The sequence below is a fragment of the Lepidochelys olivacea genome (genome assembly GCF_965140295.1).
Source record: "Lepidochelys olivacea isolate rLepOli2 genome assembly, chromosome: 7".
NCBI classification, from domain to species: Eukaryota; Metazoa; Chordata; order Testudines; family Cheloniidae; genus Lepidochelys; species Lepidochelys olivacea.
The window spans coordinates 23109623-23234589 of NC_140417.1; the positions used below are offsets into that span (position 1 = coordinate 23109623).

Here is a 124967-nt window from a genome sequence, read left to right on the forward strand (position 1 = left end):
AATACATATGCACCAGCAGCAGACACAATTTTTTACACTCTGGGGAGGGCGCCTAGTGGCGGCCTCCCCCACCACAGTCTGGCACCTGAGGCGGCCGCCTCAGTTCGCCTCATGATAAGGCCGGCCCTGAGGTCTCCTAAGTACTAGGCTAATGCTTTAATCAATGGATCATCCTTCCTCTTGTCCGTTACTTTGTGAAAGTAGAATGAATTATATTGAAATTATAATTCATTAAAGAAATGCATCTGGTGGGTTTGTTGAAATATAGTTGTCAGGAAGAGAAACATTAAGGAGTATAAGACAATGGGTCCTCCAACTAATTAACTTAGAGCTCCTACTGAGCTAGGAGATTGGTAAATGTTAGTATGCAAATAAGATATGTATGTATATTTGTCAGTTTCTGCTTCCTTTTGTCTCTTACATTAAATTGGCTTTGGCTTATCTTATAAATAAGTTAGCTTGAGCTTTTGCAGGGGGCTCACATATCTGGGCGCATTAGCAAAGCGCTTTGCTAATAAACAGAGTGATCTGACAAATTCTGTGAGCCTGAAACTGACTTTGACAACTTCATAAGTCTCTTGCCACCCCTCTCCCCATGTTGCATGCTTGACAACCTGTCAAGCAAACTCTCGCTTATGGACCAAAGATGCCATTTGCTCTCATTTTACGTGTGGTTAGTAATGAAACTGGATGATAGAATTTACAAAGAGGATCTTCAAAGAGCAACTGAGCTAAGCACTGAGTCCCCACAGCAGCGTGGTGGTCCTAGCTAACATTTCCCCTGTGCTTTTCAGCATCAAAGAGATTTGCTTGCTTCGTTATTACAGCACCACAGTTGTACGTGGTGCTTTATGACAGGAGAGACCAGGCCCTGCCCTAAGAGGCTTACGTTGTAAATAAATGGGGGAAGGGGTGCAACCCTATCAAAGCTATCTCTTTTTTCTCTCTCTCTCTCTTTTTTTTTTTTTTAACCTTTCCTTCCTATTTTCCTTTCCTATGTGAGGATAAATAACAAAGAAACACCCTTGGAATTCCAGGTAAATTTTAAAAATGCCAGTACCCTTTGGGTGCTTAGAATGGAAAAACATAAGCAAAAGAAACACAGTAATATTTAGGGCTGTTGATTAATCACAGTTAACTCATGTGATTAACTCAAAAAAAGTTATTGCGATTAAAATAATTAATCTCGATTAATCACACTGTTAAACAATAGAATATCAACTGAAATTTATTAAATATTTTAGATGTTTTTCTACATTTTCAAATGTATTGATTTCTATTACAACAGAATACAAAGTATACAGTGCTCACTTTATATTTTTATTACAAATATTTGCACTGCAAAAATGATAAACAAAAGAAATAGTATTTTTCAATTCACATCATACAGATACTGTAGTGCAATCTCTTTATTGTGAAAGTGAAACTTACAAATGTAGATTCTTTTTATTACATAACTGCACTCAAAAACAAAACAATGTAAAACTTTAGCGCCTACAAGTCCACTCAGTCCTACTTCTTGTTCAGCCAATCACTAACACAACAAATTTGTTTACATTTACAGGAGATACTGCTGCTTGCTTCTTATTTACAACGTCACCAGAAAGTGAGAACAGGCGTTTGCATTGCACTTTTGTAGCCGGCGTTGCAAGGTTTTTATGTACCAGATATGCTAAACATATGTATGCCCCTTCATGCTTCAGCCACCATTCCAGAGGACATGCTTCCATGCTGATGATACTCATTTAAAAAAACAAACCGCATTAATTAAATTTGTGACTGAACTTCTTGGGGGAGAATTCTGTTTTATCCATATTCTGCCATATATTTCATGTTATAGCAGTTTCAGATAGTGACCCAGCACATGTTTGTTTTAAGAACACTTTCACAGCAGATTTGACAAAACGTAAAGGAAGTACCAATGTGAGATTTCTAAAAATAGCTACAGCACTCGACGCAAGGTTTAAGAATCTGAAGTGCCGTCCAAAATCTGAGAGGGATGAGGTGTGGAGCATGCTTTCAGAAGTCTTAAAAGAGCAACACTCAGATGCGGAAACTACAGAACCTGAACATCAACAAAGAAAATCAACCTTCTGCTGGTGGCATCTGACTCAGATGATGAAAATGGACATGCGTCGGTCCTCTCTGCTTTCGATCGTTATCGAGCAGAACCCATCATCAGCATGGACGCCTGTCCTCTGGAATGGCGGTTGAAGAATGAAAGGACATATGAATCTTTAGCGCATCTGGCACATAAATATCTTGTGACACCGGTTACAACAGTGCCATGCGAATGCCTGTTCTCACTTTCAGGTGACATTGTAAACAAGAAGTGGGCAGCATTATCTCCTGAAAATAGTAACCAAACTTGTTTGAGCAATTGGCTGAACAAGAAGTAGGACTGAGTGGACTTGTAGGCTCTAAAGTTTTACATTGTTTTGTTTTTGAGTGCAATTATGTAATAAAAAAATCTACATTTATAAGTTTCACTTTCATGATAAAGAGATTGCACTACAGTCCTTGTATGACGTGAATTGAAAAATACTATTTCTTTTGTTTATCATTTTTACAGTGCAAATATTTGTAATAAAAATAATATAAAGTGAGCACTGTACACTTTGTATTCTGTGTTGTAACTGAAATCAATATATTTGAAAATATAGAAAACATCCAAAAATATTTAAATAAATGGTATTCTATTATTAATTGCAAATACTTTTTTTTAATCGCTTGACAGCCCTAATTTTCATCGGGGTATGCTGTGTTCTCTGGGCTCCAAAGTGAACAGCCTGTGAGATCTGCAGATGCTGTCACCACCCCTAGAGCTGTGGGGTGTGGCTTTCAGAAACCCTCAGCTGTTATAGGAAGCCTTGACTGACTTCCTAGGCTACCTTAGTTTTCTAATAAAGTGCCTATTAGGGCAAGGTGAACAAAGTTTAGACCTCTTCTATCCCAGGACTCTTCTTGGGAGCTGTGGGCAGAGTTTAGACTTTAATTAATGGGGGGATGGGAGGGGGGGATAGAACACCATGAAAACTAAAATGCTTTTTAGTGACGGGTTAGAAGCTGGTGGGACTTAAAAAAAGGCAATAAGGTACATGTGATACCGTTTATAGCTGGACATTGCAGGAGAAATGGAATAGAACTGGACTTTCTGTAGAGGAGTTTCCCTCCCTCCTCTAATGACACACTTGTAATGCTCCTCCAAAGTGCCAGTCTCTTTGACTGGGACTGGTCAGTGGAGCCCACCAAAGCAATGACATTCCCCTTGGCTGAGTGAGGGGCCACAGAACCCAGATATCAACAGATCATGGCAGACAAAAAAAAAAAAAGTATGAACAATGAGGGAGTGCAAGTCTCGGGGTCAAAATGAGGGAACCAGGAGGGATCATGGAGCAGAAAACCTCAGACAATGCCCACTGCTGCAAGGTGTCGAAGGAGTCGGTAGATGCCATCCAGTGGAACTCTGCACAGGTGTGTGAATGGACAAGGACCCAGAAAAAAGACCCCCCAGTTGCAGAAACCTCATTTCCTCTGTGCAGGGTCCTCCTGGAGCATGCCAGCTGTCTATTATCCACAGATAAGTACAGAGTTGCACAGATGGTATGAGTACAAGCCCTCACAGCAGATACACGCTCATCACTGGTAGGCACCAGATAGCTGTTTACGCTGTCTGGCCCATTCATTCATTTGCCCAGCTGCTTTGGCTGCCAATAAAGGTATCGCTTGTGGGGGAAACTTTCTGTGATATGGACAGATATCCCACAAAGAACTGCACTGAGAACACTTCATGTAGGCCCCCTGACAGCTGTACCTAGACTATGAGTCTGTCACTGCTACCCTGGGAAAATTTGGCAAGCTCTGTTCAATTGCCAGTCTCCTGCTCCTCCTACCTGTGGAAGTAGAGAGCCGGGCCCTGTGTGCAGCAGCGCCCGGTATCTGGGTGATGAAAGTGGAACAGCAGAGCCAGGCATACCAGTGACACTGGTGCGTTGCCTTTTTTCTGCTTTGGGGGCTCCTGTGGGCAGCCTTGAGCTGCGTCAGTGAACGTGCATGCAGAACTCGCCTGCCACTGTGTATTTAAAAACCCCATTTGGGAAGTGGGAGCCAGTAAGCCTGGAGAACCTGCTAATTTGTTTACCATCATAGAATTGTGCCTGTAATTGGAATCTGAAGCTAATTTCAAAATAATTAGGCAGCTGCTTGTGTATTTTGCATTTCCTCTGACAAAAGAACCCTACTCCAGAATGCAATGGAAGGGTTAATAGGAGTCTCTGAGCTCTCTTCTCTTCCACCTGTGCCCAGGAGCAGTGCCTTGCCCCCCACAACACTTGAGACAATCCTTCTTTTCAAAGCAATCTTAAATGTGGTAGATGGTCAAATGCTCTGCATCCATTTGGAAATGGGTAACCTAAAGCTTCCATTAGCCATAGGCTGGAGAGCTTACTGTGCTTCAGAAGGGTGTGGTAAACAAAGAAGCCACCTGTGACAGGAAAAAAGTGTTTGTCTAGTGATCAGAGCAGTGCTCTGGCAGAGCCTGTGGGTTCTACATGGTGTGTGACTTTGGGCAAGATGCTTATGACCTGATCTTGTGCGGATCATTCCACCTTCAAGACACAGACTAGGAGTCTGATTCAATTGTCCTATAGGTAAGATGGGGAAAAGCCTATTCCCCACCGCATAGAAAGGTTTAATGTATATGTATAAGGCAGCTCAAGGATTGGTGCTACAGTAGTGCAAAGCAGTAGTTCTCAAACTTTTGTACTGGGGACCCTTTCACATAGCAAGCCTCTGAGTGCGACCCCCCTTATAAATTAAAAGCACTTTTTAAATATATTGAATACCATTATAAATCCTGGATGCAAAGCGGGGTTTGGGGTGGAGGCTGACAGCTTGCGACTCGCCATGTAATAACCTCACGACCCCCTGAGGGGTCCCAACCCCCAGTTTGAGAACCCCTGGTGCAAAGGTTTATAGTCTAATATCAAGTAGCACAACACTTAACTCCTCCGTATCGCCTCTGCTGTTTTAACTGTAGGAACCTAAAGAGAAAATATGAATCAAAATAACAAGAGAAAACAGATTTTTTTTTTAAAGCATAAAGGCTCAGTGATTAGATTAGAAAGGCTGGGGAAAAAAACTCAAGGTTAATTAGGTGACAGATTGCACAGCGGCAGGTGGTGATGGTGTCATGCCTGCCTGCTGGAAAAACCGCAAAGCACAAAAGGCTTTTGCATGTGCATGCTGCTCCTGTCCTTTCTAATTCTTGGACAATTATCAGGAACTTATTTTTCCTCTCTGAGAGTGCGGCTTCTACATATGCCTACTTGTGGGGGGCAAGTGTGCAAGCTCATGTGTTTATAGAGAAGGCTATCGGCTGAGAGCCACTTGTTTCTTGTGCAGATTTCTAAGATTACAGAAGAGGGAGCAGCCCCTCCGGTTCTGTTTGGTTGCAGTGAGCTCAGAGCTCACGCAGTGTCCTCCCACTGCCCTTGATTTCTCTCTCTCCCCCCGCCCCTGTAATGCTTATTGAACCAAGTGACACCCTACTCCAGCAAAAAGAAAAGGAGGACTTGTGGCACCTGAGAGACTAACAAATTTATTTGAGCATAAGCTTTCGTGAGCTACAGCTCACTTCATCGGATGCATTCAGTGGAAAATACAGTGGGGAGATTTATATACATAGAGAACATGAAACAATGGGTATTACCATACACACTGTAACAAGAGTGATCACTTAAGGTGAGCTATTACCAGCAGGAGAGCGGGGGGAAATGATGCTCACACTGGCTGCTGAAGGAGTTCATTGCAGGGCAGTTCTGTGGTAGAACTGGATGCTGAGAAAATAGCACACAACTGAGCTCAATAGCATGTGCAGCATAGAGTGGAGAAAGCAGACCAGACCAGTACCTAAGTGGAGCCCGCTGTGCAGTGGGACAGAAGGGATGTTTCTGCCACTGCCTATTACATGAACGCTCCCTGCCCACACTGACACTGCACCAGTAGAGATTATTATAGCAGAGGACCAAACTGCAGTTGACCTTACTCAGAGAGCATCTACTTCAAATGGTAGTGTGGATTCTGCCACGGTCTGATCTGTATCCTGCCTTGATTCCAGTTTCCACAGGTTTACATGAGCGTAATAAATTGGAACCTCAGGGATTCTCTCCTGGTCTCAGGCCTTGGGGACTTTCTGTGGCTTTTTTTAGACAGGCTGATGATAGAGGGGGTTGGATTTACCAGATTTCAGTATCTGTCCACTTGCTTCTCATGGAGAGCAAGCCTCTTACTTGGACTAGACACGTGTGTAGCAGAGTCAGAACTGCCCCCATGCACATTATACCCCTGCATGGGCTGCAAGGACCTTGGGTCTGGGTGCAGAAGTAAGAGGTGCTTTACAACCTGCCTGCTTGCTCCCTTGTCATAAATATAAAGGGAAGGGTAAACACCTTTAAAATCCCTCCTGGCCAAAGGAAAAAACCCTTTCACCTGTAAAGGGTTAAGAAGCTAAGATAACCTCGCTGGCACCTGACCAAAATGACCAATGAGGAGACAAGATACTTTCAAAGCTGGAGAGGGGGAAGAAACAAAGGGTCTCTGTCTGTGTGATGCCTTTTGTGGGGACAGAACAGGAATGGAGTCTTAAAACTTAGTAAGTAATCTAGCTAGGTATGCGTTAGATTCTGTTTGTTTAAATGGCTGAGAAAATAAGCTGTGCTGAATGGAATTGATATTCCTGTCTTTGTGTCTTTTTGTAACTTAAGGTTTTGTCTAGAGGGATTCTCTATGTTTTGAATCTAATTACCCTGTAAGGTATTTACCATCCTGATTTTACAGAGGTGATTCTTTTTACTTCTATTAAAATTCTTCTTTTAAGAAACTGAAAGCTTTTTCACTGTTCTTAAGATCCAAGGGTTTGGGTCTGTGGTCACCTATGCAAATTGGTGAGGATTTTTATCAAGCCTTCCCCAGGAAGGGGGGTGTAAGGTTTTGGTGAGGATTTTGGGGGGAAAGATGTTTCCAAACAAACTCTTTCCAAATAATAAATACGGGTTAGATGTTTGGTGGTGGCAGCAAAAGTCCAAGGGCAAAAGGTAAAATAGTTTGTACCTTGGAGAAGTTTTAACCTGAGCTGGTAAAAGTAAGCTTAAGAGGTTTTCATGCAGGTCCCCACATCTGTACCCTAGACTTCAGAGTGGGGAAGGAAACTTGTCATCCCTAAAATGTGCTCAGGGAATGGAGAAGCTATGACCTGACCCTTGCTACTTCTGGCTAGCATAACTGAGTCAGCATGGGTGGGTCGGGTTGTAATGTGATATAAACCAGCTGCAAATAGTTCCCCCTTAGAATAAGGAGGAAGTGAGAGAGGAGTGAGTCAGACTCACAATACCCTGAGGTGTGATGCAGCTCACGTGTTCCCCTTTTAAGTAGGGAGTATACAGAAACCATGGAAATCACCCACTCTACTTAATCTCAGTTTTGATCTCTTCATCTCTCACTGAGGTGTCTGGCTCGGGTTGATTGACCTTCTAGCACTACATGGTTCCAATGGAACCTGTCAGGATTCTTCTGGCTTTGCCTCAGTGGGGATCACACAACAGCTATCCCACCATGTTCACCATTTGCCTTGAGACACAACATGTTTCCTTTGAAGCAGTGTTCCCCCCACAATGTGGGCTAGCTCCCTCCCAGCCCCTCTTCTCTTTGAACCTGGCAAGTTCAATGAAACTCAGTATCATGACTTTCAGTTGGGTCTGAAAGGGCTTTTACTGGAATGCAGGGGGCTGCCTGACTAGCAAAGGCGAGATAGAAAATGTCTCGGAATGCCTTGCAGATCCCAGACATTTTACTGGGTTGACCCTTCCTCCCCCCGAAACTCTCTTCCCATCTGACAGTCTCTTTCCAGCCTTCACCTACACAAGAGACCACACCAGGTTCCTGACAGCATTTTACAGCTAGATATTTTTTTTTTTTCTAGCCAAGCAAAGGGTTTTGCTGGACATAATCCAAAACCAAAAGGACCTCAGCACACCTTTGTGATGTGTGTTCTTAGCCCAGCTTCGATGCCTGGACACTGTTGTCCCACGTGAGGCCCTGAACTTGGTTTCATTTTCAAGGTGTTTCCCCAGCCTCTCACCTTCAATGAATGAGACGCTTCCTCTTTATGTTGGTCAATGCGTTTAGCACACATGGGTTACTGAGTGGGGTGATACTCTGGTGGTGCCAGCTGTCTTGGATTTTAATGTCTGTCTTTGCTGCCCTACTCTAGCATGCAAAGCTGTAACCCCCTGCCGCTGAGATCACTACAACCAGTGCCTTCCTTGTCACTGCAGTTGAAAGCAGCTTTTCCCCATTCCCACTGCACTGTGCACATTTGTCAGCTAATTACTTTTGCGTTTAGGCCCAAGCTGTGACAAATACCAAGACTGACCACAGGACTGGGGAAAGGGAAGAGGAGTATTCTGATTTAACAGATTGGGGACTGAGGCCCAGAACTATTCAATTACTTGTTTCTGGTCACAAATCAGGTTTGAAATATTTTGACTGCTCAAACCAGAGCATTGAATTCTTAGGAATGCTGAGTCAGCACTTCCCCTTCTACAGTAGCAGCTATAATAACTAGGGTTTCCAACTTCGTAATATTTAAGAACCAGACACTCCAGCAGGAGTGCCAGAACCTCCCCTCCCCTGCCCTGCCCTTTCCCGTGGAGGACCCACCCCCCCATCCACTCTTTCCCCCTCCCTCCGTCGCTCACTGCTTTTCCCCTCTCCACCCGCTCCCTATGTGGGGCGGGAGGGACTTGCCTGCAGAGCCAGGGCTGGGAGCTGCAGCCACCCAATGCAGGTAGGAGATGATCCTGGCTGAGTAGGGTATGGCATGGGTGATGACTCTGGGCCTCCCCGTCTCCTCTGCCTGCAGCAACTGGATTTTGAGTGTCCAGTCAGTAGATCTGACTGGACACCATCAGATCCCCTTTTCAACAAGACTTTCTGGTTGAAAACAGGACACCTGGCCACTCTAGTAATAACGTGTAGCAAGCATGTATGTAAAGTGAGTCCCATGTAGGGGTGTGTGTGTGTGGGTGTGTGTGTGGCCGGTCTAGCATGGAATCCTCTTCAAACTGGGCGATTCCCTGTTCTCCTTGGACAAAGATCCTCTAGTGCTGTTTGTAAACGGGGCTGGAGCATGAGAGGAAAATATTTCTTGTGTTCTTGGCCATAACCCACCTCTCTGCCCAGTGTTGTGCAGCTATGTATGTAGGCCCTGATCCTACAGCTCTCCATGTGGCTGGATCTCTTGGCCTTTATAGAGCCCCAGTGACTTCAGCAGGCTCTGCCTAGCATAGCAGGTTTGTATGTGCAGAGCCAGTTCCAGGATTGGGGCCCTAGTTTATAAAGGGTTTTGTTATCAAAAGGAGGTGCTCAAGTAAATGGGTAGGGCCTTTGGGGAAGGGCTTGCGTCTTCATGTGTGAGAGCAGCCCCTAATGCTCTGTGGGTGCCCCTGGAATGTAAACAAATACAAGGGGCCAAGTGAACCTCAACTTGGGAACTACCAGCTCCCTAAACTTTGTTTCAAAGGAGAATCCCCCGGTCCCCAAAGCCTGGTTCTGAGTTGCAGCTGTGGCCAAAGGTTGTGTTTTAAAATATTTCCACGACTGTAATATTACAAACTCTTCTGGGTTGCTTTCAGCATTTGTAGAATAACCGCTATCGTGGGGTTAAAAACTAGTTTGGTAAATTTCAGCCCAAGTCATATTTTCAAAGCTTTTTATAAACCCTTGAAAACTGGCCTGTAGGGAAAGGTGAGCAGTCCCTTCCAGTGTGGGTTACAGTACACTCCCCCCCCCCCCCCGCTGTGTAGCGAAGGCACCAGGGCAGTTTATTGGATTACGGTAATGGTAGGGTCACCAATCAGAATCCAGTCCCCATGCTGCTAGGGGTTGTGCAAACATGTAACAAAAGGACAGGCCCTGCCTCGGCATGCTCAGGGCTTGTTTACACTTGGATTCCTTGCATCAGTGAAGCTTCTCTGATGCAAATGTGAGGGTATGTTCATGTAGTGTAGACACAATAGGAAATCTGCCCTCTTGAGAGGCAATCACAAGGTTGATGGTCAGCCTAGTGGTGTCTATACTGGGGTTTAGGTTGACGTAACTACTTCTCTCGAGGGTGTGAATTTTTCATACCCCTGAGTGATGTTGCCAGGTCAGTCTAAGTTTTCGGTATAGACCGGGTTTAGATACACTGTGGTATAGCTACACTGGTGCAGACCTTCCCACCCCAACTAGCCTTTACATTGCAGGTTTAGGACAAGGTGACACGTGGTAAGGTTGCATCTGCTACATTGCTACACTGGAGATTGCAGTTCAGCAATATCTGTGGCTCAGCTGTTCCCTGCCCCCCACAAAAAACCTGAAGTGTTTTCATAACCCCCCTTTTTTCTACTGTTCTTTCGCTATAATCTGATGACAGCAGCAAATAATGCTCCCAAAGACACCACATTCAGAAAACATAACTTTATTATTAGTTGCAATATACATTGTATTCCTTTAAAGAATCCTAAACTTGTACACACTTTTCCCACTGAAAATACAGGTATACACATGTGTATATATTATATTCAACTGGAGCACAATGGAATGACGGGCTCAGAAATTACTTGGAAAAATAAGTGATCTCTACAGGTTTATGCTGACAGTGTGCTAGGGTGACCCATATAAAAAGAGCAGGCTAAATAGAAAACTGTGTGGATTACACATTATGAGGATGGTCTTTTGATGCTATGCTTGGTACTTGTAGTGATACTGCATATACAGTAGTTACAGACTACTATTGCTCTGTCATAAATGCGTTCTATACTCAGAGGGAAACTATCCCCATTTGTCTCAGCAGAGCAATCTGGAAGTTCATAAGGCCAGCAGTGCTCCCCACAAAGTGTCCATGATATTTGAAAATAAAGGTTTTAATTACGTTTCTGCTGGTGGCAGATCTTCCTGCTGCTAATGAAATTGCTCAAGAAGGGATTTCCACTAGGACATGGTGGAGACTAAATGTGCCAGTTTAAGCCAGTTTGGACCTGTGGCAATGGATCAACTATAGCAGTAAGAGTTTAAATGTGAGGTGGATCCCCAACTGCTGTCAATCAGTATAGCACAAGTGACCTCACTAGAGCTATGTTAATTTACACCTGTATCTTGAAGTCTATACTGAAAAAACACTGATTTACACTACCTGAGGGTCTGGCTCTGTTTCTATGTTAAACAGTGAGATTTGAGCTCTATTCAAGTCTGTTAGAAACTGGCCCTCAATTTCTTAGCTAGGTCTTCTTGAGGCCCAGTTTCCCAAAAGACAGTGCTTCAGAAAATTGTCTGAGAGCAGCAGCAAATGTCAGCTTTGCCAAATGTCATCTGAACACTTTATTTTCAAACACAGCTTCCCCTGCCTGTGTGACCTTGCTGAGCTTAGCTGGACAGAAGGACAGGTTTTCTTTTTATCATCCTCATTTTCTTCTTACATATTGCTTCCAAGCTCAGGAAGAAAGCAGCTCTCTCTCAGGCTAAAGAACAGAACTGATCAAAGGCACTGACCCCAGGACTTCCTATGGCCACATACAGGTTCTAGGGAGCAGCAGGGCTGCGACCATAACACTGTAGGGTTAGTTCTTTCTTTCAAGTGCTTGTTCATTTAGGATTCTCCCCTCCCTCCCCCCAAAAGAGCTCAGTACTCAACTAATTCTGCTCCAATTTAAGTCAATGGGAGCAGACTCAGAACAACATTAGGTGCTTTTCAAAATCATATCTTCTAATCACCTCTTTTTATTTATAAAATATTTCTAGTACTCCCTATGTCACCCTAGCACATATCACTGTATGATTACACCTACCCTAATGCATGCTCAAGGCATAAGAGTTAGGCAGGGTCTCCCACCACTGTAATGTCTCCATGCTTACCATCTCTTCCCAGCTCACGGTTAGTGTGTGTGTGGGGGCGAACGACCGACCTGTAGGAGAAAAATGTTGCCACAAGCCAGCTCACTGGACACTCTTGAGCATGCGATGCCTGAGCTTCACCTTGTGTTGATACCCAAAAGCCATTGTAGGGGGTTTCCAGGTGTTGGTGGTAGCAGTTGATTGGTTGGAACAGGGTTTTAAATTCAAGTTGAGCTGAACTGCTGAGATCTATAATGATTTCTCAGATTGCAGCCAGGAAGCTAGAGCTGTACAAATGCCAGAGCCAATCTGTAAAGAACAGCATTTCTGATTAGATGCACTACACAGTTGCAAGCACAAGGATGACTTCTATTAACTTCTCAAACCCTTATTAGAGAACAGGTCTGAGCTCGTAAAAGTCAGTCTCTGATGCTTGTTGTTATTGCACAAGGTTACCTTTCCTGTGTCCTGCCAGAATGGGCTTCAAGGGGAAGTGAAATATTGGTGTAAGAGTGGTACATTGCCGTACAAGCCACTGAAACAGCACCAAACTGTCATGATGGGAATACTGCCCTACTCTCCTCCAGGGCAGAGTTGGAAAGGGAGCAGTAAGGACCTGCAATAGCTCCAGCTGCTGTACAATGCCTGTATAAGACACATGCCCCCTCTACAATGGAAACCATGGAGGATACTTGCTTTTCCCTGTGATGAAATGCTTCCCGCACCCTCTGCAGAACTTGGATGGACTTATTGTTGGAACGCCTAAGAGAGTGGGAGGAAAAAGCTAAACTCTCTCTTGCATGTGGGCAGAGGCCTATTACTAAGGGCATGTCTGCATGGGACATTGCCTGGCAAAACTATCCTGGTATAATTATACCAGTATAACTGATCTAAGAGTGTCCACTGCTATAACTGTGTGGATACTTGTATGTCCACACAGGGAATTTATACCGGCATAACCACAGTGGTATAACAGTACAGTTCTGGCAGTTGATTTCCCTGTAACACAACTACCAGAGGAAAGGCAAACAGGTTGATGCAAGCTCACTTGCCATGTGAGTGAGTTTTCACGTTGAAAGTTCTCCTAGAAGTCTTCCTCTAGCCTTGCTGGTATGAAAGACCAGTGAGCTCTGGCATTTGGATCTGTAGCTTCCCACCAGTATCGGAATCTGCTGGATTTACGAACTTTCTGGTGGCAGCTGTCTTTGTGGTAATTCATCAGTATCCTTCTGTACAGCTTGTTCTATGTAGCCCCAATATTCAGATACAGATGTTTGGCTACCTAGTCTGCTCTATGATATGCTTTTAACTGCCCACCTAACTCTCAGGAGCAAGTGTGACCCTTCATTGCCACCCAGCTAAGACACAGCTGCTAAGTCTAGGAGAATCCACCCAAGAAATGGCCATTTCACAGAATCGGAAGAGCTTGTAGGGAAACCTAATAACATTATGAGGCTCTTAGTAAATAAGTGGACTGTGAGGGTACATGTCAGCCATCTCAATGCCCTTCCCTTCACTAGATGTTCTGAGCTTGACTAGCATTTCTGGCCATCTCCAGCTGATGAGGGGAAAAGGCCAAATGATTGCTGTAGAGTAGTTATGAGAGGATTGGACCATGGTGGGACAATCTTGCCATGGCTACGACAGTGCAGGGGGTGAGGACAGTTAGCTCCTTCTTCAGACTCTGCTCCCTTCCTCAGTGACAGCTCTCTGAGCCGCCAAGATACACACCATATAGTATATTAATATTTCCTCTTAAATAAAATTTTGACTTTACATCTTAAGTATCAGTAGCACAGAGTAGCTCATCTTGCAGAGGGGAGAGGGTTTGGTATCTGGAAGTCACACAGTTTGTGTGTGCTTAGTAGGTTTTAAGTATCTTATTCTACATTAGTCCTTCTCCTCTGTGAACTCTGCTCTGGCGCTGGAAATTAAACAGCGGTTAAACAACATGTCTTTCTAGAGTGCAATCTGGTAGGGTAGGTCCCCACCCTTCAGGCCTCTTGCTAAAAGAGGTTGCTTCAGATTGGTTTGACCTAGAAAATTAGCTTTTCACCTTCAAGTATGGAATTATTCCTCTCTCCCCATCCCCAAGCTCTCTTTGCTAACTCTCTCTAGTGTTCCCTTCTCAAGGGTAAAGACTTCTAATACAGTATGTTCTGCAACTGTGGGAGCAGGGAAGGGGACCGTACTCCGCAGGAGTAGAAACGGAAAGAAATGAAAGATGCAGAACTATTGAACATTCCAAAGATTATTGCAGAATAAAAACAGCCTTGGCACATCAGGAATTCCAGAGAAAACAAAGAACATGGGGTGGGGGGGCTTTTGCAAACAGGAGCCTTGTAGTACAATAACCAATCTGGAAAGTTTTTTCAGTGACTTCTTCCACTGCCATAACCCCCTTTCCTGCTTTAGGGCAATGGCCTCTTTAAATGACTGAGCGGAGTCTCCCTCCTATGTAATAGGAATGGCTATTCATAGCAAAGTATCCTAGGAGTCCCTCTAAGTTAAATCTTTTCCAGAGAGACTTTTTTTAAAAAAACCCAAACAAACAAAAACTTCCATCCCCAGAAGACCATTGGGAAGGTAACAAGGTGGCTTAAGTGTGGCTGGGTCCTCCGGCTGCTGAGACCTTCTGACCAATCCATGTTAGTATTTCCTTAAACACAGCAGTGCTGACCTCAGGCAGCTCTTTATGGAGAGCATGATAGGCCTCGTCATACACCTGCAATCAGAGAAAGAACACAGGTTCAGACAAAACCCCAAAGAACAAAGCAGCCCTTAAGTCCCATTCGCCAGTGCCCACAGTCCTGACATGCCCTGCACACGTCTCGTCGGTCTTCCTGTATTTCTTAGATATGGTGAATTATGAATATTAAGGGATGCCACCAACTTGAGGTCTAGTCAGTTTCAGCAAGGGAGTTAACAGGAGTTCTCAGGTTTCACACCTGTCGTCTCCGCACAGGTTTGTGGTGTTGCAATCTCAATTCCTTCTCCTGCAGTTCTTTCCATTCCCCTCCCCATGTGGGGGAGACTCACCAACAGGAGAATGTGCCACATGATCGCATGTTCAAAAATGGCCTCTGATTTTGGGTTCCTGATTTAAGACACCTTTCTACAGCAATGCTGAGCACGTGAAGCACTGACTGACTTCAGCTGGAGTTGGGAGAGCTCATCACCTTTGAAAAACCAGGCTCCAGAGCCACTAAAGTATTTAGAGACCTAAACTCGTTTGGTGCTTAAGTTTCTAGGTACAAGTTCCCTTTGTACTTCGGTTTTGGCCTCTGGGCATTTGCACTGCTGTCTCACTCTCATCCGGACACCTAGTTCCTGCCTGAGCCCCGGAGCAATTCATGAATTGTGGGGAAGGCAGATGTTTGGCCGTCTGAGTTGCATGCAGGACCTGACCCCGTAGGCGGCCTCTGAGCACTGGATCCTGAGTCTCCCACCTCCTAGGAGGCGACCTAACCACTGGACCTCAGTCATTTCCCTCACTTCCCTCTCTCTCTGACCCAATGATTGTTCCATTGTGGATAAATACTTAAACAGTCATTGGGCCAGAGAGAGACCGTTAGAATAACTCTATTGTCCAGTGTTAGGGCACCCATCTGAGAGAGGGGAGAGCCAGGCTCCTGTCCCCCTGCTCCAGTCACTCTCTTTGAGTGCCCCCTGCTGCTCCATACCCTCTGCTGCAAGTGGAGTTTAATAGTGCAGACTCTGGAGATGGTATTGATGTTATCAGACTTAGACCCGCCGTATCCAGGCAGAACATTCCTTTGCCTACTGCCCTCTAGTAAGGGAATCAAAGCCATGCAGACCCATTGTCACTCTTCTATTTTAATCCCTATACAGTGTGTATGCTGAGAAGCACAAGTCTCTTGCGAGGGCTGCTTTCATGCACTTAAGCAGTGGATACAACCGTTCCCTCAGGGTCTCACACCCGCCTTCCCAGTCCATGTATCCAGTGAGCCAACTGCAGCATATCAAGCTTTCAACTCAATGAGAGGCAGGAAATATTAATCACACCCTTGGCATGTAAACGCAATGGGAGGCGTTCCCACAACCCTGGGTGTAATTTCACTCTTTTGATGCCTGAGATAGATAGTTATTTTTCTGACAACAAAAGCTTTTGCTTGGTCTCCCCGTCTCCCTTTCAAGTTCATTCATGTGCTAACAATTGGTTAATCAGCTGTGTGCTCTCTCCAAATGAGCAGATGTGGAATGGCTTTTGTTCAGCTGCTTTTGGAACTTTCTCGCTATACCTTTATGCAGTGAGGTGGGCTTGGCGTGAAAGCAGCCTGACCGGTCGCAGAGTTTGGGGGCACTGGGTTACCTGGTCGGGGGCCCAATCCTGGAATGTGCCAAGTTCTTTCAACTCCTTTGGGTGTTCAGCACCTCCCAGAATCGGACACTTTCCCATGCTCTGCACTCTTGTCAACAGCACCTGACACCTGCTCTGACAGTGACTCAGTCAAATCCTTAAGCCTACACTGAGCAAAGCAGAGGTTGATATGCACAACATTACACCCTTCAAATACAAGAAGCAAGGTGACCTTAAGTGTTTTGTCCTGACTCTGCACGGTGTCCATCAGTAAGTAGGAACCTTTGATGTCGCAGAGCTTGTCGGGCAAACCATGTAGCACCAAGATTGGTAGAGTCAATTTAGGCAGGGATCGCTCTATTTTGGCAACGGCATTCATCAGCTGGATGACAAAGGAGATCTTCATGCCCCCATGGTAGACCAGGGGGTCTGAGGTGTAAGATTCAACCTATTGGAGGGGGGGGAAATCATTGTCAGCAACAGTCTGTTCCGAAAATACAAGGCAGAGCCCTTCATGTATGATGAGTCTGTTTCCGTCTATTGTTTAGGCTAACCATTTCCCACCCTCAGTGGGCTCCTGTGCCACTTCACCCTAGATCGGGGCAGTCAATTTATTTTTTGTCAAGGTCCAAATTTCTTGGTCAAGGTCCAGACTCCAGAGAAAATAATAAAAAATAATAATATAATAATAAATAAATAGATTTTGAGGTCCATTCAAAAGTGCCTGGTGGTCCAGATTTGGCCCGCAGTCTGCCTATTGACTACCCCTGCCCTAGAATGATAACCCCAGTTAGCAGCCAGGGGCCATCACCTCTTGTGCAACTGGAAACTGGGCTACTCCAAACTCCTCTCTTACACCACTGAAAAATGTTCATGAGCCAAAAACACTGGGGGCAGGCAAACAAGCAGCATCAGTCAATGGACTTTGCCCAGGGGAGCTCCTTTCTGCGGTTACTCATGCTCTGCCCTGGTCTCCTACCACTCAAAGGTGGCAGCCTTTTTCCCCCATAGGCAGTTTTTCATTCTGCTTTATTACAAAGCTGATATTGATATAAGCAATTCCTGAGTACCAGTAATATCTCTGGTGCTGAGTGGCCCTGCCATGAGTCACTTTACCTCTCTTTCCCTCAGTTTCCCCATCTGCAAAATGGGGATAAAGATGTTTATCTGTCTTGCAGGAGGGTTGAAGGTACTGATTAGCTCCTGCTTGTAAAGCACTACTAAGATGAGGAGCTCTGTGTTGGTGTTAAGTGTGTATGCGGAGATGGTGCTTGCAAAGATGATGGGTCTCGACAAGGCGTGCTGTCTTGAGCCCAATGAAGGCTGCTCTGCTCAAGCTGGAGCATTGCCTGTTGGGGCCTGTAGTATCCATGGGCCACCCCTCTGTATTAAAGACGAAGGTAACTTCAATCTGCACACTATGTGCTCACTATGTATGGGCCTTGAGCTCCTGATTGGGCAAAGTTTTTCTTAGTTTAAACTATGAGATAAAGTGCCAGTAGGCCAAAAAACCAACAAAAAAACCCCCAAACCCAAAAAAACCACATACCCCAGCATTTCACTTGCAAATTTTTATCCTTCTCTTGCAGGCTGGCTAAGAGCAGAGAGTCAGCATGAAAAATCTGGAGTGAGGAGAGTGCTGAAAACGAGGCACTGGATTAATCAGCACAGGGTCTGGTAGCTAGGAATAGGTAGTTACTGCATCAGGCATATCTACAGTAAATATTTGTATGCTGTATACAGAGAAACGAGCTTTGGCAGCCTACGCAGGCTTTACCAGCGAATTTTGATTATAGGTGGATCCCTGGCACAGCCGCTGATTCCTCTAAAGTCTGATGTGGTTTTAAAAAAAAAATCATCATTTTTTATCATAAAAAAAAATCATCATATTTGTAGGTTGGCTGAAGGAAGCCTAATTTTTCTTCTCTACGGCAGCGTTTCTCATGGTGGGTCCTGACCCCCCAGTGGGTCGCAGGAAGGTTCTAGATGGGTTGCCACATCTAGGGCTGGATTAACCAATCACCGGGCCCTGGCCCAAAGCAAACATACACTTCTCCTAGCTCGGTGCGGAGGGGAGACCCCAATGGGGGGCGATGGTGTTCAAAGGCAAGCCTGCCCTGCTCTCACCCCACACCGATAGCTCCTGCCCTGCGGGGCTGGGCATGGCTCCCCACTCTGGTCATTGACACCTAGTAAATGAGGTTGCTGCGCCACTCAGGTTTCACACGGCTGCCCCTCCATGCCGAAAGGGAAGCCAGGCCAAACTGGATGACACTGCAATTGTGTGTGCCAGGTTGCCACGCTCTCAGCAGGGAGCTGCACCCAGCCCTGTGGGGCAGGAACCGTCGCTGTGGGCTCTGTGTAGGGGCAGGCTTGCTTTTTTACACCCTTGGCCGCCTCTCCTTTCTGCACCAGGCCATGATTAGGGGGGTAATGCCAGGGTGAAAGTTGCCTATGTGTAATGATGGGTCCTACAAAAAGCACTTGGTGGATTGCCTTAGTACGAGACCATTCAAAAATAACCCCCCCCTCTTAACCCCGCACAGCAGCCTCCTATGGTAACAGTTCATTGGACACCAAAGCACAATTAAATCTTTGGCAGCTGACGCGCCCCTCGTAAAGTCAGTAAATTACAAAGATAGTTATTCTAACCGATGAAGTGTTTTAAAATGTGCCCATTGCACCCTGTACTAATTCCAACAAGCACACAGGTTAGTCTAAACTCTCTCCTTATTGTGCTTACACAGACACCACATCTGAGCATTAGAAGGCTCAGAGATCGATTCTCTGCCCCAATCTGGTCTTTGTGACAGGCTCAGGTGGCACAAAGGGACTGGAAACCATCACCCCTGTTCTGGATACCGTCCATGTGGGGGACGGAGGGGGCGGGGCCCAGTGGATGTAGAGCCAGCCTCCCTCCCCACCACCTTTAGCACAAGAGATGCATTGGGACAGGGATGGAATGGCTAGGATACACACTACAGCAATCCCTAGTTGGTGGGTGATCCTTAAAGGAGCATAGCCAGCAGGCACAAGTTAGAGTGGCCTCTAGGCTGCTCTATTTTTTGCCAGGGCTGGGCCAGAGAATCAGGGAGCTGTAATTTAGCTATCTGATGCCCCCTGCTTAGCTGGCCCAAGTGCAGGAGAGAATCTGCCATCAGTATCCAACTCAGGAGCATCTCCTCTACTCATTCGCTGACTGAGCCTAATTCCATAGATTATTTTAGCAGGGTGATTGCTTTTCCTTTCCTTCCCCTAGCTGAGATCTCACAAAATGAACAGTCTAAGGCTATGTCTACACCCAACTTTTGTCAGTAAAACTTTTGTCAAGTAGGGGTGTGAAAAAATACCTCCCAAGTTTTACTGATGAAAAGCACTGGAATGGACAGTGCTTTGTTGGTGGGAGACCCTCTCCTGCTTACAAAGCTACTGCCACTCATTGGAGGGTGGTTTTATTTTGCTGGCAGGAGAGCGGCTACACGGGAGACCTTACAGCGGTACAGCTGTAACAGCACAGTAAGGTACACGGTGCAGACCTAGCCTAAGAAGAACCCTCATCCTCTGCTGTGCTGATGGTCTGGAGAGTGATTACAGATTTGCCCAGAGAGAGAAGTCTTACCCGGAGCCCTGAAGCTCACCAAACTTGGGCTCTGGTTGACCATTGCAAGGAGCAGGCTTCACAGGAATGGTCCTGCCACTGAGACATCCATGCTGCAGGGCTTGGAGAGCTCAGCCCCAGGAACTGACAAGAGTGACCCACATTACAACTGTCCTGATGGATTATAGGAAACGAGAGCAAATCTGTCGGACTGCTGGGTCCCTGCCCATTTACTTGGGAATGTTGTCCCTGGTTGGCGCAGAGGTGAGCCTCTGATTGGACTAATTAACAGCGCCAGCGTCCATGTGACTTCACTGGTAGTATGGGATCCTCTCCCTGATAGTGCTGGTGCAGTTTGGCTTCTCCTCTGGAATCACTTAAACTTCTTTCAAACAGCATACTCTGCTGGAGACAGCAAAGGGTCTCTTTTAAAGCCCCCCACAGGACTAACCTTTTAATTCGGCTCCTGCTATTATGGCCATGGATCCTGCAAGACCCATAGGATTCTAGTCCTGCTGCAGGGCTCTACACTTGTCCTGCGCAGGTCCATAATCCCCATGACTGGAAACTCAAGTTATGAATGTGTTGGAGTGGACCCCAAAGTGAGGGGCAGTTACTAGGGGAGAGACAAATGCAGTATAGCTCCCCTCATCCTGATGACACACCCACCCTGAGGGTCTGAGACCTAGCCCCTGGGAAATGCTTGGAAGAGCCCACTGTGGAGGTGAAATGCTGGCTGAGACTGAGCTGTCAAGGCCTGATCTGAGGAGGCGGTAAGCATCCTTGACTCCCAGAGAAGTCAATAGGAGCTGAGCATGCTGAGCACCTCCCAACATCTGGCCCTCAGTCAGTATCCACATAGACTCTTCAGTGCCTGGAAGTCTTCTCAGAACAGCTCTGAGGTTGCACCGTGGCTGCTGTAGGTACCTCCAACCTCCTCTGCATTCCCTACAGGCAGGCAGCCTTTTTCAGTGGGATACAACCCTGCTCGTTTTAAATATCTGTCCTGTTCCGTAAACTGTCTCAATCCCAAGAGGCTGCCTTTCATGAGAATGAACCGCCCTTCCTGTGAACCGGCTCATGGAAAAAGTTACACTTTGGCTTCTGGAACACCCAGTTCATCTAATTTTGTCAACTCTCACTTTAGCAGCTGGTAACCTGACATTTTCACCCAAACCCATTAACTTTTCCTCTGCAATTTAAACAAAAACACAGGGTTCCTCTGGCTACTTAGCAACTGGCTTCAGCCTGATCTGGGAGTTATTTGCTGGGAGTTGTGTCACAGCACTGCACTAAGGCAACACAGCTTTGAGGGGTTTTTGTTTTTTTACTGAAAGCAACAGATGAAGGATTCCAGGAAAAAAATCAAGAGGGGTGGGTGGCTGGATTGACAGACGTTGCCTTCCCGTGGAGTAAAATAATGTAGATTAATTCATATGAGCTGCCCCCTTCCCCGCCCCCGTGTAGTGCCATAAATGCCAAGAGATGGCCTAATGGGTGGGTTTCTTTCTTCTTTTTCTCCCCCCCCCCAAAAAAAAAAACCAACAAAGAATTTTTAGCTACTGAACAGCCGACAAATCTTTTGTGTAGATGGCGGGTGGGGGGGTCTTTGAGAATGATCGACATTGTGAGAAGGATAAAAACAGCTGATGGAACAACTGTCCTTCTCGGAAAGTTAATGATCTGTGCATGGGCAAACACATGGCACAGGGCATGCCTTGGTGAAAGGAGGAGGAAAAAGGGAGAAGGCTTTCTCTTGAGCCTTCAAGAGAAGGTAGGGAAAAGAGGAAACCCTTCCACTGTGCAGCAGGGCAGCTCGTAATGGGGCAGGAGATGAGGATTAAAGAAATGTTCTCTAGAACGCTGGGGATGCTGAAGATTAGTTGTAGGGAGGGATAAGAGAAACTGGGGTCACCTTCCAGGCTCTGCATCACTCTGTCCACCTCAATCTCTGCTCTTGTTTCTTAACACTTCCCGTCTCATCTCATGTCTGCGCTCTCTGTCTGTTTTGGAAACCCTGGGTCACCTCTGCTTCCTTCCTCTGTTTCCTGTTCTTCCTTCATTCTTAGTTACAGCTAGCGGGGCCCCACTTTCCAGGATCGATACCTTGGACAGTGTCTGCATGGTGGGTCTGGTCTAAATACTTGGATCCGGTTCAGTCCATTACTCCTTTCCAGCCCTGGCTTGGGCTGGGGTCTGTGGGATCCATCACAGCTGCCAACTATTTTTTTTTAAGAGTCTCTTTAAGACAGAACCATCCACCAGGTCTCCTGGCGCATTTGGTGTCGCCCACCTGTTTAGACTGTCAGCTCTGCTTCTGGGCAGGGGCTGCATCTTTCCGTTCCCTCTTGCACAGCACTAAGCATGCTGCCAGGCAGTTATGGCCTGTTCCAACAAGCACTGAAGTGGGGATCTTTCCACTGATTTCAATGGGAGCTCAATCAGGCCTTTAACAAATACTGATGAGGGTGTTAGATTCTGGGTTACCTCTCACTCCACTTGTTTCCTTGTACTTGATAAGGAACTAGATCTACCAAATGTCTCCACTCCACCATGTACATTTCAATCCCTACATCAGAAGGCCAAGCCTCCTGTGAAGACGAACAAGTGAGGGAATTCTTGGAGGACTGCCCAAAGATATTTATAGAAAACAGAAAGTTGGTCTGACGGATGATTAAATTCAACATGTAATTAATGGATGTTTCCAGCACAGTGTGTGCTCAGAAGCTGCAAGGCTTGAGTCTAGGGCTTCATCTACACTGCCCTGCAGTTTGGACTTCAGGAATGTCCATAGTAGTGCCCACTAATGTGCTGGGAAATAGGGTGTTCGCCTTGTTGTGAAAGCAACGGTTTTGTAGACAAGTCCTAATCAGGCGGACTGATGATCTGATCCAGTGCTGCAGAGGCAGGATATTGGACAAAATGGGCCAATGATCTAATCCAGTAATTAGATGGACCAATCTCATATGATAGCTCTTACCTCCCAATGATGGACACAGCACAGAACAGGAAGTGGCAACAGGAGAAGCTAAAACTAAGAGGACGAGCATGAAGCTAGAGATGCCTTTGCCAACCCCAGCAGTGAGCCTCACAGTGAAGGCCAGCATGAGTAAGTAGCAGGAAGAAAGAAAACACAATTATTCTTATGGTGGACTGTACCCTCAGGGTTACCATGGACACTTCTGAATGTCACCCTTGCAGCCGCCACTGAAATACCTAGGTAAAAGTGTGGGAGACCGTAAATAAATTTCTGAAGCTGGTCTGTCCTTAGAGTTCACACCCTGTAACAATATTTAGCATGTTCTTAGCACCTTCCATCTGAGGACATACCCCTTCAAGGTAGGTATTTTTACAACCCTTTAACAGATGGATAAACTTTGGCACAGTGAGTTTAAGTGGTCACATAACAAGTCAGTGGCAGAACCAGGCAGGGAAACCCAGGAGGCCCTGCTGTAACAGCTATGGCACGGTCTCCTAATATATAGGCTGTGGCTTTGATAGACCTTTTACTTTATAAACCTGGTATCACTTATCCTTTAGAACCCAGGAATATAATTCTTCCTTCATACGATTTTATTGTACCTTTTCTCAATTCTTTGTGTAAGCAACAACAGAGTAATTGGTAACACCTTCCGTATGATGGAACACAAGCGAGTAGGATGGTGTTCCTATAACAATGGAAACTGACCGTATTTATTTATCTGTGTATGTTTTGTACATCTTTTGTTATGATAAGGCTTACCAAAATATCTGAGGACATATACATTACAAAGTGGATGTATACGAATGCTTTCTATGTTGGTTTTTACACTGAGTCCAGTATCATGGAATCGCAGTATCTGCCCTGTCTAATTCTCTCTTCTCTAGCTGAAAAATCTCAAAGGGCTTTTCAATTTTGATGTTTTTAACCCAGTGAAGTATAAGCCCCTTTTACAGACAAGGAAACTTAGGCACAGAAAGAAGAAGTCACTTGCCCAGAAAATCTGTGTCAGAGCCAGGTACAGAACCTACGCATCCATGTGGTTTATCCACAAGACCAGTCTTCCTTCCAATTTACCTACAGGGCAATTTGGCAAGTTGAATGTGCAAACAAAAGTTAAGTGTATTGTACTTCTCTGTGTATCAACAGCCTGCTTGCTCCTTATCTAGTCAGCCTGCATTCTGATGTCAGCATGGACTGGGACCCGCCTAACCATCCACAGCTGGGGAATTCATTAGCATCTATTTAAAATAAGAATCCAGCTTATCTAGCCAGTCAGAGACACTGAAAAATTACAGCACATCTTGGGGGCGTGTGGGCTGCCACAGAAGTAAGCATTCACTACACTTACAAAGCGCCCCTGCTTTTTAGAGACCCTTGGGTGCTATTTTCTGTCATTCCAGTTGATCTTAGAAATGAACTAAAATCCTGATTTGTGATCCCTTCCCAGACACAGCTGTTTCATTCAATTTTTTTTTTCCTCCCCAGCACTGTAAATACAAACCTAAGCCTATGTGGCTGGTTTCTACTGAAAGGAGTGGGAGCCTTTTTAGTGGTGCTGCTGCAGCAGCAGCTGACAAGACAGCTGGTTTTACCAGTACTGCCGAACTAGGCTGTCTGTAAGCAGGAGGAGGGGTGTTGCTTTTCCACACAGCAGCCTTGTCCCACAAGCCTTGTCTAGACTGGCAAAAATGGGGGCCTACAATTCACAATGGTAGAAGCTCTAATTAGTTGCATCGGCTGCATCTAATGTATCCGAGGAAGTGAGCTGTAGCTCATGAAAGCTTATGCTCAAATAAATTGGTTAGTCTCTAAGGTGCCACAAATCCTCCTTTTCTTTTTGCGAATACAGACTAACACGGCTGCTAGTCTGAAACCTGTAGTTAGTTACAGTGGTTAAATGATGGGGCAGGGACCATCTTTGTACAGCACCTAGCACCATGGGGTCCTGCTCTATGACAGGAGTTCCTAGCCCCTATCTCAGTACAATACATATAATAGTAAGCGTAGATGAGACTCAATCGTCTTTGCTACTGTATTTATGTGAAAAGCAGATTAAGAGAAACGTGGTCCTCAAAGTATCTGAGCCCTGTCTAAACTACAGCTTCTATCACTGCTGCCCCAGTGGAGCTGCACTTGGTGGTGAATTATGGGTCCCATTTTTTTGTTGTTGTTGTTGCCAGTGTGACCATCACACAGCCCAGATCTTGGATCGCCTGCCCATAACTGGACATGGATGCAGAGTGCACTGAACTAGTGACTGAATGGTTCCAGACTGGACTAGTCAGCTTATGAGCCAAATTTTCTGTAGATGTAAATGGGCACAGATATTGGCTGTAAAGGCATTTCACCCCTTTCCACTAGCAGAGAATTTGGCTCAAGATGTTCAGCTCCATTACAGAGGGCCAGCAGTGGGGCTATGTACCACTGTTCCAATGACTTAAAAAATGATATTAACATCCTCACCTCCTTTTTGTTCCGGGAAACCACATTTGGGTCTATAGCTCCCAGCGTCAGGTTTGGTAGAACAAAGTTGAGCACTTTAGCTGCAAAAACCTGTGGGATATGAATGAAATAAATTAACTGGGCAGCAAGGAGAAGAAATACGTAAGCCAAAGCCTCTGCTGGCATAAATTGGCATAGCACCACTGAAGTCGAGTGTCCCGATTTGACACCAGCTAGGGATCTGGCCCTATATTACCAAACTGTCACGAAACCAAAGAATTTGGATATCCACTGGCATCAATTACAAGAATGGGCACAATACTATGAAATATTCACAACCGCCCTGACATTACACTCTGCATTTCTTCCCCTTGCAGATGAGAGTTCAAGTCAATGTGGGAAAGGCCTGGCTTAAGCAGCCTGCTAAGGGTCATTGTTTTATGGAGCTGGCAGCATCGCTGTTGCTGCTGCCCCTTCCTACCATCACTCAGTTCTGATCTCAGGCTGCAGCACTTAAGTGATATTTTGTGCAATTTACAGTACTTGCTGAGGCTGGACTCTCTTTGCTAAGGACATTCTCCAGGGAGTCTGCAAATAAACAACAGTAAAATGTGTCTGCATTGACTAAGGAAATCTATTGCTCGCTTGTCTCCTGGGAATCAAACACAAAAGCATTCAGCAGCCTGAGCGTGAAAGCACTAGCATGAGAAAGAACATTCTTTATTTCAGTAACATTCCCAATCCTTCCAATGCAAGATTCTTCTCTGATAACTGTCTTCTAATTCAGTGGTCACCGCTTAGAAAAGATGACAATGTGTAATTGGCCTTTGTACTGTCCTACTGCATCCACAGATACTACCTGCAAGATTAATTTGTAATCTGCATACTCCGCTTGTGTTTGAAAGCACAGACTGTAAACCATTACATAGGATTATCTGATGCTCTTGTATCAAAGATACTATCCAAAGGAAAATTACCAGGATGAAATTAGAGTTCTCTGAGAGTAGCAAGGAGTGAAGGCTCATAGTAAATGTCAAGGAAACCCCATTCCTAGGGGGATATGTAAAATCATGTAACTTTCACCTTGTACACTGATACCCCATTGGTACTCCAACCCCATGAGCCAAATTCATTTCCACTGAGGTCAATGAAGTTGCACCAGGAATGAATTTGTCACCATGGGTATAAATACAAGCTTATAACTTCAGGTAAGATTCCTATCTAGGGATGGAGCAAATTTTCTCTGGCCTTCTTTAATTTAAGACACACTGTTGTTATCTGCGCTCTCTCTCTCTCTCTCCGTGTGTGTGTGTCCTTATTTATACCCTCATGATGGGAGTCTTGCAAAGAGAGAGTAAATCTGAATTTTCCCACATGCGAGCACATACTACTCTAATGAGGCTCACTTTTTGTTGTCGTGGCTCCACACACCTGTGGTTACCTAACCTTTAGAACATAAGAACGGCCACACTGGCTCAGACCAAAGGTCCATCTAGCTCAGTATCCTGTCTTCCAACAGTGGCCAATGCCAGGTGCCCCAGAGGGAATGAACAGAACCGGTAATCACTAAGTGATCCATCCCCTGTCGCCCATTCCCAGCTTCTGGCAAACAGAGGCTAGGGACATCATACTTGTCCATCCTGGCTAATAGCCATTGATGGACCTATCCTCCATGAATGTATCTAGTTCTTCTTTGAACCCTGTTATAGTCTTGGTCTTCACAACATCCTCTGGCAAGGAGTTCCACAGGTTGACTGTGCGTTTTGTGTGAAAAAATACTTCCTTTTGTTTGTTTTAAACCTGCTGCCTATTAATTTCATTTGGTGGCCCCTAGATCTTGTGTTATGAGAAGGAGTAAATAGCACTTCCTTATTTACTTTCTCCACACCAGTCATGATTTTATAGACCTCTGTCATATCCCCTCTTAGTCGTCTCCCTTCCAAGCTGAAAAGTCCCAGTCTTCTTAATCTCTCCTCATATGGCAGCCGTTCCATACCCCTAATCATTTTTGTTGCCCTTTTCTGAACTTTTTCCAATTCCAATATATCTTTTTTGAGACAGGGCAACCACATCTGCACGTAGTATTCAAGATGTGGGCATACCATGGATTTATATAGAAGCAATGTGATATTTTCTGTCTTATTATCTATCCCTTTCTTAATGATTCCCAACATTCTGTTTGCTTTTTTGACTGCTGCTGCACATTGAGTGGATGTTTTCAGAGAACTATCCACAATGACTCCAAGATCTCTTTCTTGAGTGGTAACAGCTAATTTAGACCCCATCATTTTATATGTATAGTTGGGATTATGTTTTCCAATGTGCATTACTTTGCATTTATCAACATTGAATTTCATCTGCCATTTTGTTGCCCAGTCACCCAGTTTTGAGATCCTTTGTAGCTCTCTGCAGTCTGCCTGGGACTTCACTATCTTGAGTAGTTTTGTATCATCTGCAAATCCCCTTTTTCCAGATCATTTATGAATATGTTAAATAGGACTGGGCCCAGTACAGACCCCTGGGGCATACCACCATTTACCTTTCTCCATTCTGAAAACTGACCATTTATTCCTACCCTTTGTTTCCTATCTTTTAACCAGTTACCAATCCATGAGAGAACCTTCCCTCTAGTCCCATGACTGCTTACTTTGCTTTAGAGCCTTTGGTGAGGGACCTTGTCAAAGGATTTCTGAAAATCTAAATACACTATATCCACGGGATCCCCCTTGTGCACATGCTTGTTGACCCACTCAAAGAATTCTAGTAGATTGGTGAGGCATGATTTCCATTTACAAAAACCATGTTCAACCAGTTTGCCTGGTACTGAAGTCAGGCTTACCGGCCTGTAATTGCCGGGGTCACCTCTGGAGCCCTTTTTAAAAATTGGTGTCACATTAGCTATCCTCCAGTCATTTGGTACAGAAGATGATTTACATGATAGGTTACAGACTACAGTTAGTAGTCCTGCAATTTCACATTTGAGTTCCTTCAGAACTCTTGGGTGAATACCATCTGGTTCTGATGACTTATTACTGTGTAGTTTATCAATTTGTTCCAAAACCTCCTCTAATGACACCTCAATCTGGGACAGTTCCTCAGATTTGTCACCTAAGAAGAATGACTTAGGTTTGAGAATCTCCCTCACATCCTCAACCATGAAGACCAATGCAAAGAATTCATTTAGTTTCTCTGCAATGGCCTTATCATCCTTGAGTGCTCCTTTAGCATCTCGATCGTCCGATGGCCCCACTCGTTGTTTAGCAGGCTTCCTGCTTCTGATTTACTTAAAAATGTTTTTGCTATTACTTTTTGAGTCTTTGGTTAGCTGTTCTTCAAATTATTTTTTGGCCTTCCTAATTATATTTTTACACTTCATTTGCCAGAGTTTATGCTCCTTTCTATTTTCCTCACTAGGATTTAATTTCCACGTTTTAAAGAATGCTTTTTTGCCTCTCACTGCTTCTTTTACTTTGTTGTTTAGCCATGGTGGCTCTTTTTTGGTTCTCTTACTATATTTTTTAATTTGAGGTATACATTTAAGTTGAGCCTCTCTTATGATGTCTTTAAAAAGTTTCCATGAAACTTGCAGGGGTTTTACTTCTGGTGCTATGACCTTTTAATTTCTGTTCAACTAACTTCCTCATTTTTTGTAGTTCCCCTTTCTGAAATTAAATGCTATGGTGTTGGGCCGCTGTTGTGTTTTTCCTCACCACAGGGATGTTAAATTTTATTATATTATGGTTACTATTACCAAGCGGTCCAGCTATATTCACCTCTTGGACCTGATCCTGTGCTCCACTTAGGACTAAAACAAGAATCGCCTCTCCTCTTGTGGGTTCCAGGACTAGATGCTCCAAGAGACAGTCATTTAAGGTGTCAAGAAACTTTATCTCTGCATCCCGTCTTGAAGTTGGCACATGCTTTGGACGTGTTCTCAAAGCTTTCACTCATTTCTCACCAAGTTGAGTCAATAGCAACAAACCAGTACCGAAACAGAGGGCCTGGTTCTGATCTCCCATACCTCCCAGTTTTACACAGGTGCAGTTCACTGACTTCAGTGGAGTTACTCCTCATTTATAACTGCATGAGAGAAGAATCAGGCTGTGTGTGTATGTATGTTTGTGCATGCACACACACCCATCCTCTGTGTGTGCATATATACAAATATTACTTATGCACAGATATAACTAATCTTATGGTCAAAATGACTGACTGCCAGTGATAAGGAGGTATTTGGACACCGTACTCATAAGGAATTTCAGAGATATGTGAAAAGCCACATTACCCTTGTAAATTTAGTGTAGGGGACATCAGTCAATACCGCTTATAGCTCAATGATTCTAAGAGCCAAGGTCACTGCCACTGGAAAAATAATCTTTCATGTTATAAACCAGAGCTTCCAGGGTCAAAAGGTTCCAATGTGGCTTCATTGATTTTGTGAGGGCCATGGTGATGGTCTATAACACAATGGGCTTTTAATTAAAAATACTGTGGTGTTAAACACCCTAGCTACATTTGATAGCTGAAGATTTTATCTCCTAACCGGTTTGAAGCAGCAGCTGATGCAATATGGATTATTTAGGGAGTGGTTGGCAGGTCAGACTCAATAAAACGGAGAAGACCGTAATCAGGCAGTTTTGGTCTGAGGCAAAAGAGAAGTGAACAGTACATCCATTCAGGTTTGGCAAACCATTCAATCTTCCCCTTGTCCACCCCAGTCTGTAAGAGAGAAATCCCAGATTGAGATGGAAAAACGTCTGAGGGCTTGCTACACACCAGTCTGTATGGGTTTTTAACTAGAAGTGTGATTTTAAAACTGATTTTGTTAACCTGGTGCAAAAGGCTTTGTGGGAATGCCTAAACCAATATATACTGGTCTTATATTGAGCCATCTTAAATTGATTAGGAACAGGTTTAAGCTAAACTGAAATAAACCACTCTTAAACCAAAATAAGAGTGTCTACACAGGGTTTTACCCCAGTTCAACTAAATCATTTTAAAAACAGATTTAGTTGAAGTTTAGCAAACCAGTGCAATTTTAGTGTGTGAAAATAAGACCTGAGTGATCAGAGAAGTTGTAACAAGAAGTTTATTGGGACCAGCTGACATCCAGCCACAAAGAAAAGTAAATGGACCTGGTCAATAAAGGCCAAGTGGAATGGAGAATGGTAACAAAGGTCAGACAAATTAGAGATTGGAAAAATCTCATTGGGTCCCATCTAATCCTCTCCTGGGAGGCCAGTGCAGGATTGTTTCTTACAGAACATTTTTTAGGGATTTATTCCATCTAGTTGTAAATGTTTCAAGCAGTGCAACCTTTACCAGTTCCCTTCAGACACAAACAGATTCCAGGGCTTACTAGGGACATGCTTTCTATTATTCATCTTATATTTTTCTTTTCCTACTTCTATACGATTCCCCCTGGTTCCATCTCCTCGTGCCACCAGAAATAATCCCTTGCCTTCTTGCTATTTACATCCTGCACATAATTGACAACACAGGGCCAATTTCTGGCTGCTCTTACTTAGGTGAGCAAGAAGGGAGGAAAGTGCATTTGTGCAATGAGTAGCCGGGTGCTTTCATTCTCTGTGGGAGGGAGTCACAGGGCACGGGGAGAACACAGGCTGCATTTTTAAAATGCATGGTGGATGCCACTCCTGCATATGCTCCCCCATGCACCCCTTGAGCTGTTCTGCCTGACTGTCCTCCACAGCCAGAATGCCTCCAGGTGCTACCCCAGGTGCAGTACTGTTCTGTACACCTCTTCTAACATGCCTGTGGCTGGTTAAGCTCTGTTCTATGGCAGCAACGACTGCGGAATCTGGGCCTCTCTTATGTTCCGTCTGATCATCATTTACCCAGGCCACGCCAAACTCTTCTTGCCACAAGAGGATGAGCGTGATGGCCCTTGCTCCATCAGGTTCGGGCATGACAAGTAAAACAACAGCTCAAGGGGGCTATACGCACCACTGTTAAAGCTACTGACTTTCAGCCCTTCCTGAGTGTTTTTCTTTGTTTCCATCTAGAGCATTAGAGCCTTACTGTGCAAGGTGCTGTGTGCCCTATGGGGAGCCCTCCTTTCTCACTGACTTCATTGGGTGCTGAGGGTACACAGTGCCTTGCAGGTTTGGGCCTGCAGTCATTTGCCTCTGCATGCTCTGTTCTCATCACAGACTCTTCTCCCACTCCAGCGCAGGAAGAATTTAATCATCTAGATTTTTTAATCCCTCTTCCCTTTTCTGATTTGACTAATAAAAAAAACAAACTTCCTGAACCAGAGGCCACAGTAAATTCTCCTTTCTGAATAAACAGCATTTGCTTAGAAACAGGGGCTGATGGAGGAAGAAAGTGATGGCCGGATCCCATGTGATGCAGAGAATGGGGATCTAGGTAGGACACCTGCAGTTAGAGACAGGATTTCTTTCATAGTTGCTTCTTTAAAATGATCTGATCACAAGAAGAACAATGTGGTCCCTCTCTTTCCTGTTTGTGTGTGTGTGTGTGTGTGTGTGGGTTTTTTACATCCATTGCTATTACCTTGATAGGCGTCGCTACCTCTGGGCTTGCCACAACTAAAGGAGAAATTAACACCAGGCCTGAAAATTCATGTGGTCTCTCGCAGGCAGTTAAGATGGAGATGGCTCCTCCCTGCAATACAAAAGTGAAAGGCAGCCTGAGCACAAATACAGATGATCATTCTTTACTTTTTGTACAGCATGGTCGTGTGCTGGGCACTTTACTGGCAGGTACAAAACAAAGTTCTCTGCTCCAGGGAGCTGGCTAGATGCTTTGTGCAAGCAAAAGATGGAGTAACTAGAAGCAAAGGGATAGATTTGTTGTGGGGTTTTTTGGGGGTGGGATGGCTGGCTTTTGGAGGGTGGAGTAGGATTTTGTGATCTAGGCTTCAGTACTGCAAACCCTTATGCACGTGCTTAACTATATGCACATGAGCAGTCCCATGAATTTAACTGGATTATTCATGTGCATAAAGTGTTTGCAGGTTCAGGGCTTGAACAAGCCTCTGTTGGGAGGACTAAAAATTAAAGGTCTCTTGGAAGTAATATAAATTTCCCGTGAGACCTGAAGGAGGAGAAGGTGGGGACTTGGTGGAGTGGATCAGAGAGGTGGATGCATGACAGAAAGCGTGGAGATGAGCGGGAATGGGACACAACGGTAGTGGAAAAGCAGGCAGTAGTTTGTACCCAGTATTTCCGAGTTATACTGATATCTATGGGTAATAAAGTATTGTCACCTGGGAATGGAAACCATAAAGGTTTGGATAATTACCATAGGTCCAAAATTATCCTCTGGCAAATGTCTCTTTCTTCATCATCCCCCCCGCCCCCCCCCCCCCCCGAGCAAACAGTTCACAGAACTCTACAATCAGCAACCTACTCATGGGCGGCAAGTTAAACAGAGGCACATTCCCATGTAGTTTCAAGTCAAGTGCTGGCAGAAACTGTGTGAGAATTGTAGGAATTGGGGTGCTTGGCTCGCTTGCTCAGTAAAGATCACAGAGGATTAGTTGTGAAGGAAAATGCTTGGCGAACTTACATGCGGCTGAAGAACCACTGGCTTGTTTAAATGGAGCAGCAGCAAAAAGAATCTCAATGACCTTATTTGGCTTGGTACTTGGAAATTAGCTTCTTGTTACACAGGCTTAGAGTACAGTGAACTCTTAAAAGCATGCCATGCGCTTTAGATCAGAATTCTTGTTTATCGGAACATGGGGTTAAATCCTGAAGTGCTTATTCATATTTTGTACGCAGGGACAATGACCGTGACACCAATAGGAATATTGCCTAACTGAATCCACGGGATTTGGCCTGTGCTGTCAGAATCACACTTAAAATCTGCTCACAAAACCAATCCTCCTTTTAGTTTTTCATCCCTAATCCCTGAAACACTGTCCAGTACAGTTGTGTAATTGAATGAGACTACAGTGTGTCGCCATATTTTATTTCCAATCCACTCACAAGGCCAGAGTGTATAACCTCCTGGTTACCGGTTCAAATACAAGCCTGGTTGTTGGTGAATGAAAGAAGTTACCATCTGCCAGTTGTTCAGTGCCCCAACTCAGTCTGGTTCCTAGTGGGTTGGTAGGGATGCGCATCACTAATTAGCCCATTGTTGCAAATGGCACTAGCATCCTGATCTCAGCAGAAAGGCCAAGGACTGAATGGGTCACAGAGACTGAAGTCCCCGCTAGGGGTGAGGCAGTGGAGGGGAAGCTTTTACAGTAGAACCTCAGTGTTACGAACACCTCGGGAACAGAGGTAGTTCGTAACTCTGAAATATTTGTAATGCTGAACAAAATGTTTGGGTTGTTTTTTCAAAAGTTTACAACTAAACATTGACTTAATACAGCTTTGAAACTTTACTCTGCGGAAGAAAAATGCTGCTTTTAACCCTCTTAATTTAAATGAAACAAGCACAGAAACAAACTTTCCCTTTATTTTTAAAATCATTTACGTTTAACACAGTTGTGTACTTGGCTTTTTTTGTCTCCGCTGCAGCCTGATTGCATATTTCTGGTTCCAAATGAGGTGTGTCGATGACCGGTAATTTCGTAACTCTGGTTTTCGTAACTCTGAGGTTCTACTGTTTGTTACTTTGCATTTCTTATAGTAGGTTGTGTGATTCCCATCCCCCAGAATGGGATCCATAATGCTGTGGCAGATGTAATGATGACTATTAAGGTGTACGGTGTAGCGTGCTTACCATGGAATGCCCCAGAATGAAAACGGGGAGGTCTGGGTGATCCTTCTTCATGAGGTCAATGTGCTGCAAGCTGTCTCTGATGAAAACATGGAAATCTGACACGACCATGCGGTCACCTTCACTCTGCCCATGGCCAACTGTAAGGGGGGAAAGGAAAACATTGCTTCTACATCACACAGAACAATATTAACCTTTTACATGGCACCTAGATAGTCCAGATATGGGTGCATCAGAAATGCAATAGACCAGTAAGTAGGTCAGCAATGTTCTAGTTCCCACATACACTGCTTATTGCATAAATCGGGTCCCACTCAGCTTCCTTCCCCAATACCTCATAATGGATAACTTCAGTGTCCTGTAGAAATACACAGTACAATACACAGGACAGCAAAGCAAGCTTGTGGCTGCCTAGGTCTTGTCTAAGAGGATTGTTAATTTTTCACATACGTATTGGCTCCCCATCATTAGAGACAGGTCTGACTAACAGAGTTCAGAGCTAGTCTCTGACTACTCTCAAGTTCAGGGACTGTTCCGTTCTGGGGGTTTGGATTGGCCTATTATAGAGACAGAAGGCAGATCCCAAGTTCAGAGTTTGATCCTGATCCAAAGTTCCCCAGAATTTGTGGACGCTAAGATGCAGGCACTCAGATGCCATGTTGAGGGGTGCGGTGTATATATACATAGAGAGACAGATAATTTTAGATATTGGATTAGACCAGTGGCTCTCAAACTTCATTGCCCTGCAGCCCACTTCTAACAACAAAAATTACTACATGACCCCAGTACCCTGTGTGACTCTAGATTCTAGAGTCTAGAATCAGGGCTGGCATTAGGGGGTGGTCAGCAGGTCAATTGCCTGGGGCCACATACAGCAAGGGGCCACACAAAGTTGATTGGGCTTCGGCTTCAGCCCCTGGCGGCACGGAGTCTAATGCTGGCCCTGGAGGCCCCATTAAGTCGAACTTGTGACCCACTTTGGGGTCGAGACCCACAGTTTGAGGACTGCTGGATTAGACTATTATAGGCTAGCAGGTCTGCAAAATTCAGACTTGTGTACAAACTTTCCCACATTCTGGGGCTCTTGGGACTCTGGTTTTTGATTTTGCCACGTCTGTTTCAGAAACAGTTTTTATATTTGGAGAGACCTGCCTTGTCCTCTCCTTCTGCTGTTTTGGGGCAATGGGTTAGTGCGCTAGCCTTCACCGATGGAGAGCTGAGTTCAAATGCCAGCTTACTGTAGGGCCACAAGCGTGGGGAGTGTAAATAAGGCTCTCCTCCTAAACAAGTGGTAACGCAAACCCCCAGCCTCCCACCCTGACAGTCTATTTATGCTACACACAGCATTTGTCTTGTTTTTGATCAATTTTTAGTCTCCTCTGCCTTTTTTCCTCTTTGAAGTACACTAGTTACTATGGAAACAATGGTATCTTTAGTAGGGGAGGGATTAGTGACATCCATAAGCACCATACAAAGTCCATTTATTAGCATGCCAAGGTTAGAAATCTGTATCACACATTGTGGAAACAACAGTGTATATATGATGATTATCATAACCACACACATTGTGTGATATATATAATGAATATAATTATTTTTTCCCAAAAAAGAGTCTTGCCATTTCTATTCAATGTAATTTGTCATTTAAGGAGACCTGGGGGAAACAAAAATTACTGGTTCCATGTTACAGGCTGGCCATGTCTGCCTCTGACACCTACCCTCTTTGCAGGTGTTGATCCCGCTGGGAAATGCTAAGTGGGTCCTTCTGACTCAGTGATGCAGGTGTCTCTTACCTCCCCTGGATGTTAGGGAGGTGGAGAGGAGGTTCTCTAGAAAGAGAGGATCTAAGGTGTAGGCTGAGCAAGCCAGAAGGAGGAATCCTGGGAGTAGCCAAGTCTAGGGAAAAGGTGTGAGCAACACTTTATATGATCTTATTAATTTCTGTTTTTGAAATCAAATACCAGGCAAAGGGTGAGTTTGGCTTCCACACAGTGTGTGGACTGTATTTGTACAGCAGGTTGCGAAAGACACTTGCTCACATTCCATATTCTTTCCTAAAAACATTGGTTTAAAATAAATCTCATCACTAACTCTACACATGGCTTCATTTCCATAAAAGATTAAATTCTACGTCTCTTCTGCATTTTAATATTTATTGGTCATGTAAAGCTGTTTTCAGTCCACTGATGTATGGAAGATACTTTGGGAGAAATATGCTAAATGCTTGCTACTGTCTCTACAAATGGTACAGTGATGTACTGTAACATGTCATTTGTAATATACTAGCATGTTGCCAACACGTGGGCTGATCCTGCAAACACACTATTGATTGTAGTGCTTCTTGCCCTGGCCTCAGAGTTAGGAAAGCACTTAAGTGGGTACTTTAGCCCCACTGACTTCATTGGGATTACTAAGAGTAGAAAGCACTGTGCTTGGTGGCTTTTGCAGGCTCAGACCCTCAGAGGGTGCCCTCTTTATTATGTGGAGTTGATTTTTTTTCTCTTATGATAGATCCTGCCATGAATAGAGTACAATCTTTTATTCGGTGTTTGGAAAGTTCCTTGCACATGGTGCATGCTCCCATGCTTAGGCCAGGTGTACACTAGACATTTTTGCCATTATAGTAATGTTGGTTTGGAGTGTGACTTATTTTTTTTAATGAGATTTCTACACTGGCAAAAGTCCTAGTGTAGATGCTGTTATGCCAGCATAAAAGTGCTTTTGTTGATTCTAATAGGACGTACATACCCCAGTGATACAAAAAGAATTCAGTGGAGCCAGAGAGCAGTTAGTGTACTCAGTTACACCTGGAGGATGGGTCAGGCCCAATTAAAGATTAGGCCGAGCTGTGGCAGAGTGGAGGAGCTTGAATTAGTCCTATCTGAGAGGAGCCATGGTCACTAATAAAGGAAGGCCTTCAGGGCAGTAGAAGGGAATCAGGAGGCTGAGGGACAGAGTAGGCCTTGAGATCCTGTCTCAAGAAGGGAGCTTTGGCAAAGGGTTGAGAGAGATACCGGGAAGCCACAGAGGTGAAGTGAGCTCTTGTGGTGAGCCTTGACAAAAGAACAAGACCCCCCCAGAGAAGCAAGACTCCAGAGGTTGAATTTCAGGAGGAAAGAGAGAGGTGTACAGAGGGCCTTGGGAGAAGCAGACAGGAGCCAGTTCTCCAGGGCAAAAGCCCTGGAAGACACTGTTCAGTACAGGAGTTGCAAAGAATTCTGCAGTGCCTGGGGAGGGGTGAAGGTCTGTGAATGAGTGAGCCCAGGTAGGGGCTGGGGAAAAGGACCTAGAGACAGGCTGAGGAAGGCAGCAAGGAATCTGAAGGAGCAGATGTTAGCTGTTTGCTACAGGGTCCTTGGAGAGGAACCCAGAGGATAAGGAGGGCCTGGGTTTCCCTACCAGCTGGGAGGAAGGTGGCATGAAAGCCCTAATATAAGGGGTGTAAGGACCGGCTGGCATAAGATCACTGGACTATTGTTTTATAGGACTCTGTTACCCTGGAAGGGCTGGGACTAAAAGTCAACTGGCTGCTGGGCTGGCTGAGTCACAAGACCAAGCCAGATAGGTTGTCTGCAGGGGGCTCTATAGTAGAAGAGCCTGCAATGCCACGCCCAGCCACAAGGAGTGTGTGCCAGCCAGTGAGTCATTCTTACATTGGTATAGTTTATTTCGCTCAGGGAACTGGTATAAGCTATACTAAGAAAAGCACTATTTTGGTATAAGCTGTGTCTATGCTCAGAGGGTCACCAGTCTAGATACAGTGGTATAGCTATCCTGGCAAACCTTTTCTGGCACAGGCCTGGTCTATACTTAAAAATGAGATGGATCTAGTTATGTTGCTCAGGAGTACGCTGAGTGCAGTCCTTCGGTCGACCTATCCCCTGGTGTAGCTGCAGTTGACAGAAGAATGATTTAATCAACCTAGCTACTGCCTCTCGGAGAGACGGATTAACCACATCAATAGACAAACCCCTTCCACTGATGCAGGAAGCGTCTATGCTGTAGTGTAGACTTGCCCTATGCAAACGGCAGTGAGATGTCTAGGGCTCATTGACTTTCAGAGGAAGTTAGACACCCTGCTGCCATTTGTGCCTCTGAGAATCTTCGCCTCTACAAACGCCTCTAGTGGTGTGCAAGGCATTTTGTTTAATGTTGCATATAAAGTCATAACAACACTTTGCACTGAAATGGTACCTTTCAATCCAAAGAAGTCTCAGCACTTCACAAATGTTAAGGAATGGACTCTCCTAACACCTCTGAGGGGAAGAGCCATGTCAGTATTTCCAGTTTTACAGATAGGGAAAGGCCTGGGGAGATTCAGTGAATTCTGCAAGCTGGCACAGTGATTTAATGGCAGAGTTAAGAATAGAACCCAGGAGTCTTGATTCCCTTCCCCCTGTTTGCACCCATGAGATGAGCATTCCCCTCTCAGATCTCAAAAAACAACAGATTAGGGGGATTTCCCGCTGCAAGTGGCAGGAGTGATGCATGTGAATAAAGGGAGAACAGACTCCTGCACCCCCTCCCCCCGTTAATATATTTTTATTTTTGGCATTGATACTATTATTGTCGATCCAGCAGTGTTAATGAGAGAGTCTGTGTAGATCACACTAAGACATACTTTTTTCCCCTTCATTTTATTTTAACAGAGCAGTCACTGCACTTTTATCTTTTCCTCCCTAAGAAACCAAACCTGCTCTGAACAGTAATGAGTTCATTAAAAGTTAAAATCTCCCAACTGACAACTGCTCAGGGCAGGGAGCTGAGACCTTCTGAGCTAAATGAAAGGAGGTGGCACAACCAAACATCAATACAGTAAAGACTGCTGCTATTTTTCCTTCAAATTTTACGGACTTTGGAAGAGTTTGTGAGAGAGTAAAGGGGCCAAATGCATCCTTAATAAAACCCCAATATCTGCAATGGGGTTACACAAGGGATGAATCTGGCCTAACGGTTCTAAAAAGCCAGTTTCATGAAAGTTGGTGCAGAAAAAAGCTTAGTTTCATCCTCCAGACATTTCACAGATGTAGCAAGTGATGCCTCAAAAGTGAGGAGCACAATAGTGGGTCACAGAAATGCCACAAGCTCTAAAGCCCCGTGATTTGGACAACTTGTCTTTGAGGCGAGAAATCCCAAAATACACGAGCCAGTAAGCCACCTTGCTCAGAACTTTTATCTAACGTACAGAGACAGCCATTTAATGACAAGCCTTTCAAGACGCTCCGCTGACGGGGCTGAAAATGGAAGAGACGTCATCACCACACAAATTCTATAACACAGGCTTGATTTTCCAAATTATGCAATTGTGTGTCTAATTTGCCCACTCAACCACTACTATTGCAAATGCAAATAGCCAGAGAGACGACAATGCAATAGCTGTAACTAAATGCACAAACTCAGTGTACAGCCGCATGCATGTTGTTGTTTTTTAAATAAATCAGGCCACTATTCTTTTTTAAAATTGTTATTCCTAAAATGAGAGGGTCTAATCCTGCCTTCTTTACTCCAGCAAAAGCACCATTGCAAAACGTTGTGTGTTTTGCCTGAGTAAGGACTGAAGGAGGATTGCAAGGATTTTGCCCACTGATATTAGAAAAGGAAAATAAGCATTAGGCCATTTTATCCTTCCCCATGGCCAGAGCAGGACTGTTCCCTAACGTCTGATCAGAATATAATAACTTAGAGTCCAAACCCAGAACAGCAAGAGGAGCGGATGACAAACTCAACCATGTCTGAATGGGGCCTTGGGCACATGAGTTTCAGCTAAGAATCATAGTCATGTAATTTAAGGCCAGAAGGAACCACCAGGTCATCTACTCCGACATCCTGAATATCACAGGCTACCAGCACCCACACACTAAACCCAACAACCGGAGCCATAACTAGGCATTTTAGTGCCTGGGGTGAACAAGCATATTTCCATCCCCTACCATTTTTTCCTGCCCCCTCAGCTTTGCGCCCTGCTCGCCCCATCCTGGTTACAGCCCTGCCAACAACCAAAATTAGACCAAAGTATTACAGCCCTCAGGAGCCTAAACTATTATGTGGAGTCTAGATCTTGTATTGTTACACATCTTTCCAGAAGGGGAACTACTGACTAGCCTTGCTGGAAGGTGGGGGTGGGGGGATGGAAGAGGGAGCATTTGGGGGTATGGAGAGAGAGAGAGAGCTACCACATATAAGCAAGGATTTGCTGAAATATTCATCTTGCCCGCGTTATTCGCGCAGTTCTGCTTGCTCCTACATCCTAGAATTACCTTGCCTGCTTTGACCCCAGCCCCCTGGTGTGATGGAGTCTTGCTCTTGAAAAAAGACTGCAAAGTGAAGTCACCAAGAGCCCTTCACGCTCTTTAGGAGACTTGACACATGAGCAAGTTTGCAGAGGTGCTCAGCAAAAATGCACAGTGCAACTTTACACACTTTAATACAGGGTGAATTGTGCAATGGCATCAATGGCTATTAGTCAAGATGGTCAGGGATGGTGTCCCTAGCCTCTGTTTGCCAGAAGCTGGGAATGAGTGACAGGGGTGGATCACTTGATGATCACCTGTTCTGTTCATTCCCTCTGGGGCACCTGGCATTGGCCACTGTCAGAAGACAGGATACTGGGCTAGATGGACCTTTGATCTGACCCAGTGTGGCTGTTCTTGTGTTCTGACACTTCCTGATGAGTGAGCTCAAGGAACTTGCACAGCCCTGCACTGCCACCATTGAAGGAACTAACCCGTCATCCACATGATAACCATGCTAGGTGCTTAGGGTGACCGGATGTCCCGATTTTATAGGGACAGTCCTGATATTTGGGGCTTTGTCTCATATAGGTGCCAGTTACCCCCCACCCCCGTCACGATTTTTCCCACTTGCTCTCTGGGCACCCTGTATGTGCTTCTCCTGCTGGTGACAGCCTGGGGATGATTAACATATAGCATGATGCCTTCTCCTTGAAGTCAATAGGAGCTGCAGTTCTCAGCATGGCTGAAAAATCAGGCCTTTAAATGCACTAAATTAGATAAGCAAGGCATTAGCCACACTGGATATCATGGTAGCATCTGCTCTTCGCCTCTCCCAGGTCCTAGGGCCTCTGTCACATTATTTCACAGATGTATTAGAGGGTTGGTGAAGACTGTTTAAACCTCATCAAGGTCAATATGTGGAGAGTTTGCTGGAGAGACCAGGTCCTTTTGAAAGGCTTTTTATAAAAGGTGCTAGCAGCTTTCATTTCAAACTTAGAGAGGAGTAAAGAGAACTAGGCAATGTGCTGGTGCTTTTTATAGCCTGGTTTCTTCTCAACATCACACAGTGATCCCTTTTTGGGGGAAGGAAGGCTTCAATCTTCCTGGAATCATGTAAATTATTGATGGAAAAATCCCACTAGGTCTTTCAGATCAGCTCCCTGTCCATGCAGGACAGGGGTGAAAGTAATATTAAATTCTTACCTGGAAGGGGCGGGGCCTCGGACAGAAGGGGCAGGGCTGGGGGTCAGCCTCCCCCAACCAGCCCATCTGCGCTGCCTGGGGCTCCGGCAGTGATTTAAAAGGGCCCAGGGCTCTGGCTTCTGCCGCAGTAGCAGTGGTCAGGAGCCCCAGGCCCTCTTAAATGGCTGGGCCCAGGGCAACTGCCCCTTTTGCCCCCTCTGTCGGTGGCCCGGGGGTGGGCGGGGGGGGGGGGAGGAGGCGCAAAAGGGGCGCTGCCAGCTGGGTACGGGCCGGTAACAGCTTCTTACTGGTATGCTGTACTCGCCAGTACCAGCCCACTTTCACCCCAATGCAGGATTGTTCTTTATCAAACGACTGTTAGTTTTCTCTTCAGTTTTAAATGTTTCACATGATGATGCTTCCACTACTTCCCTTGGGAGATTATTCCACAATCCAAAAGATCCCATGATCATAATTTCATCCTATTCCTCTGTTATCTCCCTTAAATTCCTATGTGGTACCCTCCCTCGTTGGTGCTTAAACCCGTCAAATATTTATGGATTTTCATCATCACTTTACATATTACTTACAAGCCATACATATTTATTTATTTTAATCCTTTCCTGTAAATCAAGCCTTCTAAGACACAGGCAGCAGCCTAACTCTGGTTTTTAGTGAATCGTTTTTCACAGCTTTATCTAGAACATTTCATTGCAGGAGGATTAGGTGGTCAGGGAAAATGCAGCGACAGATACTAATCTCAGTTGTGCTGGGGTAAATCTGTTGACTTAGTGGAGTCACTCCAGATTTGAAATGATGTCAGTGAGATCAGAAGTTCTGGGCATATTCTGCCCTTTATCCCTTCACTCCCAGTTTACCACTGAAAAACCATGAGACTGGGAAGCATGAGGTGAAAGACCTTCAGCCTAGAGAGGAGCTGAGATGCAGTGCTTGAATCTGGATCCAAAGTTCAGTGGAGGTCAGGTCTGGGAGTCTGGGTTACACTCCTTTTTACTTAAGACAAAGGCTGCTTAGTGACCAGGGCGTAGGATATTATCACAGGGCTCCCTGATGGAACTCTGTCCCTAAGGGTATGTCTCTACTGGAGATGGAAGGTGTAATTTCCAGTTTGAGGAGACATACCCATGCTAGCTCTGATTGAGCCAGTCTGCTAGAAATACAAGTGTAGTCATGGCAGTGCAAGTGATGGGATGGGCTAGTCACCCCACTATGTATCTAAGGTCTCACACAGGATCTTACTTGGGGTGGCTGATCATGCTGCTGTCGCTACACTTTGATCCTGCTAGTGCGCTAAAAATAGAGCAAGTGCAGGTACATCTATCTGAGCTGGAAAGTACACTCCCAGTGCCAATGTAGACAACCCCCTGATCCAACAGGTTGTAAAATAAGGGGAAAGAATAAGAAGATACATCTCTCCTTTTACTCATGTTCTAGGTCACAGTTTCCCACTAGGCTTTCTCTAACTTCTAGGCTTCTACAGTTCAAAGGGGAAGCTATTAACCGATGAAGGAAGGAGGGAGGGAGAAGATCACAGTCTACCAGCCCAAGCAGTGCTTTGCCTGTAGCCAGAATTCAGCTCCCACTCTGAGCGTAAATAAATATTAAATCCAAATGGCACTAAGAAAGAAGCTGGGATCCAGAGATTTGTAAACGTAGTTAAAGGTGAAAACTCTGTCATCACCTACATAGTCAAGAGCATCTCCCATAAAGCAGAATCCACACATAAGGGACGCTTATTAATTATGCCACAAGAGACCTTCAGCAAGGCAGAAATTAGATTCAATGCAGCAGTGGTGTGGCTGATTTAATAAGCTGGAGTGCGGCTGAGAAGCTCCTTTTCAATTCCAATAAGCCTTTTGGAGGCTAGAAAGGGTTTTACTGCTTCAGAAGTAGCTGGGCCGTAGCAGCGGGTATATTATGGAGGATCCTGCCATCACTCTAAGCAGTGTAGTGGAAAGGAGGGCGTTTCATTGGAGCTCAAACCAAGTTCCAGCTGTAGGACTCATTAGTTACCCCACTGCCTCTCTGATCAATAAACCCATGCAGGAACCCAAAGAAACAGCAGGGTGACAAGGTGAATATTCAAACCCTATGGGGGTAGGAGGGCATTATCCTTATTAGATTCCCCCCAAACAAAAATCATTAAAACCCAGTTCAAATTGCTGTTGCAGTCATCGGGTGTGCTGCCCCTTTGAGGCTCCCTTGAGCACCGCCATCAGGGGACAGGCCTGGCTTCCTGCACCTCACTCTGGGTGGTACCAGGTGGTCCAACCACTCTTAGACTGGATCTCTGCACAGCAGCCCTGTGTTTACCAACTGCATTTATCTGACAGGCCCAGGCACCCGTAAGCTGTTTCCTCTGGGCACATGCGAGCAGCAGCTGATTAAATTGACTCTAAAAAACAGCCTCTTCAAAACAAAGCATTATTTATTCATCCAAGGTACATAGGTCTAGATGCATGGGTATTACCTACAGTCCTGCACCTAAATCTTGACCTTTCAAGCTTTTGAAAGTTCTCCTCAGCCCAGATACGTCCATCTCTGGGATGAGTGATTTTCAGAGTAGCAGCCGTGTTAGTCTGTATCTGCAAAAAGAACAGGAGTACTTGTGGCACCTTAGAAACTAACAAATTTATTAGAGCATAAGCTTTTGTGAGCTACAGCTCACTTCATCAAGTACTCCTGTTCTTTTTGGGATGAGTGAAACACACTTCCCTTCTGCAGCTTCTGTCTTGTTCTCTCTGCCAGAGGCTCATCTCTAGCCACTCAGTCCCCCTTCCTCCCTAGGTCAGCATCTTTAAGGTTTAGGAGCCCCTTTGATCCTTAAAAAGCAAAGGAGTACTTTCTTTCTGTGGATACAGACTAACACAGCTGCTACTCTGAAACCTTTGATCCTTGGCCTTCAGCCTTGGAAGGAGTAAACTATGCTAGCCTGGTGGGAGCCAGGCAAAGGTGTTCCCCAATTAATAGCTTCCTTCGACCCATTTGTTTCCTTATCTTTGCCATTGTTTCATTTCCTGTTTGCTTCCCCCATAACAGTTCCCTTGAACTTAACTCCAGTCAGACAGGCTAATGCCACACCCAAACTAAATTACTGATAATTATGAAAAAAATACTTCCTCCTTCTCCACAGTTGCTCAAGTGCACATAGCATCAACACAGCCACCAAAACCCCATGAAATCACTGGTAAAGTCCTCACCCATCTCTTGCAACCCACACCCATTATTTTCCTCTTCTCTACCTTACTTTGCCCACACCCACCACCCACAAAACATGGCTTCTCCCTCCACCTCCACACCAAACATGTGACTTTCAACTCCAACCAGGTGGAGTGGTTAGAAATTGAGGTGTCCCGGTTTTTCAGTGTTGAACTGGTTTTGTACTGAAGTTGATGGACAGTGTGTGGATTTTTAGCTGATGGTTATGCTGAAGTGAGTCATGCTGGATAACTGTCAATAGCAGTGGAAATAGTTTGCATAAGAGTTTGTTAGTTTTGGAAGTCATAGGAGTTGAATTACTTAGGTGATGGAATTATGAAGAGTAGGGTATTTTTAGTAGCTGATGTCTGTATTTAGATTATCTGTACTTCGATTTTAAGCTTGTCAGGACATCGGCTGTCTTTTTTGCATGTGCAGCAGCTAGTATGGTGGAGACCTGGACTCTGAGTGGGGCCCTTAGGAGTCACAGCAATACAAATAATAAATAATCACAACATGTGATCAGAGTTAAGGCTGCACGTTTTGTGTGGAGGCACGCAGGCAGTGGATGTGGGTGAGAAAATGCAAAGACAAAATCATAAATGTAGGTTGCAAGGGCTGTGTGAGGACTTGGTGATTTCCTGTTTTTTTTTTGTTAAGTATCCTCGCACCTTCTTGTCAACTGTCTAAATGGGCCATCTTGATTATCACTACGAAAGTTTTTTTTCCTCCTGCTGATAATAGCTCATCTTAATTAATTAGCCTCTTACAGTTGGTATGGCAACTTCCTAGTTCTCTGTATGTGTGTATATATATATATATATATATATATATATATATATATATATATATATATATATATCTTATTATATGTTCCATTCTATGCATCCGATGAAGTGGACTATAGTCCACGAAAGCTTATGCTCTAATAAATTTGTTCGTCTCTAAGGTGCCACAAGTCCTCCTGTTCTTTTTGCGGATACAGACTAACACGTCTGCTACTCTGAAACCTGTTTTTTTTAAGGTTTATGTGGAAAAATACCAAATGTACTAGTAAACATTTGAAATTACATCAGAACAGTTCACTACTGAGCAGAACACGCTATTTAAAAATGAATCAAGTACATACTTTTTATTGAGTGAGCAAAGTTCATTAATTAAACATACAAGATTTCAAAGCTCCCTGATGCTGTTTTCATCATTTGTTTAACAAGTCACATACCTCATCTGCCATTCAGACACAAACAACTAAAGCAGCAGGAACAAACATCAAAGCAGGACAATCAACATCTGGAAAAGTCAAGAGACTGTTCCGTATCCTTCATATCATGCAAAGCAAATGCTACACTCACAGAACAAACACACACAGGAAGCAGCTCAGACTTCACCAGAAAGATGGGGAGCTGCAAAACAAGCTTCCTCACGCTGGGAACCATCTCTTAGCAACAAACATAAAGTGAACTTAAAAAGAAAAGGAGTACTTGTGGCTCATGAAAGCTTAGGCTCAAATAAATTGGTCAGTCTCTAAGGTGCCACAAGTACTCCTTTTTCTTTTTGTGAATACAGACTAACACGGCTGTTACTCTGAAACAAAGTGAACTTGTTCTCCATCCACCTGCCAACAATCAAGGCAGGACTGTTCCCTACAAGATATTCACCAGTGTCTGCCTAGGTAATTAAATGGCCCCCATTACCTTAGTATTTGAGCACCTTACAATCGTCAATGTGTTTATCCTCACAACATGAGGTAGGGCAGTACTATTCTCCCCACTGGACAGGCAGGGGATCCAGGCACAGAGAAACCAAGTGACTCGCTCAAGGTGACACAGGAGGTTGGTGGCAGAGAAGGGAACTGAATGCAGGTCTCCAAAATTCCAGGCTATCACCCTAACCACTGGATCATACTTCCTTCCTTCTAGTTCTGAAATGTCTCTCAAAGCCCATTTTTAGTGAACTGTGTCATCTTTTACCTGCACAGAACACACCAGGTATAGCTTATCACCTGCACACACATAGCTAGTATATACAGTGCTCTCAGATGCTGTGATGATGGGCATGTTAAAAGACCATAGAGGGAGAGATACACGAGGAATATCCCACTCATCCTCTGTACAGTACACACTAAGGATATCCCGCCTGTGACCTGCCTAGAGCATAGGAGATGTGTCCCATCCATCCTCTAATACAGGGGGCTTTTTCCCTACAAGATCAGGATGATCTATTTTCTTTCAGCATTTACAGGATGGGTTTTTTTCCATCTCCTTCCTCACACAAACACTGCAGTACACTGAGAGCCTTCTCCTCCCACATCAGACACACATTTGCAGAGCCAGGATATTTTTAGACAAGCGCATGCACACACATACATTATTATTTGTTGCCTTGGCAAAAAAAGAAAAATTGGAAACGGGCAATTTTCTAGGCTAAACTTATTAGTGTCTTATTGCTTGGGATCTGAGAACTCCTGTGAAGCCACTTATAGTGTTTACTGTGCTCAGATGATAAACAAAATGACCTAGTATATCAGAATAGCTGTTAATTCCAACAGCTAGTCCAGCAAGGTAAAGTGTAGTTCAGAATTTCGGTCAATGTTAAGGATCCAATTCAGGTCTGGTATAAGCAGGCACCCTCTTTTGAGTTCAGTAGAATGGCCCCTCCTTAAAGGAAGGTTGGATTCAGCACTGAGCTTTGCTTTCTTTAAAAGACATTATTGGAAGGTGATATTGATAATCCCACAGCAAAACTTCAAAGTGAGCATGTTGCAAAGTAACAGGTTCTTTGCAGAGTTCACTTGCAAACAGAACTACAACTGAATTGGCAATATTAAAACTAACTCCTGCAATGCACTGTAATATGGGGGATGCAATGGTGATGTGAGAAGCATCGTTTAGCTAGCTAGTCCTTGTACCAGCCCTGCCTTTGAGACATTCACAGCAAAATCTTTACATAGTTTTGAATGGCTTGTGAAGGAGTCATGGCAGATCTTCTGTCTCCTTCCAATACATCTCTCCGCATTCATGGGAGATGCAGTTCTTTATTCAGCTACTTTTGAAATGCAGTTTCTGAGGCCAGCACTGAACCCACTCTCTTCACGCATATTAAGGCAACAGGCTGACAGAAATGGATGCCCTAGTCTATTGATTAACTGTGATCCGTCGTCCTAAACTGTTATATAATGCTGCTGCATGTGGTTAAATAGCCGTTGAGTTCCACCCCAAAAGAAGCTGCATTTCAGTAGGGGATGAAGGGATTGCTATCAAATATTTTCTTCCTCAGGAAGAAAATCTCTATATAAATTTAAGATCTATAATCAGCAATGCAATCCGTAGGCTGTCTCTAAGGAACTGTATATCCAGGCATTAAGTGGTTGTGCTAAAGGCCCTGTAACAATTTTTCACTGTTGCTTCAGCAGCAACTGGACAATGTTTGATTGCCTCCAGGGCAGAAGGGTGACAGTGGCTAATTAGAGTTTGTCTCCAATGACCTATCACCCTGGGAACTTTAAGATGACACAGGGCTGTGATGGTTGGTTGGTACACCCCCTGCAATGGGCAGGCAGGTGTTCAGTATTTACTTTGGGCCCAAGAGGCCACAGCCCCTCGCCCTTGCTGGGCATGGTCCTGGTAGAGGGAGTATATAAAGGGAAGCAGCTCAGCTCAGTCTGGACTGGCTGAGGAGGAGACTAGACCTGCCGCAGGCTCCTGTGGAAGAACCGCCAAGATTGCTGAGGCAGGGGACCCTGACTGCACTGCGGAGAACCAGTTGGCTGTGGGGACTGAAGGGGATGCCAAGCCACTCTCGGCTGAGGAGATGCCTGAGGCATGCCTAAGGGTAGGAAGCAACCCAAGGAACATGTTGGGTGATACAGAGACCTAAGCCCTGCATCAGGGGAACTGGTTTCGCAGAGGCCTGGGTGGGAACCTAGTGGAGTAGGGTGGGCCCGGGTTCCCCTTCCCTCCCTGCACCTGTGCCGAGGCGCTACTGCCAGGGGCTGTCAGTGCTAGGTGCTATTGCTTTGGGCTATTGATACTGCTGCTATATTGCCTGGGGTTGCTGACCGCAGGCACTGCGGCTGGGGACGATCTGTACTAGGTGCTACAGCTGGGGATTATCGGAACTAGGCACTACTGCCTGAGGTTGCTGAGACTAGGCGCTACGGCTGGAAACTATTGCTACTAGGCGCTACAGCTGTGGATTGTTGATGTGAGGTCTTGGACACTTGCCACTAGGCCTTGCTGCCCTGAAGGTAAGGGCGGCTCTGAGAAGCCAGACCATTCGATGTCGTGACTGCAGTAGAGGGGGCAACCTTCACTGGAACTCTGTCGTCCCATGTGGCAAGGACCAATTTCTATTCTGTTACACAGGAAAATTCTATTGAGTTTATTGGAGTTATTCTGGCTTCATACTGGGTACAACAGTTCAGAGTTTGGCCCCCATGCTGATCTTTTATGAACAGTGAGGGGGGCCTATATATTCTGTTTTCCCTGCACATGAGTTAAGATTCCATTAATGGGAGTGAGAGTTTCACACCCACAGGGAGAGAAAATTAATGTCTGTAGCAGCCAACATTTCCTTGCTATTTTTAATCTAGAAAGATTGCCAGAAAAGCACCTGAAAAAAATGCACAAAGGACATGGTTTTTTTGTTGCTTTAGAACTACATGCAGTATAATTGGGTGCATGTCTTTTTTTCTATTTATAAATAAGAAGAAAACAAATCTACCTACATTAATTTGTTGGTCAAGATCCAAACAAAAGTCCTTTTAAAACAGTTGAGGTACTAACTCAAAACACCAGGGTTTCCTCTGGGGGGAAAAATAGAGCTGTAATGGAGCTATGCACTATACTTCATGATCACCATCACCCCTTTATTTCCCAGCCATTGTTGGCATGTGGATCTGCTTTCCCACTCGCACATGCTATTAAGTCCTAAATGACAGCTTGTTTAACCAGAAAATGTTTCCATTTTTCCTCAACAAAAGCCATTCATTTCTCCCTCTTCTGTTTGCTTAAAGACAGTTTCATTCACCCTGCCTGAGAGTTCTGTACAACCTGTTTGATTGTTCCTCGTCTAATAGAGTTGCAAGTTAATGATCCACCTTTTGATCTCTGAGTCGGGAGCCCTGTCCAGTCCATTGCAAGGCTTTCTGCATTCTATTAACTTTGCAGACTGCATACATGGGCCTCATATATTTTTATGACTGAGAAAACATGCAAATCAATTTATCTCAGGAAAGACAGTCCTGATTCTTCTCTACTAACGCTTCAGAACGGGCACCAAGAGGAGAGGAGACAGAAAGCAGGACATGGAGTCACATTTAATAACTTCATCCATGCTGCCTTCTCTGCTTGGAACTCCTTCTCTATGCAAATATCTCAAGGGCCTTCTTTCAAACCCTATTTCTCCTTCCATGAAGACCACCCAACATGAACCCACATCAGTAAAAAAGCTGTCACTCACCCACGCTATTTATTTTTAAAAAATAAACACATGCTCTTAGTGCTCCTAGTACATTCTGTTTTGCCGGTAAGATTCTTGGGGCTGGGAGTGTATATTGTGTGCCTTAAGTACTGTTGGTATTTTAATGACTAGTAAATAAATTTTATGCTTTTTAAAACGAAAAATGCTGCAGGGCATTGCAAAGTATTTTATAAGTTAACCCACCAAAAGTATGTTCGCCGGGCAACATTTTCAAATTCATGAATTTTGGGCCTGAGTCTCTACTACCTGGCACCTTGTGTTGTCAATTACACCTGTGCAAAGTAAGTATGGAATTAGGTATAAGTAAAACACCACTATTCTGAGCTGGTAAGATTTTATATCCACTTTGCACAAGTTCCTTGAGTACACAAGGCGCAAGGCAGTTGGATAAGTTAGACAGTAGTGTTTGGAAATATTCCCGTCTCACCATGTAAATACCTGGGGAACCAGAATGGCAGAAATTAGCTCAATTCATCTTGGCATGTAGCAAAACTGTCTTCCTTTCTTATTGCGGATTGATCTCACTGCTACTATTTCCTCTAGTCCTTAGCATTTGGTTCCCTTTCTCTTCAATCCTCTTCCCTGTGATTCTGAATACTTCATCATATGCTCAGGGAATACAATTACCGGAAGAGTTGGGATCAAATACACACGTTATCAACTCTCCCTGCCCTATAACTCAAATTAAAACCACAGCTGGTTTGCTGTAGACAATGAATAGCACCTGACAAAATTGTGCTACTTTAATGTACCATGAAAACCCACATTTACTGCTTTTGAACCATCAAAGATCAGGGACTTGTATGTTGCTCTTCGGCGTTGCCAGAGCTATGCCACAAGACCTTAAAGCAGCCATAAAAGGGGGTAATCCTTATCTTGCTGCTCTCTCTGCACCAGAGTAGGTTGTATGCTCGGTGTGGGAAAAGGCATGTGAGGGTAGGGGGGAATGGGGTCACAGTGGTCCCAATGGACTGCTTCAGCCAGTGCAATTTAGAACATCCCTCAGGCTGCTCTAAGTTACACCAGAAACTGTTTATGATCCCACATCTGGGGACTGGAAAGGTGGCATGGAGCCACCTTCCCCCTCCCTCCCCATAGCTGTACTGAGCATAAACTTGGCACAGCTGAGGCTCTTGGTCCTCTGTACCTTAGTATTATACAAGATGCCAGGGCTTCCCAAAGCTCTTTGTCTTTTTATTCAGCTCCAGAAAATAAATACAGCTTAAAGAATGCCAGTTTTAAGGGATCTCGGCTGGTAGCATTAGTCTTTGTATCATCTACAATTCAGCAATTTTTTTTTTCCAGGCTGAACAAGAATTTTCAAATTGCAGACTGCTGCCAAACACTGAACAAATCACAGCATTAGAGATGCTGTTGGCATAACAGCTTTTCCCCATGAATTGAATCAGTAGATAGTCTCTTTCGAGAAATTAACCGCATTCATGCCATGGGTTGGCACATCTCTTTGACATCTGTTTGATGCACTGAGAAATCTTGCCCTCTGGCGCCCAATGATTGATATTAGTTATTTTAACCTAGGGGAAAGAAAGCTGAAGATGGGAGCAAGAAAGCCAGGCCCAAAGCACACATTTTAAATAAAATACAGAGTAACTTTAGTGCCTGGCTTGCAACAAATTGGGTATGCAGGTGCAATTATATGCACAAACTGGGTAGGCATGCAGGTAAATAATCAATTCCGCATCTCACCAACCATTTGTACATGAAATTACCTGATGCATTCTTGTAATCTGGATAATTACACATACAGGTTGGGCATGCAGTTGCTTGCATGTCTTCCACCCAGTTGCATGCTTAAATTATTTTAAAATCTTACAGTTTAGATGTTCTGAGATGCACTGTGAGTAATGCTCTTAAACATTTTACTGTAATTTTTGCCTCCTTGAAATATTTGTATTTCATTTATCCTAGGCAATAAACTATTTATTGCACGGACCGTATCTTGTTTTAAGGTTTTTGAAACATCATTCACATCTACAGGCAACATGCTCAGCACTTACTCAGGGCTTTTCATTTATAGATCTCAAAGCTCTTTAAAAAGGTGGGTCAGTATCATTTTCCTCATTTTACAGCTGGGGAAACTTAGACACAGCAAGGTGAATGAAGTAGTTCAATCCTTGAAGGGGCCATTTAGGGATCTGGGGCAAAAATTGGGGATTGGTCCTGCTTTGAGCAGGGGGTTGGACTAGATGACCTCCTGAGGTCCCTTCCAACCCTGATATTCTATGATTCTGTGATTCTAAGTGCTTTTGTCCCAAGTCACAGAGTGAGGCAGGGCTGAGAAGAGAAACCAGGTCTCTGGACTCCGCACTTTGTGCCCTATCTACTGTAATGAATTATAACAACAGTAATTAACCACACACCAATCTGAATCATATATGATATGCTGTAGATCACTGTAGGGAAGTATTCCATGCAACATGCTTCTGTGGCCACTGACACTGCTATTATATCTACATGTAAGAACAGAGTATCATGGGCCTGATCCAAAACCCACTGAAGTCAAAGGGAATCTTTCCATTCACTGCAATAGACTTTGGATAAGGTTCTACTTGTGCAACTGAGAGGACTAGTAATGAGTTATGAAGCTTTTCCACCTCAGAATCATTAGACTGGGGCTGGCCCAGGTTGGGACTGACCAAAAAGTGTTATCATCTGATGGATGGATGAGTGGTGGCCTTTGTGAAATGAGTTGGTGAGTTCTCATTCCAGTACTTCACAAACAGGTTTCCCCGTCACAAAATCCACCACTAGAATAGGCAGCCTCATAGCTGATCTGGTGGGAGATTTCATAATGGGGGCAGCATAAACCTTCAAATGAGATTTAACACATCTGGCCACAGGCTGAGTGAGATCAAATATTTTTCTTTCGCAATCCCACTCTCTTGTTCTATAGAACAGGGAGGTACTATCAGGCTAGAAAGAATGTGGCTGTGAAGCTGGAAACTGGCAGGTGGTTAGAACGTGTGCCAGATGCTAACCAGATGCTCTGTTCAGTGTCACTAATGGGCTCACCAATGAAGATACCCTCACTGTCAAAAGCTTTAAAAGATGAAGATTAGACTTTACAAAAAATTCCAGGAATCTCTCTCCCAAATCATCAAACTGACTTTTAAACTAAACGTAACCTGGTTTCGCAAAGCTGCCTGTGCACCTCCGTCAACTGGAATAAAGGAATTTTTCTGCATTTTAAAAAAAGTGGTACCATATATGTTTGTTTATTTTCTTAAATAACAGAATAGACATTATAACCCCTGGGTGAAATCCTGGTCCTACTGAAGTCAATGGCAAAGCTCCCTTTGACTTCTGTGGGTCAGGATTTCACCTTCTAGGAAAGCAACAATCCTACGTAGGTGAATCAAATACAAACCACCTCAAACCCTACAGTATAAACACTATAACAAATATTTACAAAGGAAATTATCAAATTTAAGCTCAAATATAGATCTCGCTGCTTCTACGATATCTACTCGTGACCTGTGGGGCTTCCTAAAGGGTCATGTGCATCAGTGCCCTTCATCCATTCTGGCCCTGAAAGTACAAAATCTCTGCATGACCCCCAAGTAGGAATCTCGTAACTAAAACCCCACAGAGCCTGATTCAGCCACCCTCACTCACGCACGTTACGCTGCAAGCAGCCCATCTTTCTGTGAGGCTACTTATGGTATAAACCGCTCCTCAGTGGGTTTGATCGTGAGCCTAGCTGCATTCCTGATCTGGGGATTATAGGAGCATAGGGTGGCTTTTTACTCCCCTGTGTGTGCAACAGAGACTGTGTAGTGGGGAGACGGCCATCCCCAGGTTGCTGTCCCCCTCCTATACATGTGAGCAGGCACAGACAAGGAGAGTGCAGAACCCTGACTCCTTCCATCTCCCCTCTGTGCCCAGCTCGTCTGACACAGTGGAGGAAGGAATCTGCATCAATAAAACGGCTGGGGCAGATTCCTTCCTCCTGGAGCAACAGATACAAGCACAGATCAGATCTGCCCTGCTCCTCAGCAGTGCAACTAAAGGCTGCCCCCTACTCAAACTGAATTGTATGGTGACACTCCAACCTGATGTAATTGGGTGGCAGAAATAGGCCCTCTGAAAATGAAGGAGGACAATGTATTCCTTTTAAGAGCATCGGGGAAAATAAATTTTGTTATCCTGGGTTAGGCTATTCGTCCAGTGAGTCCAGTATCCTCCAAACTCAATGATTTGGAGGAAAGCAAAAAACCCTTCTACGGAATGCACCTGCTGACTGTGCAAAGGTGGGCAGAGCAGGAAAAATTCCTTCCTAATCTATCTGGCTATCAGCTTCCATCTTCCCAACATTACTAATGTTCAGAAACAGTCCTCCACAGACTGGAAATTGACTCTCTAACTGCATGCAGCAGTGAGTACCATAAGTTGAACATATGCTGCGTGAGGCTGTATTTCTTTTTATTTCTTCTAAATTTACAAGCCATTAACTTTAACAGGTGATATCCTGTCATCTGGTCTCAGGTTTTGGGACAAGATAAGATGGAGGGATAGGGTAAAAAAGAATTGTCCGTCTCAACTGTAAGTGAAACATTCAAATAGATGGGCCAATCTCTGCTTTTGTTCATAACGTATAAGACCAGGGTAGCTCTACTGACTTCATGCAACATGAACTTTACAGTTTGAGAAAAGAGAGCAGAAATTGCCTCAAGGCACTTGGTTCTAAAAATGTATACAGTGTATGTACATTGTTTACTAGTGAGATCATTCGTATTTGGGCCTGGATTTTTAGAGCTGTGTGTACAAAAATCCACACTCAGAATTGGAGAGTGGCAATTAGGGCCAGAATCATGCTCGGTACTTGGGGATGGGGCAAAGAGCCTTCCTACCACTTCCATGGTCTGCATAAGGGTCAGGGAGATTTGCAGTTCCTGTGATCGGTGCAGTGCAGGGACTGCTTTGTCTCTACTCCCTAGGTGGCATATGGTTCCCCCAGGGGAGAAGAGAGAAGGCAGGGCCATGAACCTGAGTGGCATTCTGGGATTCAGGAGACACAGGTTCAAGTAACAGCTCTGCCACAGATTTCCTGTGTGACCTTGGGTAAATCATGTAGTCTCCCCGTGCCTCAGTTTCCCATCTGTCTCACAGGGTGTTGTGAGGATAAATGCATCAAAGACTGTGAGGTGCTCAGGTACCATGGTCATGGGGGCCATTTTAGCACCTGGGATGGCTGACCCTCACACACTGGCAGGAGGGAGAGATGCAAGTGCACAGGCTGTATGCCATGAACAGGTGTCGTGGCAGGCATGGGGAGCTCAGAGAGGGCATGTTGCTAGCTGGGTTGTGCCTAGAATGCATCCTCTAACCTTTCATAGCTGTGATGACAATCTAAACTAGAAACCCGAGTTCATCCAAGGAACAGTGAATACATTTAATAAAACAAATAAATGGCATTTCTATTTCTTAACATTTAAAAGTAATTGAGTAATGGAAGGGACACTGTAAACCTAAAAATGACCAACCAACAAAATTAATGTCCTCTGTGTTACCAGCAGCACCCAGGATTCTTAAAAAGAGAAGAATTCACTTTTGATTATCAAATGGAAGAATTTCACTTTTGTTTATTGTCAGTCACATTTTGAGGGGTTGGGGGTCAAAGTGCAGTACTTGGCTTGCAGATGCTGTTGGGGAATATTTATTTCTTTTAAAATAACTGTCTCCAGTTTTTTAAAATATGAAAATATTTCTATTGGTTTTAGGGTTTGTAGATGTTTGTTAAAAAAAAACAATTTTGGGGCAAATGTGAAATGATACATGACCCTTCAAAAGCTCTCATGACAATTAACAGACGTTACTATTTATAGAAAATCAGTTCTGCGCTGCTATTTACAGAAGAAACTGACTTATTTGACTCAGGACTGGGAGCCCTATAGCTATGTGTCATATTTTGTGAATGAGCAAGTCAATAAACAATAAAAATAGACCCCAAAGCTGCTGCAGAACAAAGGGTGCTTGGGTTCATTTATTTTGACAATTGCACTTCAGGCCCCAACGCTGCAATTGGATCTATGTGGGAGGACCATTATGTCTGAGAAAAGAACCTGTTTGAAGTCAGCAGAGCTCTGCAGGGGTTTGAAACTCCTTCTGCATGGATCCAAATACAGGCCTGGGGCCTTCGTTTTCATCAGCTGATAACACTCATAAGGCTAATGTACTGTAATGTATTTAACAAAAAACGATGACGTCTTATTACACCACACACCTGTTAAATCCTTGCTATGCTACATTTTTACACAAATTCTAAACCATGGAGCTTAGCAAGGTTAGTGAGGTTCTGACTCCAACTATGGCTGTTGCTTATTTATCCTGTTTTGGATTCTGAGGAGCAGGTAGGTCAGAATTTTTATTTTTAATTAAGAAATCTAAAATATCTTCCATTTTTCTCTTTCACATGTGATTCTGCCCCCGACTCTCCTTCTCTTAGTTTGGGGGTTGTTCAGTTCGGCTGTAGAAAAACCTACAGTTTTACCTGTTGGTTTCCAGCATAGGGTACAATAACCATAAAAATGTAACTGAGATGAAATAGCAAAGCAACCCATAGAATCAACAGGAAAGCATTTCATAGAATCATAGAATATCAGGGTTGGAAGGGACCTCAGGAGGTCATCTAGTCCAACCCCCTGCTCAAAGCAGGACCAATCCCCAACTAAATCATTTAGCTTCGCTTCATAGAGTAGCCCTTCCCTTTCCATTGCTTGTGTCGAATAACAGAGCACACATGGGACCTTCTAATAATTCTACTCCTCAGTTTGCTGATAAGTGGGGGGCTGATCCAAAAAGCGCTCAGATTTCCCCCAACTCCCACTAGCCACCAAGGGATCTGAGAGTCCTCGGTGCCCTGCAAGAGATACTCAGCAACACACAGAGAAGGAACTAGTGCAGCCAGTTTTACCCTGCTTAGATGACAAACTGAAAATCTGTGTAAAGATACATTTACATGGGAGGAGTCATCGGCAATTGCCTCATAAAACACAACCTTTCAAATTAGATGTGGCTGACAAGTAAACAATAGGAAAACCAGTCAGTTGATTGTGTTAATGAAATGCTGTTGCTATGGAAAAAATTGTCCCGGTAAAGGTGAAAACACATACACTTTTCTTTCTGTACCACACTCCAAGAGAATAAGAAATCAAGTTCAAAACAGCTCCTTGAAAATGGATCTGTCATGATCATGGGTACAACCAAGGACTGTTTTTAAGGAGTTCATTTCCTTACACCCCCCCCCAAAGATTCAGATATAATTTGGAAATAAAGTGCCCACTGCCAGCTACTGGAATGATCTGCGAATCTACACAAGGCACATGCCATATTTGCCCTGTGACTTTTTCTTCCCTTTTTAGTCTGAAGCTATAGGTCCTTCTGAATAAACTCTTACAGGCAGCTGCAAATGGGTGTAGTTGCACGGGAGTCAATGCAGGTACACCGATTCACACCAGCCCTTAGACTGATATTCATGGCAAACCTGACATCTGCACAGTCACCTAGGGAAGCAGACATGATTAGTGACGTTAAATCGTCTGCTCCTTCATCTGCAGCTCCAGTAACAGAAACATCTGGCTCTTGTCTTTCCATCTTCTAATGGGAGCATGCGGATGAATTCCTGAAACTAGCAGTGCAGTTTTATTTTGGGGCAGGGCAGGAGCTGTTGAAAATGTAATGACAAGGGGCTGTCAACTGTATTTTGCTAATGGTAAAATATGAAACGGTTACAAATTATGGACCAAAATCTACCCTCTGGGACACTTTGGTGGAGTTATTCTGGATATGCAACAGTGCACATGAAAGCATAATTTGGCATTTGCTATGGGAACTGGTTTACATCTTTACAATCTCCAGAACACAACACTATGGCACTTGCACAGCTCTTTGAGCCACCATGGTTGAGGTTCCCTGAACCAAAAACTTGTAAAATTAAATGGAACTGCTTCTCCTCTCACTTAAATGAGTTTTGTGTGGGTGTATCTGCAATGTCTTCAGTGGTAGGTTAGATTCATAGAATCATAGAGTATCAGGGTTGGAAGGGACCTCAGGAGGTCATCTAGTCCAACCCCCTGCTCAAAGCAGGACCAATCCCCAATTAAATCATCCCAGCCAGGGCTTTGTCAAGCCTGACCTTAAAAACTTCTAAGGAAGGAGATTCTACCACCTCCCTAGGTAACGCATTCCAGTGTTTCACCACCCTCCTAGTGAAAAAGTTTTTCCTAATATCCAACCTAAACCTCCCCCACTGCAACTTGAGACCATTACTGCTTGTCCTGTCCTCTTCTACTACTGAGAATAGTCTAGAACCATCCTCTCTGGAACCACCTCTCAGGTTCACCTAACTCATATAGTTGTACATGAGAGGAGAGTCATAGCCAGGGTACAGTAGAACCTCAGGGTTATGATCACCATAGGCGCCAACTCTGTGGGTGCTCCAGGGCTGGAGCACCCACAGGCAAAAATTAGTGGGTGCTCTGCACACACTGGCAGCCAAGCTCCCCCCTCCCCATGTCATCCCCCCCAACCCCCCGAGCGTGCTGCATCCCTGCTCCTCCGCCTACCTCCCAGTGCTTCCTGCCGCCAAGCGGTGCTTAGGACTTTCCGGGAGGGAGCGGGGAGTAGCTGGGACATGGTGCGCTCAGGGGAGGGGCGGGGACTTGGGGGAAAGGGGTGGAATGGAGATGGGAAGGGGTGGAATGGGGGCGATGGCGGTGCAGGGGCAGGGCCAGGAACGGTGGGGGGTCGAGCACCTACTGGGAACAGTGGAAGTCGGCGCCTATGACGATCACCTCAGGAATGGGGGTTGTTCATAATTCACTCTGAACAAAATGTTATGGGTGTTCTTTCAAAAGTTTACAGCTGAACATTGACTTAATATAGCTTTGAAACTTTACTATGTAGAAGAAAAATGCTGCTTTCCCTTTTTTTTTTTAGTAGTTTATGTTTAACACAGCATGGTACTGTATTTGCTTTTTTATTGATTGGTCTCTGTTACTACCCGATTGTGTACTTCTGGTTCCAAATGTGGTATGTGCTTGACTAATCAGTCCGTGACTCTGATGTTTTGTAACTCTGAGGTTCTCCTATATTTACATACATGGGGTTCCCATATTTGGACTCAGAATCTGATCTCAAGTCTACTGAAGTCAATACAGTTACACTGGTGTAAAGCCTGTGTAAGAGAGGTTGACTCAGACTCAGTGACTTCACTGGAGTTACTCTGGATTTACACCAGAGTAACTGGGATCAGAATCTGGCCTTTGATTTGTATCACTCTCAAGGTAGTATTGCAGGTCAGGGCAGGGGAGAAGGCTGCATTAAATCAACCACTGGAAAAGAAAATCTAGCATCCTTTGCTGCTGTCAAGTGTTCTGTTTTGTAACCTGCAAATCTCCACTTGAGGATTAGGAGCACGATGAGTAGTGTCATGGCAGTTCCTCCTGGCACACTGCTCAATGAACAATTCCTGACTGCACACGTGGTATAACAGTAGGGAATGGAGCTTCTGCCCTTTTTCAGGCTTAGCCCTGTGGCTCTGAGAATCATGACCTGCCTGAGTCTGAGCCTGTGAGAACAATGCTGGGATGTATGTACCCACGCACTGTGTCAGGCAGGGATAGAGTCAACTGCCTCCAAGGGAAGGAAACAGGGAGTTTGCTCCAGCAGGAAAGAGAGGACTCCCATCTGGTTCATCAAAGCAGTTCCGTAAATGAGAAAAAGAAAAGGATTACTTGTGGCACCTTAGAGACTAACCAATTTATTTGAGCATAAGCATGGTGCATCCGATGAAGTGAGCTGTAGCTCACGAAAGCTTATGCTCAAATAAATTGGTTAGTCTCTAAGGTGCCACAAGTACTCCTTTTCTTTTTGCATATACAGATTAACACGGCTGCTACTCTGAAACCCGTAAATGAGAAGGAAGTGTCCTAGGGGAAGGAGGGAGCAGGGCTAGGAGACTCCTAGATGACTTCTTCACCAGAAGGCATGAAGACCACAGAAACATGCCTTTGACTGTACTCCTCACTAGAGGCTTTAAGTTACAACTGTTTATTTCCCTTTTATTTTGCTTACCTCTCACCGGAGCGAGCCTGCCTGGGTCTGACAGTGCTCTCTCACCTTTGGCCAAAGTTGCCTGTGTTCCGTACAAATCTGGTATCCCCTTACTCTTATGATTGATAGTTATTCACCACAGATGAAAAGAGTCATGGGGCTGGGGTTGAAGGGAGTTATTTACACGGAAAGATGGAATCCTTTTGAGTGTCTGGCATGAATAATATTTTGGTGTTCCTCATTCTGGATCTTTGTCATGCAGCGAGCCCCCTACTGGGGCAATGGCAGGTTGAGAAGTATGCTCTGTAAGTTAGCCAGCAGTCATGGGCTCTCTGGTAAAAGGTATGTGCCTTAACGAGACAGTGCTTTGTTTCTCCTGTTTGTTGTTTCCCGTTTTTAAATAGTATCTGGTATTATGGTCTTGGGCCATCCTTGTGTGAGTGCCAACAGCAAGGTGATTATGTCCAGGGAGCAGCCGTTGAGAAACCTTACAGAACAATCCAGTGACACTTCTTCTTCTGTTCATTATTGAGAGTAAATTAACTATGAAAACCGGAGCAGGCCAGCCAGATCTGACAGTATGTCTAAATTTGTTCCTGATTTTTTAAAAAAGAACATGTTAATGTTTAATTGACATGTCTAATGACATGTTCCACTCCCTTGGTTGAATGTGTATTTGTGGCAACTCTACATGCAACCTTGGTGTGCAATTTTCCATCTTTCCTGACTGAAAAACAGTCCCTGGGACTGATTCTCCTCTCATTTACACCTGTGTAATTCTGGAGTAACTACACTGAAGTCCATGGAGTTACCCTAGTTTTACACCAGTGTGAGAGGAGAATCAGACTCCCTGGGTCTAACAGCTGGACAGGAGACTGAAAGTTGAATCCTCACTGCACTTCCTAAAGTAACGAGGGGGAAAACATGCTGAGTAAATCCATGCCTATGCTCCAAATCTGGATGCTTTAAGGTAAGCATTCCACTACAGCTTGTGCCACACTGTCAGCTATATGCTGTCTCATTGTCTGTTTTTAGTTCAGTGTGGTCCAACTGCTTCCTGGTATGACAATGTTGTTGCATCGTACTTTACAAGGGATTGAGCCAAAAATAAAAATTACAGTTGCATTTCTCTGTATTAATATGTGGTCTCTTCCAGCATGAGAAATGCTGTAGGTATTTGCTTTCATGACTCATCAAGTATTTTCCTTCTGTGTTACAGTAACCTTCTTCAAATGGAAGCACCGTAAAATATACTGTGGGGCTCAATCCTATGTAGGCAGGGAATTTGCATTTTATGATCCTGATAGGTCATATTCAGATCTTATACACTGCTCATGCTAAAAGACAGATTCACTATTGAGATGACTGTACTCCAAAAGAAGATGGCTATGCAGGTCTAGAACGTGACCTGCAGATGACCTCCTCTTTAATAAAAGTACAACATGGAGAGGCTACCTCCATGTCCACAAAAGATGGACCCAATGCATGTTGAGACCTGTGGGCTCTATGGGCTGAACCACTGAATTAAAGAGGAGGGTGGCTGCCATATGCTCCACTTCATTCAAATAAAAGGCCTTGAAGTCAATAGGAATGGGGCACTAGGGGTGGCCTTGGACTCCTGATAAATTGCCAGTGTGGCCCTGGTTTGGGCCAAGTGAAACATAATGCTAAAGTCGGAGCTCTCATGGCATCCGAGGGCTGTTTGGGACCATCTCTGCTATTTAAAAATAATTACATATGTACAAAGTTGCTGAATGTAACAGAAAAGCCCATTCTAAATTGTGCTTGGGAGTCATGGGGTCATTTTGCCCCCTAAGCAATAAAAATAATACTCTGCACTTAGAAGAAAGCCTGTGTGTAAGGACGTCAAATTTTATACATATTTAATAACCCCCACAAGCCTTTTACAGACAAATTCATGGAGGCACAGAGATTAAATGCCGTTGCCACGCACTCACGAAGTGGTGTTGGCATTTTAAATATAAAATTAAATTCTGCTCCATTATAAGGGATGTAGAGGGTCCACTTCATCTACCAATGAGGTACAGCCACCTCAGGGGTGAACCATGGTAACTATCAGTGCACAATACCATTCAGCAATTTAAAGGAGGAAGCAAGAAAGAATGCAGTGTCCAATCAAAAGTCTGGACTCAAGAGAAAAGGCTTGTCAGGCTCATGGTAAGTTTGGGTCATCTAGCAGAATAAATCGTATTTTCCATATAACATAAGGGAGCTCTGTTTGAATGTTCTGTACTTTCTTAGCGAGACAAGGTGGGTGAGGTATTATCTTTTATTGGACCAACTTCTGTTGGTGAGAGAGACAAGCCAACACGGCTACAACTAAACTGTTTTTCTTATCAAGTTGCCCCTTCTGTTCAGCTACACAGTACTACAGACCTAGTTCCCCACTTACCAGAGCTGCTGGAGATAGGCATGACAGGTTTCATTCTGACTGGAGCTTATCAGCTGTAAGCAACTGGCTTCCAAAATCATCTGTGGTTAATTTAACTTTTTTTTTTTTCCAATTTTGTCAGCTGCTGCTGCTATGTCCTGAGAAAAGGATGTCCTTATACCTCCGACGTGGTCAATTCTCTACTTTAAAGTTAGACTTTTAAAATTAATATTTAAATACAGTAGAACCTCAGCATTACGAACTCGGGAATATTCGTAGCGCTGAATAAAATGTTTTGGTTCTTTCAAAAGTTTACAGCTGAACACTGACTTAATTCAGCTTTGAAACTTTACTATGCAGAAGAAAAATGCTGCTTTTAACCATCTTAATGTAAACAAAACAAGCACAGAAACAGTTTCCTTACCTTGTCAAATCTTTTTTTTTTAAACTTTCCCTTTATTTTTTTAGTAGTTTACATTTAATATAGTACTGTACTGTATTTGCCTTTTTATTTTTTTTTGGTCTCTGCTGCTGTCTGATTGCATACTTCTGGTTCCAAATGAGGTGGGTGGTAGACTGGTCAGTTTGTAATTCTGGTGTTTGTAACTCTGAGGTTCTACTGGAATCAAAATCAGTTAGAGCCAACTCCTCACCCTCCCACCATCCTCATTCACTTGGCTAGACCCAGAGCTTCCACACAGGCCGGGGATGGAGGAATCCAATAGTCAGCATCAGCAGAGCTGCTCTAGGGGTCCACTTGCTCTTGCAGTTTCAAGAACTGCTTGTTGGGGATTCTACATAGCACTTGAAACCCTATTAGGGTGGGAGGGACCATGGGTGGAGGTGCTGGTTTTGCCACATGCTAGGCAAGATGTGTATCTGAGAGTTTTTCAGCCAAGCTCTAGGGGTATCAGAGCTTTGCTAAAGTTTCCCAGCTTGAGTTCCCATAAGTGAGAGTTGGCAAATGGCAGGGGATTTTGGTCTACGTTATTACCGTGGGGCCCTTTGTCTCTAGCTCTCCAAACCAGAAATGGCATTAGCTGTTGTAATATCTAGTGTAGAGCCATGCGATAATAATGCTTTGCACGTTTACCTTTCGTCCCATGATTTCTAAGTGCTTTACGTATGTTAAATATCACCCACAATCCCCCGCAGTGAGACAGGTCAGTATTGTTCTCTTAATCTTACAGATGGAGAAAGTGAAGCTCAAGGAAGTTACACTTGCACTGTGAATCAGTGGCTGAACTGGAATGAAACCAGGGATGACTACCTATCCTATGCCCCAGCCAGTACACAACATTGCCTCCCTCTCAAGAGTGCAGCAATGTTTCTGGCTGTCTTTCCTTTACTTACAAGGAGGGGCATGGATTAGATGCAGTGGTGAATTCCAGGAATTGCTGCATGGCTCCCATATAATAAATAACATGGCTAGAGATTTAAAATATTATCAAAGAGCTTTTGCAGCTGAGGTAATATTCCGATTACCATTGCTCTGATCAGGGGCTTTCTATGCTATAGTTCGTATAGCTATAAGAACTACAATTTAAATTTATGGCTTCATAAATCCATCCTGCCTTGATCCCGGGGGCTGGACTAATAACCCATTAGCAGCCCCTTTCAACCCAAATGATCCAGTGATCATAAAATATTTAGAGACAGGTCAAGCCTAGGTAATTTGAAGAATAAAGATTATTTCTCCCTGCAGGGACTGTACTGCAAAGTCTAACCTGAAGCTCTGAAGACTTTTCCCTTACTGGACTGTGCAGACAGCAACTCAAAGTAAGAGAGTAAGGAGAAAATGACCCGGCCATAGCCCTGTCTGACAAAGGAGAATGAGTTCTGTGACTCTGGAGAATTGGAGACCTTCCAGAATCAAATCATTAGTAAAGTTATTAAAGGAAAGATACCAGGGTGTGAAATTAACTTCACCCGTATATAGCTAGACTGTTTACAGATGGAATGCATGGAGATAGCAGGGAAATGCAAGCCAAGATCAGGACACAAGGTCTGCAATCCTTTGATGCCACTTGTTCATGGTGTTAAGACCACTTGATTTGCATAATTGGAGACCTTGTCCCCCCTCTCTTGGCCCACCACCAATATTGCCCTCCATGGTGTGCTGTCGAGAATCAAATCACTGGGCACAAGGAATCCTAACAGTTCTGGGCACAAGCTGTCCCCAGCTGGGATCACAAAGGCATTTTCCCCCAAGCAATGTCCAAGTAACATTCTGGAGTTCACACAGCCTCCCATAAAAAAATCTTATAGTAGTTACTGTCAGAGGGAATATGGGACTGTGCCTCATGGCAATTTAAGTTCCTGCTGCAGAGAAGCCAATATTGTTTTTATTCTACCGAGCAGTCTTTGAGTCACAGAAATCAGAGACAGAATATACCATTAGGGCTCACTGAGCTCACCCACAACCATAGCAAGATTGTTCCTTGCAGAACATTACAGAGTGCTTTGTCCAAACCAACTTAAACTCCTGCCAAGGCTTCCACCATCCCCCTGTGGGACTATACTGGAGTCTGATTGACCTTATTATTACGGAATGTTGCTAGCCAGACATTTTCCTTTCCTTTTATTACATGAGCTGATGCTTCTCACATGCAGAACCACCCTAATCCTTGCTCTTATTAATGCTGATACTCAATCATTTACCCCCACCCCCAGCCTGTACATATTTAGTCCTTTTAACCTTTCCTTATAGCTTTCCTTATAGATCAATCCTTCCCAGTGCTATGAAGAAATAGAAGACTTCTGTTCTCACCAACAATGGTCTTTTAACAGTTGCAAGAACAAAATAGCGACCCTGCTGAAAAATCCCAAACATTTGATGCATTTTTAAATCTGTAGCTCCAGCTGGTTTCTTCTTTTTAAAGTAAGGGTTTTATCAAGTATGGAATCTGGTGAGAAAATGAATGGAAAGCATAAGCATTAGTGGATCTCTGTCTGAGGGGACTTCCAACTAACCCCGAAAGCAAACCACATACAAAGGAGCAGCAGGGTACTTCAGTTAGGAACACCTAAATAATCTATATAAGCTGCAAGAGCAACATCTTTCCCCTCATTCTGATCTGACTTTACAGATCCTTTAGAGCATGAAATTCACCTGGTGGCCCTCTAAGTTTCAAAGCCGGGTGAAAGACTGGGAGGTGTCTACACATTCTGTGCCTCAGAAAGGGGAGACTTTATGGGAGCTCTGAACATACCTGCACAGATGAGATGTGCTGAGGGACTGCACACTGGCACTGTGCTTACGCAAACTAAGTGGCTAGGAACCTCCCCGTAGTGGGGATGGGGAAAGGGGTCAGATTATTTCATCCTTCCCCCGCAACGACAGCCACTTATGTTACACTCATAAGGAGCGCTAGCAAGTCCATGTAAAAGGGAAAAAATATTGCAACATGTCCTGCAAAGGGATAAGAGAGAGGTAAATACAAGATTCTGATTTCTATCTACAAAAATCTAAATACCTTAGTAACTGCTATTAGTTGATACCCACCTGTAAAAGTGAAATAGTGGTCCTTTTAGGCTCTGGTCATGTAACGCAATCAAAGTAAATATAAAACTCACCACAACAGACAAAACAGGAGAGGGTCTACAATGGAAAAATTGGAGAGAGTCCAGCGAAGGGCAACAAAAATGATTAGAGGTCTGGAACACATGACTTATGAGGAGAGGCTGAGGGACCTGGGATTGTTTAGTCTACAGAAGAGAAGAATGAGGGGGGATTTGATAGCTGCTTTTAACTACCTGAAAGATGGATCCAAAGAGGATGGATCTAGACTATTCTCAGTGATAGCAGATGACAGGACAAGGAATAATGGTCTCAAGTTGCAGTGGGGGAGATTTAGGTTGGATATTAGGAAAAACTTTTTCACTAGGAGGGTGGTGAAACACTGGAATGCGTTACCTAGGGAGGTGGTGGAATCCCCTTCCTTAGAAGTTTTTAAGGTCAGGCTTGACAAAGCCCTGGCTGGGATGATTTAGTTGGGGATTGGTCCTGCTCTGGGCAAGGGGTTGGACTAGATGACCTCCAGAGGTCCCTTCCAACTCTGATATTCTATGATTCTGATGAGGGTGGATGGAACACTTCAAACTTTAATAAATGAAAGCGCTTTGCATGTGAAAATGAAGCCAGGTTCTCTATCCTTCATTTTCATTTTCTTTGGCTCTTAGCTTCATAGATCCCCATCCTAAGACAGCCTATCTAAAGGATGTGTCCAAAACAGGTAGCAATCTCCCCAATCCACAGAAAACATAACATCACCAGAACTTGGCTGAATCTCCAACATAAATTTGTTGCTGATGAGTGACTCCTCACTGTGTCCCCAATAAATCAAAGACCTTCCAGGGCAACCAATGTAGACATATTCTCTTTTTTTTTACTATCATCAGAGCTTCACAAAAAGATAGGTTTCCTCTTTTTAAATTAAACTGACGGCAACACAGAAAACATTCAGTACTTGGAAAATAACTTCATGAAGTGAGAGGGAAGGTTGAGAGTACAAATCAGTAATGTAAGGGTTAAAAACGTTACAAGAATGTTGAAGTTATTAAAAAACAAAAACAACAACTATAAAAAAAAAACCCCCAAACCCAGCCACTATGAATTCAGAAAATTCAGAATTGAGGTTAAATTTCAAAGAAACCCAAATGTTATGAACATCTAGAAATGCATAGCAAGGTCATCCAAACAACCTTAACACTGCCCCATGTTGCGATGCCCTGAGTGAACCCAGGAACTTTGCCATAACATTTTCCATCCATAACAAATAGGTTTATCACAAAGGACCACAAAAGCCAAACACTGGAGACAATGGAGAAAATCTTTCTATATTACAAAGGAACTCTTCGTTTTTTCCTCTGCCAGATGCTCTCATGGTTTATCATGGGCTTAGCACAAAACAAAGTAATGTTTGACTGACTATTTTGGGAGATGTAATGGAGAATTAAGCATTCTTGTGGCATTAAGTTATCATCAGTTTGGGAAAATTTCCAATAAGGGAAATTTTTTACCATTTAAGGCACTCTGTTACTGTGTTTGGAAACTTCTATTGGACATGTTTCAGAGTAGTAGCCGCGTTAGTCTGTATCCGCAAAAAGAAAAGGAGTACTTGTGGCACCTTAGAGACTAACAAATTTATTAGAGCATAAGCTTTCATGAGCTTATGCTCTAATAAATTTGTTAGTCTCTAAGGTGCCACAAGTACTCCTTTTCTTTCTATTGGAGAGTATGCCCAAATAATATAACCTGATTCAGAACAGTTTCTTGCAGTGTTGTTGTAGCCATATTAAAGAGACAGGGTGGGTGAGGTAATATCTTTTATTGGTGATATTAACTTCTGAGGGTGAAAGAGACAAGCTTTTGAGCTACACAGAGCTCTTCTGAAGGAAAAGGGAAAACGAAGAGTTCCTTTGTAATCATAGAATCATAGAATATCAGGGTTGGAAGGGACCCCAGAAGGTCATCTAGTCCAACCCCCTGCTCAAAGCAGGACCAATTCCCAGTTAAATCATCCCAGCCAGGGCTTTGTCAAGCCTGACCTTAAAAACCTCTAAGGAAGGAGATTCTACCACCTCCCTAGGTAACGCATTCCAGTGTTTCACCACCCTCTTAGTGAAAAAGTTTTTCCTAATATCCAATCTAAACCTCCCCCACTGCAACTTGAGACCATAACTCCTCGTTCTGTCATCTGCTACCATTGAGAACAGTCTAGAGCCATCCTCTTTGGAACCCCCTTTCAGGTAGTTGAAAGCAGCTATCAGATCCCCCCTCATTCTTCTCTTCTGCAGGCTAAACAATCCCAGCTCCCTCAGCCTCTCCTCATAACTCATGTGTTCCAGTCCCCTAATAATTTTTGTTGCCCTTCGCTGGACTCTCTCCAATTTATCCACATCCTTCTTGAAGTGTGGGGCCCAAAACTGGACACAGTACTCCAGATGAGGCCTCACCAATGTCGAATAGAAGGGAACGATCACGTCCCTCGATCTGCTCGCTATGCCCCTACTTATACATCCCAAAATGCCATTGGCCTTCTTGGCAACAAGGGCACACTGCTGACTCATATCCAGCTTCTCGTCCACTGTCACCCCTAGGTCCTTTTCCGCAGAACTGCTGCCTAGCCATTCAGTCCCTAGTCTGTAGCGGTGCATTGGATTCTTCCGTCCTAAGTGCAGGACCCTGCACTGATCCTTATTGAACCTCATCAGATTTCTTTTGGCCCAATCCTCCAATTTGTCTAGGTCTTTCTGTATCCTATCCCTCCCCTCCAGCGTATCTACCACTCCTCCCAGTTTAGTATCATCCGCAAATTTGCTGAGAGTGCAATCCACACCATCCTCCAGATCATTTATGAAGATATTGAACAAAACCGGCCCCAGGACCGACCCTTGGGGTACTCCACTTGATACCGGCTGCCAACTAGATATGGAGCCATTGATCACTACCCGTTGAGCCCGACAATCTAGCCAGCTTTCTACCCACCTTGTAGTGCATTCATCCAGCCCATACTTCCTTAACTTGCTGACAAGAATACTGTGGGAGACCGTGTCAAAAGCTTTGCTAAAGTCAAGAAACAATACATCCACTGCTTTCCCTTCATCCACAGAACCAGTAATCTCATCATAAAAGGCGATTAGATTAGTCAAGCATGACCTTCCCTTGGTGAATCCATGCTGGCTGTTCCTGATCACTTTCCTCTCATGCAAGTGCTTCAGGATTGATTCTTTGAGGACCTGCTCCATGATTTTTCCAGGGACTGAAGTGAGGCTGACTGGCCTGTAGTTCCCAGGATCCTCCTTCTTCCCTTTTTTAAAGATTGGCACTACATTAGCCTTTTTCCAGTCATCCGGGACTTCCCCGGTTCGCCACGAGTTTTCAAAGATAATGGCCAATGGCTCTGCAATCACAGCCGCCAATTCCTTCAGCACTCTCGGATGCAACTCGTCCGGCCCCATGGACTTGTGCACGTCCAGCTTTTCTAAATAGTCCCTAACCACCTCTATCTCCACAGAGGGCTGGCCATCTCTTCCCCATTTTGTGATGCCCAGTGCAGCAGTCTGGGAGCTGACCTTGTTAGTGAAAACAGAGGCAAAAAAAGCATTGAGTACATTAGCTTTTTCCACATCCTCTGTCACTAGGTTGCCTCCCTCATTCAGTAAGGGGCCCACACATTCCTTGGCTTTCTTCTTGTTGCCAACATACCTGAAGAAACCCTTCTTGTTACTCTTGACATCTCTGGCTAGCTGCAGCTCCAGGTGCGATTTGGCCCTCCTGATAACATTCCTACATACCCGAGCAATATTTTTATACTCTTCCCTGGTCATATGTCCAACCTTCCACTTCTTGTAAGCTTCTTTTTTATGTTTAAGATCCGCTAAGATTTCACCATTAAGCCAAGCTGGTCGCCTGCCATATTTACTATTCTTTCGACTCATCGGGATGGTTTGTCCCTGTAACCTCAACAGGGATTCCTTGAAATACAGCCAGCTCTCCTGGACTCCTTTCCCCTTCAAGTTAGTCCCCCAGGGGATCCTGGCCATCCGTTCCCTGAGGGAGTCGAAGTCTGCTTTCCTGAAGTCCAGGGTCCGTATCGTGCTGCTTACCTTTCTTCCCTGCGTCAGGATCCTGAACTCAACCAACTCATGGTCACTGCCTCCCAGATTCCCATCCACTTTTGCTTCCCCCACTAATTCTACCCGGTTTGTGAGCAGCAGTACAAGAAAAGTGCCCCCCCTAGTTGGCTCCTCTAGCACTTGCGCCAGGAAATTGTCCCCTACGCTTTCCAAAAACTTCCTGGATTGTCTATGCACCGCTGTATTGCTCTCCCAGCAGATATCAGGAAAATTAAAGTCACCCATGAGAATCAGGGCATGCGATCTAGTAGCTTCCGTGAGCTGCCGGAAGAAAGCCTCATCTACCTCATCCCCCTGGTCCGGTGGTCTATAGCAGACTCCCACCACTACATCACTCTTGTTGCACACACTTCTAAACTTAATCCAGAGACACTCAGGTTTTTCTGCAGTTTCGTACCGGAGCTCTGAGCAGTCATACTGCTCCCTTACATACAGTGCTACTCCCCCACCTTTTCTACCCTGCCTGTCCTTCCTGAACAGTTTATAACCATCCATGACAGTACTCCAGTCATGTGAGTTATCCCACCAAGTCTCTGTTATTCCAATCACGTCATAGTTCCTTGACATCACCAGGACCTCCAGTTCTCCCTGCTTGTTTCCAAGGCTTTGTGCATTTGTATATAAGCACTTGAGATAACCTGTTGATCGCCCCTCATTCCCAGTATGAGGCAGGAGCCCTCCCCTCACAGACATTCCTGCCTGTGCTTCCTCCCGGTATCCCGCTTTCCCACTTACCTCAGGAAATATAGAATAATATAGAAGGGTTTTCTACATTGTCTCCAGTATCTGACTTTTGTGGTCCTTTATGTGACAAACCTGTTTGTTATGGATGGAAAATGTTATGGCAAAGTTTCTGGGTTTACTTTTCTGAAAAGCTCGGTGTGGCTCGAAAGCTTGTCTCTTTCACCGACAAAATTTGGCCTCTCTCAGCACAGTTAGTGAGCTGAGTATCTTTACTGGTTGCAAAGTCAATAATGATGCTCTAATTTGGATCCTGCTATTCAAAGAAGGTAAGAAAAGGAACGAAAGGAATTGTTCTCTGTTCATAAAAGAATATTTGCCGTTCTCTAGCCTAAAAGATATTCAAGGCGACACAGAGTGAATACGCTTCTCTTTATATAGTGCAGTAACTCCTGACAGGTACCTTTGCTTTCAAAGCTCCTTTTCTGTCTCGAGATGTGGTATTCTCTCCCTATTAAATTTACACTATAAAGTGCTGTGTCTTGTTGCTGTTTCCATTTCCAACCCATTAAATATTATTTTTTAAATCTGCTACTTCAATCTTGTTAAAAGTTTTCTTGTGAGGAGCAGAAGGAACTAAAGCAAAAAAGTAACAACAGCTCCACAGTCCAGAGTGCCCAGATCTTCACAGCTCTGGCATTCAAACAAATCGCTTAGGTGTGTGCTAAAATTCTGCATAGCTCCTATGTGGAATAACAACAGAAATCTGGGTGGCTACAGAGGCAGCCTGGCATACAATAGGACGTCTGCTCAACACACTATATGATCTTTCTCATCAACTTTATGCCACATGAGAAAAAGAAACACTTTCCACCTGGATAACTACATACATAAAGCCTGACTAGCCTCACTTATGCAGGTGTAAATCAAAAGGAAGTCTATTGAAATGAATGGCGTTACAGTGGTGTTAAAATTCCATAAGTGAAAGGAGAAACAGGCCCATACTGTCTGCAAAGACTTTTCTGTCCTGGCCAACTGCCTGTTTGCCTGTTGTTAAAGCCAACCCTGTATGTGGTGTTTCATTCACTCTTCATACAATCACAGCATTGTAAAAATATGACAATTAACTTGATTACCAGACTCTCTCTATCCTAAGGAAACCTAGGGCCGATTTCTGCTCTGAGACACCAGTACGGAGTCTCAAGTGTATATCTAAAAGGAGAACGGGGATGTTGGGTCTCGCTGCGGTTTTGCCATTGTTCCTGAAGACCAGATGGGCCTCTGCTGGATCTCAAATTCCCTAAACTCTGAAGTGTTCAGATTGGTGAGACACCTCAGGCTAAATTCAGAGGTAAAGTGTACTGTGACATAATTTACATGTCAATAAGTGTGTGTCAGAGGGGCCGGGGACTACAGGCCAAATTATGGTCTTGATTTCAGTCAAGAAAAGCCAAAGATACTTAGCAGTATCTACACTGTGAATGCTTCACTGCTCTGAGTAACGTATCTAGGACAACCTAAACGTTAGGTGCAGACCAGGCCCAAGTTACATCAGCATAGATTCATACCATTCCTACCACCCACCTCTGAATTTGGCCTCACCGCTCATCCACTGCCCTGATCAATCCCATTTATTTATTTTGCTAATTTGTATAGCATCTATCACAGAGGCAGCTCTATGCAATGATAAAAACAAAACAAAGGCTTAAAGGGGCAGGAGAGTGGCAAGCTGTGAGTGCAGGAAAAGGCAGGAGGGGACTGCTGCAGGACAAGGAAGCAAATCATTTAAAATATTGTTGGACTGTCCCAGTTCATGGGGATTGCTAAGAGAGGTCACTCTAACCCTTTGTCTGTTTGTGTCCTGAGGGAAGGCCTTCAGGTTCAGTGAGAGTGTGAAAGACACACTGCCATTTCAGCATCAACTTGGGGTGATTCAGGACAGCAGTTATGGTGACCCTAGGAGGGAGAGGCAAAAATCCCCACCACAACCAGAGACAAGGCGCAACAGTGACAATCCCATAAGGAGAGGGTAAAAATAGTGTAAATGGTGGCTCCATAAGGACAAGGCTGAGAAAACCCAAGGAACCTGCGTGGCCATTTGATAGATAGGCTAGATTAGACAGGCAGTACTACATGATGCATTAATCAGTCCATTCCCTTTTATGCTGGTCTATAATAAATTTATTTTCTTTTTTCTTCCTGCTGAACAGTTTTAACTCCATTTACCTCGCTTACGGCCCTGATCTGCTATATGTCACATGCTGTTTCTTTTATCATACTCACCATGGTCATGAGCAAATACAAACAAGTTAAGTCCTGTCAGCATCTGGGCTAAGTCTTCATAGCGGCTGCAGTGTTCCCCAGCACCATGAGCGATAAACACAAGGGCCCTAAATGGAACATCAAGGTATAAAGCATTAACTTGGAAATCAGCCTAGAAAGGCACCAGAGCTGTGGGTAAAAATAGCATTATCATTTTATCAACAAGCACCTCAGACATCAACAAATTCAAGCCAGGTAAATGTGGGGCCCGAGTGGCATTTAACTGATGGTACCATGATGAGGAAGGGAGCAGATTGTCCATAAAGACCTAGGAGCACAGGAGAAGAAATAACATCACATGAACCTGGAACAGATGGCTTGATGGTGGCAGGCCTTTGGCTATATGTGAACCAGCTGCACACTGGATGGATGTACTGTACTTTTCCACCTGGCTCAGCACGAGGCTGCCACAATGGGAAGCTACAGGTCAATATTGTAGGTGGGTCTCTGTAACTCTCCTTTATCAGGCTAATTACATTCTGGACTGGACTTTGCTCCTATGGAAATCAATGGAAGTGTTGTGATTGACTTCAGTGGAATCAAGGTTAGGACCTCTCTCTGTAGTTTCACCCAGATATATTATTATACACTTTCTGACTTACATTGCTGCACACAATGTTAAATGCTTACAGGATTTCAACAAAAATATGAACGCAAACCAGAACCCAGGACCTGAGTTGAAGTTTGGGGAATGCTGGACTTGATCCCAACATCAGTGTTTTTACCCATTTTCAACCCAGAAATAGCTGCACTGAGTGAAGTGATTCCTAAACAGTTACAGCAACCTTAGGCTCACAGAGCGTAAACCACTCTCGGATCCTGCTGTGTGAAAGGCGCTATACAAATGCTCCTCACTAAGGACTCAATTTTACAAATTTCTTACACGTTCAGAGGAATATCATCAAATAATGAAAATAATGGTTTGAGTTTGGAGAAATTTTCCTGTGTCTTTACTGGACAGTATTTATAAAGAATGTTGATTTTGTTGTAAAAATAATTATGGCCGAGTGAAACTCCAGAAGTTTGCTCTGATTGGTAGTTCTTTTTTCACCCCTATTAAATTTTAGTGTCTCAAATCTGAGTTATTCATTTAAAGGTGTAATCTGTTGTCAGAACACCTGTAACCACACTAGAGACCAGAGACCGCTACTTCAAGTTTTTCAGTACTGTATATTTAAAAAAATCCTAAAATGAACTAATAATAAATGGTAACAACAATTTACATTTAGTGAAATCTTCAACCCTATTTTCACAAGGATTTTTGATACAGCTGTAAAAGATGTATTCACACAAAGAAACTGCTTTGATCTTAGTTATATTTAAACTTAGAGACAATGCTAGATGCTGTAGTAATCACTGCCCCATCTCTTTGATTAACACTGATTTGCAAAATAATTGCTAATGCTAGACAACCTGACAGACCATCCATTCGAACTAGACAGGCTTCACGAAGCAAAGAGTAGATTCTCTAACAGCTATCTATATAAGGTTACCCTGACATTTCATTAATGCTAATCAGTAACAAAGAAGACCAGGAAATGTAGCATCCCTAGCCCTGGGTGTTAGAGAGCATTTGATAGGCCACACTAGGAGTTCCAAAATGACGTGACATACAGTAGTAATGCCTTGAGTTAACATTTCCCTTAGAAAAGGCTAAGAGATCTTAAGCTTTCAGAACAAGGGGTGTGGGGTGGGAGAGAATTCTGAAGCAAACTCAAGATGACTAATGCACATTCTTTAGATCCTGCTTGCTTTGCTTGTCTACAAGTCAAAAACCAAACCAAAGTAAGGGAATAAAAAGGAGAAATTTTTTGCCGGTCTATATCTGGCATTTCCAAGGTGTCCCTCACCATGGTTTCCAGGCACAACAAGTAGTTTCTCAGATGACAAGTCATTTAAAATATCAATAACATACCAGGTGACCTTCATGGTATGCAATTTCTGGTGAAGTGAGCAAGCCGGTAAAGTGAGAGCATTGTAAGGAGACATTAATTGCTACTTTATCTTGCAATTACATTGGAGGCTAAATTTTGCTCTCATTCATACCCATGCCACCTCACTGACTTAGAACTAGATCAGCTAAAGTGCTGAGCACCTTACTGAAATATGTGGAAGTTGAGGGAGTTCAATGTTTCACAAAATTAAGGGTATAGGGCCCGATCCTGCAGCCTTTACTCACAAGTAATTCTTAGTCCCAAATGACTGCAACGGAACTAGGATATAGCAGTTCCGGAATTGGATCCTTAAATGTCATGTGGCAGGGGCCTTGTCTTTTATTTGCCTGCAAAGCATCATGGATAAAATTCTCAAATGCACCTGAGGGTATGTCTACACAGCAGATAAACAGCCATGGCTAGCCTGTGTCAGCTGACCTCAGGTTCACAGGGCTCGGGCTGTGAGGCTGTAAAACTGTGGTGTAGATGTTCGGATGCAGGCTGGAGCACGGGCTCTGGAAACACCGTGGACTCCCTCCAATCATAATGCTTGTGAAAAGAAAGAAATACAATACAGCAAATAGGAAACTCTTTTCAATTTTTATCTTAACGTTCCTTTTTTGGTGTCATTTAAAGTTAAAACAGATACACTGCAGGCTTTAGCACTTTGTAGGACTGCGGTGTCTATGGACTTGGCAAGCAACAACTGCAGGGTTGGCCTCACAGGAAATTGGTCTTAGAATGTACCTTCATCTCCAATTGTAATTCTGCTGGCAAGATCATTTGGAAGTGACTTGGCTCGGGTAGAAGCCAGTGCTCACAGCTTGAAATGCTTTTCTGAAGACTGAGTTATGCCTGAACCATGTTAATTTCATAGGCTCCATGAGCTCAGCCAGAGAAATCTTTGTGGTGCTTTGGATGCTTCAAATGACTCTGGATGTGGGATCTGTAGTTGCTAAACTTTGTGACTAAACATCATTTTGGACTCAGTTCAGCAAGATACCCAACCTGATGCCAAACTGTAAGCATGGATGTAGTCCAATGAAATCAATGAGACGACACATGTGCGTAAGTGCCTTGATGAATAAGGGTCGTTATGCATGGTAGTGGTAAGATTATGCCATTACTCAGAGAAAGCTGGTACATGTTTGGTAAAGAATTTTTTAAAATATATAAATTAATGTTTATTTGGCATATTTTTGTAGCCATCACAGCAAAAGTAGGTCTCAGCTCTCAACGCTTTGAACACTTGTATACTTACCATTATAATTACACATCCTGTAATATGTTATTTCTTACTTTTAGCCAGCAATTTAAATTATGCTGGTCTCAAGTCTAGGACACTATAATCCCTGTGCCAAAGGAGAGCAGTTTGCAGGGAACATATTCAGTCCTGGATCAGTGCCAAGGAAACTGCTTTACTTGAGAGACTGGCATTGTTTTAAGGGCTGATGTCTTGTGATCCCTACCCTCCACCAAGGCTAGAAACAAATGTTTCATACCATTAGAAAATTGGGATTCAAGTCCAGTTGGACCATGAGATATACTTTCTTGTATTATTTCATTTATCAAGATAGAGAACACTACAATATTAACTAGATTGGCGTCGGGGGGGTGGGGGGGCAGCACGAGGGAGAGCAAGACTGTAAGCAGAATGATGTGATTGTAAGATCTGTTATCTTGTGACCAGACAGGGCTAAAGACACTTTAGTGGGACCGGTATGCATTCTTTTAGGATCAGAAAATGTCTCCAAGCCCTGAAACTACACTTGTAACATTCTACATACATGAGCAGTTTCTCTGACTTTCATAGGACTACACACGAGTAAGTGTTTGCAGATCTAATATCTTACTGGATCCCAAGATTGCAACAATTCCTTCATCTATATAATGTTGGGATGAGATTTTTACAGCAGACATAACCGCCAGAGTAGAATAACGTTGGTAGGTTATTCAGCGATACCAGAAAGTGTGGTTGTTATAAATGAATAGAGCTGAGACAGAATTGCACAGCACAGATAGATTTCCATACAAAAGGCTCCACCGGAATCCAGCTAGAGCCAGCATGAAATAATGCAGAGAAACAGCTTGGAATGTATGATTTATCGGGTCTTTTGAAAATGTGAAACATCAATGTGAATAGCTCACAACTGATCTGCTAAAAAATGCAAAGAGTTGAAGCAAACAGTGGAAGTATTCTCTGGACACTGCGACTGAATGAGTAGAGTGATTCCATGCAGATCTCTGAAATTTAACATTTTAATAACAGATATTTTGTTTAAAGGCTATTATCTTTTAGGAGACACTGGGCTAAAGTCTGAGGTGAATTATGTGGTGTTGTAAAGTAAAATTCCTAGGCCTAATCTTCCCTTCCCATCCCATTCCAGGGTAAACCCACAAGAAGGGATCACAAGGATCCTGTCGCAAAGTCTTCCCCAACTCCCCCTTCCTCCATTTCCCCACCAAGGTGGTGGGATCTGCCCCAGCAGAACCAACTGCAAGGTCTGCTGCCCCAAACCTGGCAGACTGATGGGCACTTTGGAAATGCAGACAGGCTAGACAGAATTTTAAAAGACTTCGTGCTTGAGATGCCTCTCACACCAGTTTTATGCTGTTGTAATTCCACTGATTGCAATGGGGTTAGTCCTTAGCTTCATTGGAATAATGAATCAGGGATCCTAAATCTAAATACACAAATGCAGGCTCAGGTCACACACGATTGAGAAGTGTGTTAACATAAACTCTTTGTACCAGGACTACTAACCCATCCCTCCCCATCAGGATCTGGTTATTTATGATCCAGACTGGATTCAGTTTTGTACCGGGTTTTACTCTTTGCTCTGCTACAGCCTTGTTATGTGACCCTGGGCAGGTCAATTCACCTCTTTGTGCCTCTGCCTCCCTCTCCCAAGGTGTAAAATGGGGATTGCGTACTTGCCTATCTCCTAGGAGTGCTATAAGGATTAATGCATTGACATCTGTAGAGCACTCTGAGAGCCTCAGATGGAAGATGCTATAGAAATATTGTGATGGACTGGATTAGGCCTAAAGGTCCCCTGCGGGAGGCCTCAGGGTTCTGCCATCCCAAAAAGGAAGAGTGGGAGAGGTCCTCCAAGTGTCCTAGAGTGGTTGGGAGGAAGAAACCAATCACAGGGGCTACTAGAATGGCCAATCAGGGGCCAGGAGGGCTATATAAAAGGAGCTGCAGAACAGAGCAGCAGTTAGTTGCTTTTTGGAGCTGGAAGAGAAAGAACGGTGTTCCTGGCTGGAAGAACAAAAGGACCAAAGACAGTCTGCTGGCAGGGACTGGGGGAGCAATAAAGGAGCTCCTAGCTGGCTGCTGGGACTAAGTAGGGACTGAGCCCGGGGAGGGCCACAGGATGATAGTGTCTCCAAGGAGGAAGCCCTGGCGATATGGCCCCATACCAGGGTTGGGACTACTTAAAGACTGAGCCCAGGGAGGGCTAGAGAGACATCACCAGAGGGGTACTGAGATAGGCCCTGGTGGACAGTATACCCCAGAAGGGGTCTGTCTGGTTCTTATGCAGATAGCATGTATGACTCAGCCAGAGGACTCAGTCGCTGAAAAAAAACCACCTGAGAACCAAAAGGGGGAACCAGAACTGAAAGAATGCAGACAAATCCAACCAGAGGGGGTGCTCATTAGAGGTGGGTGCTGACCTTGTTACGTATGTAAAAAGTGTAAAAGATAGGCCCAACCTGCAAAATCCAGCTCTGGATCTGAACTTCCCCAGAGACCTGTCACTAGTACTAACATGTAGGGGGAAATTTTCAAAAGTGCCTAAGGGATTGAGACACATAAGTCCCACTGACAGGCAATATAATAAGCAACTTTCTATCACGCGTATGCCACATTAATTTTCACTTAAAATGAAGTTGTTATGGATGAAAGATAGCTGCATGGCCACAATGCCATGGAAAAGGATTAATGTGCGTGCTAGCTAATAGCTGTCACATGCAATGGGTAAGAGCTAGAGTTGCCAGAAGGTTACTGACCCAACCTCTCCTTCGTCTTCTAAGAGGCCTGTACCCAGCCTTGAAGGGTTTCTGAAAGGACAGAACTTGCAATTCAGTGGGTCAGCTTTATGAGTGGTTCATTCTTAAAATCAAAATGCAATGGGTGCCAGCTGAGTAGATGCCTAGGAAGTAGTAAGAATAGTGCAATGAAAGAGGCTGAGTTTTCAGGGCATGAGAAAGCTACATTTAAAGGGCCAGAAGCTGTATGCCAAGGAATCACTAATATTTAAGGCATTTTGTTTTTTTGCCAATCAAATTCAATATTGAAACCTGTTGATTTAATAACCAGACACAAAGCTTTGCTGTTTAAAAGTGTGGTTCTGTTCTGAGACGTGACTGTAAAAATGACCTTTTCTTACTCAGCCAATCTGCTGCCAGGGCATATTCAGCGCCATTTCTACTGACTCTTCCGACTAGATAAGTTTTTACTACTTTTTGCTCCTGTTAGCCCATAATTATGCAAAGCCAACACAGCTATGAGTGAGGGAGCTGCTCAGGCAGGAACCAAGCAAGGTTAATTAAGAGAGAGGCTCCGCTTGCCCACTCCCAACCCCACTCAGTGCAGGATTGTGTCCAGTCCTACTATATATTCAAGGCGAGAAGGGACCATTTTGATCATCCAGTCTGACCTCCTCTAGAAAACAGGTCATATAATTATACCAAGTGATTCCTGCATCAAGCCCAGAACTTCTGGTTGAGCTAAAGCATACTCGACACGTCCCTAGGCACAGCATCTTCATTGCCCCCCTGCCTACAACTGACCTTCGTGTTGCATACAGTTTTAGAGAGGTAAGGAGCCCCAGAACGCCAGTGCCCCTAGGCACGTGCCTACTGTGCCTAATTGGAAATCCGGCCCCGGACGTGCTGTGGTCATTTATTCAGTTCTTACTCAGGCAAGCTATCCCATTGAGTTCTGAGCAAGTAAGAATTTCAGGCTTTTGTCCCCTGTGAACTTCAAAAGTGTCTGTATCTATTTTTTTATAAAGCAGGACTGCACAATTCCCACCCAGTGGCAACGGTTTGAAGTGGAACATATAAATGTAATTCACTATAATACTTGGACCAAACAGTACAGTTTGAAACTAGGCAACTTCTATCATAATGTGCAAAAAGAACTCTTGATTATTTCCTGCATAGGCTCAGTTATCCATCCTCACATTTATCCTTCCAATCCAACTTAGTCTGCAGTCCTTGCTGGCTACAGAAATCTTCATCTGTTATCTTCAAGCAAGGTGGATAATTTACTTTTTATAACCTATAGATTTCCAAGGTAATACAAATCCCCGTGTATCCAATTCCTTCTGGACTGATTTCAAAGAGGCAGGAGGGAAAGGTCTTGGAATCCCATAGGTTTTGGAGATGGAACTTGAAGGACAGATTTATTTCTTAAGTGTAAGGCAGTTATGTATTTTTAAAATACCTAGAGGTTAAGCACAGTGATTTCAGATGAGTAATTCTTTCTCAGCATATTCCAGAACTGCATGTCAGCCCTGGTCATCTATGAAAAGAATCTTTGCAGTGAAAGGGAATTTTACAAGCTGTGTCAAAAGCAATATTAGGAACTGATCCATTGGGAAATTAGTAATGTCATCAGCAAAGCATGTGCCAAAGCTCTGAGTATGTTCCAATTAATTGAATACTTCATGTCTGTCACAAACCAGAGGTAGGAGGAGAATGTTGAGTGTAAACAGTTAAATGTGACATTTTATAATCCTGTTAAGTCAGTGATTACTGGAACATGTGCTTTATGGGCTGAGTCATTTTCCATGCTTTGGGTATACAAAAGCTTGTATTACTGGCACATTAGACATTACAGTAGTCCATCTACAGCTGATTTACAGTAACAAAAGTTTACATACTTTCACCTACTGCAACGTACATCCAGCTCGGCATTATTCCTTGGTCACAGCTATCTACCTAGCTAAGTCTCTAGCTACAGTAGACTTGTTCCCTTAAACATTTCCACCATTGCTAACACCACTTCAGCTTTACCTGTGGTCACAATGGTAGAAACACTAAATAAACAAGGAGCCAGTTTTCACTGGCATTTTAAGCACTGGTCTTGTAGATTGGGTTAGCCACAGTGAGTAAAACACCAGAAGCTGAATAGTGCAATGTCCACATTAGAGCTCCACTGGTAGAACTAAAGCTAGTGATAGCAATGATGGAGAAACAGCCCAGTGCAGACAACCCCTGAGTTGCAATTACTTAGGGCACATGCAAGCAAAGCTAAAGGCACGTTGGATGCATTTACTGCAGTATGGCTTTAAATAGAAAGGGAAATCAATACTCATTTACAGTATCTGGCAATCACTGAACCAAAACATACATGCACAGCTACAGCAAAGCAGAAATAACAACACTTATTGGAATGGCAAGCTGTTATTCTGCTGAGGGAATGCTGTGTCTTCTGTGCATTCTTTCATTAGCAACTGAGAAATACTGCCCATCTTGGCACATTTTAAAAACTGTAACAATGTCAGAAGCAAACAACCAAAATACTACGATTGTTAACTCAATGGCTGCTGGACTCTACTCAGCATTCCTTTTGGACTACCAGCAAACCAAGATGTCATAGTTAATATGTGGGATAGCACAGGGGAGTGTGCCTCACTCCAGGTTTGGAAGAGCCAAAGGATTGCCATTTCCGCCTCCAATGGTGTCGAACTGTCCAAGCCATGCCTGGCGAGCAGCACACTTTTCTCTGTCTGAAAATGATTTGGGGCTGGCAAGATGTTATGAAGTCTTAATGTTGCATTTCAATGTGATGCTGTTTTTATATGACATCACTACTCTTTGTGCCATGACTCTCCTTCCTGATGTAACAGCGAGTTTGTATCCCAAAGTGGTGATGCAAACGCCAAAAGGTGGGAAGCAGTAAAAGCAGAAACTGCAGTTTTTAAACAAATAAACATTCCCTAACCACTGCAGCAAGAACCTGAAGATGAAACTGGAGATAAACAAAAGTGAAACTCTTCATTGATTTCCATTGCCCTGTCTGGGAGAATGCAACCAGTAAACAACTAACATAAATAATAACAGCTAGCTCCCATATGGTGCTTTTCATCCACAGAACTCTCAGTGCTTTACAAAAGAGGCAAGTCTGTTATTCCCATTTCAAAGCTGGATAAACTGAAGTACAAGAAGTGAAATGCCTTGCCCATGGTCACACAGCAGAGCAGTGGCAGAGCTGGAAATAAAATCTAGAGATGAAATCCTGGCCACACTAAAGTCAATGGGAGTGTTGCTATTGGCTTCAATGGCACCAGGATTTCACTCTAGGTCATCTTAGTTCCAGTCCAATGCCTTGTCCACTGGGCCACAGCGAATGGCAAAATGTATTTTTATACGTCTTTCTGTTTTGGTAACCTACAGTGGTGTTAGTAATGTAAAAAGGGAAATGTACTTGTTTACAATAGAAGGTATTTTTAAGTTTATGGTGTCCCTTGCTAAAATCCCTTATAGTCAGCCTGAAGGATAGTTTAAATGTTGACCTACGGAATATCCCTTTAATGAAATGAGATTATAAAGGAAGCTCATAATAATACAGTGTTTTAATATTCCAAATATTATAAAATAGCTTTCGTGTCAGATTAAAAAAAAGGACAGCTTCACTACTAAGTCAGCTAGATGTTATCTCTAGAGGAGCTTAATTACTTACTGCTTCCTCATCACTTCTCACTCCTTCAGCCCAGCAAATTAAGCCACCACAGATCTGTGGAGTTTGACAGGTGAGTTTGAAACCTCACTGTAGTGGCATTGAATAACAAAGGTAAAAATGTTAAAAAAAGACCCATCTGTATAGCTGCAGAAAGCTGACAGACACCGCAAATTAAATCTTCTTTCTATTCTCAGATAGGACAGTCTTTTCCATCCACTTAGCCTCAAGCCTGAACAGGAAAGAGGGAGATAATACACAATAGCCTCTTGTTCAGCTCAGGTCAGTGAGTTTCCTGAAAAGAGAATACTACTCTTTCTTCCTTGTAAACTGCGTTGTTTGTTTACTGTACCTTCTCTTTATTTATCTGGCTGGTACAATCTATACACAATAATAGAGTACACAATTACTATATTGATTTATTCCTTATGAGTGTCTGAAGTCCTTAAAATTCTGTCGACCTTCTTGTTCTTCTTCCCTTATCTGATCACTACCTGGGCAACTTATTCCTAGGCTTCGTCTACAGTACCAACTTATGTCGGTATAACTATGTTGCTCAGGGTTAGGAATTTCCACACCCCATGAGCAATGCAGTTATACCGACCTAACTTCTGGTGTAGACAGCTCGACGGGAGGGCTTCTCCCATCATTTTGATAGCTACCACCTTCTGGGGAGGTGAATTAACTTTGCTGACAGGAAAAGCTCTCCCATTGACATAGACAGCATCTTCACTAAGCGCTACAGCGGTGCAGCTGCACTGCTGCAAATGTAGACAGGCCCCTAGTTGAAAGGTAGAGTACACACCTTGAATCACTGGGCAGACTTCAAGAATGTCCCCAGGACATCAGGAACAAGACACCTTCAGAGAATGCTGAGTAATATTTTCCCCTTCTTCTACAGAACCTTCACAGAATCATAGAATATCAGAGTTGGATGGGACCTCAGGAGGTCATCTAGTCCAACCCCCTGCTCAAAGCAGGACCAATCCCCAACTAAATCATCCCAGCCAGGGCTTTGTCAAGCCTGACCTTAAAAACCTCTAAGGAAGGAGATTCCACCACCTCTCTAGGTAACCCATTCCAGTGCTTCACCACCCTCCTTGTGAAAAAGCTTTTCCTAATATCCAACCTAAACCTTCCCTACTACAACTTGAGACCATTACTCCTTGTTCTGTCGTCTGGTACCACTGAGAACAATCTAGATCCATTCTCTTTGGAACCCCCTTTCAGGTAGCTGAAAGCAGCTATCAAATCCCCCTCATTCTTCTCTTCTGCAGACTAAATAATCCCAGTTCCCGCAGCCTCTCCTCATAAATCATGTGCTCCAGCCCCCTAATCATTTTTGTTGCCCTCCGCTGGACTCCTTCCAATTTTTCCACATCCTTCTTGTAGTGTGGGGCCAAAACTGGACACAGTACTCCAGATGAGGCCTCACCAATGCCGAATAGAGGGGAACGATCACGTCCCTCAATCTGCTGGCACTGCTCCTACTTATACAGCCCAAAATGCCATTAGCCTTCTTGGCAACAAGGGCACACTGTTGACTCATATCCAGCTTCTCGTCCACCGTAACCCCTAGGTCCTTTTCTGCACAACTGCTGCCTAGCCACTCGGTCCCTAGTCTGGGGATTCTTCCATCCTAAGTGCAGGACTCTGCACTTGTCCTTGTTGAACCTCATCAGATTTCTTTTGGCCAAATCCTCTAATTTGTCTAGGTCCCTCTGTATCCTATCCCTACCCTCCAGCGTATCTACCACGCCTCCCAGTTTAGTGTCATCTGCAAACTTGCTGAGGGTGCAGTCCTTCCGTCTAAGGACATCAGCTCACTTTACAAATAATTAATTTAACCTTACAACACCACTAAGGCTTATTACACCTATTTTATAGATGAGGAAACTAAGGTGCAGAGAGAGTAAGGGCCCAGTCCTGCAAACCATTGATCATGAAAGGTCCTTGCAAAAAATTTGCCCCAGAAATTAGCCCCAATATCAAACACTGTGTTAAGACACAGCCAATCACTGTTTTGACCGCATTATTTGTATGTTGACTGTTTTGTCTTTTCAGCTTCTGAGGCTTTGTTCCTTCATCATCTTTTTTTATGGTAGTGTCCAGAGACCCCAGTCACTATGCTAGTTGTTGTACAAATATGTATGAAGACAAGTCCCTGCTTGAAGAGCTAAAAACCTGGTTCCCCAGACTTACATTAAGTAAGGAGTCTCTTTGGTTTCAGTGGGAGTACTCATGCCGCATGGGACTACTTGGTCTAGAAGGGTCATAATACAATAAATGTTATTTTTGTGAGCAATACCAGCAACTTCTAACAATAATAATAACAGTTCCATTGATTTCACTGGGATGCCCTGCACCAATAAGGGAGTGCAGGATCAGGTGCTAAGGGACTGGGTGGTCGCACAGTAAGGCCTGCTGTAGAGCAGCTTTTGTACCATTATAACTGTGTCACTTGAGAGTGTGTGATTTTTTTACTGATATAGTTATATCAGTACAAGCCCGAATGTGGATGCAGTTATCCTGCTATAAAGGTGCCTTATTACCTTTCCTGTACAGGAATAAGCTATAATAGTATAAGCACATTTATACTGGTGTAACTGTGTCCACAGTGGGGGCGGGGGATTGTGCCATTTGCATACGGTATAGTTAAAGCATTGCAACTTTAGCACGTAGATAAGGCTTATGGATATGTTCTACATGGCAAAAAAAAAAATGTAGTCTTAAATTGGGTTAGCTAACCCATGCTAAAATAGCAGTGAAGACACAGCAATTTGGCTATGCAGCTTGAGATCAACCCCAGGCTGCTATAAGCTTAAGCTTGAACTCAGGCCGATAACCCCAGTAACCACATCTTCACTACTAGTTCAGCCCAAGTTAAGAACACACCTTTTTTTTTTTTTTGGCAGTGTAGACTATACCCTCAGAGTCAAAGCCTACTCCCACACTAGTAATCCCTGTAATGTGAAATGCACTATTTGCATGAGTGCGGGGAGAAAGATTTAACCTAAGTCAGTGACAGAACCAGGAACAGAACTCAAGTCTCCTGAATCCGTGTCCTGCAAATCAACTACACAATCATCCTTCTTCCCTTCTCATCCTTCCTCCCCTATCAATCTTCACATGGCTGGGGAGCACGAGTCCAAGAATGTGTCAGGCTGGAGGCACCTGGATAGCTCAGATAATTCTGCTGTCATTTCAATTGCCTAAGGGCCAGCTTGGAATCCCATATCTATGGGATTCATCGTGGGGCGCTCCTAAAAGCAGCTCCTGCTCTCATACAGGTATCCACAGTGGTACACTGCTTTCATTTTGCATTCAAGAGTGTTGCACACCTGGGCTCAGAAACTGACCCTACTGGTGCAGGTGTCCCAAAGACACAGGCAGGATAATAATAGCTGCTATTCATGAAGCAGCTTGTTTGCCTTTTTTCTTGGGTCCCATTGCAAAACAAAGACAGATTTGTTTATGTGGAATATTCTTGTGGTAACTGGTAAAAAAATCATCCTACTAATGAAGGCTGTTGGAAACATCTACAGCAAGAACAGAAGCAGCCCTTCTGGCTGTCAAAGGGTCCCTCATATTTGAAGCTGGTTATTTTCCCTTGGAAATGAAAAAAGAAAAAAATAACCATAAAAGGATGTTCCATTTCCAGTTAAGATAATTCATCACGGTGCAAAGAAAGCATTAGCACTAAGGAGAAACATAAATGATTGCAATATAGAAGAGGGAGTATTTAGAAATGCAGGCAACAACACACTATAGTACATAATGACAGGTTTCAGAGTAGCAGCCGTGTTAGTCTGTATTCGCAAAAAAGAAAAGGAAGACTTGTGGCACCTTAGAGACTAACCAATTTATTTGAGCATAAGCTTTCGTTGGAATGCATCCGATGAAGTGAGCTGTAGCTCACGAAAGCTGATGCTTAAATAATTTTGTTAGTCTCTAAGGTGCCACAAGTACTCCTTTTCTTTTTATAGTACATAAAGCGCTGAGTATTGATTTGACAGTGTTAATCTTTAAGCAAAAATATGTTACTTCCTCTATGTGCTGCAGATGATGTATGACAGTGGTTTTCAGCTGTTTTTCATTTGTGGGCCCATACAAATTTCAAATGGAGGTGTGGACCTCATTGGAAATCTTTGCTATAGTCTGCAGAACCCCAGGGGTCCGCAGACCACAGGCTGAAAACCACTGATGTACAGTAAAGTGAGCTGAGTTCATCTCAGGTGCAACTGTATTGACATCTGTCAGCTTACACCAGGGATGAATTTGGCCCTCACATACTTCAGCTTAGTAAAGTTTCTCCCACCCCATCTGTAGAAACAAAACCCTTCCCCAAAGTGAATGACGGGAATTAGCTTCTTTGAAAAGTGACCAGTTTGGACGTCTTTAGCAGTCAGGCCACCACCTCCTTTAAGAAGCAAAGAACAAAACAAAGGTGCCTAGTTGGTTTTTACCTGACTTCTAAGAACAAACTCTGCCATTGTAAAAATGAGGAATCTGTTTGTACATGAGGCCCCTTAGGTTTTTCTCCCAGATGTGGGAGACCCTGGCTATGCCTAGTTAGCTACACTGAGTGGCTTACATTGAGGCCCTGCTTTTTAGTCTTAGCAAGGCAGACCCCGCCCTTTGCAGGCCTTCTTATGTCCCTTCCAGTGGGGGATCAAAAGGAAAATAAATATTCCAACACACCAGAGTATAACTTCTTCCTCAAAGGGGAAAAGGTCAGCAGTACCTTCTGACTTCAGAACTGTCTGCGTAGCGGTTTTCTAGGAGCCCTTCTGGCCAGATAGGTGAATCCTGCTCCCTGTCACAGACTGTACCCTGGGAGTTTGCGGCATTCCCTGTAGGGCTCTGGGTGGCAATCTCCTGGATCGGAGTTCCCCCTGTGGCTTCAGGTGTTGCTCCTCCCATTGCCTACTCAGGGAGATCTCTCCCCAGCCTAGATGACTTGCAGTCTCCTCCTTTTTAAAGGTCTGCTCCCTACTGTAAGTGATTGACAGGGCTGGAGAGGCAGGACTATTGCCCCCGCAACCCCCCAGCCTTTCTGGCGCCTGCCTCATTAGCATGGCGAGGCACCCTGTCACATACCCTCCCCCCAAAAACGACACAGGTGTGTTGCCTTCTCGGGTGGGTTTGCCTTCCTTGTGCATTGTAGCGTCCGTGCTCCGAGAAAAGAAACTGGCATTACTAGAACTGTGCCTGGCTGACGAGGCACCTGGAACTGGTACGGCTGTAGAGGTTCCAATGTATGATTCTCATGATTCTTCCTTCGAGAAGTCTGGGTTGAAGAGCGCGGGATCATGACCAACGTCTCTTTCAACATTTTAAAGGTTGCATCACAATTTTCTAACAACTGCACTTTCTGTGGTTTCTTGTCTCTTGTCACGGATGTATGTGGGGCTGCAACGGTGGCAAAATTAGGGACAAAGCATCTGGAGTATCCAGCCAACCCTGAAAATTGTCTAACTTGCTTTTTAGGTGTGGGTATCGAGTAGTTGGTCAAAGCCTGCACCCTGTCCACAAGTGTGTGTGCCTCCCACCGTACAGCCCAGGTACCTGGTTATTTTATTTCCAGATTTGCTCTTAACCGGATTAGTGATCAGGCAATCTACTGCAGTGCTGGAGTAACATGGTGGAGGTCTGGGCTATATATGACTACGTCGTCCAAATAAGCTGCAGCTTACCGCCAGGGCTGTCCCTAGCTATTTTGGTGCCCTACACAGCCCCCCGGGAGGGGCTGTGTGGGGCCCCAGGCCTCCAAGAGTGGGAGCAGGGGGGGCTGGCCCCAGGCCTCCGTGAGGGGGAGGGAGGGAGAGAGCTGGCCACTTCCTGCGGGAAGTGCAGTGACTTGGGCCCAGCCTGCTCTGCTCCCCTGGCTCCCAGCCACACCACCGGCGAGTGCTGGGGGGCGGTTCCCCTCTCCCCCGAAGCCTGGGAGCCAGGGGAGCGGAGCAGCCTGGGCCGGGTCACTCAACTTCCCACAGGAAGTGGTCAGCCCTGTACCCCACGGAGGCCTGGGGCCCTACACAGCCCCCCCAGCTCCCGCCCACGGAGGCCTGGGGCTCCAGGCTGCTCTGCTCCCCTGGCTCCCAGGCTTGGGGGGAGGGGGTACCCGCCCCCCAGCACTCACCGGCGGGGCGGCTGGGAGCCAGGGGAGCGGAGCAGGCTGGGGCCAGGTCGCTCTACTTATCGGTGAGTGCAGGCCTGACCACTTCTGGAGTCCTCAGAGGAGTGGGGGCAGGGCTGGGCCAGAGCAGGGGCGGGAAGAGGCGGGGCTGGTGAAGAACAGGGGCCGGGGCCGGGGCCTAGGGAAGAGCCGGAGCAGCATGCAGCTGCGCAGGGCACCATGAAATTTGGTGTCCTGGTGCCCTACGCAGCTGTGTGCTTTGAGTATGGGTAAGGATGGTCCTGCTTATCGCCCATGTGGAAGGAGCATCTGATCCATTAACCTCCGAAAGGTCGCCTCCACCCCATACAGCTCAAACAGCATCATTAGAAAATTGTACAGTACAAAGGGCATGGCGAACACAGTGCGAATTTGGAAATAACCAGTACATGATTGAAAAGGCTGGAGAGGCCGGGCTATCACCACACAAGAAGCTTTCCCTGCACCTTCCTCATCAGTGTGGGGGTCCATCAGGGTGGATTTGATTTAAATCATGATTTAAATCACTAGTCAGGAAGACTTGATTTAATCATGGTTTTCTACATAAAAGTACATTCTTGTTGGTTGTTATAACCTTAATACATATTCTTCACAACTCTGAGATAGATGTAGGTTTCATTTTTAGAAGGTGTATATACTATACATTTTTAAAGTGATTTATTTTGAAAACTTAGTTTTACAGCTATATCAGAAAATCAATTATTGTTTGGTTATATCATTGACCAAAGGTAATTGAAGCAGATATTTATGAAGTCATTGGGAGGTGAACTATCTCCAATTCAACAGGTTAATCATTAATATTTGGAGGATTTTCTTGCCATGCTGTATTAGGAGGAGAACATCACCAGACAGACATGTAAATGGTTTTATTTAACTAAAACAACAACGTTCTGTATTCTGGATTTTTTTCTTCAACAGCAAACACAGAATATTTTAACAAAACAAGCATACGAATTTTTGAATTTAAACATTCAAGTTTTTTAAAATCAGGTTTCTTTTTGTTAAAATTGTTCTTTTAAAAAAATATTTCATTTAACTATTTTAGTTAAAAACAAACCTTTTTTAAAAAAACCACAACCATTTTTGCTGTTAACAAGCATGTTATCTCTGGAGACACAAATCCACAGTTTGAGAATTGCAAAACTAAGCATCTCTGATGGTATCTTCTAGACTGAGCACTGAGTCCCATTGGGTAGATAGAAAGATTAACCTAAATAATCTATACAGAAGTCCCTAGAACCCCATAAAATTGGGTGCCTAATCCATGAACTATTGGAACTCATTTACAAAACTTTTCTTAAATTTACATGAATACATTGTCTCATACTATAGAATTAGAATTTATAATCCCTATTCCATGTTGAGATATCTTTGAGCTATAATGTATCTTAATTAAAACTATCTTTAGATAGATTTTTTCCTCAAAAAGCATTTTATCAAAAAAATCCGACTTAAATAAAAAAAATCTGATTAAAAAAATAATTGATTTTTATGCACCCTCGGGGTCTATACACCCTGTCACATTCTTCCTTTTATTTCCCCCCCCCCTCTGGTTAGTTGCTTACTTATTCATTTTGTAAGTGCCTGAAAGTTTCATTAAACCGTATTACTTGGCCTTGCTGTGAGCTGTGTTGTTTCTCTGGACATGCTATAGAAATTCTGGTAATGAACTGCCAAAATCAGCAAGCAATATGTAATGATTTAAGGCTCCATTCAAAATAAAACCTGCTTGGATTTCTACACCACAGGGGCAAGGCCCAAGAGGGAGAGGGATTTATTTTTAACATTCGGTTGGTCCTTTGGTGCTGTTAAACTGGAAAGAATTAAAGGGATTTTACAAAGGATAAAGGCTCTAGAAACATTAAATGCAAAAATAGTTTTGTTGTATTTCTAAAATGTTATTTTTAATAGTAATTTAACTCTTTTCAGCTGTAGATTGGAAGGCACTTCACAAAGGTGGATAAGCTTCATGTGGGCCATATAAGCAACTAGATAGCTAGACAGATTATTATTTCCATTCTACTGATGTGGAAGCTGAGGCCAGGTCTACACTAAAAAGTTAAGTGGACCCAGCTACATCACTGCAGGGTGTGAAAAATGCACACTCCTGAGTTAGATAGTTAAGCTGACCTAACCCCGGGTGCAGGCAGCACTAAGTCGACAGAAGAATTCTTCCATCCACCTAGCTTCTGCCTCTCAGGCAGCTGGATTACCTACAGTGACGGAGGAACCTCTCCCATGTAATGAGAGTTTATGTTGAAACATGACAGCAGTGCAGCTACAGCCGTTTAAATGTAGACATAGCCTGAGGCACTGAGAAGTACAAGATCCACATTTTCAAAAGTGTCCTCTGACATTGGGTGTCTCAGGCTTGGGGTGCCTGACCTGACAAGCACAGGAGTTGATTTTTTTTAGACGTGCTGAGCACACTTACCTCCATCTGAAGTCGATGGGAACTATAGGCACTCTGAAAGCCCAAATTGTCTCAAGTTTGTCCACAGAAACATGATGGCGTCCAAAACCTGTGGCTCAGTGGTGGGCAACCTGCAGCCCACGGGCCGCATGTGGCCCATCAGGGTAATCTGGTTGTGGGCCGCGAGACATTTTGCTGACGTTGACTGTCCGCAGGCACAGCCCCCGGCAGCTCCCGGTGGCTGCGGTTGCCCACCTCTGCTGTGGATGCTTTTCAAAGTGTCAGCTTATAGGACTAGCTCAAGCCCACGCATCTGTGAATGCTGGGCACAGAACATGGGTTTCTTAACTCCTTGCCTTCATTTCTATTCAAACAGCCAGTCGGGGACTTAATGCTATGGTTTTTTTTACTGTAAGCACTACTTTTTAACTAAGGCTTTGTCTACACTAGTGGTGTAAGTCAATCTGAGTTACGCTGCTTAAGCTACGTAAATTACGGTGTCTGTGCTGCGCTATGTCTACGGGAGACGCTCTCCCATTGACACAGCTTCGGTCTCTCACTGAGATGGATTAATTAAGTCTACGGGAGAGTGCTCTCCCCTTGACTTACTGTGTCTGCACCAGACCTGCTAAATCGACGCCCGCTGCAACAATCGCAGCAGTGCCGATTTAGCCCATAGCGTAGACAAGGCCTAAGATAGGATTCCCTTAGTTGCACGATGTCCTGCGTGTAGGCAGAAGTGAATCTGTCCTGGTATTAATGACTAGCTGATACTCCAAACACTGCTGAACTGTCCTGAACGTGCTCTGCCACAGTGCAGTTATAGCTTTCAATGCGCTGGTTAGCACCTGATGCAAAAGAGTTAACCATTGTCATGCTATACAAGATATGCCTATTGCATCACTATGATGAATGATTTCAGAGTAGCAGCCGTGTTAGTCTGTATTCGCAAAAAAGAAAAGGAGTACTTGTGGCACCTTAGAGACTAACCAATTTATTTGAGCATAAGCTTTCGTTGGAATGCATCCGATGAAATGAGCTGTAGCTCACGAAAGCTTATGCTCAAATAAATTGGTTAGTCTCTAAGGTGCCACAAGTCCTCCTTTTCTTTTTATGATGAATGAGTCAGTCATTGGATTCCACACTAGCATGTCCCTACCCTTTCCCCCTTATTTCCTTAGGTGTTAATTTGGCCTCTGAATTACACTTTCAATGCAAAAGCTTCATTTACAATAAAACAGGTTCAACAAGTTGAACAACTTACAGGTGTTACCCAAATGCACCTGCCTTGCTGTCTGCAAAGAAGGCTGAGTAGAACAAAACACCCACTCCAAGGCTCCCACATTGGGAATAACATCCCACCCTAAAGGAGTGAGAGGAAAAGACCACCACCTCCCTTCCCTAGCCCTATTTTTATCTAATCTATCTATCCCATACCCATCACTGTGGCACCAGAGTGCCTTTGCTTCATATGAGGTAACTCCCTAAATCTTTCTTCTCAACAAAACAACAGCCAGAAATCCTGGCTGAGGATCTCTCAGTGGGGATGGGGGTTCACTCTCTATATCCTTGGCCTTTGTGGTTCCCTACATTCATTTGTACCAAAGATTCCCTGTGCACAAGTATGGGCCAAGGGGATCTGTGGATGCTCAGCGCCATACAGGACCAGGCCTTATATATTTCTATCCACAAAGCAAGAGATCCTATAAACGCCCCATTTTCCTGACAAATCATTTGACACAAAGCTGCAGCCCTTTAGTCCACTGCAGCTGTTACCCATCTTAACATGCCTATTTCCTAGGAGTAAAAGATGGGCACTTTGGAAGGAGTAGTAGCTGTCACCTGACCCTGTTCTCAGGGGTATTTAGCCATATTTAGAGCATGGCCCCAGGCTAGTGGATTTAATTTTATTTTACCTTTGGCAAATTTCCTGTTTCTTTCCCCTAGGAAGGGGCCAAGGGTAATACATTCTCTACCAGTGGAACGCAAGTCAACGCTAACCTTTGGACACCTGCAGCTATCTAAAGCCCTTAGCTGGGATTTGATCAATGAAAGGTCCTGTTTGAGCATTACAGCAGCACATGTTAATATTAAGGTTCCCAAAGCAAGTCAGCAGTTGAATAACACTGCATTTATTGTAGCTAAAATAATAATTGCAATAGTTGCCCTCATCAATATTTGAAACAGAATGCATTCATAACGGGCCTGTAAACCTTCCCTGTGGTCTCCTGATCTCATTTTCATTGAATGTTTAAAGTTGGATGAAAGTGACTGAGCTTCAGCATATAAAAGAGAAAAACTCTTGGATACTTTTGAAGAGAGAGATAAATGTATTTTCTGTTGTTCTTTCGATCTAAACATTTCAAGAGCATTCATGACTGTAGGATCTAGGTACTAAATTGTTATTCAGTTACTTACACACTCTCTCATACAACAAAGCAAAGCTAAAAATAAACATCCCCCCCACACACACGTAAGAACCACTTGTAAATGAGCAGCACTGATCCTGTTTACTTTGTTGTCACAAAACTAGGGCAACCTCACTCTCAATTAACTGCTTGGTGTGCAGAGCCCTGAAAAGATGAGCTAGTGCGAGGAATTAAACACCAAGTTTTAACTTCTACTTCATCATCCTTTCATTTCTTGATCAAAGACTCATCTGCTCCCCACTAATTTTCTAAGAAATTAAACATGAAAAGAGAATGCAGTTCCACAACTGAGTGAAGAACACTGTGGGCAGTTAATGATTAATTAGCATTATAATACGTGACAGGCTGGTTTCACAGAAGAAGCTTGTTTTGCTACTGAATTTGTTCTGTAGAGGAAATCTTGAGGCTGGTGCCAGAACTATATACAAACCAATGCCAAAAAGTTTCCTTCTGGTTTTTGGAAGACACACTGGGGTTAGAAATAACTGCTTGAGTTGCTGCCTGGACCAGGTAATTATAAGCTAAGACAGTTGTGCTATAGCTTGATCCTAAAACTGTTGACATGAATGGGACTGACTTTAATGGGCTTTGGATCAGGCCCCAAAAGTTCACCTGTCCGGTGATAGGATAACAGTGGATGTTGCTTCAAGGACAGCAAACTGGGTTTTCCCACATGTGCACTTCAGGAGTACTTGTGTCATCCACATAACTCCTGTCTGGCTTGGTAATGGTTATGGGAGCTGAAGCAGAAGGCTAGGTAACCTCAGCCACATTTCTACTACTCAGCAAGACCCACTGATTGATCCTGAAACAGACACGTGACAAAGGATTTGGACAGCTGGGGCAGAAAAGTTTAACTTCCCACTATTCCTTGGGCAGCCATTTCCCACAAATCTTTATCCCTGCAATGTAAAAATAAACAGAGCTTATCCCGTTTGACTGCAGAAAAGACAAACAATAGGAGAACAGATGCATTTTCATATGTAGCGATGTGTATAGCTAGTGCTAGCATTCATACACATGAAGCCAGCATCTTATAACTGTGACTGGCAGGTAGAAGTGAGACCATAAATAAGTAGAGAAATACACAGGCAATTTTCTACCACACTACCAAATTCATGCTTTCTAAAAGCACATAACCTAACTCAGAAGCCATTACAGTAAAGGACTATGAATAAATAAGAGATTACTTAAATTTCTTTATCTGATTATTTGTCCACGTTCCATCACCGAGTTCAGCTTTGAAACCACAGCCAATTTAAAGTGGAAGATCCATCCAAGTAATTTTCCAACTCTAAATTTAGTAAGAAGTAAATTACATATAGTGTGTAAAAACCTGTCATTGCACTGGGATTTATAGCACCACTATTACAGCTGAATGAGACCTCTAATGTTTGATTTAACACTAAAAATAATGACAAAGGCTGGGCAACGAAAGCCTGTGTATGTCACACATCTCTGAAAGTTGGGGATATCTGTTTAAAAATATCTCTATTGCTGTAATGCATCATATGGATGATATTTCCAAGGCGACTGAAATGTCACCCTGTTCAACTGAGCATGAAATGAAAGTAAATACAAATCTCACAAAACATTACTCAAGTAAGTAGTCCTCATTTATGCAAGTAGTAAAGCCTGCTCGGGAGACTGAGGAGTTATAGGATCTAATCTTTACATTGGAAGCGCTCTGGGGCAGGGATATGCCTTTTTATTGGTTCTGTAAAGCACCACGAACACCTATGATGCTGTATAATCTATAAATAATTATAAAGTTACATTAATGGAGGCTTATTTATTGAGAACAAATGCATCATTTGAAAGTGCTCACCTTGGAGTTGTGGCTGGTTTCCAATATCTGCAGAAAAGATATTGTCCATCTGTATTGACCATATGAGGAAGGTCCTGATAAGGGATATTCTGAGGACTCCGTCTTGGGGAATTTTCCTCGGGCATTCTAGAAGACTGACCTATAAGGTGTTGGAAGAAACAGGACATACTTTAAAGAGGAGCAGGAGAGATATTGGCAGAAGGGTTTACTAAGTACACACATTCAAGAAAGTCAATAAGGCAACTGACACTGATGGAAATGTTTCTCCCACCCCACCAAAGATCCACAAAACGGTCCTCAATCTCATCCGCTTCTTGCAACTCCTCTGAGACTGAAGACCCACTTTTCTTTCTTTTTTTTTTTTAGAGCAAATGATCACATTAGGAGAGAGAGGGGAGATAACAACCCAACCACACTGCTTCCTTACTGCTTTTTTCCCCTTCTCCCATCTGTGTTTATTTTACATCGCTTTGGGAAACGGCTTTTAAAAAGCATATTGAGCTGCAATCAAGTGCAAATTGTAAAGCACCGCTATGGATACAAGGAGACAGCTGCATAAAAGATTCATCTCTGTTAACATCTCCAAAGAACGGCGAAGGGTGCGCAGTAATGAGGTGCCTGGTGGCACTGTGTGGTTATTATGCTCTTTTCTGACATCTGAAAAGGAAAACATATAGGAGGATTCGCAGCAAACCTGTTTTCATCCTGTGCAAGGGTTTGCATCCCAGAGAGACGCCGGCATTGCAAATCAAATACAAGCATATAGAGCCTTTTGCATAACGCCGCTAAGATACATTAACACCCAGCCAAACATTCAGCGCCCCCAGCCCCAGATCAATTCCTTTCTGTTGCAAAAAAAGGGCAACACAGATCTCTTCCCCTTGCAAGCTTCTGTGCTGGCTGCGATCCGCTCCCCCAAGCTCCTTGTTCCAATCTCTCTTTAGGGAAACTCGCCTGTAATTCATCACTTCTTGTTCATTTCATCACTTTTCTTAAACAAATCGCATGTGTGGGCTGAGGTGGTGGTGGGAGGGGAGGTGGTGGGGAAGGGAAGGCTGCAGTCCACTTTCCAGAAGCTGCTGCACACACATCAAAGGCACCTTGAGCACAGGCAGCTGTGTGGCACTGGGAGACTTGTGGAGAAAGTTACTGTTGCTGCAGGTTGCTTGCAAACTTTACTTCCTTCCTGTCACTTGCTGTGAAGGGGCATGGGGCGGGGGGGGGGGCAGGGAGAGAAAGTGGGGCTCTCCCCTCGGCTCCCCGCTGCAAAGTCATCTCGAGTGAAAACAACACAACTTCCCCAGCTGCTTCTCTCTAGTAGCGAGACCGGGCAGAGGCAGAACCCAAGAGACCTGTCATCTGCCCCAACGCCAACCAGAGCCAAGGCAAAAAAAAAAATAATAATAAAAAAAAATCCCCCTGGGTTTCAAATGCAACAGACACCCCCGGCTTCCAAGGCGGCCAGGATTCGTGGCACGCTCCGGGCTGCCGGCACGTGAATGGCGAGGGAGCGGCGTGGAGGGACCTTACCCGGGGCGGAACGGCGCGGCGTGCTCGCAGCTGCCCCTGCACGCCGTGGCCCCGGGAGCGGCGGGCGGGCGGGCTCCGCGCCGGCGCCCCGCTGCCTTCGCACATCAGCGGCGGTTCCGCCGGCGAGTTAATCCGAGAGCGAGAGCGGAGCCGAGCAAAGCCCTGCGGGCAGCGGCCCAGGAGGGCAGGCGCGCGGGGGCCAGCTCCAGCGGGAGGAGGGTGGAGCCGCCGCAGCGGCAGGAGCCGGCGGGGCACGGCGAGGCTCCTGGCTCGGGGCAGGTCGCTCTGCCCGCTGCACGTGTGGCCAGGCCGGGACCCGCAGCAGCCCGGCCCCAGGGTCCAAACGGGGACCCCGACCCAGGTCCTCAGCTCAGGATCTCCCCGAGGGCGCAAGCAGGGCTCTGAGTCCTGTCGTTGGTCCAGACGGCAGGGCAGCCGGTGTCTCCTCCAGCGAGGCGTTCACTCAATAATAAATCAATAATAACGAGCCTCATTTCTAGGCAAGCCCGGGGCAACCCCCTGGAAGAGGCGATCCCCGCGCACGGTGGATTGCTCGCCTCCCTGGTCTCAGGTGGCACAAATGGCCAAGCATCACGCCACGGTCTCCCTCTTCAGAATAAGAGCATCCTAGCAGCAACTGGCCCAGGAGCAAATCCCGTGGGAAGCTTTTCAGACCAGTTAGCCAGGTCCTCCATTACTGCTAGCCGAGAATCGGGCTCCGTAGCTAGAAATGGGGGCTCTAATACCAGAGCTATGGGTTTGGCTTGGACAGGCAGACAGACGTTAGGTGCACTGGAAACTTGAAAGAGCTACAATCTGGAGAGAAATGAGAGAATGAATCTAATGCCCTTTTACATTTCCCCAGCTTTGATCCCATCCCCGTGGTTCTGGTTCTAGTCTGGTCCCAAACTAGAAGCAGCCCAGTTTGTTGTGCTGGTTCAGATGTGCAGCTGCTCTTGTGAGATTTCTACCATTTGGGGCCGAACGCTCCCAACACTTTCGGAGCCACTCAGTCCAAACCCAAAAGCCTGAATATTGCCCAGAGTCCAGATCAGTATCCCAACACCACCTGGTTGGCTCATCTGTAATTATAACCTGCTTTATGGTACATAACAAATGCTTAGGGAAACTGTCAAAACTAATTTCTCTTGAGTGAAAATCATCTCCTGGGTTTAAAGGCAAATGTCCAGGTACTGAATTTAAGAGCTTGATCCTTCAGTTCTAATGCTAGCAAAACTCCCTACTTAGCATTTATCAAGTACTTTGTGTATTGCCTACCTCAAGAGTGCAGAGTCAGGCCTTTTATGCTTCATCATTTAAGCTTTAATTTCTGGATGCCTAAGGATGTCCAAGAGCTTCCTGGCATCTTAAGAAAAAGCAGCTATAAAAATACATTTTAAAAACTAGGCAACATGCCCAAATAAATCCCAAACTGGGAACAAAGGCTGAGGAAATGAAAGAAAAATATAATCAACGACTAGTACAGAAATCTCTCAGCCAAAACATATACATATTAAAGAGGAAATCAAAAGCACATTTTTATCTTATTGTCATTTATATTAAACCCCTTCAAGGAGTTTGTTCATTACAAACAGCAAAGGCAAAATTATATAATTCCAGAAATGCTAATGTATGGAAATCCATCCAGGGACATTTATAATGAGCAGGATTCCAGGTGAGGCGGGGGCCTTCTCAGAGCCTGAGAACAGTATGTTCAAATAGCATATGATTTCTTAGCTCAACTACTCTACAAGTGTTGCTGTGTGTTGTTAAGCAGCTGTTGCATTTCACTTCACTGGTGGGTGAACCAATTTTATGTATATAAAACACTTTGTGATCCTTTGGGTTACAAGGTGCATTAAGTGTAAATTATTATTATATATACGGCTACCATCTGATCAGTTGACATTTAGTTCAACAACACTATGGGCCCAATCCTACATTCCCTGCATGCTCCCAAATTCCCACTACTTCACTGGGAACTCTGGGTGTGCCAGGAATGTAGGATCAGGCCCTCCGGGGGCATTTGGGGATAATTCCCTTTTGCAGACACACCTTCTGTCTTGTGATGTAACTGTAGAAATTAAAAGAAGCATCTGACTGTCTGTCTGATATTCCTCATGACTTCTGAGTCCTAAATAAGAAAATTATTCCTGGGAAAATTGGATGGATTGGGAGTGAGGGATCCACCTGTTTGCGATCAACACAACATGTAAGGGTCCAGCTCAGCAATTATTGCAGGCTAGTCTCCAGTGAGAAAACAAAGGGAGCTGTGAGAGTGCCGTGATTGCCAGATGGTAACATCGTTTGCTTTCTCTAGTCTAAGGAGTGAGGCATAATTTGGAAATATATAAATATATATAATCAAATTCCTCATAAAAATAGAACTAGGCTCGTTTATATCTTTACACTAACTTGATAACAGCTCGGATTTACGAGGTGCATCCAGAAAAGTTGTTTAGTGTAAGAAGGGTCAAACCCTGCTTGCTATCAGGAAGTAAGCAGTCCCATTGACTCCAGTTTTACATATGTGAGTACACAGAGACAGATTTGGCCTAAAATAGGGCAAATGACAGAAAAAGAATCCAGCACTGGAGAGAGAAAAACATCACATATAAATGAGGAATGGATAATGGGGGGGAGGAGACGGAAGGTCTGAAAGACATTAGCAGGAGGGAGAGCAGGATAATGGAGGAAGGGAGGCATGGAGGGCAGGGAAAGTGACACTGTGGCAGAGATGGGCATAAGTTTCTCTTTGCCATTAGACTTCCAGTCACAGAATGACTTTTTAATGGATTATTTCCTTTTAGCATGCGCAGGTAAAGAGATTTTATAAGATCCTTCTGTTCCAGTTGACTGTCATATCCTTGTTAATTGCAAAAGAGTAGTCTGATTTGCGAAGTGGATTTAATTGGAGATTTTGCTAAACCATTTGCAATTCGCTGAATAGGATCATAAAACAGCCAGCTTCACTGATGATGATTGATGAAAATTGGATCTCGGGAAGCAGAATTAGAACATAACTAAGAAATATCTGGATATGAAAGAATTAACTATAAAGATGCCATAGGTTACAATACACAGAGAGCAGATGGAAAGAGCAACAGAAAATGTAAGCCAAGAGAGCACATGGGGAACAAGAAGACGATGAAGAAAAATTAAAATGCAAGAGAAAAGCAAAGAAGACAAAGTAGCAACTGCAAACAATTTGCAATAATTGTTTTAGTTTTGCCACTCTCTTTGGCCAATTCTTTATTCCTCCCTATCCAGAGTTTAGTCACCAGGCTTTACTTCTTTTGTGCTTTCTCCTTTAGCTTGCCTCTTGGTATTACAGGATAAGAAAGACATGTACAGAGAGAGGCAAGGGGATTGAGATGAGCTGCTTTTCTTTGACCCTAATATATGTATATTAACTCCTTGCCATATTCATTAAAAACATAGGGTTGGTGCCATACACACTGGGTTGAGAAAAAATAAATAGATTATAATCTCCCTGTTGATCAAGTTCATACTTAATGATGGCCTCAAAGACTAGCTCTGCATTGGCCTGCTGTCCTTTGGGCCCATGCACCAATTCAAAGTTAGTTTTACTTTAGAAGGAGGGTTTAGAGCAAAGACCTGAGACCCAGAAAACCTATTTCCAGACTCTTCCATTGACTTGCTGACCGAGTTTAGGCAAGTCACTTTCTCTGTGTTTCTCTGTCTGTGTTCCAATGGGAATAATAATACTTAATCTTTAAAGCACTTTAAGACCCTGGATATGAGTGCAAAGTAATCTCATTATGTGAAAGAAAATGATTAATGTTCATAAGAGTCCCTACTTATTTGCAGGAGAGAAGGGATTCTTTTTGCCCATGGTCCGATCCTGCTCTCATTGAAGCCAGCAATAAAAGACTGGCTTGGTCTACACTTAAAAACTAGCTCAACCTAGCTATGTTGCTGAGAGCTGTGAAAAAAATTGCATTCTCAGCACTGAGGTTAAGTTGACCTCACTCCTGATGTAGACTCAGCTAGGTTGCAGGAAGAATTATTCCGTCAACTTAGCTGCTGCCTCTTGGAGAGTTGGTTTAACTTTATCGATAGCAAAACCCCTTTTGTCGATGTCTGCATTACAAGCACTACAGCAGCATAGCTGCGGCGCTGCTGGTATAGTGCTTGTAATGTAGACATAGCCTCTAACTTCAAACAGGACTACTTATATGAGTAAGGAGAGCAGGATCTGGCCCTAAGTCTCCCCAAATACACATAGTTAAACAAAATCTTGTGTTTAAAAATACACTGTTTGAATATGGTTCAATCTTTTTCATTAATGTTTGAAAGGTGACCCCTTTCCCCCTCCCCGACTTATCGTTCTAATTTGAGAACTGGCTGTTTTAATGAGAGAAGCAATCAATGTTAAAACCCACGGAAGAATATTCCTACTGAGAATCAGAGGCATTCGTTGCGCATACAGAAAACATGAAGCACACACCCTTCAAAGATAGACAATTCAAAGCTAAAGGCTGAAACTCCACCCCAAAGCCTTGGTTCCCTGACAGGAATTGACCAGCTGTTCCAGAATAACTATGCCCATATAATTTAGTGATTCTAGAATCACTGTCCTATGTGGACACTCTGTTCCAGAATAAAAATGATTTGTGGAAGGAGTAATTATCTTGGAATAGTCACTTTTATTCTGGAATAGTGTCCACACAGGGAGGTATTCCAGAGTAGCTATTGTGGAATACTTATAGCCGATCAATTTCTCCATGTAGACAAACAGGGACTGTTACCCTCAGAGGTTGCTATACTCTGCAGTATAGGTAAATATATGCAGTACTTGGGCACGAGAGGCACAGTAATGGCTTCTCTTTATCCATAGCACATATGGGTATTTTGAAGACTATATTTTAACAACCTTCCTTTGTCATATGCTTTTTCAGTATTTCCCTTTTCGTCGTCGTTACCAATATTTGTTTCTAAACAGAAGCTTCCTGTTACATAATTAGCCTGTTTGTCCTGCATGATTCACTCACATTGTGAGAGTGAATTGCCATGTTACTACTGAAGCACTTGAAGGGAAATCCTGTCCCCGCCATTATTAGGATAGACTGCTTAACAGATCTGTTCTGGGACAGTATTTCCTGTGTTACTGTGGTGTGGTTTCATATAGCCATATTAGTACATTGATAAGATGTCAGTCCTAACAGTACAAACAGGAGTTTTTCACTGCACAGTATGTTATTGAAAGATACCTTAAAGGAAAAGGTACTAATCTTTGAACTTTAAAATACATAAAAATAAGCATATGATAACATTGTAAATTCTCTTGTATCTCTTTGTACAGCCTTGTATTTCAGAAGTTCCTATCTATTCTTTTCTCATTTTACTGATGATGGCTACATAATCCACTTTACAAACCTGGCATAATTGTGTCAGGACTAAATAATATAACAAAAAGACGTGGTACTTCTGTGGCGGATGGAGTGGTGCTTTATTTTGGTAGCCAAACTGGAAGCACTGACTGAAGAAGAGGTGCTATTGTGCGGCTTGGTTCTCTTGCTGCTTTGCCAATTGACAAAGCATCATCCATCATGTTTTGCCTTCCAATTTTTCCTTGCATGATTCTCAGCTCATCATAACATAATTATGTTTCAGTTTCTTCTCGTCAGGGGCCGATACTTTCTTTGACTAAGACAACAGCTGCACAGCACAACCTTGATGAATCCCCATAAGGGCAAAAATGTGTCTGTGGTGTTTGTTTCTGCCTTAGCAACCCAAATGTTAAAGCTGCTTCTGCTTCTTCTTCTTCTTTTTTGGACAAATGATGTTATTGCTTCTCAAATGCACCCAAGCCTAGTGCTTTCATAGCGGGTCTCAAAGTGGCACCCCTGTTGTTTTATACTGTAATTTGTACTTGAAATATTAAGCATCTTTGCTGGGTTGTAATTTTTAAGTGTTGAAAGGCTGATTCTGTGGAATTGCCTTTTATCGGCCCATAAACACTGACATGGTATTTTATAGGATCATAATTACGGATACAGAATTTATTTTATGAATGACTGACAGTCATCACAAGAGAGGCTTGGACCTCCTTCCCTTGTGCTTCTGCGATACATGTGAAGTAGGCTTCAGTATTGTATTCGGCCTTATTAAAATACTTAGCTCTTATATAGCTGTTATCAGTGGATGTTAAAGTGCTTTGAAAAAGAAGATATGTCATTATCTCTATTTTATAAAGGGGGAAACTGAGGCACGGAGCAATGAAGTGACTTCCTAATGTTAGAAGCAAGCTGGGAACAGAATCAAGTCTCCTGGCTACCAGTCCAGTGACTGATTCTCTGAATCACAGTATTCCATGTCCTGGAGTAAATTTCACCCACAGAGTGACATATTCTCATTTTATCTGTGTTCGGCACAACAAAATGAAACTGCATCTTTCAGATCATACATACCATGAATGTTGTGACCCGTCGCACTCCTGGCACTCTTTGGAAGCGTAGAGATGTTAGCTACAGTGTCCTGGCCAAAATACGGTTTGAATGATGTAACAGGGTGGTCTGTCCCCTTAAAGGTAATGGGGATTAGGGGTCAGCCAATCCCTGTTCCATGGCATGGCCCTATTTGGGAGTTCTGATGCACACGAGGGCCTAGGAAATGGCAGAGGCAGATACTAGGAGAGAGGAAGTGGTCCTAGGGAAATAATGAGTATTTGCAGGAAAACCCACACTACTGTTCCTTAAAAGGTCCAGGACCAGGAGCCTTGTAGTGAAGGATGGGGCAAGGCTCACCTCTCCCATATATGCTGCCTCTTGTCCTCTTTGCTCACAACAAAAAGACAGTAGAAGGGAAAGGAGTGCTTGTCTCCTGTTCCATCCCAGCCCAAGGGAGAAAGGATTGGGCGGTGAGACCTGGTCTCCAAGCCATGTCGGAAGGCTGGAAGACTGCACCCCACCAGAAATGCCTGGGTGGAAAGGACTTTGTTAGGAAGGTTTTGTTTTGTGTTCTGTTTGTACGAAAGACTTTGTTGACAGTTCAGGTGGAACTGGATGAGTGTGATTCAAAGAGGCCAGCTGGGAGAAACTGGCCTGAAGCAGAGCACAGCCCCATGGAGGAGGGATGTGGGGAGGTCACAAACCCACAGAGGGGTTTTTACTGATCCCTTTTCCAGGGAGTGGCAAGATATAGCTCTATGAAAGAGGACTGTGGAACCCCCAGAGGACCAACAAAAACTGTTTGTAAAGAATCAGTAAATTAGTCATCCTCTGTCTTGTCCCGCGCAGAAGGGGAGTGTTGTTTTAAGTACTTGACTGTGGGATTTATTAGGAGAGTGGTTCTCAACCAGGGGTATGTGTACCGTTGGGGGTATGCAGAAGTCTTCCAGGGGATACATCAACTCACCTAGATATTTGCCCAGTTTTACAATAGGCCATGTAAAAAGCACTAGCAAAGCCAGTACAAACTAAAATTTCCTGCAGACAATGACTTGTTTATATTGCTCTATATACTATATCAGCAGTTCTCAAACTGTGGGCGAGTTCGTTTTAGTGGGGTCGCCAGGGCAGGTGTTACATTCACTGGGACCTGGGGCAGAATGTCAAAGCCCGAGCCCTGCTGCGCAGGGCTGAAGCTGAAGCTTTTAAGTGAAGTGAAACTTGGGGTACACAAGACGAATCAGACTCCTGAAAGGGGTATAGTAGGCTGGAAAGATTGAGAACCACTGTATTAGGAGCAGGGGTGAAAGTAAAATTAAGCTCTTAACCGTACGGGGCCAGCTCTGCCCCCGCCCCAGAAGGGGCGGGGCCTTGGGCAGAAGGGACGGGTCAGGGTCCCCTGGCCAGCCCATTGGCACTGCCTGGCCTGTACCGCCTGGGGCTCCAGCAGGGATTTAAAGGGCCCGGGGCTCTGGCAGCAGCATCTGGATCCCTGGGCCCTTTTAAATCGTGGCCCTGGGGCAGCTACTTCTTTTGCTCCCCCCCGCCATCAGCGGCTGGGGTGGGGGGGAAGGGACAACGACATTAAAGCGCAACGACATTACTGGTATGCTGTACCATCCTGCACCACCTTACTTTCACCCCTGATTAGGAGGAACTGGGGATTAGGTGCCTGCAGGGCCACTCCATGCTATGTGGGGGTGCTCTGGAGAATGCACCCTGCCACAGCTGCCTCTAATTCTTCCTATAGTTTCACTTTCCGTGCTGATCTTTTGGGGTTTGTTACTGCATGCTGTTAAACAGCTGCTACCTTCCATCCCAGGGCTCGATGCATTTCAGCCGTAATGATAATAGTAATAGTGAAATAACTCCTATAAGCAGAGCCATATCAGGGAACCATGAAGAACTCCTCTCCTGTGAGTAGTACCATTTATCCATAAATATGTAAATGATCTAGTCCATTTGGTTTCTAATGTGCTTTGAGATCCTTCAGCATGAACGGCATATATACATGCTGTAATAATAATTTTTGTCACTATCCACCACATTAATTCCTTATCTAACTGGATGAAACTCCGTTTGGTGTGGATGGAAGTTGCACTCACTTATGCCGGGGTTAAATTTAGCTCTTCTTATATCTAGCCAAAGAATTGTGAGTACAAGTACCCGCCATATTTGTTTGTGTAAAAAAGACAACTTGTTTATGGCATTGGTCCTTACCACATATTTATGGATCACTAGTATCCAGTATAGCTGGGTAACTTGCCATGTGTTATTTCTTACATATAAAAACGTGTGTAAATTCCAGCAATGGGAATATGATCAGACGTCTCTATAGGTTTTCTCATATTCATATTTGGTTTCTTTGCTTAATCCACTTACACATACCAATATATGGCTGTGTAAGATGTGAATTTTCTTTGATTTATGTGCAATAATTACTTCCTAACATCTGCATAACAGATTTTGTAGGAAGAGTAACTCTGCAACATTAAAAAATAAATGTATGAAATCTTTAACATCTCTGTTACTGGGTTTTGTTATCCACAGCTGACTGGATACATTCCCAGCCAGGACGCTGGTTCAGCAAAACAGCTGCATTAGTGATTAGTGACAGAGGATGTGGAAAAAGCTAATGTACTCAATGTTTTTTTTGCCTCTGTTTTCACTAACAAGGTCAGCTCCCAGACTGCTGCGCTGGGCATCACAAAATGGGGAAGAGATGGCCAGCCCTCTGTGGAGATAGAGGTGGTTAGGGACTATTTAGAAAAGCTGGACGTGCACAAGTCCATGGGGCCGGACGAGTTGCATCCGAGAGTGCTGAAGGAATTGGCGGCTGTGATTGCAGAGCCATTGGCCATTATCTTTGAAAACTCGTGGCGAACGGGGGAAGTCCCGGATGACTGGAAAAAGGCTAATGTAGTGCCAATCTTTAAAAAAGGGAAGAAGGAAGATCCTGGGAACTACAGGCCAGTCAGCCTCACCTCAGTCCCTGGAAAAATCATGGAGCAGGTCCTCAAAGAATCAATCCTGAAGCACTTGCATGAGAGGAAAGTGATCAGGAACAGCCAGCATGGATTCACCAAGGGAAGGTCATGCCTGACTAATCTAATCGCCTTTTATGATGAGATTACTGGTTCTGTGGATGAAGGGAAAGCAGTGGATGTATTGTTTCTTGACTTTAGCAAAGCTTTTGACACGGTCTCCCACAGTATTCTTGTCAGCAAGTTAAGGAAGTATGGGCTGGATGAATGCACTATAAGGTGGGTAGAAAGCTGGCTAGAGTGTCGGGCTCAACGGGTAGTGATCAATGGCTCCATGTCTAGTTGGCAGCCGGTATCAAGTGGAGTGCCCCAAGGGTCGGTCCTGGGGCCGGTTTTGTTCAATATCTTCATAAATGATCTGGAGGATGGTGTGGATTGCACTCTCAGCAAATTTGCGGATGATACTAAACTGGGAGGAGTGGTAGATACGCTGGAGGGGAGGGATAGGATACAGAAGGACCTAGACAAATTGGAGGATTGGGCCAAAAGAAATCTGATGAGGTTCAATAAGGATAAGTGCAGGGTCCTGCACTTAGGACGGAAGAATCCAATGAACCGCTACAGACTAGGGACCGAATGGCTAGGCAGCAGTTCTGCGGAAAAGGACCTAGGGGTGACAGTGGACGAGAAGCTGGATATGAGTCAGCAGTGTGCCCTTGTTGCCAAGAAGGCCAATGGCATTTTGGGATGTATAAGTAGGGGCATAGCGAGCAGATCGAGGGACGTGATCGTTCCCCTCTATTCGACATTGGTGAGGCCTCATCTGGAGTACTGTGTCCAGTTTTGGGCCCCACACTACAAGAAGGATGTGGATAAATTGGAGAGAGTCCAGTGAAGGGCAACAAAAATGATTAGGGGTCTGGAACACATGACTTATGAGGAGAGGCTGAGGGAGCTGGGATTGTTTAGCCTGCAGAAGAGAAGAATGAGGGGGGATTTGATAGCTGCTTTCAACTACCTGAAAGGGGGTTCCAAAGAGGATGGCTCTAGACTGTTCTCAATGGTAGCAGATGACAGAACGAGGAGTAATGGTCTCAAGTTGCAGTGGGGGAGGTTTAGATTGAATATTAGGAAAAACTTTTTCACTAAGAGGGTGGTGAAACACTGGAATGCGTTACCTAGGGAGGTGGTAGAATCTCCTTCCTTAGAGGTTTTTAAGGTCAGGCTTGACAAAGCCCTGGCTGGGATGATTTAACTGGGAATTGGTCCTGCTTCGAGCAGGGGGTTGGACTAGATGACCTTCTGGGGTCCCTTCCAACCCTGATATTCTATGATTCTATGATTTAACTGTGGGCCTGAGTCTGCTCCTATTTACATCAATGTAAATCAGGAGTGATGCAGCTGAAGACAAAGGAGTTACACCGGTGTGAAACTGGTGTGAAAGGAAAAGTAAGCATCATGGTAGAGAACAACCAGGGAACTTCAGATGTGATGCTTCGATGGTATAGGATACTGTGTTAGGGCCTGATCCAGCAAACATTTCCTACCAGATACATTGCTTTCCAGTGAGGTTATTATTATTTAATAATTTTATATTGTGGTACGGTCTGGAGGCCAACTGTACCCTAGTCCCATGGATTTAAGTGAAACTACTTTTGGTAGTAAGCACTGAACTCAGTAGTGAGTATTTGCAGTATTGGCCGCAAATTATTCATTCTTATTTATATAGTGTCAAAAATGTTCTGGGTTCATTATAATTTACTGTGTGATTTGTAGTACTGGGAAATGTATTCATTGACATTCTTTCAACAGTGCCTTAGTACAAGGGATAATTAATCTGGAGATTTCCTTTGAGAAAGGGAATTTTAACCAAGGAATGTTGAAGTCAAATAGACGCTATAGCATCTGTCAAGAGCCCAATACTATTTCCAGTATCGGGACTGACTTCTACTCAGTTGTAAAACAATATACGGTTGTGTTACCAGAAATCTTATCATTCTGCCTTGTAGATGGGCTTTCAGGTAAGACCGATATTAAACCTCTCTAGGCCTCTATTGCCATCCTTTAATGAGCTGATTTGTTAATTATTTGCCAGTACCAACAGCTACTGTTACAGTATGTGTGAGGTCAAAGAATGCCAGCAGTGAATATCAGATCTTGGATGTAATCTCTGATTACTCTTCTAGCAAAGGCACAGGTAGTTTTGTAAGTGATTTGGACTCTGTGGTTGCTGCAGGGGTGGCACACATCATAAGAACGGCCATACTGGGTCAGACTAATGGTCCATCTATCCCAGTATCCTGTCTTCCGACAGTGGCCAATGCCAGGTGCACCAGAGGGAATAAACAGAACAGGTAATCACCAAGTGATCCATCCCCTGTCACCCATTCCCAAGTTCTGGCAAACAGAGGCTAGAGATACTATCCCTGCCCATCCCAGCTAATAGCCATTGATGGACCTATCCTCCATGAACTTATCTAGTTCTTTTTTGAACCCTGTTATAGACTTGGCCTCCATGTGGATCCATACTGGAGTCCCATGGATAGTACCCCTTGTACTCCAAGACACAATGAACCTAAATTCTGCAATAGATACCCATCAATTCTGGGGCAGGAAACCCGCCATTCTATGGCAATGAAATTAAGGCTATCATTTACTCACGGGTAATTTTAATAAAGGTAATGGACAGGTCATGGGGCAGTAAACAAAAATTCATGGCCCCTGATCTGTCCATAATTTCTACTAAAAATACCTCTGATTAAATCTTGCTGTGGGCGGTGGAGGGAGGGGCGCTGTTGCGGGGAGCGGGGGGCGCCCAGGGCCAGTGGCACCAGTTGCCGGGGTCCACGGAACACGGCTGCTCCAGCCAGCCAGCCGACCAGGGACTGCTGCCTGGGGCTGCCAGAGGAGCGGCTGGTGTGGCTGTTCCTGGGGCCACCTGAGCAGCTGGTGCCAGCTGCTTGAGTGGCTCTGGGATCAGCCACACTGGCCCCTCCAGAAGTTGAGGAGGTTGCAGAAAGTCAAGGAATCCTAATGATAATCTAGTTCATTTGCTGATTTGCTGAATCCACTCTAGAGGTGCAGTAACATTTTTATGCAAACCTAGGGAAAGGGGGAAGGTTATTTCCTACAGGTTGGATGTTTAGGGTTCTTGTAGAGACAGCACCCAGCTTCTAGCAGGTGTATGTGGCAGCTGAATAAAGCTCCATCCTTTCCAGTCTGCCAGGGTTGGGGGGATGGAGCAGGGCACGAGAAGGAGGGTGGCAGCAGCCGGGGTCTGAGCCTATGAGCTGCGGGCACTGGGCAGAGCTCAGTCCTCCCTGGGCTGCAAAGTGTGTGAAGGGTCCTTCGCAACACACATATTTTCCAGGCCAGATTAAGCTATAGGCACCATAAACCCATGCCTGGGGCCCCAGCTCCCAGAGTCATGTAATTACACGAGAACCTAAGTTTTCTGGCTGTGGGGCTCATGTCTGAGATGTGACTCGAATATAACCAATGCAGTGATGTCTGCCTGAGTGAACATCCCCACCCCCTCCAGAGCCCCACTCAGAACTCTGTGTCCACCACACACTTTGCATCCTGGCGGGAGAGATTTCTGCTTGGGGCCTGCAACTCATGTACTCAGCCCCTGGCTGCCACATTCCCCCCAGCCAGAGCACACGTCTTCAAAGGTAGGGAGAGCTGTTGTCCTCCTTTCTGTCTCCCCTAATTATGGACAACAGGGCAGGAGAGTATAATGCAAGAGAATCCCAACTCTTGACATTGCAAGTCTTGTGATAGTTGGTGTTCCTCTTGAAACCCCAACTCCCGGAATTATTTAATTAGGAAAGTATCTCTGTTTTTTTTAAAAAGTAAAGTTTCCAGCCCTCACGGTTTCAGAGAAAAGCTTGAAAAGAGTCACCCCAGTGCACCCTAAAGGCTTGGAAACCAGAATGCAAATCATTTTCTTTTTGTAAATCTCATGAATTTTTAGCCAGCCTCATGATTTTAGGGGGCCTAACTCATAATGATCTTTTGACAACTTGGTGTTGCCAATGCTGAGGATGTGCTGCTTGAGGCAAGCGGCAGAGAAACGGCATGCTGCAGCCAGATCCTGGCAGGCAGAAAGAGCAAAATGTTGGGCAGCTGGTTGCAGCAACATGGCAGAGTCCAGGGCCAAAAGAGGGAATTCCACAGCAATTTGGTAACATGCCAAATTCCATGGAACATTCTGTGATCACTGTGTACATGGGGCCCTGCCTATGAATTAATGCTACCTGAAACCTATACTTCCTAAGGAAAAAAACTGACACTGTGTGTTGAACATGTGTAGACACCCCAGGCTTTTTAATGAAGAGCTAGATTCTGCAAACACTATCCTTATACTCCTAGTAGTAAGCACTATGCCCAGCAGTAAGTGTTTGCAGGATTTAAGACTTTTGAAAATACTCTGAGGATGCCCAGTATGCCTCAGTATAATATGAGGGCACACTTGTGCAGATAACCCAAAGTTTTAACACTCTCTTCCTGGTTTGGTTTGTTTAATTCCTTGTGAAATGATTTTTTTTCTCTCAAGGAGTTTGAGCTGAACAGTCTGTGACCATATGCCAAATCTCAACATGCCTGAGGGCCATCCTGCATCTCCCAAAGAGAACCCTTTTTTAAACCAACTTCTGCTGAAACACTGGAACTTCACCCATTTATGTACGGCGAGCCCCTTCTTTTTTGATCTTTGAAGGCAGCAGTGACATGATGGCTAAATGAAGTGCTCATTACAATTCTGGATGCAGTGCAACACATTTTAAAAGCTTTTTACTTAGAAACTATTCTGTGTGCTATATATATATTTGGAGGTGTTTTTTAGTATTACTAGGAGCATATGTATAAAAACATGATTTTTGTTTTTTGAAATCAGTAATTCATTTGCTGCTGTTGGTTATGTCTTACTTGAATAATTAGTATCATAATACACCTTTATACAGGTCCTGTGTACATTGTGGCAAGCTGGACCCAGTTTCTGGAGCAAGGTCTCCTGGTTTCTGAGGTTCTCTGGGCCTAAATTCTGCAGAAAACTGGAAATTCTGTGGCACCTTCAGGTAAAGTTAGCTTTTACTGATTTTAAATATGAGTATTAATAATGAATTCATTGCAGTATCCCTTGTGCTGTTCATTTTTATGATATTTAAATGTATTTTACATTGCCTCAGATTTTTAGTCTGCTGTAAATTTTTGTATGGACAATACAGTTGTACATTGGAACAAAGCCAGAGATTTTGGCAGCTACTTGGAGTTTTTGGCACCTGAGAACATATGGCACCCAGGATGCAGTTGGGACTTTCACAATGGAGAGTGGCTGCATTTCTTCTCTTCCTCCTTGTGGACAAGGGTGGAAGGGACTTGAAATTTTGGGGGTGGTATGTGCTGTCCTAATTCCCCACCACAGCAACTCTTGACACAAACATTTCCCCAGTTCCCCCTGTTCTTGTATCAACAACTACGGTTAAGCAGAATTAGCTAGATATTGCTGCCAAAATGATGAGCAGTGAAACAGTGAACAATATTGACAATTAAGTCATCATTAAGTTTCAGAGTTAACACATCACTACAATTAAGGAAATTCACACATCATAGAGCTATTGTTTCAAGCCAGTCTGTTTGCAGACTGAGAAAGATGAGACAGCAATTTGGTTCACATTTGGTAGTTTTCCTTCAAAACAACAAAATTTTGAAATGTATTGTTTAAAATTAAAGCTTAGAGTCTGTTGCTCAAATCTGCAGCAGGATGTGGATTTTGTGGCAGAACTTCAGAATACAGGAGACCCTTTTTAGCATCTTCCACATAAGGATCTCACAGCACTTTGAATACTAACTAATCCCTGCGATGTAGGAAAGTATAATTATCCCCATTTTACAGATGAGGAACAGAGGCCCAGAGATGTGAGAGGCTTGCCCAAGGTCACGGGGAAAGCTAAGGCAGAGCCTGGATCAAAACCCAGAGCCAAATTCTTCCCCAGTATAATTCTACTGGAGTCAACTGAATTATACCCAGGACAAATTGGCCTCAAGTCTCCTAGCTATACCTTATCTATACAACTACTCTTTGTTCCTTTATGACTTGTGGTCATAATCCTCTGTTTCATCACAATCCAACTCCAGAGCAATCAACTGAAGGTGGGGCTGGAGGAAGCTCCTGGTACTCCTCTTCCAAGAGTGTACCAGGTGCCATTTAGGGTATGTCTCCACAGCAAAGGAAAACCCACAGCTGGTCTGTGCCAGCTGACTCAGACTTGTGAATCTCAGGCTGTGGGGCTGGTTTATTGCTGTGTAGACTTCTGAGTTTGGGCCTAAGCCTGGGCTCTAGGATCCTGTGGAGTTGAAGCCTGCGACCTGAGCCCTGTGAGCCCGAATTGGCTGGCATGGGCCAGCTGCGGGTTTTTCTTTGCTGTGTAGACACACAAGTGGCTGCTAGTTAGTCAATACACTCTTGGAGTTATAATGTCTCCAGCTCCTGCTGCTTCAGACTGTGCACCTCCTCTCCCCACTTTCAATATAGTTCTGCTTGTGGTATCCTTAATTTGGCCCCATATGTATAATACAATTGCATCTATACTAATCTTTCATATAGTAAAAGCACTAAAAATGATGTACAGAAATGTATTTCTGCAAAACTCATTAACCTCACACTGTAAACTTCTTTGCATTTCCTTTCCCATCTCAGCTGATATAAAGAGATGTTCTGTCCTGTCTAATCAGCCTCTTCCGGCTGTCTGATTAGTTCACTGAGATCACAGTTCTTCTTTGAGCTATTCCAAGTAATTTCCAGAGAAAGAACCATGATGCTGAGATGTTTCAGAGTAACAGCCGTGTTAGTCTGTATTCGCAAAAAGAAAAGGAGTACTTGTGGCACCTTAGAGACTAACCAATTTATTTGAGCATGAGCTTTCGTGAGCTACAGCTCACTTCATCGGAAGCTCACGAAAGCTCATGCTCAAATAAATTGGTTAGTCTCTAAGGTGCCACAAGTACTCCTTTTCTTGATGCTGAGATGCTGGATTGTGGCATCCCTGCATGAAACACGCTGAGGGACAAGGAAGAGGGAAACTTTTCTTTATGTACAAAAGGTTTAGTCCTGCCCTCCTTACTCAACTATACATTTGTGCAAGTCAGTGGAGGTTTTGCCTGTAAGCCTCAGCCAGCACATATTACTCAGTAATAACCACTTATCCGCAATGCTCAGAAAGGAAACCCCAGAAGAACTGCTATACATGACAGTTACATGAGTTGTTTTAGTTTTTTTAAAGCCACTTTAATGTGATGGAGGCTCCTTTTCATGTAAAAGACAGAAAGAACCTACAAATGAAACAACATCAAGCCCTAAAGTGCAAAACTGCAATTTGCATACTTCGGGGCAGCTGCTGTGTCTGTCCTTATTACCACCACTGGGGTGCTAATTCAGCCACAACTTTCTCAGTTATTTAAATGAAAAAGCAGTGGGTGGCTGGCATGCCACATTAGCTGCAAGGCAACCTGGGAATCAAGTTGACAGAGCTAGAAAGAGATTTCAATTCAGAGGGATTTAGGGGTCTTGCTCCCTGGACTGGTGGACACTGGCAGGTTCAGAAGTGCCCTTGGTCTACAGTATAGGTCAACACTTAGCTTAGAAAAAAATCAGTATTTGTATTTTGACTGAAATGGAGAACAGACACAGGACGGAACTGGAATTCTCCGTCCAAGTAATCTTTCTCTCTAAAATATATTGTTGCCAAAATAGTCTTGTCTCTACAGTAATACAAATATTTAATACTAATAATCTGTGTTTGTATAGCATTTAGCGTAATGGGGTCCTGGTCTACAACTAGGCTCTTGGTGATACAAATAGATAATAATACTCTTCTGGACTCATTCCTCCTGCTACCCTCTAGTGTTCTCAGATTGTAAGTGTGTTGCATTGACTTGCTCCTTCTCTGTTCAGCTGGCATTCGGTACAACAATCAGCTACTTTGCTTGTGCACACAGGCCCTGGTTCAATAATGTACTTAAACACGTGCTTCACTATAAGCATGTGAGCAGTCCATTGTCTTCAATGGGATTACTCACCTGCTTAAAGTTAGGCACCTTGCTGAACTGGGGCCATAGTGCTGCAGATGATTCCCCAGGGGAAGCAGTAGCATGCCCCATGTCCTAGAGAAAAGGACCGAGACCTAGAAGAGAGGAAATATTCAGTCACCCTGGGCCACATGTGGAGAGAGTCTGGACAGCCCCTTCAGTGTGTATGCTGCACCAATTTAGACTCCGTCTAGACTTCCTTAGGCCTTCTAGACCAGGGGTGGGCAAAATATGGTCCGGGGGCCACATTCGGCCCTTCAGACGTTTTAATCCGGCCCTTGAGCTCCTGCTGGGGAGCGGGTTCTGGGGTTTGCCCCGCTCCACGTGTGCTGTAGCTCCACACGGCTCCCGGAAGCAGAGGCTCCTACGCGTTCCGGCTCCTATGTGTAGGGGCAACCAGGGGGCTCTGCACATTGCCCCCGCCCCAAGTGTCGCACCTGCAGCTTCTATTGGCCAGGAACCATGGCCAGTGGGAACTGCAGGGGCAGCACATGTGGACAGAGCCACCTGGCCATGCCTCCACATAGGAGCCAGAGGGGGGACATGCCGCTGCTTCCAGGAGCTGCTTGAGGTAAGCACCGCCCGCAGCCTGCACCCCTGACCTCCTCCCATGCCCCAACCCCCAGCCCTGATCCCCCTCCAACCCTCTGAACCCCTCAGTCCCATCCCAGAGCACCCTCCTGCACCCCCAACCCCTCATCCCCTGCCCCACCCCATAGCCCACACCCCCAGCTGGAGTCCCTACCCTCCCCACACACCCAACCCGCTACCCCAGCCCGGACCCCCCTCCTGCACCCTGAACTCCTCATTTTTGCCCCACCCCAGAGCCCGCACCCCCAGCTGGAGCCCTCACCCCCTCCTGCACCCCAACGCCCAATTTCATGAGCATTCATGTCCCACCATACAATTTCCATACCCAGATGTGGCTCTCGGGCCAAAAAGTTTGCCCACTCCTGTTCTAGACTCATGTTCACTAACATGGAACCTACAGGTAGTCCACCCCAATCCACAGATCTGGAGCCCCAAGGAACTCCTGTGTAGAGTTTTCTGTGGGATTTGTAGAGTGGAGTGGACAGGCTAGGGAGCCATTCACAGTGGTGGAGTGAAGCCTGGGGCCTTATAATTTTAGACTAGAACTTTGTGAACCAGTTTAATGAAACACCTGTGTGAAATTACGAACTTGTCAGCTCAGCACAAGCCAGAACAAAACCACTGAGCAATGACAGGATTGGTAATGAGTGAAGAGAAGGTTAAACTAGCATGTAGGTCTGAATGTCTGAATGGTGGCAGTAAAAGAAAGTGATCAGATGGTCATGACGCTGGATTGGGAAGGAAATTAAAGCATGCTGTATTTTCTGAAGCGGGTATAAATAGTGACCAAAAAACTGCTACAAAAACCAATTAAAAGTCACAGTTGCTTGTGTATCTATCTGTCGCTAACCATGACACAGAGAAAAGCTATATCTATGGAAGACTTGCATTTATAGTAAATAAGCTACACACAAAATAGGCTTTTAATCATGGATGAACTGTAACTATATTGTATCCAATCCTGCTCTCTTTACTCAGAAAAATGTACTCCGTGGAAGTCAATGTGTGTTTTTCTTAAAAAAGGAGGGCAGGATCTGGTCCATACAGCTTGGTATTCACTAATGAGCAATGATCAAAAAGAAAATCCTCTGTTCATGCCAGTTACATGGAAGTTAGTATGTACTGCATGGACAGTGTCATGGAAAACTCCACACCAAAACCCCAAACCCAACCGGGGTTTCCATTCCTTTATAATATTTACCAGTACATCTGCCTTTCTATGTATATATCAGTCTTTGTCACAAACAGTACACTAACCTCTGAACCTCCCTGTGACGGCCTTTATATTTTAAAAATGTTAAAAGAATCACTTATTTGTCCTATTATCACAAGTGTTTTTTCCTTTTCCTATTACTAATTTGCTGAAGTTAAGTAAAAACGTTAGTCCTCACCCACTCCTCCAGTCAGTCATATTATACTTATAATCACCATGACAACAGATAATGATCTCATAAAGGAAGGATTATGACTCAATTGCATGAAGAAGAGGAAGTCAGGGTTGGTTTACACTGAAGAAGAGCTTTAATTTCAGCAGAAACATCTTGGGCCTGATTCACCACTGTGTTACTCCAGTTTTACACAGGTAAAACACCACTGATTTCAGAGGAGTTACACTGGCATAGAACTAGAGTATTATAGTGATGAGTCAGGCCCCTTGATTAATTTCAATTAATTGCAACAGAAATATTCAGAATTACATTAATGACAAAAATAAATTTGTTTTAAAAGCCTCAGTTAGTGTTTTTATGAAGCAGGCGCATTATCCAAATTAGCTCAAGAAATGCACCCAGAAGTGAAACATGATTATTATTATGTCAGCAATATTATTTCAAATAAATACAATTTATTACATAAGCAGTCTGTGTTAACCACCAAGATACTATAAATTGTTCCATTTAATAGGGGAACAAGGCAATTTGGGGGAATATCGTTCACTTTTATCACAGCTGTGGCATTTCATCCCCAGTCTAATGTTCCTTCTTGCTTCTAAAAAAATATGGTGTCAGACTGGATATTTTTATTTCTAAGATAAAGCTGAAGTTTTAACAAGAACAATCTAGTAATTTATACAACCATATATCCATGCAATTTGTTCAACAGAAGAGAGGAGCAGGCATAAAATTTTACCAGCTTAATTTTTTTTTAGTTCAACTGGAAAATTCTATGGCAATTTTTTGTATATGTATTTTTTTTCAAAAGAATTACATACCTTGGGACAATCATCTTAAAAGCAAACAAAATCAGCGTTAGCAGCTGAGTGCACCTGAGTGCTCTTCCTGGTGCTTTTGAAAAACCTATGATGATAAACCACTGAATGCAAGTAGCGGAATAAAAAATCTTGATAAGGAAACATATTTCAGTTTCAGTTTTCGAAGCTATTACAATTAATCAACAGTGTGTTTAAAAATAAAAAAGAGAGGAAAAAAGATTTTCAGTACCATGAGACCAGCTTTAATAGCCCTTTCAAGTAAAACTGTAGGCATAAAATTAATCCATTGTGTTACCTTAATTCTAAGATATATCTTTTCTGTCCTTCAGATTCTCCTCTCATTTACATTGTTTTACATTGGTGGAACTATATTGGCTCATATCCTCAGCTAGTGTAAATCAGTGTACTGTAGCTTCATTGACCTGGCCTCTTGACATCAGGGGATTTACTCCTGATTCACACCAATGTGAGAGGAGAATCAAACCCTCACATCTTCATATCTAAATCTCTAACCTAAAATGCCCTTCCCTTTTTTTTCTGCTCAGAGCTGAGAGTTAAGGTCTCAAAGTTCAACTTTGTTCAGGAAATACCCCCAAAACCTTTAGTTTTAAAAATTAATGCTTCCCTTTTAAAAGGCCCCAATGTCCCTTACTGAGCTACCTCAGCTTTAAGTGACCTGGTAAGAGCAGAAGAGAGGGATAATGGCAGGTGGAGGGAGGAAAAGCGCCTCTTGGATGCTGCAAAGCCAGTGTCCCTGATTCTGAGCTGTGTTCAGGCAGAATGCAATGCATCTTAGGAAGTGGTTGTGGACCAAATGATGGTGTTCAGCACCTTTGTGGCTCCCCGAATTCTGGGGCAGATGGAAACCAGTTTGATCCCTGGCCTAAGTTAGAGCTACCTAAAGGGCCATTACAGAAGCCAAGAATAACTGGAACAGAGAGGTGTTTTAGCCCAATGCCCATGCTAAGCCCTCTATGTCAGGGATTGTGAGTGGGTGGTATAGAACTACAATGTGGCCTCTGTGCCTTCCAGGGATTTTCCTGAACTGGGGAATATCCAAGGTAGTTGGAGTGGCACAGAGCAGGAGGAATGGAGTTGTGGGGGCAAAGTCAGTGCCAATAGGCCTGAAGGAGTCCATACCTCTGTAATATAGGAACTGCAAATGGCACCATGGAAATAAGAGAATATTCTGTACTGATAACACACTAAGGGCCAGGTCCTGCCATCCATACTCAATGGGAGTTGTGCACATATATCTGAAGAAAAAGTTTGGCTCTTAGAATTATGGATGGAACTCTACCCTTAATCTGTCACTATGATAACTCAAACCCTAGTCTAAATGTGCTTGGCACAATGGCATCCCATACCTTGGGTTTGGGACAGAATCCTACCCTACCCAGAATCCTACCCAGAGCAAGAGTAGAACCATTTTCTACTGAAGCCCCAGTCCACGTTTCCTTTTATGTGGGAGTGGAAAAAGGCTGATGGATCCATTTAGGACAAATCTATAAACTTAACTTCTGCCAGTGAGAAGGTGCAGCGGCAGCTGTCTGGTCACACAAGGATCCCAATGTTTTCTTAATGGCTATATGTGGCTGATGACAAATCAGTTAGTAGAAGGAAGAGGGGTAGTGAGGAGATGCCAGTGCCAGTCCAAGGACTTTCATTTAGTCCTAATGTACTCTGCATGTGACATTAATACGGCTCCCTCTCACAGCCAGGAATCCAGCCAGGCCTAATAATAGCCCCTGGCTCCCTCTCTGTCCACATGAGGCTCTCAGATAAGCAGCAGCCATATGAGGTATCTCTTTCACTCCCGTTTGCCCCCCCCCGCCCCCATCTCTACTCACGCAGTCTCCCAGACATATGCAGATCCAGAGGCGTCGGGGACAATAGGGAGAAAGGTAGATATATCCACTCCCATCTCTCGGCACAAGAGAGAAGGGGATTTGCTGCTGAGGCTCAAAAGCAGTGAGCAAGTGCCACTGTGGATTGTTGGGTGGGTGTTATTGTCATGGGCAGGGTTGGAGAGGCCCTGAAGATCTTAGGGGGCCACTTAGGGATGTCAAAACTGGGGCCCATTGGCAGTTACATGAGGCAGATAAATTGGAGCCCTTTGCACCTGTTGGGCACCCCCTGGAGATGCTGAAACAAAGGCCCTCTCACTTCCATATAGGGCTCTCTGTAGATTTCAAAATGGGGATATGGGACTCATTCCCAGGGATCTCAACATGGGAACCCCTGAGAACATCAGACCGGGGGTCTGGTACTTATATGGATTTACAGTAGATGTGAAAACAGAGACTCTCTGCGGATGTAGAAATTTGGGGGTCCCAGTGCTGCACACACCAATATAGGGACCTTTGCACTCTCAACAAATCTGAAAATTACGTGCACTTTCAGCAAGGGCTCTTGGAGAACCAGTTGCTCTGCTGTTTTAGGATTTTCATGTGCCTAGGTCTGGCCTGGACCGTGGAGTTCTGAATTTGTAGTGTAGGTGTGTCATTGTGAATTGTGGGGTTGTTATGAATTGAACCTGTATTGTGGGGTTGTTCTAGATTTACTGCTGTGTTGTTGCCAGGGGTTGCAGGGTAGTTGGTGCGGGCAGGGAGGGGGCAATAGCCCTACAATGATATATTCCTGCTACTGACTGAAACTGAAACTAGGGGAAGTTATAGGAAAGGATAGATTCACATAAATTGCACAGTAACTAGTGAAATGCTGATGTCAAGGGGTCAGGGTTCTACAACCAGCAAGCTATTTGAATCTCACTGTTGATCGACAGGAGATGTTAACTCTTAGAACACTAGCATTTGCTAACCAGGTGATTGCTCTGGTAAGTGAAAGTTTCAAATAATTATTGTCAATTATATTTCATAAGTTTTGCCAATTTCAAAAATGAAAGTGGAAATTGTTTTATACAAATTATTAAATTACACGTATTGTAGTTACAAAATAGTGCAAACAATTTATAAAAGCAAAAACATGAATAATATTTCAAGCTTTCCAGTATTTTCTGGTATATCAAACATGTTCTAGGCAAACAAAAAGAGAAACTTGAGAGCTTTGGAAGATGGATTTAGCTAACAGAGCAAATTTTAGAAAAATGGCCTCGTTTTCTGAACGCATAATTTTGGGTGTGTAAAATACTTGTGCATGCACTTTTTGTTCACTATCACTTCTCTGTGCAAATAATATTTTTATATACGCAAAAACCATCTGCAAACTGCAAACTGAACAAAAATGTATAACTTATATCACTTTCATGTGCCACTGATTAGTGTACAAAAACTGCCCATACAGGAATTTGTTTGTGCTAATTTTTATGTGCACAAAGTGCCTGATCTAATGCCCACTACAGTCAATGGGAGTCTCTTCATTGATTTCCCAGGGTTTTGGAGCATTCTCGAATTAAAGTCAGGCTAAGGCATCATAGAAAAGGTAAGCCCACTTGGTCATTTTATTCCTAGCTCTTTGATATTTATGAATCTATAAGATTTTAAAGAAAAAAACATTTCTGGTATTTGCTGAGATTGAATCAGTATTAATCTAACTCCACTTCAGGGCTCTGGGCTGGCAATAAATGCAGCTCTCAATGTCAAAACTTTCCAGGATCACACACCACACAACCCCTTTGAAAAGCAATCAAAGCATCTTCATGTATCCACTGATCAAAGACACAGCCAACAGTTTTTGTAGCATTGTAAAATGCTGAAGAACCCATTGTTAAGTGTTGTGTTGTTTCTCCACACACAAAGAGCAAAACGTTATGTTCAGTCCGAATTATTTTTACTTTAGTTTAAGAGAGCAACAAAACCAGGAAGAAGAAGTGTCCATGAGGGAGCAGTGTGTGCGTATGTGTGTCCTCTGTAACAATCTGACCTGAACGTAACACAAAATGGCTGCCAGTCTCTGCTGACAGCAGTTAGCATTTTAAAAGTACAGTACACACAAACAGGGTCATAACAGTTACATAGCTATATACAATACATCACAGTAGGGAACACAAGGTCATGTATGCTGCTTGTCACTCATGATCCTGTTTTTTTTTTTAAATTAAAGTTCTCATGCACACCATTTGCACGCTGGAGATCACTGGGGAGCATATCGAGAGCATGTCTAGCAACAAGCTTTCTAGCAGAAGCCAGCCCATGTGTGGGGTGCATAAGACCTCACGTGTCCTAGGACTGCGTGAAAATAAATATATACTAAAGGGTTTTGAAAGAAGAAATGAGCAAAATACACACACACCGTATGTTATATGGACCAATCTCATCCCAAGGACAGAATTCTACTTGCAATGTCTACAACCTCAGAAAAGTGTAAAGACTCATCATCCCCATCCCTTCCAGCTCAAAGCAACTCAGTGCACATCACCTAGAACAATGAAGAGACATTAGTTATAGGTCTGATCCAGCTCCCATTTAAATCAATGGGAGCCATTCCTTTGACTTCACTGGGACTTGGATCAGGCCCGATGGGCAAAATTTTCAAAAATGTCTGTGTGACTTAGGAGCCTGTGTCACAGTGAAAGCCGAAATCACTTTTGAAAATGGGACTTGGGCTTCCAAGTCATTTAGGTGGAGGTTTTATAAAAAGTAAAGCCCATTACTAACAACATCTAAAGGCCGTACAGTAATATAATCCTGGGATTCTAAACACACGGTTTATAATGTTATCACCCTGATATTGATTTACCTCTCCAGTGGCTGCTAGCCAAGGCATAAAAGTATATTTAATCAACATATTTTCTTCATAGCTCATCAGAGCATAGAAACATAAAGAATATGTAGTCAGAGGCCCCAGTTTTTGGCTTTGACTGAGCAGTGCTTGGTACAGAACCCAAAGGAAGATGCGACAAAGAAGGCTTTGTACCACCTTTGTATCCTCCAGATTCTAGGACTGGCCTGAAGGCTGCTCTATCTTACATTTGACTGCCATCTTCCACAAGGGCTTATTCTGGTGGCTGGGAATTGTTGGAGCACAAAGGTAATCCAGCCACACCCCTTTCCCTCAGCCAGGCCACCTGTGTAGGGACTAAGAAGAAATGACAGACTCACAGTGCTGACTCTACCCCAACTGAGAAATCTCTCTATACAAGGGAAATTTGTGGTGGTGGTGGTGGGGGTAAGCTCTACCTGGTTTACAGTCCCTTTGCATTGGAGCAGCACAAAGGGGCTGTAGTGGAACTGAGAATTGAGGACAGAGTACGCTTACAGTATGATAGCTTCATAAAAGCCGAAATTCATGATTCTGAGATAACAACTGTGTTTTTATTTATATTTTTAACTGTTCCTGCAGCACCCTAGAGCCTCGGAGGGGGTAAGCTTTAGTTTCTGCATAACATTATGTATTATTATTATTAATAAGGTTCACTTCACAAAGAAGAATATTAAATTAAACTAACAAAACAGGTAAAATAAAAATAAAGGTAGCAGACCAGAACAGGAGGTAAATCAACAATGTGGCTCTGAAATAAAGTAACATTTGCAATTGAAGATTTGCAGTTGGATCCATTTTTCATAGCCAAAAAATATGAAATCAGCAAACAAGGCTATAAATATATTTTGGGCGCCTGGTGACCTTACAAAGCACTCAAGCATTGTAGTGGAGGTTTTATAATGACATCCAAGCCCTTTGCTTGATATAAATACAGTATCTGGCTGCAATTTACATTTGTGTCCCATTTATCCTCTCCTTGATATAAACGTTCCATCTTTTCCCTTTATAAACCAGAGCAGAAAGCAGAGCAGTCCCATTTTATTATTATCCTTTTAATAACCTTTCTAATAGTGTAAGTGAGAGTAGTAATGTCCTTCCAGTTACCTCACCTAAATGAAATGTTAACTGAAAGTCAGGAAAAGAATGGTGGTTTTGTAGCCGAGGCATAGGAGTGAAATTCTGGACCCACTGAAGTCAATGAAAGGATTTTTTCACCCCTGGGTTTTATTCCTGGTTCATCTTCAATCTTCCTCAGTAACCTTTCAGTTCTTTGTGCCAAAGTTTCCTCATCTGTAGAATGGGGAAAAATCCCTACCTCACAAGGGGGGTTGTAAGATTTCATTCAGTAATGTTTGTGGAAGCACTTTGAGATCTTTGATTGGAGGAGGCTAAAGAAATGCACAGTTCTTATGAGGAGAGGTAAATATTATAACTTCAGATCTGAAAAGTGTTAACTCAGCAGTTAAAGTTGAAGTAATTTTCATCCTTCTTCATAACAAAGTATAAAAAAAAAGACAACTCCTACTTAAAAAAATCAAGGCCCAATTAATTAAGGCCCAATTAATCCTACAAGCCCTCCATATCCAGAACTCCCAGTGAAGTCAGTTACCAGATCAATAATGTAATGGGTTCTCAAATATTCAGTTTCAATGTAGACAGCAAAAAAATGGCTGTAGTGTCATCTTTCACCAGCACAGGGCCCAATCCTGAGATCCTTTTTCTTTCTCCCCTAACTCTTTATTCCAGCAAAACTCTCATTTCCTTTCACTGAGTACAAACTGAGTCATAAGCTCAGAATTTGGCCCTCAGAGAGACTATGAAGTTATGGTTTATTTTCCAGATACATTTTTAAAATGCGGTAATAATCCTGATCCATTGCTCAAATTTGTTGTGTTGAGCTCAAGACTTGGAAAATGGAAAGAAGTGACAAAGTCAATTGATGTGTCTGGCTTTTACTGCAGGTTCAGTGTAAGAAATCCACAACTTGCTAAAACGGCATGATGACTAGTTATGCAAACATCTTAAACTGAAAGCACAGTCCTGGGGCTGGTACTGTAGCTGCACAGCCCTTCCTCACTTGAGAGATAATTATGATTTCTAAACTTCGACACTACAGAGAGATGTGGACTCTGCCGTGAGGAGCCCCTTAGTGGATTTTTTTGATAATTTCATACACTTATGTTTTTCATAGTGATGTGTTGTTTTTTTTAACAAAAATAAGCCTACAACCTAGAGTCTTCTTGTTAAAGCTTCAGGAAGCTGCTCACCACTGCTGCAGTCTGAAATCCTGCTCCTGCTTGTGTATAATGTTTCTTATTTGAATATTCCTATTTAGTGCTTGCAGGATTTGGAAACAGGTTTATGATAGTATTTATAACAGCTTTCAAACATGGCTATACCATGGCTTTACAGCCTGTCTACAAATCACTTACCCTGTGACATGATTCCTTAACACAGCTCTGTAACAGTACTGTCTCATTATCACCCTACAAACAAAAGGTGTGTTAAAACACCGATTCCTCTAGACATGACAGATACATGTGCATTGGCACGGGTTTACAAGGCCTCATTCTCCCCTCACACCGATTTTATATCAGTGCATTCCAAGTCCATAGCTTGTTAAACTGAACTGGGGAGGTTGTGGGGCACAAAGACAAAGATTACAAAACCACTGTGTCCTTCACATTTTTTCCCTATGGATAAACATAAAGATACAGTATATAAATAATTAAAA

General features: G+C 44.0%; 1 protein-coding gene across 5 annotated transcripts; it reads right to left on the minus strand.

The window, feature by feature from the left end:
* Positions 1–10661: 10661 nt before the first annotated feature.
* Positions 10662–97424, minus strand: MGLL (monoglyceride lipase). Of its 5 annotated transcripts, none has more exons than XM_084634966.1 (8): positions 97138–97424; positions 95697–95864; positions 73180–73286; positions 33997–34133; positions 31813–31923; positions 25297–25386; positions 16485–16700; positions 10662–14656 (listed from the first exon to the last, which is right to left on the minus strand). In XM_084634966.1, exons 1-8 carry the CDS (start codon positions 97329–97331, stop codon positions 14531–14533), a joined length of 1149 nt encoding a protein of 382 aa, XP_084491092.1. In that variant the 5' UTR covers positions 97332–97424; the 3' UTR covers positions 10662–14530. The 5 variants fall into 5 exon arrangements, with proteins under 5 accessions (XP_084491092.1, XP_084491090.1, XP_084491089.1 ...); XM_084634964.1 differs by having other exon boundaries at positions 95697–95835; positions 97227–97347; XM_084634963.1 differs by lacking the exon at positions 97138–97424 and adding an exon at positions 96651–96858 and having other exon boundaries at positions 95697–95835.
* Positions 97425–124967: the final 27543 nt, after the last annotated feature.

What these genes read in the sequence shown, in the direction of transcription:
- MGLL (XM_084634966.1), bottom strand. Translation starts at nt 97,331, where the DNA reads ATGTGCGAAGGCAGCGGGGCGCCGGCGCGGAGCCCGCCCGCCCGCCGC. An exon ending in AAACCAGCCACAACTCCAAG is followed by an intron (nt 73,287 to 95,696) that starts GTGAGCACTTTC and finishes TGTTCCATTTAG; the next exon opens with GGCCCTTGTGTTTATCGCTC. An exon ending in TGTATTTGCTCATGACCATG is followed by an intron (nt 34,134 to 73,179) that starts GTGAGTATGATA and finishes CCCCCCTTACAG; the next exon opens with TTGGCCATGGGCAGAGTGAA.